The sequence below is a fragment of the Taudactylus pleione genome, unplaced genomic scaffold, assembly GCF_031769625.1.
Source record: "Taudactylus pleione unplaced genomic scaffold, aTauple2 ptg000073l, whole genome shotgun sequence".
Classification (NCBI taxonomy): Eukaryota; Metazoa; Chordata; class Amphibia; order Anura; family Myobatrachidae; genus Taudactylus; species Taudactylus pleione.
The window spans coordinates 1,744,567-1,866,462 of NW_028284475.1; the positions used below are offsets into that span (position 1 = coordinate 1,744,567).

The 121,896-nt window shown below is 47.1% G+C and overlaps 1 protein-coding gene across 2 annotated transcripts; it reads left to right on the plus strand.

Annotated features, from left to right (window-relative positions):
• The first annotated feature begins 50,729 nt into the window (after positions 1-50,729).
• ANKRD35 (ankyrin repeat domain 35) lies at positions 50,730-121,672 on the plus strand. 2 transcript variants are annotated; one of them, XM_088467550.1, is made up of 13 exons: positions 50,730-51,277; positions 86,865-86,995; positions 93,377-93,465; positions 95,887-95,951; positions 96,683-96,740; positions 97,446-97,519; positions 98,645-98,751; positions 101,033-101,214; positions 107,096-107,136; positions 114,948-117,176; positions 118,730-118,819; positions 120,209-120,274; positions 121,211-121,672. In XM_088467550.1, the coding sequence occupies exons 1-13, from the start codon at positions 51,218-51,220 to the stop codon at positions 121,280-121,282; spliced, it is 3,264 nt and encodes a 1,087-aa protein (XP_088323676.1). In that variant the 5' UTR covers positions 50,730-51,217; the 3' UTR covers positions 121,283-121,672. The 2 variants fall into 2 exon arrangements, with proteins under 2 accessions (XP_088323676.1, XP_088323677.1); XM_088467551.1 differs by lacking the exon at positions 50,730-51,277 and adding an exon at positions 73,772-73,964.
• Positions 121,673-121,896: the final 224 nt, after the last annotated feature.

The following is a 121,896-nucleotide window of genomic DNA, read 5'->3' on the forward strand; positions in this document are numbered from 1 at the left end:
TCCTTCTGCATATACAATAAAGAGCCTCTTCCCTCTGCGTATACAATAAAGAGCCTCTTCCCTCTGCATATGCAATAAAGAGCCTCTTCCCTCTGCGTATACAATAAAGAGCCTCTTCCCTCTGCATATGCAATAAAGAGCCTCTTCCCTCTGCATATACATTAAAGAACCTCTTCCCTCTGCATATGCAATAAAGAACCTCTTCCCTCTGCATATACAATAAATAGCTTCTTCCCTCTGCATATACAATAAAGAACCTCTTCCCTCTGCATATGCAATAAAGAGCCTCTTCCCTCTGCATATACAATAAATAACCTCTTCCCTCTGCATATACAATAAAGAGCCTCTTCCCTCTGCATATAAAACAAAGAGCCTCGTCCCTCTGCATATACAACAAAGAGCCTCTTCCTTCTGCATATACAATAAAGAGCCTCTTCCCTCTGCGTATACAATAAAGAGCCTCTTCCCTCTGCATATACAACAAAGAGCCTCTTCCCTCTGCATATACAATAAAGAGCCTCTTTCTTCTGCATATACAATAAAGAGCCTCTTCCCTCTGTGTATACAATAAAGAGCCTCTTCCTTCTGCATATACAATAAAGAGCCTCTTCCTTCTGCATATACAATAAAGAGCCTCTTCCCTCTGCGTATACAATAAAGAGCCTCTTCCCTCTGCATATGCAATAAAGAGCCTCTTCCCTCTGCGTATACAATAAAGAGCCTCTTCCCTCTGCATATGCAATAAAGAGCCTCTTCCCTCTGCATATACAATAAAGAGCCTCTTCCCTCTGCGTATACAATAAAGAGCCTCTTCCCTCTGCATATACAATAAATAGCCTCTTCCCTCTGCATATACAATAAAGAACCTCTTCCCTCTGCACATGCAATAAAGAGCCTCTTCCCTCTGCATATACAATAAATAACCTCTTCCCTCTGCATATACAATAAAGAGCCTCTTCCCTCTGCATATAAAACAAAGAGCCTCGTCCCTCTGCATATACAACAAAGAGCCTCTTCCCTCTGCGTATACAACAAAGAGCCTCTTCCCTCTGCGTATACAATAAAGAGCCTCTTCCCTCTGCATATACAATAGAGTCCCAGCCCTCTGCGTCTCGTTACGGCTCTGCCCTGATACGCCATTTTTCACCGAAAGACAGATCTGGCCAAGTTACATGTGACTAGAATAGGACGGATAAACACATCTGCGTATGCAAAAATTTGCCATTTGTGTCCATGCACAGAGACCTGTCCTCCTCAGAATCAGCCCATTATATCTATTTATATTATCAAATCATATCTATCATACCGTATTCTATTGCCTAGTACCGCGGTGTGCGGTGCAGTGAGGCAAGCTTGTACCACCCTGCACAACCTGCACACATTCAGTATACTTGTCTGGGAAAATGGGGTCTGCATCATATTCCTGGAGATATATTGATGCACAGTACTCTCTAGCACAGCGCCAGAGTGTTCACTGCGCAGGCGCGATGGGAGGGACCACACAGAGATTGCACACAGACCACCTCCTCCCATAAGACTGCCCTGCCTAGTACATCGGAGTATATACCTTTACACCTGATGTGTCCTTTTTATTCTCCCAAAAATACCAATCTGTGATAAACCCTAACTATCCAAGCTGACGGTGGCTGCTGTAGGTGAAATTCTGGGTTCTGATTCTAAGGGGTAGAAAGTGGTGGTGTCACCATAGCAACCAATCACATTCTGCCTATCATTTCTCCATTGAATCCTAGACAATGATAGACAGGACCTGATTGGTTGCTAGGACAACACCTCTACTTGTAAACCTACCCCTAAGGGTTTACGGCCATCGTATGTTGTTATTCATAACAGTTGGATCAGATCTCAGAATCACAAATGACCTCTCCTCCGGAGCAATGTTGAATTGCTTTGGTGCTTGCAGCTAATTAGAAGCTTAATTATTGGGGGACACCCAACCCTGATAATGAATATAATTAATAGGCCCCCAACAAACAATCTGCATCTCCCGTTATGATATATGCAAGACTATCGTCAAGTATAATATTAAAAGTGTATGAAATATTTAATATCGTGATGTGTAAAAAAAACAAAAACATAATATATTCTGAATATAATAATGCTAATTTATTACTCATCAGATGTCAGTTATTTATTTAGGTTTGGAAAGACTTGACATTGCCCAGTTTTTGCCTCTGTACCCGTGAAGAATACAACAGGTGTCACCCCATGGGTGCATTCCATGGGGGAAGCGTACAGCGTACAACCATCATACTGTCTGAGCAATTTCATTACTACTTTATGGCAAGCTAATAAAGGTTTTAGTATTTCAGTCGACTGCCTGGACCACGCAGAGGGCGAGAGTTATAGATCAATATTGACATTAGATTACTGGGGTAGGGGAGGACCTCCTGAACATGCTCTAACCAGTCGTCCTCTTATAATACACTGAGAAATCCCAGCACGGATATTTACCAACGTGTTTCAGACACTAATTGCCAGATGGTGCTTTAATTAAAGTCTGAGACCAGACGGGTCTCCGCCCAGTCTCTCCATGAGCAGATTCTCCCAGTTCAGCGCTGACTGCTCTTGTATCTTGCTGTAGATAGACGTAAGGGGATGGAATCGGACGTACCGCTGATGTTGCATGCAGCGTGTCTATGAAGTGGTTGCGAACTCAGATGCATAATCACACACATTGGAGGCCATACTCTGACGGACAATCTGGAGCTGATGCAAGTTTCCATGCTGCGACCGAAGGTTGCGCCTAAAGACGTACCAAGTGGTATTTCAGAGCCTAAAGGCGCACAAAGTGGTATTTCAGAGCCTAAAGGCGCTCAAAGTGGGCGTGTCAGTCTGTGCACATTTATACGCACATATGTACCCCAGGGAAGGGCTTGTAGCTATATCATAATGTCGCAGAAGCAATACCGGCACGGCAAAAGATGCGGTACATAACCCGGTGTGAGGTTTCTTTGAAATGTAGTAGTTACTGGTGCAGCTGTACTCACAGTTATACACTGGTTGATCTGAATGGAGCGGAGCATATATATCACCATTCTGTGATGCATGTAGGTAGCGGAGCTTGATTACGCAGGATGCGCTGTACAAATAGGCCAGCATGCAGGATATTTTGGCAGGGCCTCTGGGGCTAAGTCTGCGTCCTACTGAGGAGCTCATACACAGTGGCAAGATGGCGCAGCACATGTGCAGAAGACCAGATGGTGGCCATCTTGGTAAGGTAGAATGCTTCAATTAAGGAGCCTTCATGGAGGCAACACAACAGCGCACTCCATATTTCAGCAGATCATGTCTATATATACCTCATTAATACATTCTACATATGAAAGAGGACCCCCTTGCACACCAGCCAGTGTCTAAAACCAAATGAGAACTGCATTAGGTCCTGTAAAGGCAAATTACATGTTATTGTAAAGAAATTAAAAAAAAGTTCAAGTGTCAATCCCACTGGCAGAGCCAGATCAGCAGCCACAAATATAAAGTAAAGTGTAAAAATGATCCAGCGCCTAATGTCAGAAATGGCGGAGGTGTGGCCAGTACCATGTGGGTGTGGCCAGTGCTGTGTGGGTGTGACCAGTACCATGTGGGTGTGACCAGTGCCTTATGGGTGTGGCCAGTACCATGCGGGTGTGGCCAGTACCATGTGGATGTGACCAGTGCTGTCCGGGTCTAGCCAATACCATGTGGGTGTGACCAGTGCTGTGCAGGCGTGGCCAGTACCATGTGGGTGTGACCAGTGCTGTGTGGGTGTGACCAGTACCATGTGGGTGTGACTAGTGCTATGTGGGTGTGACCAGTGCTGTGTGGGTGTGACCAGTACCATGTGGGTGTGACCAGTGCTGTGTGGGTGTGACCAGTACCATGTGGGTGTGACTAGTGCTATGTGGGTGTGACCAGTGCTGTGTGGGTGTGACCAGTACCATGTGGGTGTAACCAGTACCATGTGGGCGTGTACATCCCCTGCACTATTAACACTGGTATCTCACTAAGCCTGATTCGGAGTTGGGTGCGATACTGATATTTACGCAGTTCAGCGATTATCGTTTTCTGTGCATGTGCCTGAGTCACACTACAGGCATCAAATTCAACTACTGTCGTCGCTCGCGGCTCGTGGTATAGATTTATTTGACAGGCATTTGTGTGGTGGAGTAGAAAATGCAGGCCCTTTTTGTCGGGACCCTTTTTAGGTCGTGACTGCGATCCCATATGCAGAAAAAAAATGGCTTCAGCGTCTCAGTTCCCGAGACCATTCTGTGCGACCATAGGGTTACTGAGCACTCCGACAACTGACTGATCTGCCTTCGATGCTGCGTCTCTGTATGCAGTTGCTTGGATTTGTAAAGCAGCCGATGGGCGTCTCAAAACAAATCTCAGCGGTTGCGGCTTTTGCATATTGTCTCACACCCACTGCGTACAAATGTGCAATTTGCAATGTGCTAATACAAAATATAGTATACTGATACACATCCAAAGAATTAAATACAGATAATATCTTTATAAATATCTTTTACACAATAATTAAGTACATAGAAATCAATAGCAAGCAATTGGGAATCAGTGGCGGAAATAGCGGCGGTGCAGCCTGTAGCTTGCATCGGGGCCCGCTGTGGTGTAGGGGCCCATAGCCCCTGCAGCAAACAGCGCCGCTGTACCTGCTGCCAGTGTTCCCCCCGCCCCACAGTGTAGTGCGGACCGCACTACACAACACACACCTCCGCCGGCTCCGGGTAGTATACTTGTACCCGGAGACTCTCATTGGCTGCTGCGTCCATGGAGGGAGCTGGGCTAGAGCTCACTCATGAGCTCCACCTTCTGGCTCCCGCAGTGGGTTAGGGGAGAGATTTCATGAGGTGTCTCCCATAGAGCAGAGCGAGAACGGGTTGGGAGGACGGAAGAGCGGACAGCGGCAGGCGCAGGAGCGGGGATTCAGGGGGGAACTTCTACTGGCAGCACTGCACATAGCGGGGACTACTACTGGGGGCACTGCACATAGGGGGAACTACTACTGGGGGCACTGCACATAGGGGGAACTACTACTGGGGGCACTGCACATAGCAGGGACTACTACTGGGGGCACTGCACATAGGGGGAACTACTACTGGGGGCACTGCACATAGGGGAAACTACTACTGGGGGCACTGAACATAGCGGGGAACTACTACTGGGGGCACTGCACATAGCGGGGACTACTACTGGGGGCACTGCACATAGCGGGGACTACTACTGGGGGCACTGCACATAGGGGGAACTACTACTGGGGGCACTGCACATAGGGGGAACTACTACTGGGGGCACTGCACATAGGGGGAACTACTACTGGGGGCACTGCACATAGGGGGAACTACTACTGGGGGCACTGAACATAGCGGGGACTACTACTGGGGGCACTGAACATAGCGGGGACTACTACTGGGGGCACCGCACATAGAAGGGACTGGGGGCACTGCACATAGGGGGAACTATTACTGGGGGCACTGCACATAGAAGGGACTGGGGGCACTGCACATAGGGGGGACAACAACTGGGGGCACTGCATAGTGGAGTACTACTACTGGGGGAACTGCACATAGCGGGGACTACTACTGGGGGCAATGCACATAGCGGGGACTACTACTGGGGGCAGTGCACATAGCGGAGACTACTACTGGGGGCACTGCACATAGCGGGGACTACTACTGGGGGCACTGCACATAGCGGGGACTACTACTGGGGGCAGTGCACATAGCGGAGACTACTATTGGGCATATTCTTGCACCTGGGCCCAACACTCTCTACTCCCGCCGCTGTTGGGAATATACCACCTTGGTCTGATGTATCAGCTTAGGCATGCACATCTACTGGATATACAGGTATCTCCTTCATAGATAAAGAATAAAAAACTGCAGTGCAAGTACAGTATAATAATTATTAGATGTAAATTCTACCTGACTGTCGCATTTACTACACATTCATTCCAGTAGTGTCTACTATTTAATGCTCTGCCTACTACAATATAGTATACACATTCCGGCAGTATGTTGCTTCAGTCTTATAGATGTTATTAGTAAATGTCTATCCATTTGCACAAAGCATGATTTGGAGCCGCTGGCTCTGACGACTAATGCTTGCCGGGACGCTACTTCTCAGACGCATGCGCCGGAAATTGCGCGTCACATGACCGCCGGGATCCGGAAGAAGACCCTGCAGACGCTGCAACAGCCAGGACCATCTAAGTAATCACTGGGCCACCAGGGAAGTTAGGTCAACAATCTATCATGTCGGCATGTCATCCATGTAGACATAATGAATGTCGATATGATAAGAATTTCAACATTTAGAATATTTAGAACATTCTCATGTCGACCTAATGTGACCTAATGCACGGCAGCATGATAAATGACGACCTAACATACCACATTCCTCGCCAAAGGCATATGCTGGCTGAGTGCATCAGGAGCTGTCACGGCGGTGGCCTCAGTTAGATCTACAGGCAAGCTTTCTCTTAGCACTTCGGATGTGATGAAAAGAAAAGTCTCCCCCTTGTGTTGTAGGTATGAAATGCCACAGTGGTCTAGTAGGCTGACAGCAATGCTGGAGTTTGTTGTTCAAATCTCCCTGTGTGCTCCTTTTTGCTGTATATTGGCCACATCCCTAAATGTCCTGAGATGGCTCAGTCTGCATGTAGGCAGGGCCTATATGGTGGTAGAGTCTGGGGTTGAAGTCCTCCGATGAGCTTGTTTTCCTCTATTGTGGCGTTTGCATTGGGTTCATTGATGACAATGAGAGAAATCTTCTCATCACTGTAAAACCTGAGATGGCATAGGCTGCATGTCATAAGCTTCTCTGTTGTGATGGAGGCTGGAGTTCAAATCATTGATGACATTGAGAAAGATCTTTTGCTTCTTATAAAACCTGAGATAACTCCTCCTGCATGTTGGCAGGCCCTCTGTGGTGCTGAAGGCTGGGGTTCAAGTCCCATGTTGATCTTTTTTTGCTGTATATTGAACATTGCACTGGGTTAATTGATGACATTGAGACAAATCTTGTTATTGCTATATGACCTGAGATGGCTCAGTCAGTAGGTCTTCTTTGGTTCAAATCCCATGGTGAGCTTGTTTTGCTATATATAGCCTTTGCACTGGGTTAATTGATAACATTGAGAAAAATAATCTCATTGCTTTATGACCTAAGATAGCTCAGTCAGCAAGTCCTCTATGGTGGTGAAGTCTGTGGTTCAAATCTCATGGTGATCTTGTTTTGCTGTATATTGGCCATTGAGCTGGGCTCATTGATGACACTGTGAAAAATGTTTGCCCTCACAATAAAGCCTGCGATGGTTCAGTCTCCATATAGACAGATCACCAATGCTGATGATGGCTCCAGTTCAAGTCTCATGGTGAGCTTGTTTTGCTGTATATTGGCCATTGCACTGAGATCATTGATGACATTGAGAAAAATATTTTTCTGCCTATAAAATCTAAGATAGTTCAGTCTACATGTAGGCAGATACTCCCTGGTGCTGGAGGCTGGGGTTCAAATCCTGTGTTAGCTTGTTTTGCTCTATATTGGCCTTTGCACTATGTTCATTGATGACATTGAGAAAATCTCAGCATCATTACATGACCTTAAATGGCTCAGCCTGCCTGTCAGCAGGTTGTTTCCAGTGATGAACCCTGGGGTTCAAATCCCAAGGTGAGCCTGTTTTCCTCTATATTGACCATTGCAATGGGTTTATTGATGACATTTTTGTCACTATATGACCTGTGGTAGCTCAGTCTGCATGTTGGTATGTTCTTTATTGTGATAGAGGCAGGGGTTCAAATCCTATGTAAACTTATTTTGCTGTAGATTGGCCATTGTGCTGGGTTCATTGATGACATTGAGAAAAATCTTTTCACTATACAACCTGATATAACTCAGTTTGTATGTTGGCAGGTCTTCTATGGTGATGGAGGCTGTGGTTCAAATCACACTGTGAACTTGTTTTCCTTTATCTTGGGCCATTGTGCTGGGTTCATTGATGACATTGACAAAAATCTTGTTCTCATTATACAACCTGTTATAGCTCAATCTCTATGTCGGCAGGTCCTGTGTGGTAATGGAGGCTGAGGTTCAAATTTCACTGTGCACTTATTTTGCTGTATATTGGCCATTGCACTGAGTTAATTGATGACATTGAGAAAAATCTTTTTGTCACTATATGACCTGTGATAGCTCAGTCTGCATGTTGGCATATTTGCTATTGTGGTTAAGATCACACTGTGCACTTAATTTGCCGTATATTGGCCATTGCACTGGTTTCATTGATGACATTGAGAAAAATCTTGCTATCACTATACACCCTGATATAGCTCAATCTCTATGTCGGCAGGTCCTGTCTGGTAATGGAGACTGGGGTTCAAAGACCACTGTGCATTTATATTGGCATTTGCACTGAGTTAATTAATGACATCAAGTAAAATCTTACCATCACTATATGACCAGAGATATCTCCATCTGCATGTAGGCAGATCCTCCCTGGTGACGGAGGCTGGTGTTCATTTCCCATGTTGGCATGTTTTGCTCTTTATTGGCCTTTGCACTGTGTTCATTGATGACATTGAGAAAAATTTCAACATCTTTATGTGACCTAAGATGGCTCAGCTTGCCTGTCAGCAAATTCTTTCCAGTGATGAATCCTGGGGTTCAACTGTCCACGTGAGCCTGTTTTGCTCTATATTGGCCATTGCACAGAGTTTATTGATGACATTGAGAAAAATCTTTTTGTCACTGTATGATCTGTGATTGCTCAGTCTGTATGTTGATATGTTTCTATTGTGACTGAGGCTGGGTTCAAATCCCACTGTAAACTTGTTTTGCTGTATCTTGGCCATTGCACTGGGTTCATTGATGACATGGAGAAAAATCTAATTATCACTATACAACCTGATATAGCTCAATCTCTATGTCAGTGGGTCCTGTATGGAAATGGAGGCTGAGGTTCAAATACCACTGTGCTCCTATTTTGTTGTATATTGCACTGAGTTCATTGAGAAAAATCTTTTACTCACTATAAAATCTAAGACAGCTCAGTCTACATGTAGGCAGATCCTCCCTGGTGATGGAGGCTGGGGTTCAAATTCTGTTTTGGCTTATTTTCCTCTATATTGGTAATTGCATTGGGATGATTGATGACATTGAGAAAAATCTTCCCATCACTATGAGACCTGAGATAGCAGCTCAGTCTACATGCTGGCAGTTCTGCTCTGGTGATGTGTGGTCTGGACTTCAAATCGCATGGTGATTTTGTTTTGCTGTATATTGGTCATTGCACTGCGATAATTGATGACATTGAGAAAAATATTCCCATCACAATGAGACCTAAGACAGCTCAGTCTGCTTGTTGCTTGGTTCTTTTTCTGAATGGAGTCTAGTTTTCAAATCCCATGGTGATCTTGTTTTGCTGAGTATTGGTCATTGCACTAGGGTGATTGATAACATTGAAAAAAAATCCTCAACTCACTATGAGACCTAAGATAGCTTATTCTTTATGGCTACAGGTCCTCTATGGCGAGGGAGTCAAGGGTTCTAATCCCTTGGTGATCTACTTTTGCTGTCTGTTGGCCATTGCACTGGAGGTAATTGATGACATTGAGAAAAAAACATCTACGCACTACAAGACCTGAGATAGCTCAGTCTGCATGTTGACAAATCTGCTATGGTCACAGAGTATGTTGTTCAAATCCCACGTTGACCTTCTTTTGATATATATTGATCATTGCACTGGGGTTGTCGATAACTTTGAGAAAATCATTACTTCACTATGAGGCCTAAGATAGCTCATTCTTTACGGCTGCAGTTTCTCTATGGTGATGGGTTCTGTGATTCTAATCCATTGGAGAGCTTCTTTCTATGTATATTTGTCATTGCACTGGGGAGATTGATGACATTGAAAAAAATCTTAATTTTATTATGAGACCTGAGATATCTCAGTCTGTATGTTGGCAGATCCTCTTTGGTGGTGGAGTTTGGGTTTCTAATCCCATGGTGGTCTTGTTTTGTTGTATAATTGGCCATTGCACTGGGGAGATTGATGACATTGAAAAAAATATCAGCATTGCTGTAAAATTTGAGATATCTCAATCTACATGTTGGCAGGTTCTCTATGAGGATGATGCCTAGGGTTCAAATCCCATGGTGTTTTTATTTTGCTCTACTGTATATTGGTCATTGCATTGGGATGATTGATGACATTGAGAAAAAACTTCACATCCTTATGAGACCTGAGATAGCAGTTCCGTCTACATGTTGGCATTTCCACTCTGGTGATGGTGGTCTGGGGTTCAAATACCATGGTCATCTTGTTTTGCTGTATATTGCCCATTGCACTGGGGTGATTGATAACATTGAGAAAAATCTTCACAATTCTGTGAGACCTAAGATAGCTTATTGTGTATGGCAGCTGGTCCTCTATGGTGGTGGTGTCTGTGGTTCTAATACCATGGTGGTCTTGTTTTGATGTATATTGCTCATTGTACTTGGGTTATTGATAACATTGAGAAAAATCTTCACCTCACTGTGAGACCTAAAATAGCTTATTGTGTATGGCTGCAGGTCCTCTATTGTGAGGGAGTCAAGGATTCTAATCCCATGGTGATCTTCTTTTGCTGTCTATTGGTGATTGCACTGGAGTTAATTTATGACATTGAGAAAAAACTCTCCACACTACAAGACCTGAGATAGCCCAGTCTGCATGTTGACAAATCCGCTATGGTCCCAAAGTATGTGGTTCAAATCCCATGCTTATCTTCTTTTGATATATATTGTTCATTGCACTGGGGTTGTTGATAAATTTGAGAAAATCATTACCTCACTATGAGACCTAAGATAGCTCATTCTTTATGGCTGCAGATCCTCTATTGGCAGAGGTTCTCAAACTCGGTCCTCAGGACCCCACAAAGGTCACGTTTTGCAAGTCACCGAGTAGGTGCACAGGTGTATTCATTACTCACGGACACATTTTAAAAGATCCACAAATGGAGCTAACTATTTCACCTGTGATTCTGTGAGGAGACCTGGAAAACATGCACTGTTTGGGGTCCCGAGGACCGAGTTTGAGAACCTGCGATGGGTTCTGTGGTTCTAATGCGTTGGAGAGCTTCTTCTTCTGTATAATTGTCATTGCACTGGGGAGATTGATGACATTGAGAAAAATCTGAAGTTTACTAGGAGACCTGAGATATCTCAGTCTGTATGTTGGCAGATCTGCTATGGTGGTGGAGTTTGGGGTTCTAATCCCATGGTGGTCTTGTTTTGTTGGATAATTGGCCATTGCACTGGAGATTGATGACATTGAAAAAAATATTGGCACTGCTATAAATTTTGAGATAGCTCAAACTACATGTTGGCTGGTTCTCCATGATGATGATTATGATGTCCAGGGTTCAAATCCCATGGAGCTTTTATTTTCTTTTTTATATTGGGCATTGCATTGCGATGATCGATGACATTGAGAAAAATCTTGGCATTCCTATGAGTCCTGAGATAGCTCAGTCTGCATGTTGACAAGTCCTCTATGGTCATGGAGTAAGTAGTTCAAAACCCATGTTGATCTTCTTTTGATATATATTGATCATTGCACTGAGGTGCTTGATAACTTTGAGAAAATCAGCAGCTCACTATGAGATTGAAATTAGCTCATTCTTTATGGCTGCAGGTCCTCTATGGTGATGGGTTCTGTTGTTCCAATCCGTTGGAGACCTTCTCTTTATGTATGTTGGTGCTTCTGTTTTGCTGTATATTGGTCATTGCACTGGGATAATTGATGGCATTGAGAAAAATGTTCCCATCACTATGGGACCTAAGATAGCTCAGTCTGCGTGTTGCCTGGTCCTTTTTGTGAATGGGCTCTAGTTTTCAAATCCCATGGTGATGCTGTTTTGCTGTATATAGGACATTGCACTGGGGTGATTGATAACATTGAGAAAAATCTTCCCCTCACTGTGAAATCTAAGATAGCTCAGTCTGCATGTTGACAAGTCCTCTATGGTCACTCAGTAAATAGTTCAAATCTCACGTTGTTCTTATTTTGCTGTATATTGATCATTGCACTGAGGTGCTTGATAACTTTGAGAAAATCATCACTTCACTACGAGACCTAAGATAGCTCATTCTTTATGGCTGCAGGTCCTCTATGGTGAGGTAGTCAAGGGTTATAATCCCATGGTGATCTTCTTTTGCTGTCTATTGGCGATTGCACTGGAGTTAATTTATGACATTGAGAAAAAACTCTCCTCACTACAAGACCTGAGATAGCTCAGTCTGCATGTTGACAAATACTCTATGATCTTGGAGTATGTGGTTCAAGTCCCATGTTGATCTTCTTTTGATATATATTGATCATTGCACTGAGGAAATGTGAGAAAATCATTACCTCACTACGAGACCTAAGATAGCTCATTGTTTATGGCTGCAGTTCCACTATGGTGATGAGTTCTGTGGTTCTAATTTGTGTGAGAGCTTCTTTTTATGTATATTTGTCATTGCACTGGGGAGATTGATGACATTGAGAAAAATCAAAATTTTACTATGAGACCCTAGATATCTCAGTCTTTATGTTGGCAGATCCTCTTAGGTTTGGGGTTCTAATCCCATGGTGGTCTTGTTTTATTGTATAATTGGCCATTGCACTGGGGAGATTGATGACATTGAAAAAAATATTGGCATTGCTGTAAAATTTGAGATAGCTCAAACTGCATGTTGGCTGGTTCTCTATGAGAATGATGTCCAGGGTTCAAATCCCATGGAGCTTTTATTGTGTTTTGTATTGGGCATTGCATTGCGATGATTGATGGCATTGAGAAAAATGTTACCATCCCTATGAGACCTGATATAGCCCAGTCTGCATGTTGACAAGTCTTCTATGGTCATGGAGTAAGTAGTTCAAATCCCACGTTTATCTTCTTTTGATATATATTGATCATTGCACTGAGGTGCTTGATAACTTTGAGAAAATCAGCAGCTCACTATGAGATTGAAATTAGCTCATTCTTTATGGCTGCAGGTCCTCTATGGTGATGGGTTCTGTTGTTCCAATCCGTTGGAGACCTTCTCTTTATGTATGTTGGTGCTTCTGTTTTGCTGTATATTGGTCATTGCACTGGGATAATTGATGGCATTGAGAAAAATGTTCCCATCACTATGGGACCTAAGATAGCTCAGTCTGCATGTTGCCTGGTCCTTTTTGTGAATGGACTCTAGTTTTCAAATCCCATGGTGATGCTGTTTTGCTGTATATAGGACATTGCACTGGGGTGATTGATAACATTGAGAAAAATCTTCCCCTCACTGTGAAATCTAAGATAGCTCAGTCTGCATGTTGACAAGTCCTCTATGATCACTCAGTAAATAGTTCAAATCCCACGTTGTTCTTATTTTGCTGTATATTGATCATTGCACTGAGGTGCTTGATAACTTTGAGAAAATCATCACTTCACTACGAGACCTAAGATAGCTCATTCTTTATGGCTGCAGGTCCTCTATGGTGAGGTAGTCAAGGGTTATAATCCCATGGTGATCTTCTTTTGCTGTCTATTGGCGATTGCACTGGAGTTAATTTATGACATTGAGAAAAAACTCTCCTCCCTACAAGACCTGAGATAGCTCAGTCTGCATGTTGACAAATACTCTATGATCTTGGAGTATGTGGTTCAAATCCCATGTTGATCTTCTTTTGATATATATTGATCATTGCACTGAGAAAATTTGAGAAAATCATTACCTCACTACGAGACCTAAGATAGCTAATTGTTTATGGCTGCAGTTCCACTAATGTGTGTGAGAGCTTCTTTTTATGTATATTTGTCATTGCACTGGGAAGATTGATGACATTGAGAAAAATCAAAATTTTACTATGAGACCCTAGATATCTCAGTCTTTATGTTGGCAGATCCTCTTAGGTTTGGGGTTCTAATCCCATGGTGGTCTTGTTTTATTGTATAATTGGCCATTGCACTGGGGAGATTGATGACATTGAAAAAAATATTGGCATTGCCGTAAAATTTGAGATAGCTCAAACTGCATGTTGGCTGGTTCTCTATGAGAATGATGTCCAGGGTTCAAATCCCATGGTGCTTGTGTTTTGCATTATATTGTGATGATTGATGACATTGAGAAAAATCTTCGCGTCCCTATGAGACTTGAAATAACTCAGTCTGCTTGTTGCCTGGTCCTTTTGTGAATGGAGTCTAGTTTTCAAATTCCATGGTGATCTTGTTTTGGCAACAGGTACTCTATGGTGAGGGAGTCACAGGCACTAATACCATGGTGATTTTTTGTTGTTGTATGTTACCCATTGCACTGGGGTGATTGATAACATTGAGAAAAATCTTTTCTCCACTATAAGACCTTAGGTAGCCTAGTCTGCATGTCGCCAGGTCCACTATGGGGATGGCGTTTGGTGTTCTAATCCCATTGTGAAATTGTTTTGTTGTATATTGCCCTTTGCACTAAGGTGATTGATGACATTGAGACAAATTCCAGGCTCATTGTAAGACCAGAGATAGCTCAGGCTGTTGGCAGTTCCTCTATGGTGTTGGGGTGTGGGGTTCTAAGCCCATGGTGATCTTGTTTTGTTTTATATTGCCCATTGCACTGAGGTGATTGATAACATTGAGGAAAAAGTTGGCCACATTGTCAACCCTCAGATAGCTCAGTCTGTCAGCAGGTCCTCTATGGTGATGGAGTTTGGGGTTCTAATTCAATTGTGATCTTGTTTTGTTGTATGTTGTATGTTGCACATTGCACTGGGGCGATTGATTACATTAAGGAAAATCTTTTCTGCACTGTAAGACCTGTGATAGCTCAGTTTGTATGAAGGAAGGTCCTCTATGGAGCTGGAATCAGAGGATCTGATCCCATGGTGATCTTGTTTTCTTGTATATTGCACTGGGGCAATTGATAACATTAAGCAAAACCTTTCCTTAACTGTAAGACCTGATATGGCTCAGTCTTTTGGCAGGTCCTCAATGGTGCTGGAGCCTGGGGTTCTAATCTCATAATGAACTTGTAATGAGCAGTTTGCTACTATTTAAGGTACTTAAATAATTTTTTAATAAATAAAAGTGCTAAACCCGAACCCAGGCTTCCTTTCACTGACCACCCTACTGGTGCTGGAGTCTTGGGTTCTAATGATATGAGAAGCATAGTGTGTCTAGGCACTTTAGTTTGGTCCATGCAAGAGACCCAAAAGGTCTGAAAATTATAGGTATAGAACAGATTGCCCCGACCCCCAGGGGGGGAGACAGATTCCATAAACATTGCATCCATGAGGCTTTTTGGATACATACATTGTGTACAATGTATCCAGAGGGCTTGAATGAGACAGTGGAAATGGATTTTATTCATTAATCTCTAATTTTCAATACAAGTGAATGCATCATTAAAGGATTTGAATAACTTAATATAAATGTAATATATATATGGAGACCAGAAATGTGGTAATCGATTGCTGGCACACAATGCTAAAGTATTTAAGTGGTTAAAAATGAGCAGAAGGATTCCCAGAAGCTGGTTGTTGGTATTGATTGATTGTTGACATGTAACAGATGTGTGTAAGCTTAGTTTATTGGCTATATAGAGTATAAATATGCATCTACTTGCACAGTGATGTGTTATTGCCTTTTGAAAATAAATAAATAAATAAACCCTGTGAGAGGGGAGAAATGAATCCGGGTGGATTTAAGCATATGATGGACTGCAGAACTCCATTCTAAGCATTGGCTCAATAATTGGATTTGACTCTCACAGCCTTGAATTACTTTGGAGATTTGCTTCCCTTCATCCAGAGAAATATACACTCAGACACCCTTGTTTGTGCTGCCTACAGAGCGTCCAGTGGGTAGCTGGTCTTGGAGACACAGAGCATGTCACTACACACCTGCCCATATTGTGGTGCCCAGCGGAGAGTGAGAACCGGACTGAGTACAGTGTTTGGGTGGAGAGAACCAGACTTGAGTGCACCGTGCTTGGTGGGAGGTGAGAACCGGACTGAGTGGAGAGAACCAGACTGAGTACACCGTGCTTGGTGGAAGGTGAGAACCGGACTGAGTGGAGAGAACCAGACTGAGTACACCGTGCTTGGTGGGAGGTGAGAACCGGACTGAGCGGACTGCACTTAGCGGGAGGTGAGAGCCGGACCAAACGCTTATTGTGCACAGTGCTACTATACTCACTTCTTAATACTCCTCACAATCAGGACTAGCCGGGAACTGTTTCTATAGCGCAGCTAAAACAAGGAGATCTGGTAACTGGTCAGGTGGTTCCAAGCTGTGCGGCTGACACTTACTTACTAGAGATCACGTGTACTTATTCTCGCAGAGACATTTCAGTTTTGTCATCGGTGTCTGGATTGGTGAATATAACATCTTTCATCATTTAATAGAGAGCTACATTATCCAAGTGCTGTTTGGGAGCTTTCAGTGAACTTTTAAGACCTTTTCACATACCATTGATAAAATTCATATGTTGCAATGTATTGCGATAATTATTGTAGTGAATATGCATAAATGTTTTATATGATATTGAATTTATTTTATTTTTGAACTGCAGTGCAGTTTTATACATAATAAATTGACAATTAATATTAGCTTCTGGGAATCCTGAGTTTTTATACTGGTGCAGACACATTGTTTTTCATTTTCTGTTAGTTCGAGTTGAGGGAATAGACAGAAGCCCTCAGTTGTCAGCTACAAGTATTTACACAGGATAGCATGTGTATAAAAGTGCACCTAGTTTTGTATATCCAGATTTTCTAATGTCCTCAATCATGGGATGACCTAAGTGATGGTTACTTTCTGTTTTCTTTATAACTATATTCTTAGTTTGCAATATGTTATATTTAAAAATTTTCATAAAATACTACATCTGTTAACCCAAGTGCTAAGTGATTGGCAGGAGAGGGAGAATCTTATTGTAGTTTCTATAGAAACAAACCGAGCACAGCTGCTCATCAATGTTCCTGTTCTTCACAGGTAACTGACCTTCTAATAGTTACAATGTATAATTCAAGTGCATGGCCCGGGACTTGACCTTAGAGGTGGGGGTGCCCCCTCGGTTAGTGTGCCCCCCCCCCCAGGCATTTCCCCCTGCAACCCTGTAGACCAGTACAAACCTGGTAATGATTTTTGATTTATCAACAACAATCCACATACTGTGTTGTAGTTTAGTTTGCAAGGGGATACGTTCAGTATACCGGATGTCGGTGAATAGAATACCGGTGCTGGCATCCTGACTGCAGGCACCCCGAAGGTAATTATCAGGGTTGGGGAGGAGGGTTAGGTTTAAGCACTGGGGGGGGCTCTGGTTCAGGCACCAAGGAGGCAGGGTTAGTTAGGGAGAGGGGGGAGGGTTAGGATACATTTCCTAACCCTGCCGAGATCCCGAGCGCATGCTTCCCGTAACCATCCCATTTGCAGGAGCTGCATATTTATTACAATATAGAGCAGATCTATTTGAATGCTGGTAATTGTGACATAGGGACCATGAAATCATATTTCCCTATGAATGAGGACTTAGACCGCAGACATGCTCCCATGATAATGCTAACAGCTGGCAGCACGCTGCCTCCCTCACAGTCCCTGCTACCACTGCATGACCATAGGAGCGTGCCTGCTGTACTGTCCTCTGCAGACAAGTCTCCTCTCCAGCAGCACCGCTGCCTCCCTCATAGTCCCTGCCACCACTGCATGACCATAGGAGCGTGCCTGCTGTACTGTCCTCTGCAGACAGGTCTCCTCTCCAGCAGCACCGCTGCCTCCCTCACAGTCCCTGCCACCACTGCATGACCATAGGAGCTTGCCTGCTGTACTGTCCTCTGCAGACAGGTCTCCTCTCCAGCAGCACCGCTGCCTCCCACAGTCCCTGCCACCACTGCATGACTATAGGAGCGTGCCTGCTGTACTGTCCTCTGCAGACAGGTCTCCTCTCCAGCAGCACCGCTGCCTCCCTCACAGTCCCTGCCACCACTGCATGACCATAGGAGCGTGCCTGCTGTACTGTCCTCTGCAGACAGGTCTCCTCTCCAGCAGCACCGCTGCCTCCCTCACAGTCCCTGCCACCACTGCATGACCATAGGAGCTTGCCTGCTGTACTGTCCTCTGCAGACAGGTCTCCTCTCCAGCAGCACCGCTGCCTCCCTCACAGTCCCTGCCACCACTGCATGACTATAGGAGCGTGCCTGCTGTACTGTCCTCTGCAGACAGGTCTCCTCTCCAGCAGCACCGCTGCCTCCCTCACAGTCCCTGCCACCACTGCATGACCATAGGAGCGTGCCTGCTGTACTGTCCTCTGCAGACAGGTCTCCTCTCCAGCAGCACCGCTGCCTCCCTCACAGTCCCTGCCACCACTGCATGACCATAGGAGCGTGCCTGCTGTACTGTCCTCTGCAGACAGGTCTCCTCTCCAGCAGCACCGCTGCCTCCCTCACAGTCCCTGCCACCACTGCATGACCATAGGAGCGTGCCTGCTGTACTGTCCTCTGCAGACAGGTCTCCTCTCCAGCAGCACCGCTGCCTCCCTCACAGTCCCTGCCACCACTGCATGACCATAGGAGCGTGCCGGCTGTACTGTCCTCTGCAGACAGGTCTCCTCTCCAGCAGGGACTGTACAGGAGGCTCCATTCAGCTCACCTTGGCACTTCAGCAGCAGGTCAGAACGTGGGACACCCCTCCCCACAGCTACCACACTACCATGGATGCTTGTCTGTGGTTTGGGTCCTCGGCAGACATGTCTCCTCTCCAGCAGCGGCTACTGTACGAGAGGTGGGAGCGCGAGGACCCCATGCTCTGAAGTTGAACACCATGCATATATAGAGTGGAAATGCACAATACAGTCCGTATATGTCTGGTCAGTGTTATTAATAAATAATAGTCACATTTCTAATGTAAGAGGAAATAAAAACCAGACGCAAATACAAAATTAAATTACGTATTAAGGTCAAATCAATGCACACATCTATTGCCTTCTCCTTTAACCCCTTTGCTGCTGAGCCCAATTGTCTGTCTGTGCTTCACAAATTCCAACATTACTATCAGTCTTTTTTTTATACAGTACCTTGGTTTGTGTGTTTCGGAAGACATTGCATATTAAGCCCCCTGTCCTATGAAGTGTTACCTCATCACACAGATGTCTTATTACATTAATAACCTGAATGAAGACACTGACAAATGATTAAAGATTTTATTAACCTAGAGACAATCTTTTAAGGTAGTGAAGCAAAAAACAAAACACACTGTTACCAAAGCTGTAGCCCCTGATAAAAGTACTAAATGAGGATACTTGAAGGTCTCTGACGCAAAATGAATTACAGTAGGCTAAACCCACTTTACTCGGCTTAGTACTACTGGGCCCATCCACTAGGAAGAAGCCCAGGTCCCACCTTAAGGGCAGAGACAAGTTGCCCTGTGACAGGAAGGTGCCCCACAACAACACTGAAAATTGTATAATGCAAAAAAACACCACAAATTGGGCAGGGACGGATGGGAACAAAAGAGGACGTGAAACCAGCTTCCTCCCTTTATATATAGGAGCTAAGGGCCTGATTCATTACGGATCACAACTGCGATTACGCACACAGTCTCACGGCTATAGTATGGTAATCCATTGCAATCACTATGCCGTTGCAGCACTACACAGGGGCGCTTACCTTACACACATCCGTAATCCTTAGCAAGACTGTGAAACTATCGGTAACAGTGAGTACCATCACAGCCTCAATCACACTTGCACAAGCTCTGACCTTACCCAGGAATTCAGAAAAAAAAAAAAAAAAAGATTTGCCCCCCAGCACACTGCAGCAAAAACAATACTTAAATCCTACATGATAATAGCGATTCAGAGGTATTAGTTACATACATTTGCAAATATATGAATAAGCGCCAGGCCAATAGTCAAGGCTCCTCTATACTGGCGTCCCTAGCATTAAGGGGTTCACGTCCGAGAAGCAAGGCACCCCAAAAAAATTCTTTCTTACTCAGGAATTGCTAACCTCATCGCACGCTATGAGTACTCGGGCTGAGTAAGTCATCGGAGTGGATAATTATGCACGCCCATGCAATGACGTTCAAACGCACTGGCACGCCTGCGTTTTGCCAATCACCCCACATCACCTCCCACAAATTGCATTTCCTGTCAATCACACTGCAATGGGTCTGCGTAGTCACTGCGATCGCAGTGCATTCGCAGAACATAACAAATGGCTGATTTGCGTACATAATCACATTTGCAATCGGTAGTGAATCCGGCCCTGTCCCTCCCCTAGTAAGACCTGTGATAGGCTGTTGAAAAACCAAGCCTGACCTGTCAATCATCACTGGCAGGATAAACTAAAACCACCTACTCTCCTCTCTAACCCCCATAAGACGTGTCTTCTGTAGCATCAGGCATCTGCTGCCTTCAGCAACTTCCATTGTTCTAAGTGATCTGACCCCTATTCTTATTTGACACAAGACGGGGGAGTGTTTTGGTAATTTATCTGGTGATTCAAGCAATAACTACTATGAGGCACTGACAGACTTGGGCCCCTAAATGGCCCTGGTCATGTCCATGCCTCACAGGGGTGTCATGAGGCAAATAGGCGTGTCCTCTGCATGCTGGCCGGGCAGAACGTTGGCTGGCGGCGCTGCTCAGCCAGGCTTTCAGGCGGCAGACAGGCTCATCAGGTATCAGTTTGGACACACCCCTTCCAAATATAAATATATCTGCACATTTTACATTTTGCCCCACCTGCAATGCAGCATGGTGTTACCAAGGTGCACAATTACTTGCTATTTCTTACTTTATTCTTAACTCAGAATCCTGCCATTTGTTCTCAGTTGGAGAGATCGTTGGCCATCACTAGTTAATAACCATTGATGGTTAACTACCTATGGTTTTTCCATTGATGGCAGAGATCCAATGTGTCTCCACCTTCGATGGCAGACTGGTAACCAATATACTCTGTGCTGCTGGGGACCCTGCTACTCCCACTGTATAACTCTCAGTCTGTGGCTTCCTACTGCCTCCATTCCCCTCCTCACATCATGTCACTGCCCCTGTCACATGCAGCCCTGTCCCCACTAACACATCACTCATTTCCTGATATACTCTGTGCTGCTGGGGACCCTGCTCCTCCCACTATATAACTCTCAGTATGTGACTTCCTACTGCCTCCATTCCCCTCCTCACATCATGTCACTGCCCCTGTCACATGTCCTCTCTAATACATCACTCATCTCCTGATATACTCTGTGCTGCTGGGGGCCCTGCTACTCCCACTGTATAACTCTGTCTGTGGCTTCCTGCGGCCTCCATTCCTTTCCTCACAACATGTCACTGTCTCTGTCACATGTCCTCTCTAATACATCACTCATCTCTTGATATACTCTACTTATGTTTATGAAGGAGGTGCATACTTTAGCCCCACCCCCTGGTGGCCCACTAGCCCCACCTCTGATGCTCATTGGCCTGCGGCCCGCCATGTGCCCTGACCAGTGGCAGCCATCAATGGTTCTCCATAGATCAGAGGTTCCCAAACTCGGTCCTCTAGGCTCCCCAACAGCTCAGGTATTAGAGAGATCTATGGTTGAGCACAGGTGGTTAAATCAAATTGACTGAGGCCTGAGTCACCTGTGGTCAACATGGATATCCTTAAAACCTGGACTGTTAGGGTGCCTTGAGGACCGAGTTTGGTAACCTCTACCATAGATGGTTTTGTGCCATCGATGGAAATCACCAATGGCACGTCAGCCCATAGATGGCCATGCTTAGTTGGAGTATCATTATTTCCAGTGCATCAACACTGCATATACCATATATGTCCACTGGATGGTGATCTAAGACCACAAGATATAAACATGCAGCCTTTTATTTATTATCTTAGCAGTTATTATTTAGTGCACAAATATTCTGCTGCGCTTTACAGAGAACATGCAGCCATTCACATTAATCCCTGCCCCAGTGGAGCTTACAATCTACATTCCCTACCACATGGACACACACACATTCTATGGTTAAATTGCTAACCTACAAGTATATTTTTGGAGTATCAGAGGAAACCGGAGCACCTTGAGGAAACCCACGTAAACAGCGGGAGGACATACAAACTCCACACATACAGGGCCCTGGTGGGAATCAAACCCATGACCCAAGTGCTGTGAACCAGTTAAGCTAACCATTATACTTCTGCAATTAGGTTATGATACCATTATGTCTTGTTATGGCTAGGATAAGTAAATATAATTTCACTGTCCAACATCGTGTGTATTTGTGCGGATTACCTGCCTTTTGTTGGTGGATAGACATCATGTTACTTTAATCACAGTTCATACACACAAGTAAAACGGCTAAAGTGCATAGCATTAGATTACAGCACCACCTACAGGCTATGCGATGGTACTGTACCTGGCATTGACACAGCAGCGCACTCAGGGTCTGATTCAGACTTATGCTGGGTACACACTGACAGATATATCGGCCATTCCATTGAACGGGTGATATATCTAGTACATCAGTGGGTGTGTTTGCCCGATATGTCTGTGAACGATGTACTTCACAGACATATCGCATCTGTACCGCAGCAATTGCAGATATCTTGCACGTCTGGCTGTGTGTACGGGCAACCCGCCGCCGCTGCCTGTACACTTGCTGCAGGGAACCGCCGGTGACTGACATCTCAACTGGACGGGCAAATTGAAATGCCTGCCCAGTTGTGATGTCAGCACAGACATATCTGCTGAATAAGTGTGTATGCACTTACCGTCGGCCAGCTGTGTACCCAGCTAAAGGGGCCCATTTATAGATAGCAATATTAGCGGCCATGATCGCATTGCAGTATGTGATCATAGCGTCGGGCTGTATTTAAAATCACCTTTAGGGAAAAGGGTCTGTCCCTGCGATGTGCTGGGAGGGAAGAGGCCGCATCTGTGGTCTCTTACTGCTGTGCCGGGGATCCCGCACATGTGTGGTCTAGTGTAAAATCAAAACTGCTTAGTGTCTGTTCTGTACATGCGAGAGCAGCCGGTATGTACCCTGCATGCAGAAATATAAACGCATTTGCACCCCTTGTATTTAGAGATGTGGGCAAACCCCCGTGCTTTGGTTTTGTTTCTAATTCATTATCGTGTTGGGTTTTGGCAAAACCACCCTCCAGTGTTTCTTTTCAGATTCCGTTTTGGATTTCTTTAGATATGTATAAAAACAGCCTAAATCTTTCAATTTGTGCCTGTTTTTGTTTATATAGTATTACTGACATCAGTAACAGCCATTTCCAGTCAGTTGTGACCTCCTCACAGCACCTGGAATCACAAGGGTGGGACATAAATACATCACAAACACGCAAGAGACGGGTTCTAAATCTGAGTTCTGGATTACGAGAAGACCTGAGCTGGGACTCTGTGACACTCTGAACCCCAAAGTGATTGCGAACTGGGACTCGACTATTTGACTTGGAACCTAAGGCGTGGCCTAATCGGGGAAGGGTGCCCATGCCCCTCCCATAAAGTTTTCAAAATACATTATGCGGCACCGTAAGCTCACACAGGAGCAGCTCCAGGGCCCTTAAGCAAGACCTCAGAGCAACAGCACAATAGTAACTCTTATACACAGTATGCCACACAGTAATAGTGCCCATTATACACAGTATGCCACACAGTAATAGTGCCCATTATACACAGTATGCCACACAGTAATAGTGCCCATTATACACAGTATGCCACACAGTAATAGTGCCAATTATACACAGTATGCCACACAGTAGTAGTACCCATTATACACAGTATGCCACACACTAGTAGTGCCCATTATACACAGTATGCCACACAGTAGTAGTGCCCACTATACACATACCACACAGTAGTAGTGCCCATTATACACAGTATGCCACACAGTAGTAGTGCCCACTATACACATACCACACAGTAGTAGTGCCCATTATACACAGTATGCCACACAGTAGTAGAGCCCATTATACCACACAGTAGGAGTGCCCATTATACACAGTATGGCAAACAGTAGTAGCACCAATTATACACAGTATGCCACACACTAGTAGTAAACATTATACATAGTATGGCACACAGTAGTAGTGCCCACTATACACAGTATGGCACACAGTAGTAGCGCCCATTATATACAGTATACCTCACAGTAGTATTGCTCATTATACACATTATACCACACAGTAGTATTGCCCATTATACACAGTATACCACACAGTAGTAGCACCCATTATACCACAGTAGTAGCGCCCATTATATACATTATACCACACAGTAGTAGTGCCCATTATACACATTATACCACACAATAGTGGTGCCCATTATACACATTATACCACACAGTAGTAGTGCCCATTATACACATTATACCACACAATAGTAGTGCCCATTATATACAGTATACCACACAGTAGTAATGCCCATTATACACAGTATACCACACAGTAGTAGTGCCCATTATACACATTATACCACACAGTAGTAGTGCCCATTATACACATTATACCACACAGTAGTAGTGGCCTTTATATACATTATATCACACAATAGTAGCACCCATAAAACACAATATGGCACACAGTAGTAATGCCCATTATACACAGTATACCACACAGTAGTAGCGCCCATTATACACATTATACCACACAGTAGTATTGCCCATCATACACAGTATGCCACACAGTAGTAGTGCCCATTATACACATTATACCACACAGTAGTATTGCCAATCATACACAGTATGCCACACAGTAGTAGTGCCCATTATACACATTATACCACACTAGTAGTGCCCATTATATACATTATACCATACTGTAGTAGTGCCCAGTATATACATTATACCACACAGTAGTAGCGCCCATTATACACAGTGTACCACACAGTAGTAGTGCCCATTATAAACAGTATACCACACAGTAGTAGTGCCCATTATAAACAGTATACCACACAGTAGTAGTGCCCATTATACACATTATACAACACAGCAGTAGTGCCCATTATATACATTATACCACACAGTAGTAGTGACCATTATACACAGTATGCCACACAGTAGTAGCGCCCAGAATACAGAGTATGGCACACAGTAGTAGCACCCATTATACACAGTATACCACACAGTAGTAGTGACCATTATACACAGTATGCCACACAGTAGTAGCGCCCATTATACACATTATACCACACAGTAGTAGTGACCATTATACACAGTATGGCACACAGTAGTAGCGCCCATTATACACATTATACCATACAGTAGTAGTGCCCAGAATAGAGTATGGCACACAGTAGTAGCACCCATTATACACAGTATACCACACAGTAGTAGTGCCCATTATACACATTATACCACACAGTAGTAGTGACCATTATACACATTATACCACACAGTAGTAGCGCCCATTATACACATTATACCATACAGTAGTAGTGCCCAGAATACGGAGTATGGCACACAGTAGTAGCACCCATTATACACAGTATACCACACAGTAGTAGTGACCATTATACACAGTATGCCACACAGTAGTAGCGCCCATTATACACATTATACCACACAGTAGTAGTGACCATTATACACAGTATGGCACACAGTAGTAGCGCCCATTATACACATTATAGCACACAGTAGTAGTGCCCAGAATACAGAGTATGGCACACAGTAGTAGCACCCATTATACACAGTATACCACACAGTAGTAGTGCCCATTATACACATTATACCACACAGTAGTAGCGCCCATTATACACATTATACCATACAGTAGTAGTGCCCAGAATACAGAGTATGGCACACAGTAGTAGCACCCATTATACACATTATACCACACAGTAGTAGTGCCCATTATACACATTATACCACACAGTAGTAGTGTCCATTATATACATTATACCACACAGTAGTAGTGCCCATTATACACATTATACCACACAGTAGTAGTGCCCAGTATACAGAGTATGGCACACAGTAGTATTACCCAATATACACTTTGACACACAGTAATATTTACTATTTTAAACATTAAGCCACGCAGTAGTAGTGCCCAGTATACACAGTATGCCACACAGGAGTAGTGACCATTATACACAGTATACCACACAACAGTAGTGCCCATTATACACAATATGGCACACAGTATTAGTGCCCATTATACAGATTATATCACACAGTAGTAGTGCCCATTATATACAGTATACCTCACAGTAGTGGCGCCCATTATATACATTATACCACACAGCAGTAGTGACCATTATACACAGTATACCACACAATAGTAGTGCCCATTATACACAATATGGCACACAGTAGTAGTGCCCATTATACAGATTATACCACACAGTAGTAGTGCCCATTATACACAGTATGGCACACAGTAGTAGCGCCCATTATACACAGTATGGCACACAGTAGTAATGCCCATTATACACATTATACCACACAGTAGTAGTGACCATTATACACATTATACCACACAGTAGTAGTGACCATTATACACAGTATGCCACACAGTAGTAGTGCCCATTATACACATTATGCCACACAGTAGTAGTGCCCATTATACACATTATGCCACACAGTAGTAGTGCCCATTATACACATTATACCACACAATAGTAGTGCCCATTATATACAGTATGGCACACAGTAGTAATGCCCATTATACACAGTATACCACACAGTAGTAGTGCCCATTATACACATTATACCACACAGTAGTAGTGCCCATTATACACATTATAACACACAGTAGTAGTGGCCATTATATACATTATATCACACAATAGTAGCGCCCATAATACACAATATGGCACACAGTAGTAATGCCCATTATACACATACCACACAGTAGTAGCGCCCATTATACACATTATACCACACAGTAGTATTGCCCATCATACACAGTATGCCACACAGTAGTAGTGCCCATTATACACATTATACCACACAGTAGTATTGCCAATCATACACAGTATGCCACACACTAGTAGTGCCCATTATATACATTATACCATACTGTAGTAGTGCCCATTATATACATTATACCACACAGTAGTAGCGCCCATTATACACAGTGTACCACACAGTAGTAGTGCCCATTATAAACAGTATACCACACAGTAGTAGTGCCCATTATAAACAGTATACCACACAGTAGTAGTGCCCATTAAACACATTATACCACACAGCAGTAGTGACCATTATACCACACAATAGTAGGGCACATTATACAACACAGCAGTAGTGCCCATTATATACATTATACCACACAGTAGTAGTGACCATTATACACAGTATGGCACACAGTAGTTGCGCCCATTATACACATTATACCATACAGTAGTAGTGACCATTATACACAGTATGCCACACAGTAGTAGCGCCCATTATACACATTATACCACACAGTAGTAGTGACCATTATACACAGTATGGCACACAGTAGTAGCGCCCATTATACACATTATACCATACAGTAGTAGTGCCCAGAATACAGAGTATGGCACACAGTAGTAGCACCCATTATACACAGTATACCACACAGTAGTAGTGACCATTATACACAGTATGCCACACAGAAGTAGCGCCCATTATACACATTATACCACACAGTAGTAGTGACCATTATACACAGTATGGCACACAGTAGTAGCGCCCATTATACACATTATACCATACAGTAGTAGTGCCCAGAATACAGAGTATGGCACACAGTAGTAGCACCCATTATACACAGTATACCACACAGTAGTAGTGACCATTATACACAGTATGCCACACAGTAGTAGCGCCCATTATACACATTATAGCACACAGTAGTAGTGCCCAGAATACAGAGTATGGCACACAGTAGTAGCACCCATTATACACAGTATACCACACAGTAGTAGTGCCCATTATACACATTATACCACACAGTAGTAGCGCCCATTATACACATTATACCATACAGTAGTAGTGCCCAGAATACAGAGTATGGCACACAGTAGTAGCACCCATTATACACATTATACCACACAGTAGTAGTGCCCATTATACACATTATACCACACAGTAGTAGTGTCCATTATATACATTATACCACACAGTAGTAGTGCCCATTATACACATTATACCACACAGTAGTAGTGCCCAGTATACAGAGTATGGCACACAGTAGTATTACCCAATATACACTTTGACACACAGTAATATTTACTATTTTAAACATTAAGCCACGCAGTAGTAGTGTCCATTATATAAATTATACCACACAGTAGTAGTGCCCAGTATACACAGTATGCCACACAGGAGTAGTGACCATTATACACAGTATACCACACAACAGTAGTGCCCATTATACACAATATGGCACACAGTATTAGTGCCCATTATACAGATACCACACAGTAGTAGTGCCCATTATATACAGTATACCACACAGCAGTAGTGACCATTATACACAGTATACCACACAATAGTAGTGCCCATTATACACAATATGGCACACAGTAGTAGTGCCCATTATACAGATTATATCACACAGTAGTAGTGCCCATTATATACAGTATACCTCACAGTAGTGGCGCCCATTATATACATTATACCACACAGCAGTAGTGACCATTATACACAGTATACCACACAATAGTAGTGCCCATTATACACAATATGGCACACAGTAGTAGTGCCCATTATACAGATTATACCACACAGTAGTAGTGCCCATTATACACATTATACCACACAGTAGTAGTGCCCATTATACACAGTATGGCACACAGTAGTAATGCCCATTATACACAGTATGCCACACAGTAGTAGCGCCCATTATACACAGTATGCCAACCGTAGTAGCGCCCATTATACACAGTATACCACACAGTAGTAGCGCCCATTATACACATTATACCACACAGTAGTAGTGACCATTATACACAGTATGGCACACAGTAGTAGTGTCCTTTATACACAGTATACCACACAGTAGTAGCGCCCATTATACACAGTATACCACACAGTAGTAGTGTCCTTTATACACAGTATACCTCACAGTAGTAGTGCCCAGTATACACATTATACCACACAGTAGTAGTGCCCAGTATACACATTATACCACACAGTAGTAGTGCTCATTATATACATTATACCACACAGTAGTAGTGCCCATTATACACAGTATGGCACACAGTAGTAATGCCCATTATACACAGTATACCACACAGTAGTAGTGCCCATTATACAGATTATACCACACAGTAGTAGTGCCCATTATACAGATTATACCACACAGTAGTAGTGCCCATTATATACAGTATGGCACACAGTAGTAATGCCCTTTATACACAGTATGCCACACAGTAGTAGTGCCCATTATACAGATTATACCACACAGTAGTAGTACCCATTATATACAGTATGGCACACAGTAGTAATGCCCATTATACACAGTATGCCACGCAGTAGCAGTGCCCATTATACACATTATACCACACAGTAGTAGTGACCATTATACACAGTATACCACACAGTAGTAGTGACTATTATACACAGTATGCCACACAGTAGTAGTGACCATTATACACAGTATGCCACACAGTAGTAGTGACCATTATACACATTATACCACACAGGAGTAGCGCCCATTATACACATTATACCACACAGTAGTAGTGACCATTATACACAGTATGGCACACAGTAGTAGCGCCCATTATACACATTATACCACACAGTAGTAGCGCCCATTATACACATTATACCACACAGTAGTAGCGCCCATTATATACAGTATACCTCACAGTAGTAGTGCCCAGTATACACATTATACCACACAGTAGTAGTGCCCATTATACACATTATACCACACAGTAGTAGTGCTCATTATACACATTATACCACACAGTAGTAGTGCCCATTATACACAGTATGGCACACAGTAGTAGTGCCCATTATACAGATTATACCACACAGTAGTAGTGCCCATTATATACAGTATGGCACACAGTAGTAATGCCCATTATACACAGTATGCCACACAGTAGTAGTGCCCATTATACAGATTATACCACACAGTAGTAGTACCCATTATATACAGTATGGCACACAGTAGTAATGCACATTATACACAGTATGCCACGCAGTAGCAGTGCCCATTATACACATTATACCACACAGTAGTAGTGACCATTATACACAGTATACCACACAGTAGTAGTGACTATTATACACAGTATGCCACACAGTAGTAGTGACCATTATACACAGTATGCCACACAGTAGTAGTGACCATTATACACATTATACCACACAGGAGTAGCGCCCATTATACACATTATACCACACAGTAGTAGTGACCATTATACACAGTATGGCACACAGTAGTAGCGCCCATTATACACATTATACCACACAGTAGTAGTGCCCATTATATACAGTATACCTCACAGTAGTAGCGCCCATTATACACATTATACCACACAGTAGTAGCGCCCATTATATACAGTATACCTCACAGTAGTAGTGCCCAGTATACACATTATACCACACACTAGTAGTACTCATTATACACATTATACCACACAGTAGTGCCCATTATACACAGTATACCACACAGTAGTAGTGCCCATTATACAGATTATACCACACAGTAGTAGTGCCCATTATATACAGTATGGCACACAGTAGTAATGCCCATTATACACAGTATACCACACAGTAGTAGTGCCCATTATACAGATTATACCACACAGTAGTAGTGCCCATTATACAGATTATACCACACAGTAGTAGTGCCCATTATACAGATTATACCACACAGTAGTAGTGCCCATTATATACAGTATGGCACACAGTAGTAATGCCCATTATACACAGTATGCCACACAGAAGTAGTGCCCATTATACAGATTATACCACACAGTAGTAGTACCCATTATATACAGTATGGCACACAGTAGTAATGCCCATTATACACAGTATGCCATGCAGTAGCAGTGCCCATTATACACATTATACCATGCAGTAGTAGTGACCATTATACACAGTATGCCACGCAGTAGCAGTGCCCATTATACACATTATACCACACAGTAGCAGTGACCATTATACACAGTATACCACACAGTAGTAGTGACCATTATACACAGTATGCCACGCAGTAGCAGTGCCCATTATACACATTATACCACACAGTAGCAATGCTCATTATACACAGTATGCCACGCAGTAGCAGTGCCCATTATACACATTATACCACACAGTAGTAGTGACCATTATACACAGTATGCCACACAGTAGTAGTGACCATTATACACATTATACCACACAGTAGTAGTGACCATTATACACAGTATACCACACAGTAGTAGTGCCCATTATACACAGTATGGCACACAGTAGTAGTGCCCATTATACAGATTATACCACACAGTAGTAGTGCCCATTATACACAGTATGGCACACAGTAGTAATGCCCATTATACACAGTATGCCACACAGTAGTAGTGCCCATTATACAGATTATACCACACAGTAGTAGTACCCATTATATACAGTATGGCACACAGTAGTAATGCCCATTATACACAGTATGCCACGCAGTAGCAGTGACCATTATACACAGTATACCACACAGTAGCAGTGACCATTATACACAGTATGCCACGCAGTAGCAGTGCCCATTATACACATTATACCACACAGTAGTAATGCCCATTATACACAGTATGCCACGCAGTAGCAGTGCCCATTATACACATTATACCACACAGTAGTAGTGACCATTATACCCAGTATGCCACAGAGTAGTAGCGCCCATTATTCACATTATACCACACAGTAGTAGCGCCCATTATACACATTATACCACACAGTAGTAGCGCCCATTATATACATTATACCACACAGTAGTAGCGCCCATTATATACAGTATACCTCACAGTAGTATTACCCAATATACACATTATACCACACAGTAGTAGTGCCCATTATACACATTATACCACACAGTAGTAGTGCTCATTATACACATTATACCACACAGTAGTAGTGCCCATTATACACAGTATGGCACACAGTAGTAGTGCCCATTATACAGATTATACCACACAGTAGTAGTGCCCATTATATACAGTATGGCACACAGTAGTAATGCCCATTATACACAGTATGCCACACAGTAGTAGTGACCATTATACACATTATACCACACAGTAGTAGCGCCCATTATACACATTATACCACACAGTAGTAGCGCCCATTATATACAGTATACGTCACAGTAGTAGTGCCCAGTATACACATTATACCACACAGTAGTAGTGCCCATTATACACATTATACCACACAGTAGTAGTGCTCATTATACACATTATACCACACAGTAGTAGTGCCCATTATACACAGTATGGCACACAGTAGTAGTGCCCATTATACAGATTATACCACACAGTAGTAGTGCCCATTATATACAGTATGGCACACAGTAGTAATGCCCATTATACAGAGTATGCCACACAGTAGTAGTGCCCATTATACAGATTATACCACACAGTAGTAGTACCCATTATATACAGTATGGCACACAGTAGTAATGCCCATTATACACAGTATGCCACGCAGTAGCAGTGCCCATTATACACATTATACCACACAGTAGTAGTGACCATTATACACAGTATACCACACAGTAGTAGTGACTATTATACACAGTATGCCACACAGTAGTAGTGACCATTATACACAGTATGCCACGCAGTAGTAGCGACCATTATACACAGTATGCCACACAGTATTAGCGCCCATTATACACAGTATACCACACAGTAGTAGTGCCCAGTATACACATTATACCACACAGTAGTAGTGCCCATTATACACAGTATGGCACAAAGTAGTAGTGCCCATTATACAGATTATACCACACAGTAGTAGTGCCCATTATATACAGTATGGCACACAGTAGTAATGCCCATTATACACAGTATGCCACACAGTAGTAGTGCCCATTATACAGATTATACCACACAGTAGTAGTACCCATTATATACAGTATGGCACACAGTAGTAATGCCCATTATACACAGTATGCCACGCAGTAGCAGTGCCCATTATACACATTATACCACACAGTAGTAGTGACCATTATACACAGTATACCACACAGTAGTAGTGACTATTATACACAGTATGCCACACAGTAGTAGTGACCATTATACACAGTATGCCACACAGTAGTAGTGACCATTATACACAGTATGCCACACAGTAGTAGTGACCATTATACACAGTATGCCACACAGTAGTAGTGACCATTATACACATTATACCACACAGGAGTAGCGCCCATTATACACATTATACCACACAGTAGTAGTGACCATTATACACAGTATGGCACACAGTAGTAGCGCCCATTATACACATTATACCACACAGTAGTAGTGCCCATTATAAACAGTATAACTCACAGTAGTAGTGCCCAGTATACACATTATACCACACAGTAGTAGTGCCCATTATACACATTATACCACACAGTAGTAGTGCTCATAATACACATTATACCACACAGTAGTAGTGCCCATTATACACAGTATGGCACACAGTAGTAGTGCCCATTATACAGATTATACCACACAGTAGTAGTGCCCATTATATACAGTATGGGACACAGTAGTAATGCCCATTATACACAGTATGCCACACAGTAGTAGTGCCCATTATACAGATTATACCACACAGTAGTAGTACCCATTATATACAGTATGGCACACAGTAGTAATGCCCATTATACACAGTATGCCACGCAGTAGCAGTGCCCATTATACACATTATACCACGCAGTAGTAGTGACCATTATACACAGTATGCCACGCAGTAGCAGTGCCCATTATACACATTATACCACGCAGTAGTAGTGACCATTATACACAGTATACCACACAATAGTAGTGCCCATTAAACACAATATGGCACACAGTAGTAGTGCCCATTATACAGATACCACACAGTAGTAGTGCCCATTATATACAGTATACCACACAGCAGTAGTGACCATTATACACAGTATACCACACAATAGTAGTGCCCATTATACACAATATGGCACACAGTAGTAGTGCCCATTATACAGATTATATCACACAGTAGTAGTGCCCATTATATACAGTATACCTCACAGTAGTGGCGCCCATTATATACATTATACCACACAGCAGTAGTGACCATTATACACAGTATACCACACAATAGTAGTGCCCATTATACACAATATGGCACACAGTAGTAGTGCCCATTATACAGATTATACCACACAGTAGTAGTGCCCATTATACACATTATACCACACAGTAGTAGTGCCCATTATACACAGTATGGCACACAGTAGTAATGCCCATTATACACAGTATGCCACACAGTAGTAGCGCCCATTATACACAGTATGCCAACCGTAGTAGCGCCCATTATACACAGTATACCACACAGTAGTAGCGCCCATTATACACATTATACCACACAGTAGTAGTGACCATTATACACAGTATGGCACACAGTAGTAGTGTCCTTTATACACAGTATACCACACAGTAGTAGCGCCCATTATACACAGTATACCACACAGTAGTAGTGTCCTTTATACACAGTATACCTCACAGTAGTAGTGCCCAGTATACACATTATACCACACAGTAGTAGTGCCCAGTATACACATTATACCACACAGTAGTAGTGCTCATTATATACATTATACCACACAGTAGTAGTGCCCATTATACACAGTATGGCACACAGTAGTAATGCCCATTATACACAGTATACCACACAGTAGTAGTGCCCATTATACAGATTATACCACACAGTAGTAGTGCCCATTATACAGATTATACCACACAGTAGTAGTGCCCATTATATACAGTATGGCACACAGTAGTAATGCCCTTTATACACAGTATGCCACACAGTAGTAGTGCCCATTATACAGATTATACCACACAGTAGTAGTACCCATTATATACAGTATGGCACACAGTAGTAATGCCCATTATACACAGTATGCCACGCAGTAGCAGTGCCCATTATACACATTATACCACACAGTAGTAGTGACCATTATACACAGTATACCACACAGTAGTAGTGACTATTATACACAGTATGCCACACAGTAGTAGTGACCATTATACACAGTATGCCACACAGTAGTAGTGACCATTATACACATTATACCACACAGGAGTAGCGCCCATTATACACATTATACCACACAGTAGTAGTGACCATTATACACAGTATGGCACACAGTAGTAGCGCCCATTATACACATTATACCACACAGTAGTAGCGCCCATTATACACATTATACCACACAGTAGTAGCGCCCATTATATACAGTATACCTCACAGTAGTAGTGCCCAGTATACACATTATACCACACAGTAGTAGTGCCCATTATACACATTATACCACACAGTAGTAGTGCTCATTATACACATTATACCACACAGTAGTAGTGCCCATTATACACAGTATGGCACACAGTAGTAGTGCCCATTATACAGATTATACCACACAGTAGTAGTGCCCATTATATACTGTATGGCACACAGTAGTAATGCCCATTATACACAGTATGCCACACAGTAGTAGTGCCCATTATACAGATTATACCACACAGTAGTAGTACCCATTATATACAGTATGGCACACAGTAGTAATGCACATTATACACAGTATGCCACGCAGTAGCAGTGCCCATTATACACATTATACCACACAGTAGTAGTGACCATTATACACAGTATACCACACAGTAGTAGTGACTATTATACACAGTATGCCACACAGTAGTAGTGACCATTATACACAGTATGCCACACAGTAGTAGTGACCATTATACACATTATACCACACAGGAGTAGCGCCCATTATACACATTATACCACACAGTAGTAGTGACCATTATACACAGTATGGCACACAGTAGTAGCGCCCATTATACACATTATACCACACAGTAGTAGTGCCCATTATATACAGTATACCTCACAGTAGTAGCGCCCATTATACACATTATACCACACAGTAGTAGCGCCCATTATATACAGTATACCTCACAGTAGTAGTGCCCAGTATACACATTATACCACACACTAGTAGTACTCATTATACACATTATACCACACAGTAGTGCCCATTATACACAGTATACCACACAGTAGTAGTGCCCATTATACAGATTATACCACACAGTAGTAGTGCCCATTATATACAGTATGGCACACAGTAGTAATGCCCATTATACACAGTATACCACACAGTAGTAGTGCCCATTATACAGATTATACCACACAGTAGTAGTGCCCATTATACAGATTATACCACACAGTAGTAGTGCCCATTATATACAGTATGCCACACAGTAGTAGTGACCATTATACACAGTATGCCACACAGTAGTAGTGACCATTATACACAGTATGCCACGCAGTAGCAGTGCCCATTATACACATTATACCACACAGTAGTAATGCCCATTATACACAGTATGCCACGCAGTAGCAGTGCCCATTATACACATTATACCACACAGTAGTAGTGACCATTATACACAGTATGCCACACAGTAGTAGTGACCATTATACACAGTATGCCACACAGTAGTAGTGACCATTATACACAGTATGCCACACAGTAGTAGTGACCATTATACACAGTATGCCACACAGTAGTAGTGCCCATTATACACATTATACCACACAGTAGTAGTGACCATTATACACAGTATGCCACGCAGTAGCAGTGCCCATTATACACATTATACCACACAGTAGTAGTGACCATTATACACAGTATACCACACAGTAGTAGTGACCATTATACACAGTATGCCACGCAGTAGCAGTGCCCATTATACACATTATACCACGCAGTAGCAGTGCCCATTATACACATTATACCACGCAGTAGTAATGCCCATTATACACAGTATGCCACGCAGTAGTAGTGACCATTATACACAGTATGCCACGCAGTAGTAGTGCCCATTATACACAGTATGCCACGCAGTAGTAGCGCCCATTATACACAGTATGCCACACAGTAGTAGCGCCCATTATACACATTATGCCACACAGTAGTAGCGCCCATTATACACATTATGCCACACAGTAGTAGCGCCCATTATACACATTATGCCACACAGTAGTAGCGCCCATTATACACAGTATGGCACACAGTAGTAGTGCCCATTATACAGATTATACCACACAGTAGTAGTGCCCATTATATACAGTATGGCACACAGTAGTAATGCCCATTATACACAGTATGCCACACAGAAGTAGTGCCCATTATACAGATTATACCACACAGTAGTAGTACCCATTATATACAGTATGGCACACAGTAGTAATGCCCATTATACACAGTATGCCATGCAGTAGCAGTGCCCATTATACACATTATACCATGCAGTAGTAGTGACCATTATACACAGTATGCCACGCAGTAGCAGTGCCCATTATACACATTATACCACACAGTAGCAGTGACCATTATACACAGTATACCACACAGTAGTAGTGACCATTATACACAGTATGCCACGCAGTAGCAGTGCCCATTATACACATTATACCACACAGTAGCAATGCCCATTATACACAGTATGCCACGCAGTAGCAGTGCCCATTATACACATTATACCACACAGTAGTAGTGACCATTATACACAGTATGCCACACAGTAGTAGTGACCATTATACACATTATACCACACAGTAGTAGTGACCATTATACACAGTATACCACACAGTAGTAGTGCCCATTATACACAGTATGGCACACAGTAGTAGTGCCCATTATACAGATTATACCACACAGTAGTAGTGCCCATTATACACAGTATGGCACACAGTAGTAATGCCCATTATACACAGTATGCCACACAGTAGTAGTGCCCATTATACAGATTATACCACACAGTAGTAGTACCCATTATATACAGTATGGCACACAGTAGTAATGCCCATTATACACAGTATGCCACGCAGTAGCAGTGACCATTATACACAGTATACCACACAGTAGCAGTGACCATTATACACAGTATGCCACGCAGTAGCAGTGCCCATTATACACATTATACCACACAGTAGTAATGCCCATTATACACAGTATGCCACGCAGTAGCAGTGCCCATTATACACATTATACCACACAGTAGTAGTGACCATTATACCCAGTATGCCACAGAGTAGTAGCGCCCATTATTCACATTATACCACACAGTAGTAGCGCCCATTATACACATTATACCACACAGTAGTAGCGCCCATTATATACATTATACCACACAGTAGTAGCGCCCATTATATACAGTATACCTCACAGTAGTATTACCCAATATACACATTATACCACACAGTAGTAGTGCCCATTATACACATTATACCACACAGTAGTAGTGCTCATTATACACATTATACCACACAGTAGTAGTGCCCATTATACACAGTATGGCACACAGTAGTAGTGCCCATTATACAGATTATACCACACAGTAGTAGTGCCCATTATATACAGTATGGCACACAGTAGTAATGCCCATTATACACAGTATGCCACACAGTAGTAGTGACCATTATACACATTATACCACACAGTAGTAGCGCCCATTATACACATTATACCACACAGTAGTAGCGCCCATTATATACAGTATACGTCACAGTAGTAGTGCCCAGTATACACATTATACCACACAGTAGTAGTGCCCATTATACACATTATACCACACAGTAGTAGTGCTCATTATACACATTATACCACACAGTAGTAGTGCCCATTATACACAGTATGGCACACAGTAGTAGTGCCCATTATACAGATTATACCACACAGTAGTAGTGCCCATTATATACAGTATGGCACACAGTAGTAATGCCCATTATACACAGTATGCCACACAGTAGTAGTGCCCATTATACAGATTATACCACACAGTAGTAGTACCCATTATATACAGTATGGCACACAGTAGTAATGCCCATTATACACAGTATGCCACGCAGTAGCAGTGCCCATTATACACATTATACCACACAGTAGTAGTGACCATTATACACAGTATACCACACAGTAGTAGTGACTATTATACACAGTATGCCACACAGTAGTAGTGACCATTATACACAGTATGCCACGCAGTAGTAGCGACCATTATACACAGTATGCCACACAGTATTAGCGCCCATTATACACAGTATACCACACAGTAGTAGTGCCCAGTATACACATTATACCACACAGTAGTAGTGCCCATTATACACAGTATGGCACAAAGTAGTAGTGCCCATTATACAGATTATACCACACAGTAGTAGTGCCCATTATATACAGTATGGCACACAGTAGTAATGCCCATTATACACAGTATGCCACACAGTAGTAGTGCCCATTATACAGATTATACCACACAGTAGTAGTACCCATTATATACAGTATGGCACACAGTAGTAATGCCCATTATACACAGTATGCCACGCAGTAGCAGTGCCCATTATACACATTATACCACACAGTAGTAGTGACCATTATACACAGTATACCACACAGTAGTAGTGACTATTATACACAGTATGCCACACAGTAGTAGTGACCATTATACACAGTATGCCACACAGTAGTAGTGACCATTATACACAGTATGCCACACAGTAGTAGTGAAAATTATACACAGTATGCCACACAGTAGTAGTGACCATTATACACATTATACAACACAGGAGTAGCGCCCATTATACACATTATACCACACAGTAGTAGTGACCATTATACACAGTATGGCACACAGTAGTAGCGCCCATTATACACATTATACCACACAGTAGTAGTGCCCATTATAAACAGTATAACTCACAGTAGTAGTGCCCAGTATACACATTATACCACACAGTAGTAGTGCCCATTATACACATTATACCACACAGTAGTAGTGCTCATAATACACATTATACCACACAGTAGTAGTGCCCATTATACACAGTATGGCACACAGTAGTAGTGCCCATTATACAGATTATACCACACAGTAGTAGTGCCCATTATATACAGTATGGGACACAGTAGTAATGCCCATTATACACAGTATGCCACACAGTAGTAGTGCCCATTATACAGATTATACCACACAGTAGTAGTACCCATTATATACAGTATGGCACACAGTAGTAATGCCCATTATACACAGTATGCCACGCAGTAGCAGTGCCCATTATACACATTATACCACGCAGTAGTAGTGACCATTATACACAGTATGCCACGCAGTAGCAGTGCCCATTATACACATTATACCACGCAGTAGTAGTGACCATTATACACAGTATACCACACAGTAGTAGTGACCATTATACACAGTATGCCACACAGTAGCAGTGACCATTATACACAGTATGCCACGCAGTAGCAGTGCCCATTATACACATTATACCACGCAGTAGCAGTGCCCATTATACACAGTATGCCACGCAGTAGCAGTGCCCATTATACACATTATACCACACAGTAGTAGTGACCATTATACACAGTATGCCACACAGTAGTAGTGACCATTATACACAGTATGCCACACAGTAGTAGTGACCATTATACACAGTATGCCACACAGTAGTAGCGCCCATTATACACATTATACCACACAGTAGTAGCGCCCATTATACACATTATAGCACACAGTAGTAGTGCCCATTATACACAGTATGGCACACAGTAGTAGTGCCCATTATACAGATTATACCACACAGTAGTAGTGCCCATTATATACAGTATGGCACACAGTAGTAATGCCCATTATACACAGTATGCCACACAGTAGTAGTGCCCATTATACAGATTATACCACGCAGTAGTAGTGACCATTATACACAGTATGCCACGCAGTAGCAGTGCCCATTATACACATTATACCACACAGTAATAGTGACCATTATACACAGTATACCACACAGTAGTAGTGCCCATTATACACAGTATGCCACGCAGTAGCAGTGCCCATTATACACATTATACCACACAGTAGTAATGCCCATTATACACAGTATGCCACGCAGTAGCAGTGCCCATTATACACATTATACCACGCAGTAGTAGTGACCATTATACACAGTATGCCACGCAGTAGTAGTGACCATTATACACATTATGCCACACAGTAGTAGTGCTCATTATACACATTATACCACACAGTAGTAGTGCCCATTATACACAGTATGCCACACAGTAGTAGCGCCCATTTTACACAGTATACCACACAGTAGTAGTGCCCAGTATACACATTATACCACACAGTAGTAGTGCCCAGTATACACATTATACCACACAGTAGTAGTGCTCATTATACACATTATACCACACAGTAGTAGTGCCCATTATACACAGTATGGCACAAAGTAGTAGTGCCCATTATACAGATTATACCACACAGTAGTAGTGCCCATTATATACAGTATGGCACACAGTAGTAATGCCCATTATACACAGTATGCCACACAGTAGTAGTGCCCATTATACAGATTATACCACACAGTAGTAGTACCCATTATATACAGTATGCCACGCAGTAGTAGTGACCATTATACACAGTATGCCACGCAGTAGTAGTGACCATTATACACAGTATGCCACGCAGTAGTAGTGACCATTATACACAGTATGCCACGCAGTAGTAGTGACCATTATACACAGTATGCCACACAGTAGTAGTGACCATTATACACAGTATGCCACACAGTAGTAGTGACCATTATACACAGTATGCCACACAGTAGTAGTGACCATTATACACATTATACCACACAGGAGTAGCGCCCATTATACACATTATACCACACAGTAGTAGTGACCATTATACACAGTATGGCACACAGTAGTAGCGCCCATTATACACATTATACCACACAGTAGTAGTGCCCATTATAAACAGTATAACTCACAGTAGTAGTGCCCAGTATACACATTATACCACACAGTAGTAGTGCCCATTATATACAGTATGGCACACAGTAGTAATGCCCATTATACACAGTATGCCACGCAGTAGCAGTGCCCATTATACACATTATACCACGCAGTAGTAGTGACCATTATACACAGTATGCCACGCAGTAGCAGTGCCCATTATACACATTATACCACACAGTAGTAGTGACCATTATACACAGTATACCACACAGTAGTAGTGACCATTATACACAGTATGCCACACAGTAGTAGTGACCATTATACACAGTATGCCACGCAGTAGCAGTGCCCATTATACACATTATACCACGCAGTAGCAGTGCCCATTATACACAGTATGCCACGCAGTAGCAGTGCCCATTATACACATTATACCACGCAGTAGTAGTGACCATTATACACAGTATGCCACGCAGTAGTAGTGACCATTATACACAGTATGCCACACAGTAGTAGTGACCATTATACACAGTATGCCACACAGTAGTAGCGCCCATTATACACATTATACCACACAGTAGTAGCGCCCATTATACACATTATACCACACAGTAGTAGTGCCCATTATACACAGTATGGCACACAGTAGTAGTGCCCATTATACAGATTATACCACACAGTAGTAGTGCCCATTATATACAGTATGGCACACAGTAGTAATGCCAATTATACACAGTATGCCACACAGTAGTAGTGCCCATTATACAGATTATACCACACAGTAGTAGTACCCATTATATACAGTATGGCACACAGTAGTAATGCCCATTATACACAGTATGCCACGCAGTAGCAGTGCCCATTATACACATTATACCACGCAGTAGTAGTGACCATTATACACAGTATGCCACGCAGTAGCAGTGCCCATTATACACATTATACCACACAGTAGTAGTGACCATTAAACACAGTATACCACACAGTAGTAGTGACCATTATACACAGTATGCCACGCAGTAGCAGTGCCCATTATACACATTATACCACACAGTAGTAATGCCCATTATACACAGTATGCCACGCAGTAGCAGTGCCCATTATACACATTATACCACACAGTAGTAGTGACCATTATACACAGTATGCCACACAGTAGTAGTGACCATTATACACATTATACCACACAGTAGTAGTGCCCATTATACTCAGTATACCACACAGTAGTAGTGCCCATTATACACAGTATGGCACACAGTAGCAGTACCCATTATACAGATTATACCACACAGTAGTAGTGCCCATTATATACAGTATGGCACACAGTAGTAATGCCCATTATACACAGTATGCCACACAGTAGTAGTGCCCATTATACAGATTATACCACACAGTAGTAGTACCCATTATATACAGTATGGCACACAGTAGTAATGCCCATTATACACAGTATGCCACGCAGTAGCAGTGACCATTATACACAGTATACCACACAGTAGTAGTGACCATTATACACAGTATGCCACGCAGTAGCAGTGCCCATTATACACATTATACCACACAGTAGTAATGCCCATTATACACAGTATGCCACGCAGTAGCAGTGCCCATTATACACATTATACCACACAGTAGTAGTGACCATTATACACAGTATGCCACACAGTAGTAGTGACCATTATACACAGTATGCCACACAGTAGTAGCGCCCATTATACACATTATACCACACAGTAGTAGCGCCCATTATACACATTATACCACACAGTAGTAGCGCCCATTATATACATTATACCACACAGTAGTAGTGCCCATTATATACAGTATGGCACACAGTAGTAGTGCCCATTATATACAGTATGGCACACAGTAGTAATGCCCATTATACACAGTATGCCACACAGTAGTAGTGCCCATTATACAGATTATACCACACAGTAGTAGTACCCATTATATACAGTATGGCACACAGTAGCAATGCCCATTATACACAGTATGCCACGCAGTAGCAGTGCCCATTATACACATTATACCACACAGTAGTAGTGACCATTATACACAGTATGCCACGCAGTAGCAGTGCCCATTATACACATTATACCACACAGTAGTAATGCCCATTATACACAGTATGCCACGCAGTAGCAGTGCCCATTATACACATTATACCACACAGTAGTAGTGACCATTATACACAGTATGCCACACAGTAGCAGTGACCATTATACACATTATACCACACAGTAGTAGTGCCCATTATACACAGTATGGCACACAGTAGTAGTGCCCATTATACAGATTATACCACACAGTAGTAGTGCCCATTATATACAGTATGGCACACAGTAGTAATGCCCATTATACACAGTATGCCACACAGTAGTAGTGCCCATTATACAGATTATACCACACAGTAGTAGTACCCATTATATACAGTATGGCACACAGTAGTAATGCCCATTATACACAGTATGCCACGCAGTAGCAGTGACCATTATATACAGTATGCCACGCAGTAGTAGTGACCATTATACACAGTATGCCACGCAGTAGCAGTGCCCATTATACACATTATACCACGCAGTAGTAATGCCCATTATACACAGTATGCCACGCAGTAGCAGTGCCCATTATACACATTATACCATGCAGTAGTAGCGACCATTATACACAGTATGCCACACAGTAGTTGTGCCCATTATACACATTATACCACACAGTAGTAGCGCCCATTATACACATTATACCACACAGTAGTTGCGCCCATTATACACATTATACCACACAGTAGTTGCGCCCATTATATACAGTATGGCACACAGTAGTAGTGCCCATTATATACAGTATGGCACACAGTAGTAATGCCCATTATACACAGTATGCCACGCAGTAGCAGTGCCCATTATACACATTATACCACGCAGTAGTAGTGCCCATTATACACAGTATGGCACACAGTAGTAGTGCCCATTATACAGATTATACCACACAGTAGTAGTGCCCATTATATACAGTATGGCACACAGTAGTAATGCCCATTATACACAGTATGCCACACAGTAGTAGTGCCCATTATACAGATTATACCACACAGTAGTAGTACCCATTATATACAGTATGGCACACAGTAGTAATGCCCATTATACACAGTATGCCACGCAGTAGCAGTGACCATTATACACAGTATGCCACGCAGTAGTAGTGACCATTATACACAGTATGCCACGCAGTAGCAGTGCCCATTATACACATTATACCACGCAGTAGTAATGCCCATTATACACAGTATGCCACGCAGTAGCAGTGCCCATTATACACATTATACCACGCAGTAGTAGCGACCATTATACACAGTATGCCACACAGTAGTTGTGCCCATTATACACATTATACCACACAGTAGTAGCGCCCATTATACACATTATACCACACAGTAGTTGCGCCCATTATACACATTATACCACACAGTAGTAGCGCCCATTATATACAGTATGGCACACAGTAGTAGTGCCCATTATATACAGTATGGCACACAGTAGTAATGCCCATTATACACAGTATGCCACGCAGTAGCAGTGCCCATTATACACATTATACCACGCAGTAGTAGTGACCATTATACACAGTATACCACGCAGTAGTAGTGACCATTATTCACAGTATGCCACGCAGTAGCAGTGCCCATTATACACATTATACCACACAGTAGTAATGCCCATTATACACAGTATGCCACGCAGTAGCAGTGCCCATTATACACATTATACCACACAGTAGTAGTGACCATTATACACAGTATGCCACACAGTAGCAGTGACCATTATACACATTATACCACACAGTAGTAGTGACCATTATACACAGTATACCACACAGTAGTAGTGCCCATTATACACAGTATGGCACACAGTAGTAGTGCCCATTATACAGATTATACCACACAGTAGTAGTGCCCATTATATACAGTATGGCACACAGTAGTAATGCCCATTATACACAGTATGCCACACAGTAGTAGTGCCCATTATACAGATTATACCACACAGTAGTAGTACCCATTATATACAGTATGGCACACAGTAGTAATGCCCATTATACACAGTATGCCACGCAGTAGCAGTGACCATTATACACAGTATACCACACAGTAGCAGTGACCATTATACACAGTATGCCACGCAGTAGCAGTGCCCATTATACACATTATACCACACAGTAGTAATGCCCATTATACACAGTATGCCACGCAGTAGCAGTGCCCATTATACACATTATACCACGCAGTAGTAGTGACCATTATACACAGTATGCCACACAGTAGTAGCGCCCATTATACACATTATACCACACAGTAGTAGCGCCCATTATACACATTATACCACACAGTAGTAGCGCCCATTATACACATTATACCACACAGTAGTAGCGCCCATTATATACATTATACCACACAGTAGTAGCGCCCATTATATACAGTATGGCACACAGTAGTAGTGCCCATTATATACAGTATGGCACACAGTAGTAATGCCCATTATACACAGTATGCCACACAGTAGTAGTGCCCATTATACAGATTATACCACACAGTAGTAGTACCCATTATATACAGTATGGCACACAGTAGTAATGCCCATTATACACAGTATGCCACGCAGTAGCAGTGCCCATTATACACATTATACCACACAGTAGTAGTGACCATTATACACAGTATGCCACGCAGTAGCAGTGCCCATTATACACATTATACCACACAGTAGTAGTGACCATTATACACAGTATGCCACGCAGTAGCAGTGCCCATTATACACATTATACCACACAGTAGTAATGCCCATTATACACAGTATGCCACGCAGTAGCAGTGCCCATTATACACATTATACCACACAGTAGTAGTGACCATTATACACAGTATACCACACAGTAGTAGTGCCCATTATACACAGTATGGCACACAGTAGTAGTGCCCATTATACAGATTATACCACACAGTAGTAGTGCCCATTATATACAGTATGGCACACAGTAGTAATGCCCATTATACACAGTATGCCACACAGTAGTAGTGCCCATTATACAGATTATACCACACAGTAGTAGTACCCATTATATACAGTATGGCACACAGTAGTAATGCCCATTATACACAGTATGCCACGCAGTAGCAGTGACCATTATACACAGTATACCACACAGTAGTAGTGAGCATTATACACAGTATGCCACGCAGTAGCAGTGCCCATTATACACATTATACCACACAGTAATGCCCATTATACACAGTATGCCACGCAGTAGCAGTGCCCATTATACCACGCAGTAGTAGTGACCATTATACACAGTATGCCACACAGTAGTAGCGCCCATTATACACATTATACCACACAGTAGTAGCTCCCATTATACACATTATACCACACAGTAGTAGCGCCCATTATATACATTATACCACACAGTAGTAGCGCCCATTATATACAGTATACCTCACAGTAGTAGTGACCATTATACACAGTATACCACACAATAGTAGTGCCCATTAATACAATATGGCACACAGTAGTAGTGCCCATTATACAGATACCACACAGTAGTAGTGCCCATTATATACAGTATACCACACAGCAGTAGTGACCATTATACACAGTATACCACACAATAGTAGTGCCCATTATACACAATATGGCACACAGTAGTAGTGCCCATTATACAGATTATACCACACAGTAGTAGCGCCCATTATATACATTATACCACACAGTAGTAGCGCCCATTATACACATTATACCACACAGTAGTAGCGCCCATTATATACATTATACCACACAGTAGTAGCGCCCATTATATACATTATACCACACAGTAGTAGCGCCCATTATATACATTATACCACACAGTAGTAGCGCCCATTATATACATTATACCACACAGTAGTAGCGCCCATTATACACATTATACCACACAGTAGTAGCGCCCATTATACACATTATACCACACAGTAGTAGCGCCCATTATATACATTATACCACACAGTAGTAGCGCCCATTATATACAGTATACCTCACAGTAGTATTACCCAATATACACTTTGACACACAGTAATAGTTACTATTTTAAACATTAACCCACGCAGTAGTAGTGAACATTATACACATTATACCACACAGTAGTAGTAGTGCCCATTATACACAGTATGGCACACAGTAGTATTACCCAATATACATGGTGATGTGTCAGTGAGGACAGGGCTGTATGTGACAGGGGCAGTGACATGATGTGAGGAGGGGAATGGAGGCAGCAGGAAGCCACAGACTGAGAGTTATATAGAGGAAGCTGCTGAGTCCCTCAGCAGCCCATAGTACATCAGGTGAAGGGGACCCTTTACAAAGGTATCAGACGCAGGTATCAGATCTGCGATTCCGGCAGGAGGCATCTTTTTCCTTCAGACGCCTCCTGCAGGAATTAGCATAATTTAGCAGTAGCAGCTTCGTCAACCGCTGACCATGATACTCTGTATCAGGTCCTGGGTTTAATAATGGAAAGAGCAAGGTCATGATTAACGAAGACAATCCTGTCACACTGATTCAAGAAGATGTTGGTCTCAGATTCACCTAAATGAAAGTAAGCTCATACATCCAGCGTCTTGTGTGATATCACAAGACTGATTGGGCAAACTGCATCGGTTGAGTGCAAGACGGCCAGGAATAGCAGCCCCCACTGCTGTCAGCGCTGGTGAGAAACTCCTAAATCACACGGACACTGGGCATCAGACTCTCTGCTGGGGACTAGCGATTATATTTACAGTTTCCAGGACTTCTGTTTTCAGTCCTTTATGAACAGTGGATTTTCCGGCATCAGGATTAGTCTGATTATCAGATGTTTGCATTCGGCTGGGTTTCTTGGAAATTGTTTCCTCCTTCAACTTTGCTAAAGGGTCTTGTGGATTTGGTTTTTTTTTTTTTTTCGGGACATATCACAAAACGAACCACCATCTTGAATAAAAGCTGGTTGGAATCCACTTGGTTTTGATCTGGAACAAGGGAATATTTAGTTGGCCAGTGACGGTGATCTGTATGTGCAGTCATTGGCGGATTGCTAATTCAGCCCTGCATGATCGAGTCGTCGGTACTAAACGCTGAACCCTATAGTTAATCTGAGCTCAGGCCAGATAACCAGATACGCCGTTGGGCATGAACAAATGTCACCAAAAGTTTCACAGCTTAATTGCTGATTGGCTATCATCAATACCTCATTAGAGGCACTGCAATATTTGACCACACCCACTATCTAGGCAGGAGGTGGCAGAATTGATCTTGTTGCAGGCGAATCCAATAAAGGCCTTGATTCAGAGTTGGGCGCTGCTATTCCGATGTTGCCGCAGTTAAGCGATGTTTTGCTGGTGCACATGCGGAATAAGTCTGGGATAGCCTTATTGCACACGAGCGAACCCAAGTGTCCTATGCTGCTGGCAATTGCATATGGAATCGCTAATGCTTAAAAAGGGGTTTGCGTTTCCTGGGTGTATCAGGATGGAGCCTGGGAGGTGACCTAAAGAGAATGCAAAAAGGGGCAGTTTCATGGGCACGTTAGGGGCGTGTCATGGATATGTCTGGGAACGCTGCTACCTTCCCAAACGCAAATACAATTATTCAGAGCCCATTGGATTACAGGATGTAGCTAGAGTGGACTCAAGGCTATCGCAAATGTCGATGGCGAGAGCGATGTAGCGCCGATGTGGGAGTGTTTACAATCTCCATCGCAAACACACAGACCACGCAGCCTGAAAGTGGGCGTGTCAGCGCACATACACTCCATCACACCGTCCAGCACAGAGGGAAGGCTGAGATTAGCATTTGCATATTCCCACGAGCGCCATCGCGAGCATCGCTGCATTACCGACCAGCTCTGAATCAGGCTTATAGTGCGTTGCAGGCATGGGGGAGTAATTACTATTTCCTTTGCTATAAGATAACTGTATTCACTAACCATACATCAGGGATAGCAGATTTTAAAAAATAAAATAATGCAAATTATATGGAATTGATGACCAAAAAAAATAAAATAATCGTCTAATTTGCTACTCTTAATTGTGAATAATAAAGATCAGCCTGCAGGAAAAGTGCAAATAAGCATCCAGTAGTGCAGCAAGGAACGGGTTAAGTGAACTTGCTGACACATTGTATAATTCAGCCTAGCCCTGCAATTAGCATATACTGAGGCATCCCTCTGAGCAATTGTTAATGGCTGTAAATAGTAGCTGGGCTGTGTACAGCTCGCACTGATCTGCCCTGTTCCATTATTTAGTGCTCCTGCTGTCTCTGTGCTGTAGGATTGCACCCTGCACACCCGCCGTACAAATTCACAGGTTATAATGACCACTTTCTCCACAGATAGAAACTTTTGTTTCTACAAAACTTTGTAAAGTTTTGTGCGTGTGATCATAGACTGGAAGGAGAAGGGGGGTGGGTAGGGGGCTAGGAAATAGATAGACCCCCCCCCAGACACGTGGTGTTTCTCTAATATAGCGCACACGTAGTCCGCAGTTACTGCTCAGTGTAACTCCCTAATGACCTGCAGGGCTGTGACTTTATTTCGGACGTGGGAAGAGTGAGAAGGGTCACTTGCCGGACCCACCTGTTTAAATGCCTGGGAGGGGACTCTTGTTTCCACCAATGTGTGACTGTCACCCGAGCATGACAAGGAGAACACAAAGCAGTGACAGCAGGTACACACACACACACACACACACACACACACACACACACACACACACACACACACACACACACACACACACACACACACACACACACACACACACACACACACTCTCGATCTCTCTCTCTCTCGATCTCTCTCTCTCGATCTCTCTCTCTCGATCTCTCTCTCTCGATCTCTCTCTCTCGATCTCTCTCGATCTCTCGATCTCTCTCGATCTCTCGATCTCTCGATCTCTCGATCTCGATCTCTCTCGATCTCTCTCGATCTCTCTCGATCTCTCTCGATCTGTCTCGATCTCGATCTCTCTCGATCTCGATCTCTCTCGATCTCTCTCGATCTCTCTCGATCTCGATCTCGATCTCTCTCTCTCTCTCTCTCGATCTCTCTCTCTCTCTCTCTCGATCTCTCTCTCTCTCTCTCTCGAGACTCTCACTTTCGCTGTGTGACATGACGGAGTGTGTTTGCAGGTAGAACTGGCAGCGCTGAGCCCTTCCTGTCTAACTCTATGCCAGGGAGGCGCAGCCCCATCCTGCCAGGGGAATGGCCACGAGGAAGAAGTGGCAGACCTTGTTTGCCAGGCAGACATACAAGCCATCAGCGGTGAGTAAAACAAGTGGTGGGGGGGGGGTGAGATGTGGGCATAACGGAGGAATAGGCGTATCTCCCAGGGATTAAAGAGGGCGAGGGTGGCAAGGGTGAAGTGGTGGGTGGGGTGATGTTGAGGTGTATGGGGGCAGAGTTAAGTAGGAAGATGATGAGGAGAGTAGAGGTGGGGTGGCAGCACCCTCACTGGGCATACTGGAGAAGTAGCACGTAATGTTGATATCAGGAAGAGCAGCTCATCCGTGGGAGAGGTAGACATGACCTTTATATTGTGGTGTGTCCAGTGTCGGACTGGGGCATGAAGGGCCCATACTTAAGGGTGCAGTGATAAGGGCCCATACTTAGGGGTGTTGCCAGCCTCCAGAGGGGGTCTGGGTCACTTTAAATATATACATATATATAGTAAATACTGCTAGTGAATGCATGATAATGTACCAGATTTAAAACAGCAATGCATTGTAGAAAATACACCATAATCCTGTCCAGTATAAATCAAGTGCACAGTCACGAACCTGATCCCTAAAGAAGGGGGTGGGCCCTCATGCACTGGGGCCCACCGGGGGTTTCCTCTGTACCCCTGTGGGCCAGTCCGACCCTGGGTGTGTCAGTGAGGTGAGGAGTAAAAGATGGCAGAGGGCAGAGATTGTGTGTTATGTGGTACCAGGACAGCACTGGGATGTGTGAGGGGCTTGGTGAGAGAAAATCAGGGTTTTATACCTAGCAGAGATAGCAGAGTGCCTGGGGAGCGGACAGTAAGAGGCTGGTATACATTGGAGGGTGAGGCTGGCATAGAGAGGAAACAAGGAGCAGTGAGAGGACATAATTAAGGTGCATACGCACGGTACGATTAAAATGGACAATATGAACGATAACGATATCTATCATATCGTTATCGTGCATTATTCAGTGCCCAACAATCTGCGATGCGCGGGCATGTATGGACGATAACAATATAATCCATCGCCCGTGCATGCAGGTCAACCTGGTCGATATTGATCAGGTTACTATCCCGGGTCACTATAGTCATTGGTGAGTTGGTGGTGTGATGGATGATCGATATCGATATCACAGGGTGTAGGACGACCAGACAGCGATACAGTTATCGCTGTCTGATCGCTCCGAGTGTATGCACCATTAGAGGTAGGCTGGCAAGGACCACCTGCAGTACATATGAATAAGTGAAGTAGCGTTCCCACTAGGCTGTTTTAGCGGGGCGTGGCGCCCTGCTCTCCTTCTGGAAGGCAAAAAGCATCCTTGCCCTCCAGAAGGAGGGCAAAAAGCGCCCTGCCCTAACAGCCTGCGGGAGCCGTCTTCACCCGCGGGTCGCAGTGTCCCGCGGGTGAAGAAATGTGCGGTGACCCGGTCACCTCCGGAGAATAGGCGCATGCGCCCGGCATCTATTCTCATTGTCTGCAGGGCTTGGGGGTTGCCCGGCGTGTCCGTAAGTGCCGGGCACGCCCCCAAAAGTGACGAAAAGGGGACGTGTCTTATAGACACGCCCCCTTTTCAATGACCACGCCCCCTTCTCGGTCACGCACGCACCGAAGGCGCGCGTAAGATTGTACCCTCGCGCCGGAGCTAGAGTGAACACTAAGTGAAGGTACAGGTTACTGTAGAAGGATTGTGATTATAGGAGAGTAGTGAAAGCCTGGCATAGATCTGACACATGGAGGGATGAGATGATGCCACTTAGAGAGAGGCTGGCATAGAGACACAGGGCACTATGGGTTAGGGGTTCCAGTCTATAGATAGACAGTAATTAGATAGACAATGTCCAGATGTTAGACAGGAAATAGTTAGACAGGTACAAAAGGTCAACAGGGTCAAAAGTTCAACATGAAAATGTTCACACTTCTTTTTTTTTTGTTAGGGTTGGGGTAGGCACTTACCCCCACGGTCAGGGTCAGGCACCAAGGGGTGGGTTAGGATGAAGATTAGGGCTTAAAAAAATGTAAATAAAAAAAATTGTCGACCTATTGACCCTGAAGACTTTTTGTACCTGTCTAACTATGGACTGTCTACCATCTGGTTTCTAGCTAGATATTGTCTATCTAATCGGGTCTATTTACTAAGCAGTGTTAGGAGACAGAGTGAAAAGTGATAAGGTGCCAGCCAATCAGCTCCTAACTGTAATTTTTCAAACACAGCCTGTGAGGTGACAGTTAGGAGCTGATTGGCTGGTGCCTTATCACTTTTCACTCTGTCTGCTAACATTGCTTAGTAAATAGACCCCTATGTCTTATACCACACCCATGGGTTAGTGAGGCTGACGTAGAGCAATAAGGCACATGGATGTGCCCTGACTCTCCATGAAAATCTCACTCCTTCATGCGCCCTGTCTGTGCCAGCCTTGCTCCAATCCATGTGACTCTTCTCTCTATATGGATTGGAGCAAGGCTGGCACAGACAGGGCACATTAAGGAGTGAGATTGACATGGAACTTGTAGGGATGAGGCTGGCACTGGGATACAGGGCACATGGAGGGGTGAGGCTGGCACTGAGACAGGGCACATGTAGGGGTGAGGCTGGCACTGAGATACAGGCAACATGGAGGCTGAGGCTTGCATTCACCGGGCATATGGAGGAGTGAGACTGGAAAGGAGACACAGGGCCTGATTCAGAGCTGGACGCTATTTGCGGACGGTCGTTCCAAAAAAGGGGCTGGCTATTTAAATTGAGAGCTCGCTCATTGCGGTTTGTTGACGCCTCTATGTCTGAGCGAGCCTACGAAAAATGCGCTCGCTATTTTGTAAAGACGCCCCTTTGCCGTTCGCATCACACGTCATCTCCGGTATTTGATTAATCGGGTACATCGAAAGACATCTGAACTGCTCGCAGTGCTTGTGGTAGCTTTTTCTTACCGCTATCACTGCGAGCAGTTCAGGCTAAAAGACAACCAAGTGACGTGGTCGATGACGCTCCTTTACTAATTATGCACTCCCATTAAACGCCCGTTTTGACCGTTTGGCACGCCTGCGTTCGGATCTCGACTCCCCCGTTTTCAAGCACCTTCCCCTGTTACCACCCACAAACGGTACATTCTGTCAATCAAATTAGCAGCCGCTCGCTGTTTTGCGAGCGCTTGATTTCCGACCGCAATGACTGGTTTGCGCATTAAGACCCATATGCATGTGCAGTTGTGCGAACATGGCTCGGAGCGAACGAGCGGCCGCTTACGAGCGGCTCTGAATCAGGCCCACAGTGCACATGTAGGAGAGTCTGGCATGGAGAGACATGGTATATGTAAGAGTGAGACTGGCATTGCAATACAAGGCACATGGAGGGGTGAGGCTGGCATTCGTCTGGCATATGGAGGAGTGAGTTTGACATGAGAGACAGGGCACATGTAAGTGAGGCTGGTGCTAATTGAGAGGGAACATGGATTAGGGAGAGGATGGCATAGAGAGACATGGTACATGGAGCAGTGAAGTGGATTAATATGAGCCTGGAATTGACAGGTCACATAGATGAGTGAGATTATTCCGGTTAGACATAGATTGGCATAGGATCACAGGGCACTTGGAGTGATGTGGGTTAAAGAGAGGCCGACATAGAGACATGGCGCTGTGGGTTAGAGTGAGGCTGGCATGGAGGCACAAGGTAATGTGGGTTAGAGAGGATGGCATGGAGACACAGGGCACTGTGGGTTAGAGTGAATCTGGCGTGGAGACACAGGGCACTGTGGGTTAGAGTGAGTCTGGCATGGAGACACAGGGCGCTGTGGATTAGAGTGAGGCTGGTATAGAGACACAGGGAACTGCGGATTAGTGAGGCTGGCATGGAAAGACAGGGCACTGTGGATTAGAGTGAGGCTGGCATGGAGACACAGGGCACTGTGGGTTAGAGTGAGTGTGGCGTGGAGAGATAGGGTACTGTGGATTAGAGGCTGGCATGGAGACACAGGGAGCTGTGGGTTAGTGAGTCTGGCATGGAGATACTGGGCGCTGTGGGTTAGAGTGAGGCTGGCATGGAGACACAGGGCGCTGTGGGTTAGAGTGAGGCTGGCATGGAGACACTGGGCGCTGTGGGTTAGAGTGAGGCTGGCATGGAGACACTGGGCGCTGTGGGTTAGAGTGAGGCTGGCATGGAGACACTGGGCGCTGTGGGTTAGAGTGAGTCTGGCATGGAGACACTGGGCGCTGTGGGTTAGAGTGAGTCTGGCATGGAGACACTGGGCGCTGTGGGTTAGAGTGAGTCTGGCATGGAGACACTGGGCGCTGTGGGTTAGAGTGAGTCTGGCATGGAGACACTGGGCGCTGTGGGTTAGAGTGAGTCTGGCATGGAGACACAGGGCGCTGTGGATTAGAGTGAGTCTGGCACGGAGACACAGGCACTGTGGGTTAGAGTGAGTCTGGCATGGAGACACTGGGCGCTGTGGGTTAGAGTGAGTCTGGCACGGAGACACTGGGCGCTGTGGGTTAGAGTGAGTCTGGCACGGAGACACTGGGCGCTGTGGGTTAGAGTGAGTCTGGCACGGAGACACTGGGCGCTGTGGGTTAGAGTGAGTCTGGCACGGAGACACTGGGCGCTGTGGGTTAGAGTGAGTCTGGCACGGAGACACTGGGCGCTGTGGGTTAGAGTGAGTCTGGCACGGAGACACTGGGCGCTGTGGGTTAGAGTGAGTCTGGCACGGAGACACTGGGCGCTGTGGGTTAGAGTGAGTCTGGCACGGAGACACTGGGCGCTGTGGGTTAGAGTGAGTCTGGCACGGAGACACTGGGCGCTGTGGGTTAGAGTGAGTCTGGCACGGAGACACAGGGCGCTGTGGATTAGAGTGAGTCTGGCACGGAGACACAGGCACTGTGGGTTAGAGTGAGTCTGGCACGGAGACACTGGGTGCTGTGGGTTAGAGTGAGTCTGGCATGGAGACACTGGGTGCTGTGGGTTAGAGTGAGTCTGGCATGGAGACACTGGGCGCTGTGGGTTAGAGTGAGTCTGGCATAGAGATACAGAGGTAAGCTTGGAGTCAGTAACCCTGCAGACACACTGGGATAATTACAGGAGAGACATGTTGGGCTGTGGGATGAGACACTGTGGAAGGGGGAGAGTTCTATTCTATGCTTAATCCACCCACTCAGGAATACTGTATAAATATTTTCTTCACTTTCTTTTCACATCCAACAATGAGCAGCTCTGCGTCCTGTTTACTCTTGATCCCAGCTGGCAGACTCTGAGCACGCGTCACTCACTGAGTGTGTTGCTGAAGCCACAAGGACAAGGAGACATGAAACATAAGGCCTAATGCAGAGTTCAATGCAATCGGCCTGTAATTGCCCCCTAACTGCATGCACGGAAATAAATGTAGAACAGTGGTATGTGTGCCTGGGTTACACTATTAGAGACCAGTAGTATATGTGTCTAGGTTACACCAGGATAGAACAGTAGTATATGCGCCTGGGTTACACCAGGATAGAACAGTAGTATATGCGCCTGGGTTACACCAGGATAGAACAGTAGTATATGCGCCTGGGTTACACCAGGATAGAACAGTAGTATATGTGCCTGGGTAACCCCAGGAGAGAGCAGTAGTATATGTGCCTGGGTAACCCCAGGAGAGAGCAGTAGTGTATGTGCCTGGGTTACACCAGGAGAGAGCAGTAGTATATGTGCCTGGGTTACACCAGGAGAGAACAGTAGTGTATGTGCCTGGGTAACCCCAGGAGAGAACAGTAGTATATGTGCCTGGGTAACCCCAGGAGAGAACAGTAGTGTATGTGCCTGGGTAACCCCAGGAGAGAGCAGTAGTGTATGTGCCTGGGTTACACCAGGAGAGAACAGTAGTGTATGTGCCTGGGTTACACCAGGAGAGAACAGTAGTGTATGTGCCTGGGTAACCCCAGGAGAGAACAGTAGTATATGTGTCTGGGTTACACCAGGAGAGAACAGTAGTATGTGTCTGGGTTACACCAGGAGAGAACAGTAGTATATACGCCTGGGTTACACCAGGAGGGAACAGTAGTATATGTGTCTGGGTTACACCAGGAGAGAACAGTAGTATATGCGCCTGGGTTACACCAGGAGAGAACAGTAATATATATGTGCCTGGGTTACACCAGGAGAGAACAGTAATATATGTGCCTGGGTTACACCAGGAGAGAACAGTAGTATATGTGCCTGGGTTACACCAGGAGAGAACAGTAGTATATGTGCGTCTGGGTTACACCAGGAGAGAACAGTAGTATATGTGCGTCTGGGTTACACCAGGAGAGAACAGTAGTGTATGCGCCTGGGTTACACCAGGAGAGAGCAGTAGTGTATGCGCCTGGGTTACACCAGGAGAGAGCAGTAGTGTATGCGCCTGGGTTACACCAGGAGAGAACAGTAGTGTATGTGCCTGGGTTTCACCAGGAGAGAACAGTAGTGTATGTGTCTGGGTTACACCAGGAGAGAACAGTAGTGTATGTGCCTGGGTTACACCAGGAGAGAACAGTAGTATATGTGCCTGGGTTACACCAGGAGAGAACAGTAGTATATGTGCCTGGGTTACACCAGGAGAGAACAGTAGTATATGTGCCTGGGTTACACCAGGAGAGAACAGTAGTGTATGTGCCTGGGTTACACAGGAGAGAACAGTAGTGTATGTGCCTGGGTTACACCAGGAGAGAACAGTAGTGTATGTGTCTGGGTTACACCAGGAGAGAACAGTAGTATATGTGCCTGGGTTACACCAGGAGAGAACAGTAATATATATGTGCCTGGGTTACACCAGGAGAGAACAGTAGTATATGTGCCTGGGTTACACCAGAAGAGAACAGAAGTATATGTGCCTGGGTTACACCAGGAGAGAACAGTAGTATATGTGCCTGGGTTACACCAGGAGAGAACAGTAGTATATGCGCCTGGGTTACACCAGGAGAGAACAGTAGTATATGCGCCTGGGTTACACCAGGAGAGAACAGTAATATATATGTGCCTGGGTTACACCAGGAGAGAACAGTAATATATGTGTCTGGGTTACACCAGAAGAGAACAGTAGTATATGTGCCTGGGTTACACCAGGAGAGAACAGTAGTGTATGCGCCTGGGTTACACCAGGAGGGAACAGTAGTATATGCGTCTGGGTTACACTAGGAGAGAGCAGTAGTGTATGCGCCTGGGTTACACTAGGAGAGAACAGTACCAGGAGAGAGCAGTAGTGTACGCGCCTGGGTTACACCAGGAGAGAATAGTAGTGTATGTGCCTGGGTTACACCAGGAGAGAACAGTAGTGTATGTGCCTGGGTTACACCAGGAGAGAACAGTAGTATATGTGTCTGGGTTACACCAGGAGAGAACAGTAGTATATGTGCCTGGGTTACACCAGGAGAGAACAGTAATATATATGTGCCTGGGTTACACCAGGAGAGAACAGTAATATATGTGTCTGGGTTACACCAGAAGAGAACAGTAGTATATGTGCCTGGGTTACACCAGGAGAGAACAGTAGTATATGTGCCTGGGTTACACCAGGAGAGAACAGTAGTATATGCGCCTGGGTTACACCAGGAGAGAACAGTAGTATATGCGCCTGGGTTACACCAGGAGAGAACAGTAATATATATGTGCCTGGGTTACACCAGGAGAGAACAGTAATATATGTGTCTGGGTTACACCAGAAGAGAACAGTAGTATATGTGCCTGGGTTACACCAGGAGAGAACAGTAGTATATGTGCCTGGGTTACACCAGGAGAGAACAGTAGTATATGTGCGTCTGGGTTACACCAGGAGAGAACAGTAGTGTATGCGCCTGGGTTACACCAGGAGAGAGCAGTAGTGTATGCGCCTGGGTTACACCAGGAGAGAGCAGTAGTGTATGCGCCTGGGTTACACCAGGAGAGAACAGTAGTATATGTGCCTGGGTTACACCAGGAGAGAACAGTAGTGTATGTGCCTGGGTTACACAGGAGAGAACAGTAGTATATGTGTCTGGGTTACACCAGGAGAGAACAGTAGTATATGTGCCTGGGTTACACCAGGAGAGAACAGTAGTGTATGTGCCTGGGTTACACCAGGAGAGAACAGTAGTATATGTGCCTGGGTTACACCAGGAGAGAAAAGTAGTGTATGTGCCTGGGTTACACAGGAGAGAACAGTAGTATATGTGCCTGGGTTACACCAGGAGAGAACAGTAGTATATGTGCCTGGGTTACATCAGGAGAGTACAGTAGTGTATGTGCCTGGGTTACACCAGGAGAGAACAGTAATATATATGTGCCTGGGTTACACCAGGAGAGAACAGTAATATATATGTGCCTGGGTTACACCAGGAGAGAACAGTAGTATATGTGCCTGGGTTACACCAGGAGAGAACAGTAGTATATGTGCCTGGGTTACACCAGGAGAGAACAGTAGTATATGTGCCTGGGTTACACCAGGAGAGAACAGTAGTATATGCGCCTGGGTTACACCAGGAGAGAACAGTAATATATATGTGCCTGGGTTACACCAGGAGAGAGCAGTAGTATATGCGCCTGGGTTACACCAGGAGAGAACAGTAATATATATGTGCCTGGGTTACACCAGGAGAGAACAGTAATATATGTGTCTGGGTTACACCAGAAGAGAACAGTAGTGTATGTGCCTGGGTTACACCAGGAGAGAACAGTAGTATATGTGCGTCTGGGTTACACCAGGAGAGAACAGTAGTATATGTGCCTGGGTTACACCAGGAGAGAACAGTAGTATATGTGCGTCTGGGTTACACCAGGAGAGAACAGTAGTATATGTGCCTGGGTTACGTTAGGACATTCTATTCAGATTAAATTACTGCTATACAGTGATTTAATAAATTATATAATTACAGTACATATTTCATATACAATATAGGACATGACCAGACAGTGTTATATATATATAAAATAAAAATATTCGATGGTTTGCATACAAGTCTGATGGCGGGGGGACTGCGCATGTGCAGACCGGGTCCTGTGAGATTACACATTATACTACCGTCTTTATTTTTTTTTTTAAACAATATGGGGTCAATTCAATTAGGAGCAATTGCTGGCGTTGTACCAATACAGCAGCATTAGAATTCAAGCAACAGCACCCTAAATAGCTCAGATTTCGCCCCTTTATCTCACACTTTACGTTTTAGTTCACAGCCCCATAAGAGTGCATATTAGTCTACCGTATGTGCGATACTGGAGCGCACTAAATCACAGGCATTGACCTGATTGCTATATGGCCTCTATGGTTCCTTTATTGAATTTTGTCCTAAGATGCCGTCGTTGTTTATTACATGAGTCTTGCCGTGCCCAATCACAGACCTGGAACGCAGAATGCACCCCCTCCTTACCTCTGTGCCTTTGCCATTTATAACTAACAATTGTAGCTAGTCAGATGAAATGAATGCTATACTATGGGACACACAACACATTTTCTGCTGAATCAAGCCCGGCTTATTCTGCAGGGCGAGGTCCTCTTTTTCTCCAGGGGCGTATTCAGGCTAGCGACCCAGGAATGGCATTCAAGGTGCTATGTGGGGACTGACGGGCAGATATCCCATTCTCAGGAAGCCCTGGGATCTTTTATAATGCGAGTTCCCAGTGAGTGACACATTCGGATTGTATTACCCAACACAAAAGAGCTTTTTAGTCCATTCTTTAAGCCATTGTCTGAGAGAATGCACCCTGATTCCCTATTTTATCAGCACCTGTGTACACAGCAGTTTCGGCCCAGCCGTGGCTGCAACCCCTACTGTTTTTTTTTCTTTCTATTATATATTAGCATCTCTGCAATGACTGGGGTTGTGACTTCAGGTCCGTACCCCACACCCCTCTCTCCTAGGACCTGCTGTAAATTCTCAGCCCCAATGGATTAAACCTTTTATCTTTTCTGCTGGTTACAGGTTCTCATATATTTTTTTTTTAGAAACTTTAAGGTTCAAAAATTCTAAATAAATTATCCAACATTAGACAGATTTGGACAACCTGAGTGCAATTTTAGCAAAGCTAACTGTTTTGTATATATAAAATAAGACGTGTAGTGGCTGAAGACTAATAGTGGGACCTAGATAGGGCCGATGCCTTCAAAGGGAAAGGGCCACTCCTGCTGGGCCTTGTAGTACTCTCTGATCTGCTAAATGCAACTTCGATGCAGTGGTATATATTTATATAGAGTGTTGTAACACAGAGGATATTGGGGTCTCATGGGGTTCCCACACTTGCGGGACTATTCAGGGGTACGCCCAGCCCCTGCAAAGTGCGCTCCACGGCTACAGAATGCCAAGTAACACCGTGCCCTGTGATGGAGAGAGAACTATAATAATGAGGGGAATTATAACGGAGAGCTATACTGCGGCATCTTATCGCAGATGAGGCCTGTCAGTCCCAGGCTATTAATTTACTAGGAACTAATGTCATTACTATCTTATAGTAAATTGCTAAGCTACATTCCCGTGAGCTCACAAAATGGCTGCCCCCGCTGCGCCTGAAAGCTGTCCCTAGTGAGCTGGACTCTCATACAAAATGGCGTCAGCCACTGTGTGTATGCGGCCTCTAAAATATCTGTCATTCACAGAAATCTAGATAGTAGGGCCCGATGCGCAGTTGAACCTGAGTCAGTTTTACGGACGTCTCTTGGGTGTTTTTGCCCTGGTCACGCTCGGAAGCAATGTGTGCCATGGTGTTTTTGTCCATAATGGCTGATTGTGTGTTTGATTCTGGTGCATTTTTGTCATGGTAATAAAATCTTTTTGAACATTGGAGCAATCTCTGTGCGCGCCCCGGTAATACAGTGTGTGCGCCCCGGTAATACAGTGTGTGCGCCCCGGTAATACAGGGCGTGCAGCTTTAAATTCTATTCATTTTTTATGTTCTTTGCATACTGTTGCATGACATGCCAGCACCTGCTGTTCATCTGCATGTCGGATTATAACACGTTTGTACAGTGAGCAGGACAGATTATCTGATTTTAATATATTTCCACTTTCTTCAAATGGAATATACTACATGACCCATGAGGGCGGAAGATCCTTGTCTCAGTTGGATCTTGATGGGGTCAGGGATCTAGGGTGTAGCTCAAGGACAGTCCCCATTGCCAAAATAAGCAGAGAGAGACTGTTCTGTCCACCTGGTCTATGTTCTGCCTCCCTCATGCTTCTCCCTTGTCCTCTGGTTGGTGCTCTACCCCACCTCCATCATTGTCTGACCATTCTAGTGGGCCGTTCTCCCCTGTACCCTCTGGTCTTGCACCCTCTTACCGTCCCTCTTGTCTCTGGTTTCCTCGCTTCCTTTTTGCCTCCATTTTGGCTGTTCCCCTTTTGATTAACTTCTCTTGTTTTGGTTCCTTCATGCTTACTTCTTTCTTATCAGCCCTTTAACCCCCCCCCTTACCTGTACCCCTTATTATCCACCCCTCCCTTGCTGCCCTGTGTCTGTCCATCTAATGATTCTTTTGCCACACCGCCATGTGCTGATTGGCCTAGTTACTCTCCCCTTTATTCTTCTTACTTCCTTGGGCTGTGACCGTAAGGGCACCGGTAGTGACATAACCGTAGGTTATATACGTGGCCTAGGTCTTCAGGTTCCCTCCCTTAGGGTGTGCGCACGCTGGAGTCCAGCCAAAACTGCACCTCTGCCTGAATTCTCTATAAGTGGAATGGCTATTCAGCTGCCGGTATTTCATACCCATTCCGTGTTACTGCCTGCCAGCGCTGAGGTTGTGAGTTCGATTCCCACCAAAGCCAGATGAGTGGAGAGTTTGTATGTTCTTTCTGTTTTTGCATTTTGCTCACATTCTCCAAAAACATATCGGTAGGTTAATGAGCTTCTGAGAAAATATTCTCTGTAAAGTGCTGCGGAATATATGTGCGCTGTATAAATAACTTATTATTATTATTAAGTGCAGCTGGTACGGAACTTCAAAAAGCGATCATTGGACCCTATGAGGATATCAAGCGTCCTTGATATTTCGGACAATACCATGTTAATGATGTATGGAAACAGCTACAGCCCCTTCCTCACCGCTAGGCCTACAGTTGCTGCACCCCCCCCAAAACAGTGGCAGTGGTGAAAAATGACAGCTCAACTATACAATGAAACAGGACAGCGCCTCTAGGGGACACAGTTATCATGACATATAGTAGTAGAGTTGCTTGGCGGTATCAAGCAATAAAGTTTATAACAACCATCTCTCTGACTTAGCAAAGCCTTTGCTTATATATAATAAAACGAGCAACGTTTCAGTATAAGGTCATTTCCATTAGAACGTACTTGGTTATCAGCGACATCCGGCGACTCTTAGTAAACGCATTGCGCTTTCTTTGATTATTTCTTACAACAGTTTCCCAGGGTATGACACGTAGCTACTCTCCCCCATGTAAGAAGAGCCGTGTCTTATTCCAGGGCATCCTGATTAAAGCCGCCTTGCCAGTTGATATAAAGACAGGACTGAAAAGCACAGAAGAATGTAAGAAAGATAAAGAAATGTATTTCGCAAGAGCTGGAGCGAAGACTAAACGTTACATGTAAACACACAGGATTTGGAGAGATGGTGTTCAGTCGTCGTAGACGTAATAATGTGCCATGGATCTTACAAGACTAAAGACTGGTAAAACCACAGTACAGCAACTTACAGACTTGTGTGCCAATGGTGTGAAATTAGGTGACGCTACACATGAACTGTTTACAGTCACATCACGCCTCTGGGTGTATAGATCCCAGTGTAGCGCTGTGGTTTGTGCGGACAGCTGTGCGGAAAGCGTGCGATGAAAGCGTTAAATGCCTGTAGGAATAGCCACTGCTGGTACTGTAAATAATCTGGATCAGGGCACGGCAGGATTCCTGCCCTATAATTAACACCTTCCGAGCACACGTGACCGCACACAGCATTCAGATATGTCTGCTTTGTTTTCATTTCCTTCCCTGCTTATTTTGCGTGCCGATGCGGCAGCATTCCCTGTGTATATGTGGCCCAGGGTCACTCGTTCCACGTGCAAAAGCGAGATTTCATTATTGCGTCACAAGAGGTCAGGAAGATGCAATAATTGGACCGAGTGTACTCACGTTGGAAATCCCAGGACCATGTGAGGGTGAGGGGGATGCGCCAGGGCGTTCCTTATTGTGTTTCGCCTGGGCGCACCATTGCACCTCGTTTTGCCGAGGGAAGAAATATTTATCTTTTAAATTAGCTAAAGCAGGGGAGGGCGCGTTTTTTTTAAGAGCGTATTTGACTCCCCAAACAGATGCATTCCGTGCCTTGGTGTGGCGTTTCTGCAGGAAGGTCCTTTCCAGGTCCATTTGGAGTGAAGTAATGAAGAGTCTCTGACCACAAATCTTCCTGGCAGATTTCGAATCTTGGGGCTGATTATGCAGATTATAGTATTCCTGCAGATTGTCAATATGCAGAAAGGGTCTTGGGAGATGGCATGTAGGCCCCACTATGCCTCTGCCTGACTGACAAGCAGAGGAGCTTGTGGGGCGGGGCGGAAAGGACAGCATGCATTCCCAGAAATGGGGTTGTGTCGCCCCCGTTTTCCAGGAGGGACGAGGCTTGGGGCAGCGTTAATGGACTAAGACTTCCTGGCCTCGCTAGCTGGCCAGCCTGTGTAAGCTGAGGCTTACTCAACTGGCCGGTGCCACACATCATGAATGGTCACAATGGTGATCCCAGGCTGCGATCTCGGTCACAGCGCTGGAAACGCAGATGCTGACGGGAGGCGTCTCTTCACTTCAGACACTTCCTCTACATACCCCCGGCTCAGGACACTTCCTCTACATACCCCCGGCTCAGGACACTTCCTCTACATCCCCGGCTCAGGACACTTCCTCTACATCCCCGGCTCAGGACACTTCCTCTACATCCCCGGCTCAGGACACTTCCTCTATATACCCCCGGCTCAGGACGCTTCCTCTACATCCCCGGCTCAGGACGCTTCCTCTACATCCCCGGCTCAGGACGCTTCCTCTACATCCCCGGCTCAGGACGCTTCCTCTACATCCCCCCGGCTCAGGACACTTCCTCTACATCCCCCCGGCTCAGGACACTTCCTCTACATCCCCCCGTCTCAGGACACTTCCTCTACATCCCCCCGTCTCAGGACACTTCCTCTATATACCCCCGTCTCAGGACACTTCCTCTATATACCCCGTCTCAGGACACTTCCTCTATATACCCCGTCTCAGGACACTTCCTCTATATACCCCGTCTCAGGACACTTCCTCTGTATACCCCGTCTCAGGACACTTCCTCTGTATACCCCGGCTCAGGACACGTCCTCTGTGTACCCCCGGCTCAGGACACGTCCTCTGTGTACCCCCGGCTCAGGACACGTCCTCTGTGTACCCCCGGCTCAGGACACGTCCTCTGTGTACCCCCGGCTCAGGACACGTCCTCTGTGTACCCCCGGCTCAGGACACGTCCTCTGTGTACCCCCGGCTCAGGACACGTCCTCTGTGTACCCCCGGCTCAGGACACGTCCTCTGTGTACCCCCGGCTCAGGACACGTCCTCTGTGTACCCCCGGCTCAGGACACGTCCTCTGTGTACCCCCGGCTCAGGACACGTCCTCTGTGTACCCCCGGCTCAGGACACGTCCTCTGTGTACCCCCGGCTCAGGACACGTCCTCTGTGTACCCCCGGCTCAGGACACGTCCTCTGTGTACCCCCGGCTCAGGACACGTCCTCTGTGTACCCCCGGCTCAGGACACGTCCTCTGTGTACCCCCGGCTCAGGACACGTCCTCTGTGTACCCCCGGCTCACCCACTAAAGGGTATCACCTCATATTTGCCTACCCTCCCACAAATTCTAGGTGATTCCTGAATTTGGGGAAGTTCACTTGGCTCCCGGGAGAGTGGGCAAATCTCTCTCATCTCACCCCTTCGCCGGTAACGTAGGAGAGGGGCACGATGACACAATTCGCTATAAATCACGTCATCCTAGCACCACCCCAGCGCCCTTCCCAGCAGGAGCACCCTCTCCCTGACCTCACGGAGAGCAGATCAGGGAAGTATGTAATTTGGCATCACCTGGCTTTAGTGGGAATTCATGAATGGTCTGAAGACTATATATGTCATGACCTCATTACATTGCTGATTATATTCACTATTAAGATTTGGTTTGTAAAGCAGATCCGGATACATGTGTTTACTTGCTACACTGTGTGACGGGAAGGGGATTTGCATCTGTACAATGATTAATCCTCTCCCTTACATTACTGACCTCTCTAGTGATCTGCAGAACATTGCTCTGTCCCATCTACCCCCTGACAGGTACATAGTGATATATTCTGCAGATTATTACATTGCTGACCTCTCTAGTGATCTGCAGAACATTGCTCTGTCCCATCTACCCCCTGACAGGTACATAGTGATATATTCTGCAGATTATTACATTGCTGACCTCTCTAGTGATCTGCAGAACATTGCTCTGTCCCATCTACCCCCTGACAGGTACATAGTGATATATATTCTGCAGATTATTACATTACTGACCTCTCTAGTGATCTGCAGAACATTGCTCTGTCCCATCTACCTCTTGACAGGTACATAGTGATATATTCTGCAGATTATTACATTACTGACCTCTCTAGTGATCTGCAGAACATCGCTCTGTCCCATCTACCTCTTGACAGGTACATAGTGATATATTCTGCAGATTATTACATTACTGGCCTCTCTAGTGATCTGCAGAACATTGCTCTGTCCCATCTACCCCCCCCACAGGTACATAGTGATATATTCTGCAGATTATTACATTACTGACCTATCTAGTGATCTGCAGAACATTGCTCTGTCCCATCTACCCCCTGACAGCTACATAGTGATATATTCTGCAGATTATTACATTACTGACCTCTCTAGTGATCTGCAGAACATTGCTCTGTCCCATCTACCCCCTGACAGGTACATAGTGATATATTCTGCAGATTATTACATTACTGACCTCTCTAGTGATCTGCAGAACATTGCTCTGTCCCATCTACCCCCTGACAGGCACATAGTGATATATTCTGCAGATTATTACATTGCTGACCTCTCTAGTGATCTGCAGAACATTGCTCTGTCCCATCTACCCCCTGACAGGTACATAGTGATATATTCTGCAGATTATTACATTACTGACCTCTCTAGTGATCTGCAGAACATTGCTCTGTCCCATCTACCCCCTGACAGGCACATAGTGATATATTCTGCAGATTATTACATTGCTGACCTCTCTAGTGATCTGCAGAACATTGCTCTGTCCCATCTACCCCCTGACAGGTACATAGTGATATATTCTGCAGATTATTACATTACTGACCTCTCTAGTGATCTGCAGAACATTGCTCTGTCCCATCTACCCCCTGACAGGTACATAGTGATATATTCTGCAGATTATTACATTGCTGACCTCTCTAGGGATCTGCAGAACATTGCTCTGTCCCATCTACCCCCTGACAGGTATATAGTGATATATTCTGCAGATTATTACATTGCTGACCTCTCTAGGGATCTGCAGAACATTGCTCTGTCCCATCTACCCCCTGACAAGTACATAGTGATATATATTCTGCAGATTATTACATTACTGACCTCTCTAGTGATCTGCAGAACATTGCTCTGTCCCATCTACCTCTTGACAGGTACATAGTGATATATTCTGCAGATTATTACATTGCTGACCTCTCTAGTGATCTGCAGAACATTGCTCTGTCCCATCTACCCCCTGACAGGTACATAGTGATATATTATGCAGATTATTACATTGCTGACCTCTAGTGATCTGCAGAACATTGCTCTGTCCCATCTACCCCCTGACAGGTACATAGTGATATATATTCTGCAGATTATTACATTACTGACCTCTCTAGTGATCTGCAGAACATTGCTCTCTCCCATCTACTCTCTGACAGGTACATAGTGTATTCTGCAGATTATTACATAACTGACCACTCCAGTGATCTGCAGGACATTTCTCTGTCCTGTCCACCCCCATATTCTGCAGAGTATTTCATAAATACACACAATGCGTATCAATGACACCATTATTTCCAGAACATCTGCACTATATAAGAGAACTCTCTTCCTGTAATTAGAGTATTTTTAGGCTGTTCCTCTCCTTTCCTTTGCCCGGCAGAGATCGTTAAATGCAGTCATTCGCTGCACTGCTCACCATGTAAAAGTAGTTTCCTTTTCCGCGTGAGTTTGCACAGCTGTGCCTCTAGTGACGGCCGGGCATGGAGATACATGTTGAGACTTTTGAGAAGATTACAGATGTTTCATCATACTCACAGGGAGACGACTCTGCATGTCCCAACCTGAGCGCTCCAGTTTCGGTCTCTGACACCCTGTGAAGGGTGTTTTGTTTGTGGGCCTCAGCGCTTTATCAAGGTAATAAAGGACACACCGTCATCACCTGCCGGGCAGGCTCGGCCCTGTCTCGCTGGAGATGAATGTGTGGCACAGGGAACCCACAGACCCTAACAGCCTGCAGACGTCCACCTTGCCACATAGCAAAAAGTTTGTAAGGTCCCCTATGTACTAGCCAATAGTGAAAAATGTATATAACAAGGAAGCTGGGCCCGTCTAAGCACTGGGCCCCATAGCAGCTTCACCCCTTGCATCTATGGTAGTTATGCCCATAGTCACGCGGCTGCTCTGAGCTGGCGGATGACCTTGGGAGGGCCCGCACAGTGCCAACGCAAAAACACAATCTGCGTTGTAAACAATACTGTCCATAATCTGGTTGCCATTGCAAAAATACACGCGCAGGGTATAAAACGTTCTAAATACAAGATGACGTTTACAAAGGTAAAGTCCGTAATAGTGGCTGTTCAATATATATATAATAACCAGGTATGGCATGTCCTGAGACTGGGAAGTGCAGTGGGAGCGAGCGCATGTCGCCTATCCTCAGCTAGCTGCTGACACTGCGGAGCGGTGAGTGAAGGGAAATTAAACTGTAGCCAATTGTTTTCCCTGTACAGGCACCGCGATTAACATGGGAAGCAGTCGGCAAGCTGGCGGACGCAATGCCGACCGCCGGCTTCCCGACTGCTTAATCCCGGCAAGGGTTAAATGACAGGCGTTGAAATCCTGACAAAGGGATGCCGGACGCGGACAGCTGTGCGCGGGGGGGGGGGGTGTTAGGTTTAGGGCTCCCGGGGGGACTTGGGGTTAGGCACCCCCCTGGGAAGTTAGGGACAGGCTAGGGGAAGGGGGGCTTAGGGTTAGGCACCCCCCCGGGAGTTAGGTTTAGGTGGTGGGGAAGGGGGTTTAGGTTTAGGCACTTAGAGGGGGGGTTAGGTTTAGGCACTTGGGATTTCCTCCTCTGTCGGGCTGCTGCTGCCGGGATTTGAACCGCGGCCGGCGGTAAATCGTACTGATTCCGATTAACACAGCTAAACAATTGTAATGAGGATTGACATATCAGAAAGACCCTGTAACTTCTTGCCAAATATACTGAGAATATTACTCATAGTTGAAACTTCATTACCAAAATACCCGCACACGGGGCCTGATTCAGACCCGGTCGCAAGCGCTGAGCGCTCGCAACCGGGTAGATGGTGGCCCACAGCGGATGCGCAGGACGGAGTCTGCTCCGTCGTGCACATGCGCGAGACTCGGCTAGCCACGAGCAATCAGTCGCTCCGGGTCTCGCACCAAAGGGTACGAGCTGTCGATGTTGAGTGACAGCTCGCCCTCTTTGGTGGGCGGGCCGGGGGGGGGTGGTGGCTGCCCAAATGGAGACGTTCCCATGAGAACGCCTGCCATTTGGGGGCGGCCCCACTGACATCACGAGTGATGTCAGTGGAGAGATTCCGGCTCTGTGAGAGCTGAAATCTCTCTGGGGCTTGCGGCCATGAGACCCTACCACAAGGGTATGGTCGCGATGATCTTGACCATCGCGACCATCAACCTGGCAGCTCGCTATAGCTGTGGGTGGTCACCCACAGCTATGCGAGCGGCCAGGAGGCCGCACAAAAAAAAAAAAAACCCTGATTCAGAGCGAGCGCTCTTTCAGAGTGTCTGGCTCTGAATCAGGGCCACTGTGTCTTCAATTGCACAATAATTCAATGTATTAACTGTTTTTTAAATAGACAGGAAAATCTAATTATTTGAAGGTTACATGAAATCCAGTTTTCGATAAGTAGATTGTATTATTGTTTAGGAGCAATGGTCTGCTGTAACTATAGCAACCAGTCCAGTATCCACTTACACCATGATATCTAGGTGGTTGCTATGGGTTACAGTACATCGCTGCCCTGTGGACCATTTGCCTGATTCACTTGTACTGAGGCCCTGATTCCGGTTGGTTTGCAAGGCTGCGTTCGCACGCAGCCAGACGATGTTTGCATTCTGTGCATGCGTATAAGACGCAGTGCGCGTGCCGGCCACAGTGATCGGGAAGCTATCGCAGTGAGCGCGTAGAGTCCTCACACAGTGATCGGGAAGCTATTGCAGTGAGCGCGCAGTCCTCACACAGTGATCGGGAAGCTTTTGCAGTGAGCGCGCAGAGTCCTCACACAGTGATCGGGAAGCTATTGCAGTGAGCGCGCAGAGTCCTCACACAGTGATCGGGAAGCTATTGCAGTGAGCGCGCAGAGTCCTCACACAGTGATCGGGAAGCTATTGCAGTGAGCGCGCAGAGTCCTCACACAGTGATCGGGAAGCTATTGCAGTGAGCGCGCAGAGTCCTCACACAGTGATCGGGAAGCTATTGCAGTGAGCGCGCAGAGTCCTCACACAGTGATCGGGAAGCTATTGCAGTGAGCGCGCAGAGTCCTCACACAGTGATCGGGAAGCTATTGCAGTGAGCGCGCAGAGTCCTCACACAGTGATCGGGAAGCTATTGCAGTGAGCGCGCAGAGTCCTCACACAGTGATCGGGAAGCTATTGCAGTGAGCGCGCAGAGTCCTCACACAGTGATCGGGAAGCTATTGCAGTGAGCGCGCAGAGTCCTCACACAGTGATCGGGAAGCTATTGCAGTGAGCGCGCAGAGTCCTCACACAGTGATCGGGAAGCTATTGCAGTGAGCGCGCAGAGTCCTCACACAGTGATCGGGAAGCTATTGCAGTGAGCGCGCAGAGTCCTCACACAGTGATCGGGAAGCTATTGCAGTGAGCGCGCAGAGTCCTCACACAGTGATCGGGAAGCTATTGCAGTGAGCGCGCAGAGTCCTCACACAGTGATCGGGAAGCTATTGCAGTGAGCGCGCAGAGTCCTCACACAGTGATCGGGAAGCTATTGCAGTGAGCGCGCAGAGTCCTCACACAGTGATCGGGAAGCTATTGCAGTGAGCGCGCAGAGTCCTCACACAGTGATCGGGAAGCTATTGCAGTGAGCGCGCAGAGTCCTCACACAGTGATCGGGAAGCTATTGCAGTGAGCGCGCAGAGTCCTCACACAGTGATTGACAGGAAGTGACCGTTTGAGGGTGGTGACGGGGGGTGGTCAGAGAAACGCAGGCGTGCCTGGGCGTTTAAACGCTGTTAAAGGGTTGTGCATAATTAAGCCCCAGCGATAGCAAACGCTGGCAAAATTCTAGATGGCGGCGGGAAGTTTAGCAGTTTCTGCGGTAGGGTCAGGTCAACCACAACTGTGCGGATGGTACCGATGTTACCGAAGTGCGCGGCTTTATACAGTGATGGGCGTCTTGGTATAGTGCTGTGGTTGCCATGCGATTGCATTTATTAGCATATTTTCCCAGCGAGCGGGGTGCGTGCAAACGCAGCCTTGAAAACCAACCTGAATGAGGCCCTGAGTACACAGTGAGGGAGTGTTATGGGAGTGTCCTGGGCGAGTTATGGGAGTGTCCTGGGCGAGTTATGGGAGTGTCCTTGGAGTGTTATGGGAGTGTCCTGGGCTTGTTATGGGAGTGTCCTGGGCTTGTTATGGGAGTGTCCTTGGAGTGTTATGGGAGTGTCCTGGGCGAGTGATGGGAGTGTCCTGGGCGAGTGATGGGAGTGTCCTGGGCGAGTGGTGGGAGTGTCCTGGGCGAGTGGTGGGAGTGTCCTGGGCGAGTGGTGGGAGTGTCCTGGGGGAGTGGTGGGAGTGTCCTGGGGGAGTGGTGGGAGTGTCCTGGGGGAGTGGTGGGAGTGCCCTGGGCGTATTGTGGGAGTGCCCTGGGCGTGATTCGGCATGCTGCTGCGTTCTCTTTCGCCGGCTGCCACAGTGGCTATATTTTAGGAAAGATACACGTTATGGACTGTTGGTTGGTGGTAATGGAGGGACGGTGAGGAAAATAAGGGTCACAACCGTTTCATAGGAGTATCGGATCCAGCGACTGCGTCTTTGTCCGCCGTTTCGCTGGTGCTGGGCCTAAGTTTCGTTCCGAGTAGCCATGGGGTTACTCAAAAGGCCGCTGATCGACTGATCTGCTACCGTTGATTTTGCATGCAGATGTTTGGGTTTGCAAAGCCGCAGGGGGATGTCTCAGTCCATCTCCCGGCGGCTGCCATATTTGCACATAGTGGCTGTGTAAAAAGCCGCTGTCACGACGGGATTAGCGTACAACTCTGAATCAGCCCCATTGTAAATTGGGAAGTACCGCAGTGGCAGCGCCTCCCAGCTATGCAGTGCCCACCATCATGCAGTAAGGATCCAGCCGACACATCACAGCAGATCCCATCCAAGCTTCTTTGCCGTATCACACCTGCGCAGTGGACTGGAAGCTCGGAATCGGGCGACTAGTTCCTCTATCAACAAAGTAGTATAAGTATAGTCAAAAAAAATATAGGTAATGATTGTAATAGGCCTAAATAGAAAAATATGTATATAATTGTAATGTATTTTAAATTGAAAAAAAAAGGTTTGTTAAAAACTAGCTGAAGTACCCCAGACCAATTGCCACCCCTCTGTGACGTTTTCATCCAAATCCATCTAGTGGAAGGCCCAGAACTGGCTCCCCGGGTCACAGTTCTGCCCAGCGTATGCCATTGGGAGGTCTGACTGGGACCCTAACCCACCTAAAACCTGGCCAGGATCTAACTAGACCAAGACCACCTCGCGTTGGTTTAATCCCATCCAATGCAGGGGTGACAGAATGCATAACCGGACAAACAAACAGACTGACTAATGAATTTTATATATAAGATAATAAAAACACGTCCTCAGTTATCGTCATCTTGATCGGGATCTGTACTAACGCCATTCATCTTAAATATGCTCCCTGGAATGGTTTATTCGGAGTTGTGCAGGGCCCCTCTCCTTTTAATAGACGTGTCACTGAATCTATCTGCGCATTTTACATTTTTTGACATTTTTTATTATTTGTAAATGGGCCCCCCTAGATCGTGTCATTACGTGGAGTGGATCCACAGTCCCGCTTTTACCACGCCTCCATTTGCCAATGTTACATCACGCCCCACCCTTTGCCGTCAGCTTGCATTTCAGACGCAGTGTCCCTTTAAACCAGACGCAGTAGAATGTCCGTGTCTCCTGTGTGGCACTCGAGGTGTTAAAGCGACTTACTACTCTTTTTTTTTTTTTTTTCTTTCCCTCTCTCATTGCAACATGTGAGAGGGAGGTTTCTCCAGTCACTCTGCATCCAGGCTGGAGACACCCATTTCCCTGGGAGGCATTCAGTGCATATCTGTCCGTCTGTGTGTGTGTGTCTGTTTACTGCTGCTATCAGTGTCACAAGGCATGTCATTGTCCCCACAGCCAGGACAGGGCACCATGAGTGACTAGCGCCTCTCCTCGCCCCCGGACCTGGCCGCACTCTCCCTTCCAACTCGGGATGAAGAAAATTTTCTCCTGCTCCACTTCTCAGTTTCCTGTAGGTATTTAACTGTCTGTGTGTCTGTAAGGTGTTAAAGGGTTAAACGTCTCTATACCGGAGGGGACATATTCATCGGGGGGAGGGGGGAGAGAGAGTTTGGAAGACATCAGACTGCGGCGTAAAGAGAGCGGTGTTGGGGCGAAAATAATAGTGGGACAGTAATGGGTGACAACTGGGCACTTGGGACTGTTGCGAGCAATCACCTGGCGGGTTGGATATGCGGCGCCGTATACTTACAGCATATATGTATAATATAGGATATACTTATGTTCTGCGTAACATGTGCACGGATACATGGGTGACACTGTGTATCAGTGGTGAGTACTGCCAGGACGTGTTGGATGTTGTCAGTAATAGCTGTTTGCTCAGCCAGCGACGGTTAGCGGTCAGTAATGCTAGTGACACGGAATAAACATTGTGTTCGGCGTACACGTTACCAGTAACCTGACATGGGGGTGAGGGAGAAGCCTCCCCAGACGTTTCCAGCACCAGCTGGTCTCGTCGTTTATGGCGTTAGCACAATGACTGGTGCTTGGGGGGAGAATTTGGTCCCAGGCAGTGATTCTTTTTTAGTAGACAGAACGGATTGCCATGCAAAGTGCTGCTCAGCCCCCCACCGCACTTTGGGTCTAAAGTCAATGTTACTTTTGGAGTTTCGTTTTAAGCGTGAAAAAGGCAGCGTTGTGTCGGTCGCAGGCCAGCTTTAATGGTGCGCTGTTTGCGAGCTCGTTTTCTTTCTCTCCTTTTTTATTTTTTGTCAACGTGACTGTACAGGAGGGGCCTTTAATTATGTCACCTTGCTCCGCTGCTCCGGTGAATTGGCTGTAATGAGACACCGCCGCTCTGCCTGCTTGTGGCACCGATAGGTTTTGGGAGGTCAATGCGAGTGTGTGAGATGTGGCACTGACACAATTAAGTCTTTATCTGAGCCCCGGTCATGGGATTATTATACAGGAACGTTCCCGATGACTGGGACATTCCCGCTGTTAGACCTGGAGGGAATCCATATTATGTATACGTTATATATTTATATACATATAATAGTATATTATATATGTGTGTGTATATAGCGCCTGATTTCTTTTCCGCTGCCTCCTCCCGTTACCCCCACACACCCTCCCTGACTGCACACTGCGAGTAAAAAGTTGCTGCGAGCGTCAACGGTAATGTACCTTGACACATGCGCCGTGCGACTCAGATGCGTGCGCGGTTTCCCGATACTTATCGGCATTGGGTACATCTCTGAATCAGCCCCATATCGCGTGCGTGCTGTACTTGATACTATAGAGTCTATGAGAAACTCAGACCTGTGATGCTATATTTGACCGTGTTATCTTATTGTTATCTGACATTTTAGGCTCACAAAGGCTTCCTGTAGCGTAATTAATTAGTCTTACTGGCAGAGTTTCCTGTGCCCGCCCTGACATCAAACCATTAGCTCCAACTTTTTATCTCCATAAAGCTTTGCGAACCCTTTATATATACAGTTTGGTCAGTGTTAGAGGTGGAGAGTGGACAGCGGGCATTGCCACATTGGCGATCCTTTAGAGAACACGTAAAAGGCAAAGGTGGTAATGTAGGACATACTACTGGAATAGAACAGCCTTGCTAAGGGTGGATACATTTGAGAAACGCAAATGGCGGATCATCACGTGTCGGCGCCTAGCTCGTGGTATTTACGGCTGACTGACTTGTGGCCCCGGGTGGGTGTCCGCATATAGAGATTTCTGTCTGTGTGTATCCAGGAATCCTGGGCTGCGTTCCCACATCTGGATAAAACATGCTGCTCTCCATCCATTCCAACCTGCATTTGGTTTTCATTCCGGGACTGTGAAACATACGAAATGGTGAAATAAAATCTTTTTTTTATTTTTTAAAAGTGCACTTGTGGCCGCAGACAGTGAACATCGGAATGTCGGTGAACACTTGTGTTTCGTTGTTCTGCCATTGGGCACCAGGACTGTAGAACCCGGCCCAAGGAAAGTCCTATGTGGACGCACATAGATGGGATCAGGCGATTACTTTTGGGCCTGCGCACAAGGTAAATGGTGGTACACTGGACGGGAAGGAAGTCCAGGACGTGGCTGAGGAACAGGCACCAGGTTTGAGGACATACGTTGCAGACTTTCATGGAGGAACAAGATGGCAGCTAGACATTCCAGACAAACTGGCTTTGCCGACTAACGCTAAGCATTATTCTGTAAACAGGCCCTAAGGCCTGGGCAGAGTGGCGGAGGACTGTGGTATTTGGACTTGTGTTACCACACGCTTTCACGGGTGTCACTAATCCATTTGTGAAGGGATTGTGTTTGACCTGTCAGAGAAGCTTGTTAGTTATTGTGTTATGGATACAGTATATATGGCTGTATTTTTTTACGAATGGTGGCCCTTATGTCTAAGGGCTCGTGTGTGTATCGCACTTTTGGGTATTTATGGGCTGATCTTTCACTCATATTGGGTACGGTCTACACCATGTCTGCTCCCAGTCTGTGCTGAACAAGGAGAAGCTACAGTCCTCCAACTTTCTTCATCTCTCCACCTGATAAAACCTCCATGGGGGTTGATGGATATGGCCACTGCCTGATTTGGCCCCTGATCAGGTGCCCGGCGGGTGTCGGTGACCCTAGGTGCCCGGGTGTCTGCAATCTGCCTCCTCTTATCTCCTCCTGAGCATGAGGCAGCTGCTATGCTGGGAATGGGGAGGTGGATGGAGCTATCACTGGGGTGGGTGGGGGACACACACAATATCATTCACTGGAAACAGGTGCTCGGGAGGTGAGATGTCACTGTGATCCTTCCGTGCCATACAACAATGCACCTTTCCCCGCATACAAACACGGATTATCTTCCACTGCCATATATAATCCAATTTCCACACACACACACACACACACACACACACACACACACACACACACACACACACACACACACACACACACACACACACATATATATATATATATCCACATTATACATACATATAACATAAAATTACACTAAGACTAGCGTTTAGCACACAATCAGTTGTACTGTGGGCCTGATTCAGAGCTGAACGCTACCACCCACAGCTATAGCGAGCGTCCATGATGATGGTCGCGATGGTCTTGACCATCGGGCTTGCGACGGAGATCCTGCGGTAGGGTCTCGCTGCCGCAAGCCCTGGAGTGATTTTGGCTCTATCAGAGCCAAAATCACTCCCACTGACATCACTAGTGATGTCAGTGGGGCCGGCTTGAGACGGTAGGCGTTCCCATGGGAATGCCTCCGTCTGGCAGGCAAGCCCCCGGCACGCCCACCAAAGGGGGCGTGCTGTCAATCAACATCGACAGCACGCCCCCTTTGGTGCGAGACCCAGAGCGATGGTGAGCCCGTCGCTCGCCGGGTCTCGCGCATGCGCATGCGCATGACGGAGCTCCCTCCGTCGTGCACATGCGCAGTGGGGAGCATCGACCCACTTGCGAGCGTCCTGCCGCTCGCGAGTGGGTCTGAATGACCCCCTGTGTACATAGGGATACTGAGAGTTTTACATTCAGCAGCACAGAGGATTTCAGGCACCAGGCAATGTTCTAAGCTGTACATAGTGACAATGACCAGGGCATCCTGAATATTAGGGGAGGAGAAGTGCCTCTGTGTAGCTGCTTATGCGGATACAGAATAGAATGCAATGCACGGAACACACGGAGTGGTATGGTACTGTGCAGTCATTCGTGCATACAGGGCGAGAGCAAATACTGACCATTACATCCACCATACACAGCCAGGAATGAGACGCTGTGATGTTACCCATACCTAGTGAAGGATACTAGGAGCTATGTACAGAACAAATGACAGCTGTTGTACTGGGCACGACAATATTACAATGATGCATACTTTAAGACATAAGTGTTTGTGACTGTATCAGGGATTATTGATAACCATGAATGACCTGTTTGTGGTTCCTAAAAGTGAACGGTAGTGTATAGCTCCCCTTCAGTAGATGTACCTGGAAGTGACGTGGAGTGAGGGCGGAAGTGCGGTTCCATGTCCATAAAGGCCACCAAAAGAAGAAATGTGTCCCCTCTGGGCTCGCTTCGATCGCCACAGGTTTATATTCCCCCTCTATGTCCACGTGGATAGTAACTCATGACATTGGACAGTAACTGATGACGTCAGGGTACATATTCTGAAGGGGATCTATCCACCACCAAAAGTGCTATTATTAAACGGGGGGCCTCTTTGTGCCTCACTTTCCACTGTTGGATTAGTTAAATGGCGGCTGTAACGAGCCAGTCGGAAATTGCAGCATGACAATGGGCCCGATTCAGATCCTCATGTAAATGCCGATGTTTACGCAGAGCAAGCGATTATTAGCCATTGCGCATACGTGAAAGCTGTACTGCGCACGCACAGCGATTGGATTGCGATTATGCTCGCACAGAGGATTCACTCGCAAAGTGAGTGACAGGTAGTCTGCGTTTGTGGGAGGGAATAGGGGGTGGCTAGAGAAATACAGGCGTGTCTGACCATTTAAAACACGGTTTCCTGGCCATCCAAAATTAACCACTGCGTCCTTGCTCCACAGCAGGAGAGCGCTCTGTGGGGTAAATTTATTAACATTTGTGTTGGTCCCGGTTTGTCCCATTTTTCAAATCGGCTTAGATCGATCAAAAACTTCCATTTTTTTTACACTTTTAAAATTGGGAATTTACCAAGGTCCCAGTTTTGACAGGATCGTTTTGATTGATGGTGTATTTGGTCTATCCTGTCCGATTTGAAGTCCCGATTAAAGCGTCCGAATTTATATCCCGAACAAGCAGCCTGCACAGATCAGGGAAATACTGTATGTGCAGACTGTTTGTTCTAATTTTTTTTTTTTTTTTTTAGGGTTAAAAAGGCTAACCAGTCCCGGACTTGCCAGCCTGTCCTGGTACCTAAAATTACGGGGAACAAAACGTGTAGGATTCCACCGTAAATTAGGTACCAGCACCAATCTGCAGGGCCAGTTCTGGTTTTAATTATAGGGGTTGGGGGGAGAAAATTGCATAGGGGTCCCCCTATAATTAAAACCAGCAACGGACCCTTTTTTAATGGGGGGCTGATGCCACAGCCAGGGGAGCCCTTTCACCGGGGACCCCAGCCGCAGCATCAGTCCTGAACGCTAGTCAGCCCAGGCCAAAGATCCCCCTGGGGAGTTGGGGACCCCCCAATAAAGGGGTCCCCCTCTCCAGGGCCTCCCTGGCCTAAGCTGATAGCCCTGGGCTATACCCGCCACCCTAGGGCTGTGGGTGGCAGGTTGATAGTGTATGTAGTGTGTAAAAAATAGAACTGACAACATTGTCTTTACATTGGAACTACAGGTCCCAGCAAGCCTCCTCCGCATACTGGTACTTGGAGAACCACAAGTACCAGCATGCGGGGCATTAAGGGCCCGCTGGTACCTGTGGTACACCTGTAAAGAAATGTGTAAAAAAAACACACAACACACACACATGTGAAAGTACAGTTTTATTTCATACATACACACACACACACACACACACACACACACACACACACACACACACACACACATATACACTCTCCTACATTACCAGGAGTGGTCCCCTTGTCCAAAGTAGGCATCCAAGGTCTTCAGAATACAAAAAAACGAAAATACCGACCCACGCAACAAATACCAACCAGGATGGTTGATATCTATCTAATGAAACGCTCAGACGCGGCTTCTGCCTTTATAGAGTCGTATCTGAGCGTTCATTGGCTGAGAGGTGAGCCCCCGCCTCTCTCAGCCAATGAAAGGCTCCTCCGTTGAAGTCAATGGTGGAAACCACAGAATAAACTTTAGTAACTTGCAGCTCCCACCATTGGTTTCAATGGAGGAGCCGTTCATTGGCTGAGAGAGGTGGGGGCTCATCTCTCTCAGCCAATGAACTCTCAGATACGGCTCTATAAAGGTAGAAGCCGCATCTGAGCGTTTCATACGGGAGATGCCAACCATCCAGGTTTGTATCTATTGCGTGGGTCGGTATTTTCGTTTTCTGAAGACCTTGGATGCCTACTTTGGACAAGGGGACCACTAATGGTAATGTAGGGGACTATGTGTATGTATGTATGAAATAAAACTGTACTTTCACGGTGTATGTGTGTTTTGTGTTATTTTACACATTTCTTTACAGGTGCCAGCGGGCCCTTAATGCACCGCATGCTGGTACTTGTGGTTCTCAAAGTTGGTACTTGCGGGTGAGGCTTGCTGGGACCAGTAGTTCCACTTTAAAGACAATGTTGTTGTTTCTATTTTTTACACACTACATACACTATCAACCCGCCACTCACCACCCTAGGGTGGGCGTGATAGCCCCGAGCTATCAGCTTAGACCAGGGGTTTCCTGTATTGGGGGGTCCCCAACTCCACAGAAATCCCTGGCCTGGGCTAACTAGCGATCAGGACTGATGCTGCGGCTGGGGGGCCCGGTGAAAGGGCTCCCCTGGCTGTGGCATTAGCCCCCGCTAGTAAGGGTCCGGTGCTGGTTTTAATTACAAGGGACCCCTACGCAATTTTCTCCCCAATAAAAAAAAAACCAGGACTGGCCCTGCAGCCTGGTGCTGGTACCTAGTGCTGGTACACACTTGCCATTCTAAAACATGCACAAATCACACTGATTGTGTATGTTCGATGGCAACTCGCAGCTCAGGAGGTGGTGCATTTAAAACTTCTATGGAGTCACCGATTTTAGTGTAAAACGGGCGACTAGCAAAATGAATAATGGTAAATTCCCGATTTGTAGTAAAAAAGTGAAAAGTACTTCCGATTTTGAGCTGATGGTGATATAATTTCTATTGTTCAAAATGGCCGAATTTGCGGCATTAAACAACCCGATTCCAACCTGAAAAACATAAGTAATCCCCCGACTTTAACGATAGTAATATAACTTTTTTTGCAAATCGTGAATTTATCACCTGAAAATGCAAATAGAGACCAACACGAATGTTAATAAATTTACCCCTGTGTGTCTGTGTACCGACTGTGTATGCGGCAGCAGGAGAGTCCTTTGTGTGTCTGGTGACCGCTGTGTCTGTGGCCGCAGGAGAGCCCTCTGTGTTTCTGGCAGCAGGAGAGCCCTCTGTGTGTCTGGTGACCGCTGTGTATGTGGCAGCAGGAGAGCCCTCTGTGTGTCTGGTGACCGCTGTGTGTGTGGCAGCAGGAGAGCCCTCTGTGTGTCTGGTGACCGCTGTGTGTGTGGCAGCAGGAGAGCCCTCTGTGTGTCTGGTGACCGCTGTGTGTGTGGCAGCAGGAGAGCCCTCTGTGTGTCTGGTGACCGCTGTGTATGTGGCAGCAGGAGAGCCCTCTGTGTGTCTGGTGACCGCTGTGTGTGTGGCAGCAGGAGAGCCCTCTGTGTGTCTGGTGACCGCTGTGTATGTGGCAGCAGGAGAGCCCTCTGTGTGTCTGGTGACCGCTGTGTATGTGGCAGCAGGAAAGCCCTCTGTGTGTCTGGTGACCGCTGTGTATGTGGCAGCAGGAGAGCCCTCTGTGTGTCTGGTGACCGCTGTGTGTGTGGCAGCAGGAGAGCCCTCTGTGTGTCTGGTGACCGCTGTGTGTGTGGCAGCAGGAGAGCCCTCTGTGTGTCTGGTGACCGCTGTGTGTGGGGCAGCAGGAGAGCCCTCTGTGTGTCTGGTGACCGCTGTGTATGTGGCAGCAGGAAAGCCCTCTGTGTGTCTGGTGACCGCTGTGTATGTGGCAGCAGGAAAGCCCTCTGTGTGTCTGGTGACCGCTGTGTATGTGGCAGCAGGAGAGCCCTCTGTGTGTCTGGTGACCGCTGTGTGCGGCAGCAGGAGAGCCCTCTGTGTGTCTGGTGACCGCTGTGTGTGCGGCAGCAGCAGAGCCCTCTGTGTGTCTGGAGACCACTGTGTATGTGGCAGCAGGAGAGCCCTCTGTGTGGCTGGAGACCGCTGTGTATGTGGCAGCAGGAGAGCCCTGTGTGTCTGGCAGCAGGAGAGCCCTCTGTGTGTCTGGTGACCTCTGTGTATGTGGCAGCAGGAGAGCCCTCTGTGTCTGGTAACCGCTGTCTGCGGCAGCAGGAGAGCCCTGTGTGTGTCTCGTGACATCTGTCTGCGGCAGCAGGAGAGCCCTTTGTGTGTCTGGTCTCCGCTGTGTGTGCGGTAGCAGGTGAGCCCTCTGTGTGTCTGGTGACCGCTGTGTGTGTGGCAGCAGGAGAGACCTCTGTGTGTCTGGAGACCGCTGTGTATGTGGTAGCAGGAGAGCCCTGTGTGTGCGGCAGCAGGAGAGGCCTCTGTGTGACTGGTGACCGCTGTGTGTCTGGCAGCAGGAGAGCCATCTGTGTGTCTGGCAGCAGGAGAGCCATCTGTGTGTCTGGCAGCAGGAGAGCCCTCTGTGTGTGTGGCAGCAGGAGAGCCCTCTGTGTGTCTGGTGACCGCTGTGTGTGCGGCAGCAGGAGAGCCCTCTGTGTGTCTGGTGACCGCTGTGTCTGTGGCCGCAGGAGAGCCCTCTGTGTGTCTGGTGACAGCTGTGTGTGTGGCAGCAGGAGAGCCCTCTGTGTGTCTGGTGACCGCTGTGTGTGTGGCAGCAGGAGAGCCCTCTGTGTGTCTGGTGACCGCTGTGTGTGTGGCAGCAGGAGAGCCCTCTGTGTGTCTGGTGACCGCTGTGTATGTGGCAGCAGGAAAGCCCTCTGTGTGTCTGGTGACCGCTGTGTGTGTGGCAGCAGGAGAGCCCTCTGTGTGTCTGGTGACCGCTGTGTATGTGGCAGCAGGAGAGCCCTCTGTGTGTCTGGTGACCGCTGTGTGTGTGGCAGCAGGAGAGCCCTCTGTGTGTCTGGTGACCGCTGTGTATGTGGCAGCAGGAGAGCCCTCTGTGTGTCTGGTGACCGCTGTGTATGTGGCAGCAGGAGAGCCCTCTGTGTGTCTGGTGACCGCTGTTGGTGACCGCTGTGTGTGTGGCAGCAGGAGAGCCCTCTGTGTGTCTGGTGACCGCTGTGTGTGTGGCAGCAGGAGAGCCCTCTGTGTGTCTGGTGACCGCTGTGTATGTGGCAGCAGGAAAGCCCTCTGTGTGTCTGGTGACCGCTGTGTGTGTGGCAGCAGGAGAGCCCTCTGTGTGTCTGGTGACCACTGTGTGTGTGGCAGCAGGAGAGCCCTCTGTGTGTCTGGTGACCGCTGTGTGTGTGGCAGCAGGAGAGCCCTCTGTGTGTCTGGTGACCGCTGTGTATGTGGCAGCAGGAGAGCCCTCTGTGTGTCTGGTGACCGCTGTGTGTGTGGCAGCAGGAGAGCCTTCTGTGTGTCTGGTGACCGCTGTGTATGTGGCAGCAGGAGAGCCCTCTGTGTGTCTGGTGACCGCTGTGTATGTGGCAGCAGGAAAGCCCTCTGTGTGTCTGGTGACCGCTGTGTATGTGGCAGCAGGAGAGCCCTCTGTGTGTCTGGTGACCGCTGTGTGTGTGGCAGCAGGAGAGCCCTCTGTGTGTCTGGTGACCGCTGTGTGTGTGGCAGCAGGAGAGCCCTCTGTGTGTCTGGTGACCGCTGTGTGTGTGGCAGCAGGAGAGCCCTCTGTGTGTCTGGTGACCGCTGTGTATGTGGCAGCAGGAAAGCCCTCTGTGTGTCTGGTGACCGCTGTGTATGTGGCAGCAGGAGAGCCCTCTGTGTGTCTGGTGACCGCTGTGTGCGGCAGCAGGAGAGCCCTCTGTGTGTCTGGTGACCGCTGTGTGTGCGGCAGCAGCAGAGCCCTCTGTGTGTCTGGAGACCACTGTGTATGTGGCAGCAGGAGAGCCCTCTGTGTGGCTGGAGACCGCTGTGTATGTGGCAGCAGGAGAGCCCTGTGTGTCTGGCAGCAGGAGAGCCCTCTGTGTGTCTGGTGACCTCTGAGTATGTGGCAGCAGGAGAGCCCTCTGTGTCTGGTAACCGCTGTCTGCGGCAGCAGGAGAGCCCTGTGTGTGTCTCGTGACATCTGTCTGCGGCAGCAGGAGAGCCCTTTGTGTGTCTGGTCTCCGCTGTGTGTGCGGTAGCAGGTGAGCCCTCTGTGTGTCTGGTGACCGCTGTGTGTGTGGCAGCAGGAGAGCTCTCTGTGTGTCTGGTGACCGCTGTGTGTGTGGCAGCAGGAGAGTCCTCTGTGTTTCTGGAGACCGCTGTATCTGGTGACCGCTGTGTATGTGGCAGCAGGAGAGCCCTCTGTGTCTGGTAACCGCTGAATGCGGCAGCAGGAGAGCCCTGTGTGTGTCTCGTGACATCTGTCTGCGGCAGCAGGAGAGCCCTTTGTGTGTCTGGTGACCGCTGTGTGTGTGGCAGCAGGAGAGCCCTCTCTGTGTCTGGAGACCGCTGTGTATGTGGCAGCAGGAGAGCCCTCTGTGTGTCTGGTGACCGCTGTGTATGTGGCAGCAGGAGAGCCCTCTGTGTGTCTGGTGACCGGCTGTGTGTGCGGCAGCAGGAGAGCCCTCTGTGTGTCTGGTGACCGCTGTGTGTGTGGCAGCAGGAGAGCCCTCTGTATGTCTGGTGACCGCTGTGTGTGTGGCAGCAGGAGAGCCCTCTGTGTGTCTGGGAACCGGCTGTGTGTGTGGCAGCAGGAGAGCCCTCTGTGTGTCTGGGAACCGGCTGTGTATGTGGCAGCAGAAGAGCCCTCTGTGTGTCTGGTGACCGCTGTGTGTGCGGCAGCAGGAGAGCCCTCTGTGTGTCTTGTGACCGCTGTGTGTGTGGCAGCAGGAGAGCCCTCTGTGTGTCTGGTGACCGCTGTGTATGTGGCAGCAGGAGAGCCCTCTGTGTGTCTGGTGACCGCTGTGTGTGCGGCAGCAGCAGAGCCCTCTGTGTGTCTGGAGACCACTGTGTATGTGGCAGCAGGAGAGCCCTCTGTGTGGCTGGAGACCGCTGTGTATGTGGCAGCAGGAGAGCCCTGTGTGTCTGGCAGCAGGAGAGCCCTCTGTGTGTCTGGTGACCTCTGTGTATGTGGCAGCAGGAGAGCCCTCTGTGTCTGGTAACCGCTGTCTGCGGCAGCAGGAGAGCCCTGTGTGTGTCTCGTGACATCTGTCTGCGGCAGCAGGAGAGCCCTTTGTGTGTCTGGTCTCCGCTGTGTGTGCGGTAGCAGGTGAGCCCTCTGTGTGTCTGGTGACCGCTGTGTGTGTGGCAGCAGGAGAGACCTCTGTGTGTCTGGAGACCGCTGTGTATGTGGTAGCAGGAGAGCCCTGTGTGTGCGGCAGCAGGAGAGGCCTCTGTGTGACTGGTGACCGCTGTGTGTCTGGCAGCAGGAGAGCCATCTGTGTGTCTGGCAGCAGGAGAGCCCTCTGTGTGTGTGGCAGCAGGAGAGCCCTCTGTGTGTCTGGTGACCGCTGTGTGTGCGGCAGCAGGAGAGCCCTCTGTGTGTCTGGTGACCGCTGTGTCTGTGGCCGCAGGAGAGCCCTCTGTGTGTCTGGTGACAGCTGTGTGTGTGGCAGCAGGAGAGCCCTCTGTGTGTCTGGTGACCGCTGTGTGTGTGGCAGCAGGAGAGCCCTCTGTGTGTCTGGTGACCGCTGTGTGTGCGGCAGCAGGATAGCCCTCTGTGTGTCTGGTGACCGCTGTGTGTGTGGCAGCAGGAGAGCTCTCTGTGTGTCTGGTGACCGCTGTGTGTGTGGCAGCAGGAGAGTCCTCTGTGTTTCTGGAGACCGCTGTATCTGGTGACCGCTGTGTATGTGGCAGCAGGAGAGCCCTCTGTGTCTGGTAACCGCTGAATGCGGCAGCAGGAGAGCCCTGTGTGTGTCTCGTGACATCTGTCTGCGGCAGCAGGAGAGCCCTTTGTGTGTCTGGTGACCGCTGTGTGTGTGGCAGCAGGAGAGCCCTCTCTGTGTCTGGAGACCGCTGTGTATGTGGCAGCAGGAGAGCCCCCTGTGTGTCTGGAGACCGCTGTGTATGTGGCAGCAGGAGAGCCCTCTGTGTGTCTGGTGACCGCTGTGTGTGTGGCAGCAGGAGAGCCCTCTGTATGTCTGGTGACCGCTGTGTGTGTGGCAGCAGGAGAGCCCTCTGTGTGTCTGGGAACCGGCTGTGTGTGTGGCAGCAGGAGAGCCCTCTGTGTGTCTGGGAACCGGCTGTGTATGTGGCAGCAGAAGAGCCCTCTGTGTGTCTGGTGACCGCTGTGTGTGCGGCAGCAGGAGAGCCCTCTGTGTGTCTTGTGACCGCTGTGTGTGTGGCAGCAGGAGAGCCCTCTGTGTGTCTGGTGACCGCTGTGTATGTGGCAGCAGGAGAGCCCTCTGTGTGTCTGGAGACCGCTGTGTGTGTGGCAGCAGGAGAGCCCTTTGTGTGTCTGGTGACCGCTGTGTCTGCGGCAGCTTAGACTTACTCAGAAGGCTGATGGCCGCCTGATTAGCGTTCCATGTTTTCGGTTTTGTGTGTGAGTGGTGAATATGAGGTGCTTTCAATGGGCGTCTCTAAGCACTGGGTGGCGAGTAAGTCATTAGCATACTTTCGCAATTGTGATTTGTGAGAGATTGCAGCTGCAATGGCTTTGCCGGCAGATCTGAATCAGGCCCAATGTCAGTATCCGCTGGAGTTTTACTAGATTTAATATAGGGCACAATATGATGGCCCAGCCCCAGAGAACAGGGCCACCAAAGGGATCATGTAGAGTTTTACGCAAATACACTTGGCACCTTTTTTTTAGCCGCAGTTTGCACTTACATCTACTGTGCATCCGCACCAATAACTCCTCCTATGAAACAGTTAATGAGTGTATTCCCTATGGAGTGGTCAAAGTATAAGCTTTTAGCAGGTAGGGACCCGGAGTTACTGTGAGGAGGTGATGGAGGAGTAGCAGAAGCATCGTCATGCTTACATATTGGACAAACTCTGTCTAAACCACATTGCTGTTCCGGTGGGTCACAACCCGGAAAGTCATAGCTCTTTGTAAATGTGTGCCACGTTACCCGTGCAGCGACTTACCTGTGCCGTCTCCTGCAGGTAGACAAGTGGGACAGACATGACCAGAAGCTCTTGGAGGCTGTGGAAAAGGGAGATGCGAAGAAGGTCTCTTCACTTTTGTCCAAGAAGCCCATCCGAGCCACCAAGACCGGTCCCAATGGGCAATCGGCGTAAGTAGTGCTGGGAGCCAGGGCTCGGGCAGGGCATTATGGGGGATGGAATGCACAAGCCTAGTACATATGCCTTTGCAATGTGTTCATTAAGTATCATAGACATGAGTATGAATGTGTAATGCAATACTTCACCATTGCTTTGTGGAGGAGTGTAAAAAGTGACATTTCATTTTGTGTAACAAGGTTACGGGAAAACGTTACGTAGAGGGTGTATTTTCTACTTCAGGGTCCATAGGGGGTCCACAGGGTTGACCTTGGGGTATAGGTTGGGAACCAAATCCGGGCACCACGCAGTTAAAGCTTTTAGCTCCCAGGATGCACTGGGTCCACTCTCCCTATAACCCCACCCCCAAGCCAGAGGCACCTCAGTTTAAGTTGGTGCCCGGCCGGAGTCGGGTCACCGTTAGCGCAGGGGGAGCTGATTAGCAGCCCCTAAGCTTATTTTATTTTTTTAGGGACAAAGTTTTTTCATGGACTTTGGACTCTTCAGAGCGGCAGCGTTGGACTGTCCATAGGACGTATAAGCTGCCGCTCCGTCACCCCCGCTGGCGCTGAGACGCCAGAACAGATCTGGGGATCTCAGCGGGACCCCAGAGTCTGTACTAGCCGGACTCTGCGGGCGCCCAGGACTGCTGCCGGATCCACGGGGAGCAGGTAAGGTCGCGGATCACCGCTTGCGGTGATCCGCGCATTTCAAATGCAGTCCTGTGCCTCCGGTCTCAGGGGACAGACCGGAGGCGCCGGCAGTGGCGGCGGGCCCGCCATACCCCGTGTGTCTACTAGACCACCAGGGACTTAACGATCGGTGCAGGGAGCCGGCGTCCCGGGGGTTAATAGCCGGCCAGGGGAGGCAGCCTTCCCTGTTACAGCGGCTCCTCCCCTCAGCTCAGCGCGCCTTTCAGTATCCATAGTCTGGCGTCGCTGAGCTGCTTCCTCCGCGGGCCACGCTTCCTCTGAGGTCTCCAGCGGCCATTTTATCTCTGTGGTGCAGCAGAAATCTCTCAGGATGGCAGTGAGTCCAGTCCCCCTGCGTACCTCACCATCAGGTCAGTGTACACAGCGCTGTAGCCTTCCCAGACACTGAATCTGGGCAGTTGAATGCAGTGTAATAGTGCAGTATATTATATGACATGTTTATGTATATATGTATATATCTGCATTGTATGTGACTTATGCTAGTGCTGACTGTACTTTATTCTCTCACCTGTCAGTGTATATCTATCCCTTTTCTTTATCTGCCCTAATACAGCTGTACTTAGGGTGGTTCTGAGACCTCACATTTATATACTTGTTAATATTTGTGTGGTTTGTCACATACTGTTGCGTGCTGCACGTTGCCATATTTTAGATGGAACTGTGTGTTGCATACGCTGAAAATGGGTCCCTGCAGCTAATTTTTGGCATCAGTCACGACCAGTATAGTGCTGCTTAATATTTCCGCCAAGATTGGTCAGATATGTCTGACCAGGAGATAGAGCGTTATACTGCACCCATTTTTACTATCCTGCAAGTCATGTGCTGCAGGTGTTAGTGCGGAGGATTTGACTCATAAAGGGTTCTGTATGTGGCGTCATCTGGTGCCGGCCTCTTTCACGACCCCCTTGGGCGGTTTGTTTTCTCGGGATCCTCTCAATTGCGGATCGCCGGGCGGGCCCCATTGTTGTACCTCACTTGGGGTTACTTCACCATACTGCCCTTTTCATCTCAGGGTATATCGCAGCTTCTTGCACTCTTCCCCTGTGACACAGACTACCGCTCCCTGCAGGGGTTTTTCGCAGTATATGAATTCCCCCTGGTGCCACAATAGTCTGTCATTCCCCTTGCAGGGATTACCACAACAGCCACCCTGGGTGGATGTCGTTTTCTACGAAACGCTAATTGGCGTGGTTGACGCCCTGTGGTTACTTCCCAGTTGGCTCTGCCGTGAACTGGGTACTGTTCGGGGCTCTTTCCCTCTTACACGGGGGGAAGCCTATTTCAGGTATTATTATCCCTGCTTTAGGGCTGGTAGCAGGTCCATTCTGGTTAGAGTGAATGTTGACCTGCACCTGTATCATACACCCTCAGTATTGCGTGCCTTCGGGTTACCTGTTGCTGACTAGCGGGTGGATCGCATAGCGGGACTCTGGCTGTTGCCAGATAGGAGGTGTTACAACAGTGTTTGGCCTCCTGTCCCAAATTCCCTGAGGGTCATCACGAGCCCCTCCTGGGGGGGATGGGCGTGTTACTCGTCTGATTACAGACGTTACTACGCCTCCCATTCCTGCGTGGTCGGATTCTTCGGATCCGTAGGTGGTAACTCTGCCTGAAATCAGTATACTTGCTTTCAGGAGTTGTTACCCATCCTACCATGGCTATAGCATGGTTGGTTAATACTATTGCATATTGGGTTGATGCATTTGTAACGTTTTTTCCCCTCCAACACGTCGGGGGTTCAAATGTATTTGGTCGCTCACGTAATATATGCTGTTGTCATAGGTGGAAATGCCTATATTGGATACCAGTCTCCTAACTTTCAGAGTTCCGGCTGCGACTGTATCCTCCGTAATACCCTATGGCTGCGCTCTGGGAATGCAGAGGTGCAGATACCATCTTTAGGGTTGATATTGTTTGGTCCTGACCTTGACAAGATTGTAGTAACATTGGCAGTATTACTAACGACAAGTTTACCGCTTTCAGCTATGCCCACTACAAGGCCTCAGACTAAGTCTGTTAAGTCTTTTTTGTCCTCTGGGTCAGCCTAAAGGTCTGTTTCTTCGTAGACTGTCGGCATCTACAAGGGCCGACATATCCAGTACCGAGCAGGCCTGGACTGCCAGCCGATCCTGCTTCTGAACCTACGGATATCTCTTCAGTCTGACGGGACAGGCCTACAACTGGGAGATACCGATTTTCTCAGTTCGCCCGGTATTAGTGTCAAGTTGCCGCGGCTACGTGGGTAGGAAGGTACGCCCTCTTTACAAGGGCCTTACAGATCCAGAAAGCTATGCAGTTGTTGCGGTAAGCGGAGCTAATTAGGCCATCCCCACTATCTCAGTGAGGGACTGGTTGTTCTGTTTTCTTTCTGGTGCGGTGGCTGAATGGTCCTCTTTGGCCTATTCTCTGTCTCAATTCCCTGAACCAGTTCCTAAAGCTACCTGGGCTCAGGAGGAAATCCCTATGCTCCATCATACGATGTTTGGAACCTGGGGACTTTAGGGTATCACTGGATATACAGGACGCGTGCCTACGGGTACTTACAGAGACCTTTCCTCAGCATGGGCTGAGGTTTGCTGTATCACAGCAACACTTACAATTTTTCGGGCTCTGCCTGTTGGGACTGTCCTCAGCCCCACAGGGGTTTACCAGCGTTTTGGATTTTCTGACAGTTCTTCTGTTCAGTATATACCAATGCTCCTGTACCTGGACGGCCTCCTGCTCTTAGCGGGATCACCGGGGTACTTTACGGCCAGGTCAGGATGACTGTGGCTTCTTCAGGGTGCAGACGTTTAATCAACGGGGAAAAAGTCCTCCCTGCATCCCTCTCTGGGTATTCTTCATCTAGGATCCCTGCTGGATTCTCAGAATCTGAGAATTCTTCTGGCGTAAGACGGAATCTCCTCTCTTCCATTAGGAGTACATGGTTGTCTGCGCAGTCGACAGATGTCTTTACACTCTGGGATGCATGGTGGAATGGGCTCAGTTCCATTCCAGGCCTTTCCATAATTGGCTCATCTCCAGATGGAATTAGTTTTTTCTGTCGGATAACTGTTCAAACGATGATGCTCTCTCCGGAGGCAAGTCGGTCCCTGTCCGGGTGGCTATGGCCATCTCGTCCAGGGTTTTCTTTGCTAGGGACAGTGTCTGGATCGAATCCTTTTCAGTGCAGTTGGACGTCTGTCGATTCCACCCTGTCAATTAACTTACTCTGGCATAACTCTTGTTTCCCGGTGAACCTGAAAAGGTTCAGTCCGACAGGGTCAGGACAGTGGCTTCCTTTTTAGCAACACTGTTCGTTGGGTGGCAATGACAGGTATGTCACATATTCGGACATAGTCCGAGGGTCTCCTCCCGACCATCTCGGCAGCGTTCATTTCAGGAGCTCTCCATTGGGAAGCGGGAGTCCTCAGCCGTCACGACGTGCATCCCGGGGACTAGTCTCTTCCCCAAGAGAGGTTTCATCTCCTGGTGAGCAGGGGGGGCCCCCCTGAGGTGACCCTCATGGCCTTCTGACTTTATCACACTATGGTGTTACAGTTCAGCTCTGGGGATTCTGAAGCAAACTTCAGCGACTCTTTGTCGGTGAAGTGGTCCTTCCACTTTGTGTACCTGTGTTCTCCGGTCTCCCTTCTTCCTCGAGGTCTTTGGAAGTGTTTTCAATCGAGACGGAGATGCTTTCCTGCTGGTGGCTCCTGATTGCCCCAGATGTCAGGGGTACTTGGATCTTCGGAGTCTCTACATCGATACTCCATCCCTGATGCTTCACTGCCCGGACCTGTTGTCTCAGGGTCCTTGGTTTTGCCTTGGACCTGGGTCGTTTGTCTATGACTGTGTCCTTACAGTGGTCTTACGGCTTCCCTGGCTTTGTCATCGTTGGAATGATTAGAGCACATGGATCAGCTTTTGCTGGGACCTACCACAAACTGTGGCAGCCATAAATCTTATGGTATTGTACCTGTCGATACAATCCTCCGGTGTCCAGGATTTCCAGATATTCTGGCATTCCTTCCGGCTGGCTTGGGTTTTACACTTGGCCTGGTCTTCCTGACAGTGCGGATCTCTACACTGTCAGTATGGTTAAGATATGGAATTGCTTCACTCTGGTATCCAGTTCATCCTTTGGAGTGTTTTCTTGATTATGCCTCCATTTGTCCTCCCTAGGGACTCCTTGGGAGTAAGTAGTGGTTCTTCGTTACCTCCGGGGACAGTCAATGGAACCGCTGGTTGTGATAGCCATTACATGGTCTATTGCTTAGGCTCTCTCTTTCTCTCAGGGTGTTTATATCAACCAGGAGAGTGTCTGAATTGGGAGCGTTCTCATGTGGCTCCCTCTTCTGGAGGGCATCATGTCAGGGTGGGAGTTGCTCTCGCCCTGTGTTTCTTCTTAGTGGTTTTCAGGTTCCATATTATTCTGGAACTTATGGTACGGCCATTCTGTCCCCAGTCCTCTCGGCTGGTGTGGCCTCATTGACTGTGGTCTGGCCTCTTTGGATTTATGTGATCCGTTCAGGTTCCTTACGGAAATCGGACTCCTTATTGGTGGTCTGAGATTTCTGGTTTTCACAGGAAAGGATGGCCGGCCTATAACCAAATGTTGGCTTGGATGGCCTCGTAGGTCTTCCTCAGGGGCCTACCCATGGGTAGGCCTTCCTGTTGTTGATGCTTGTTTTTTCTCGGGCCATGTGACCCTCGTGTGCGGCTCGCTGTGGCGCCTCGGCTGTTTTGCCTTACTAGGTGGCCACGTGGTCTTCTGTCCACACCTTTTTAAGGTTCTAGGCATTGGTTTCCTTTGCCTCTCAGGATGCTTCCTTTTTGGCGACGGATTCTCCTCTCAGCACAGGAGCGTCCCCACCCTTGGTTGAACTGCTTTGGGACATCCCCAAGGTCAACCCTGTGGACCCCCTATGGACCCTGAAGTAGAAAACAAGAGATATGGTAAGAACTTACCTTTGTTATCTCTGTTTCTACGAAGTCCATAGGGTCCACAGGGCGCCCGCCCTGACGCACCTGGCTTCATATGGGCTGTGTGGCTGGTCACCGGTTTTCCGTCTCCCATTTCGGTGAGTATGGTTATTGAGTGTTCCAGTTTTCTCTCTCTTTTTCTCTCCTCCTCCGGCCTTTGGCTACTTACAAACTGAGGTGCCTCTGGCTTGGGGGTGGGGTTATAGGGAGAGTGGACCCAGTGCATCCTGGGAGCTAAAAGCTTTAACTGCGTGGTGCCCGGATTTGGTTCCCAACCTATACCCCAAGGTCAACCCTATGGACTTCGTAGAAACAGAGATAACAAAGGTAAGTTCTTACCATATCTCTTGTTTTTAAGGGCTCCCCTTGTTGTGCTTAGCGGCGTACAGTCATTTTCACTGCTCAAAAGGATTTTGCGAAGTGCGCCTGTGCCTATTTGGCCGCCTCCTAGCACGTTAGACGCACTTCTGGTTGTTAGAAGTGTCTTCCAAGAGCGGAGGTTAGGCGACACTTATATATGATATGAGGAGTCTGTCCATGCACGTCGAGAAAAGAGCCGTATTGCGCTATTCTGGGTAAATGGCACCAAGATATGGTTATTACCTCATACAAGACGGCAGCAGTGGGTGTAGAATGACGTAGTGTTTGTGTTCGTGTCATCTCACGTCGGTGACGTTACACTGCTCCTCACCCTGTTTTGTAACTCTCGCCCTACAGGTTCCATCTTGCGGCTTCCAAGGGCTTTGTCGATTGTATGAGCGCCATCATATCTCACAAAGTGGAGATAAATGCCAAAACTGATGACGGTAACTTTGTCCTGACCCAGAATGTTTTACTAAACCATTTCTCTTTCTACAGTGTGTCACATTCATTAGTGTCCCCTCAACTCCACGTGTGTTGCATTCATTAGTGTCCCCTCAACTCCACGTGTGTTGCATTCATTAGTGTCCCTCAACTCCACGTGTGTTGCATTCATTAGTGTCCCCTCAATTCCACGTGTGTTGCATTCATTAGTGTTCCCTCAGATACCTGTTTTCACATTCATTAGTATCCCCTCTTCTCCAGTGTGACAATTATTAGTGTCCCCCGTGCTCAAGTGCGTCACATGTATTAATGTCCCCTCAGCAACTTGTCACATTCTTTATTGTGACTTCTGCTCCCCATGTCACATACATTAATGTCCTCCTAGCTGCCCAAGTATCATTAGTGTCCCCCCCATTCATTCATTGATGTCCTCCTAGCTCCCCAAGTATCATTAGTGTCGTCCCCCCCGTTCATTCATTAATGTCCTTCAAGCTCCCCATGTATCAATAGTGTCGTCCCCCCCGTTCATTCATTAATGTCCTCCTAGCTCCCCAAGTATCATTAGTGTCCCCCCCGTTCATTCATTAATGTCCTCCAAGCTCCCCAAGTATCATTAGTGTTGTCCCCCCCGTACATTCATTAATGTCCTCCAAGCTCCCCAAGTATCATTAGTGTCGTCCCCCCCGTACATTCATTAATGTCCTCCAAGCTCCCCATGTATAATTAGTGTCATCCCCCCCGTTCATTCATTAATGTCCTCCTAGCTCCCCAAGTATCATTAGTGTTGTCCCCCCCGTACATTCATTAATGTCCTCCAAGCTCCCCATGTATCATTAGTGTCCCCCCCGTTCATTCATTAATGTCCTCCAAGCTCCCCAAGTATCATTAGTGTTGTCCCCCCCGTTCATTCATTAATGTCCTCCAAGCTCCCCATGTATCAATAGTGTCATCCCCCCCGTTCATTCATTAATGTCCTCCTAGCTCCCCAAGTATCAGTGTCCCCCCCGTTCATTCATTAATGTCCTCCTAGCTCCCCAAGTATCATTAGTGTCCCCCCCGTTCATTCATTAATGTCCTCCAAGCTCCCCAAGTATCATTAGTGTCGTCCCCCCCGTACATTCATTAATGTCCTCCAAGCTCCCCATGTATAATTAGTGTCATCCCCCCCGTTCATTCATTAATGTCCTCCAAGCTCCCCAAGTATCATTAGTGTTGTCCCCCCCGTACATTCATTAATGTCCTCCAAGCTCCCCATGTATCATTAGTGTCCCCCCCGTTCATTAATGTCCTCCAAGCTCCCCAAGTATCATTAGTGTTGTCCCCCCCGTTCATTCATTAATGTCCTCCAAGCTCCCCATGTATCAATAGTGTCATCCCCCCGTTCATTCATTAATGTCCTCCTAGCTCCCCAAGTATCATTAGTGTCCCCCCCGTTCATTCATTAATGTCCTCCAAGCTCCCCAAGTATCATTAGTGTCGTCCCCCCGTACATTCATTAATGTCCTCCAAGCTCCCCAAGTATCATTAGTGTTATCCCCCCCGTTCATTCATTAATGTCCTCCAAGCTCCCCATGTATCATTAGTGTCGTCCCCGTTCATTCATTAATGTCCTCCAAGCTCCCCAAGTATCATTAGTGTTGTCCCCCCCGTTCACTCATTAATGTCCTCCAACCTCCCCAAGTATCATTAGTGCCCCCTGCATTCATTCATTAATGTCCTCCAAGCTCCCCAAGTATCATTAGTGTCGTCCCCCCGTTCATTCATTAATGTCCTCCACGCTCCCCAAGTATCATTAGTGTCGTCCCCCCCGTTCATTCATTAATGTCCTCCAAGCTCCCCAAGTATCATTAGTGTCCCCCCCCGTTCATTCGTTAATGTCCTCCAAGCTCCCCAAGTATCATTAGTGTTCCCCCCGTTCATTCATTAATGTCCTCCAAGCTCCCCAAGTATCATTAGTGTTCCCCCCCGTTCATTCATTAATGTCCTCCAAGCTCCCCAAGTATCATTAGTGCCCCCCGCATTCATTCATTTATGTCCTCCTAGCTCCCCAAGTATCATTAGTGTCATCCCCCCCATTCATTAATTTATGTCCTCCTAGCTCCCCAAGTATCATTAGTGTCATCCCCCCATTCATTCATTTATGTCCTCCTAGCTCCCCAAGTATCATTAGTGTCCCCCCCCCCCGTTCATTCATTAATGTCCTCCAAGCTCCCCATGTATCATTACTGTTCCCTCTGCTCCCTGTGTGTCACATTCGTTAGTGTCCGCTCTGCTCCAGCCTGTTACATTATTGTACCTAGAACCACTTATGTCACATTTATTAGTGTCCCTCAGCTTTATTAGTGTCCCCGGTTATTTAGGCAGGGTCCAACTTTGCCCAAGTACCTGTAATAATGTCTCACTGATCTCCGTGTTACCCGCAGGCTGCACCGCACTACATTTGGCCACAAGTAATTGCCACCCGGAATGTGTGAAGCTTCTCCTGCAGGTAGGTCACCCCCGTGCCCACATCTGGCTGGTGTCACATGCCAGCTTTGCGTGCCCAGGCCTTACCAGCCCATGCAATGCAGCGTACAGAGCCGTACACACTGGCACATTATATTGTATGGGAACAGATGAATTCCCATCGCACAGACAGAACACAGAGTGCAGTGTGGGCGCTCTCATGTGACATGGATCCAACGTTCCGCACTGAGTACCATGCACCGACAAGCCGGCCTCTGAATGGTGCTTTTCATTGGCTGCAAAGAGCCTCAGTGACATTGTAATTGGGCTTTTTGCATTAGAATGTGCAGAATTTATCTATGAAGGGTCGATATTCAGACAATCATTTGTCACGCCGTCACTGGCACCACAGAGAATAGCCCAAACCCACTGATCTTACTGGGCGAATTCAACGGTAACTACAGACAGAAATATTCAGCACTTTACATAACAACCTTATCACCATTACATGGTATCTTCTCATCTACTATTAAATAATATATACCATCTAATTTAACTTTTTAAGTCACATTTAAAAAAAAAAAAAGACGTTTCCTTCATCGCTGTCGGCCATTTACCAATTGCTGGAGACTTACAATGCAAAACAGAGGGAAGGAGCCCAGTGCAGCAGGTGTTCTAGTAGTTTAAAGATAGAGATGCTTTGGGGGAGGGGGGGGGAATGATATGGGTGCTGATCTGTCCACGGGGGTCTCATCCTGTTCTGTGTTATTGCAGCGCGGAGCCCATGAAGATTCCATAGATTTCCACAGCCGCACGCCGTTACACTGTGCTGGTGAGTCTCCGAGGGGGGCTTTTCTAAATAATTAGAGCCGCCGTACAGGGCAATATCATGGGAAACATGTCATCGTCTGCCAGAGCCGTAACTAGACTTTTTGGTGCCCTGTGCCGGAAGAGCATTGGCGCCCCCTATTTTTCGAATGGGGACAAAACGCACCCGAAAAAGGGCCATGGCCTCATGGGGAAGGGCCAGGGAAAAGATGGGGAGGCCTGGAGGTGTCGGGGATAAAATAAGAGGAAGCTACAAGTGAGAATGATTATAAACGGAAAATTGAAAGACTTGAACAGCGCCCACCCTGCCCTGTATGGTGGCACAGGTCGCACTACGCTAGTTACGGCCCTGCGTCTGCATATAGACATATACATCATTATGGGGCCTATTTATTATAAAGCTTCGGCAGTACCTCATTATTTAAGTATCCAAGTAGGGGCGAAATTTTGCGCTGAGAGGAAGTACAATTGCGCCTGCAGTGAATTAGTTCTCACATGGTGAGGGCAGGGGGTGGCGGATGGATCCCTGCAGGGCTAACGCCATCTTCTGAAGATGACGTCAGTTCCCGCAAATCAAATGCTTGATGAAAATCCATGGGCCTGTTTCATCTAACAGTTGTTTGTGCATGTGTAACGTGACCATACTGAATAGGCCCCTATCTATCGAGTTACTGTAATAATTGTCGTCTTTTCTCATTGTCGATCACAGCCACGTCGGGCTGTGTTTCCAGCGTGCTACTCCTGTGCAACGCAGAGGACACCATCTTGGACGCGGCAGATGACGTGAGTTAATCCCTTTAATGTTGACGTGGCTCCGCCATATGCAATGTATTTCTCTGGTGTCGCTGTAAATGTTATCCCTTCAACGTGAGCAGGAAATTCCAAAGGCTTATCAGCTAAGTTATGTTAAACATCACCAGTATCCCACGCTCAGAGGAGCGACAGGAGGGGGAGTGTTCAAAGACAGATGTGAACTGTACTGGGGGGGGGGGTGTCACTGTCAGCCATCGAACATTAGAGGAAGGGTCCTTCGGTGACCCCGGGATGTTGAGCTTATTTTGATGAAAATCATGCTGGGTTCTGGGAACTTTTGTATTGCAGCAAATAGAGGGCTTCATTCAGAGCCGCTCGTAAGCGGCCGCTCGTTCGTTCCGAGCGATGGCCGCACATCTGCGCATGCATACGGGTTGTAATACGAATGCGTGAACAGTCAGTGCGGCCAAAAATCGTGTGCTCGTTAAATAGCGAATGCCTGCTAATTTGAGTGACAGGATGAGGCGTATGTGGGTGGTAACAGGGGAAGGTGCTTGAAAACGGGGAGTGGTGATCCGAACGCAGGCGTGCCTAAAGGTCAAAACGGGCGTTTTAAGGGTGTGCATAATTAATACAGCAGCATCATCGACCACGTCAGTTGGGTGTCTTTTAGCCAGAACTGCTCGCATGATTGCGGTAGGAAAAACCAACCACAAGAATAGCGAGCAGTTCATTCGCCTTTCGATGTACTCGATTAATCTAATAAATAGCGGACATGACGTATGATGCGAGCGGCCAGGGGGCGTTTTTCTCAAAATAACGACTGCATGTTTGCTCATTCAGACATAGAGGCGTGAACAGACCGCAAAGAGCGAATGGTCAATTTAAATAGCCAGCCCCTTTTTCTGAACGAGCGAGCGCAAATAGCGTCCGGCTCTGAATCAGACCCAGAGTTAGCATCTTGCTATTAAGCATTCCAAAAATAACAGGGTGTTGAGCATATTTTGCGTCCATGCGCTTGACTGAGCTATTAACATGTAAATGACCAGGGCCGTTTATTCATCTGATTTATAGATACAGTTGCCAAAGTTCCTTGTAAATCTAAGGTTACCCGTATTCAGGTAATGATTTGTCTTGTTATCTATCCGGGTTCAGGACTGGCGGACGCCGCTTATGATAGCTGCACTACGCAACCATCCAACTGTTTGCTCCTTGCTGCTGGACCGCGGCGCAGAGTTGGATCACGCTGACCGAGAGAAGAAGTAAGAGATTTACTTATTCGTAATACAACATAACTCTACTTGCCATGTAAATGAAAAGGTACAGCAACACGGATCACATATTGCATGCACTACAAAAAGAAATTCCTCTTTCTTTGTAATGTGTTGTCTGCACACAGTGGATAGGTTAAATATTTTATGAGATGCAACAATATCACTGAGAATGCAGCCTATCCAGTCACTGGGAACCAGTGACATCACTGAGAATGCAGCCTATCCAGTCACTGGGAACGCAGCCTATCCAGTCACTGGGAACCAGTGACATCACTGAGAAGGCAGCCTATCCAGTCACTGGGAACCAGTGACATCACTGAGAAGGCAGCCTATCCAGTCACTGGGAACCAGTGACATCACTGAGAAGGCAGCCTATCCAGTCACTGGGAACCAGTGACATCACTGAGAAGGCAGCCTATCCAGTCACTGGGAACCAGTGACATCACTGAGAAGGCAGCCTATCCAGTCACTGGGAACCAGTGACATCACTGAGAAGGCAGCCTATCCAGTCACTGGGAACCAGTGACATCACTGAGAAGGCAGCCTATCCAGTCACTGGGAACCAGTGACATCACTGAGAAGGCAGCCTATCCAGTCACTGGGAACCAGTGACATCACTGAGAAGGCAGCCTAGCCAGTCACTGGGAACCAGTGACATCACTGAGAGTGCAGCCTAGCCAGTCACTGGGAACCAGTGACATCACTGAGAGTGCAGCCTATCCAGTCACTGGGAACCAGTGACATCACTGAGAAGGCAGCCTATCCAGTCACTGGGAACCAGTGACATCACTGAGAAGGCAGCCTATCCAGTCACTGGGAACCAGTGACATCACTGAGAAGGCAGCCTATCCAGTCACTGGGAACCAGTGACATCACTGAGAAGGCAGCCTATCCAGTCACTGGGAACCAGTGACATCACTGAGAGTGCAGCCTATCCAGTCACTGGGAACCAGTGACATCACTGAGTGCAGCCTATACTGTCACTGGGAACCAGTGACATCACTGAGTGCAACCTATCCAGTCACTAGTAACCAGTGACATCACTGAGAGTGCAGCCTATCCAGTCACTAGTAACCAGTGACATCACTGAGAGTGCAGCCTATCCAGGACCTGATACAGAGGTGCACATTAATGCATGCGAGACTTCGCCGCTGCGATAACATGCAAATGCTAGTCTCAACCATCCCCTGGTGTACTTGCGAGTGCCGGACATTGCAAGCCCTTTTAATGTCCATGGACAGTGCAAAGCCGCCACCATCTGTGCACAATTGTGATGACTATCGATGCTTACGACGCCCTATAACTGGCGCAGTGTCTCCTTCTGAACTTTCTCTAATCATGGCCTCTGTGGCTCTGTGTCTGAGCACGCCAATGAGGTAGCCTTTTTTTGCGTTCACCTAAAGATGCCCCCCAGTCACCTCCCAAGAACGCCCATGGCTGTCCGCTGCAATGGGAGCGATGACGTTCGCTACAGCGCTCTGCCTACACTCATGCATCATAGGGGTTTCTCTGACTTTTCACGCATGCGCAGTAGCATAATCGCTGAACAGCGCAAAAATTGGCACTGTCTGAATCAGGCCCCCCGGTCACTAGGTGCCAGTGACAACCCTGCCACACAACATTTCATGGCGCATTCTCAGCCCACAGATTGGCTTCCTGCACTGTGTGTAAGTGGAATCGGTATGTAATACCGACAGTCGGGATCTAGGCGGTCAGAATCCCGACGCCTGGATCCCGACAGGGTTAACATTCATGCACTTGGTGGTTGATATGCTAACCCTACCCCTCTTCCTATCCCTAATCCTCCCTCCCTGGTGCCTGAACCTAACCTCCCCCCCACCCCTAGTGCCTAAACCTAACTTCTCCCTCCCTGCACCCTAAACCTAACCCTAGTGCCTAACCCCTAAACCTAACCGTCCCCCCAACCCAGTTACTTACCTTCGGCATCCCGGCGGTCGGTGTGACGGCGCCGGTATTCTGACCGCCGGTAATGTAAGAGTCAGCATCCAACCCGCTGGGATGCCCAACGCATACCGTGTAGGTAACAGGTACACTTTCAGTAACAGATAAGAATCACTTTTTGCCTGATGGAATCTTCCACATTACTGACAGTAATTGTTCTCCCATTACAATGTGTACTGGTTATTCTGTGTGAGATATGACATTGTGCAGTAGACCTGCTGTCACGCCTACGCCGTAGAGTAGATGAAGGACTGAGAGATGCTTTAGTAGCCGCAGTGTAACACTGGTTCTGATCCCTGTACGACAGGACCGCTCTGATCCTGTCCTGTGAGAACGATAACATCCAGGCCGCAGAAACCTTGATCACGAAGGGAGCTGACCCCAGGCTCAAAGACAGCAAAGGCTGCGACGCTCTCTATTATGCCAATCTATCCAGGGACGGAGCCCTCAAGAAGCTGGTGCAGACTGCATTGGACAGGAGGAAAAATGGTGAGTCTCAGCCCAGGGATATAAGTAAGGCTGGGTACACACTTGCATGATATTGGCCCCATATGGCTGACTTGGGCAAATCGGAAAGACAAAATCGGGCATATTGTGCAGTGTGTGCGCCCAACTGCGCGCTCTTGCAAGTTCCCTGCTGCACGGCCAATCACACAATATATCGCATGCAAGGCTGTACATATAAATAACGGTCAGAACAGTGATCGTTCCGTCATTCATTAAATCTTTCAAGTGTGTACCGGTAATCTTCTATGTAGCGGGGTGAAGGGAAATCGATCCCCTCCATCAGCATGATTGCTCGTCGCATAGGTGTGTAGCTGGCCTAAGGCTGTGCAGGAGGGGCAACCGCCTAGGGGGTGAAGCTGTACTGGGGCGCAGGGAAATTAATATTTTAGGTTCTTTTTTGATTCCAGTTGATGGCTAAGGCTGCCCATTTTCCTTCTTGTCCCAGTTGCTAAATTTTCTAGCTACCACTCTGCTCAAATGCACAGTCTGATAGCAGGGGTGTAGTATAGTCTGTGGACATGATTAGAATGTCAGCAAAACAGCCCTGATCCTGCGGCGCTTCTGGTGGAGAGTATTTCCCTAACCCTCCTCTTAGTACTTTTCGCTAACCCTCCCACAGCCAAACCCTAATCCTCCCCCTATGCCTAACCCTCCCACAGCCAAACCCTAATCCTCCCCCTAGTGCCTAACCCTCCCACAGCCAAACCCTAATCCTCCCCCTAGTGCCTAACCCTCCCGCAGCCTAACCCTCCCGCAGTCTAACCCTCCCCTCCCGCACCCAAACCTTCCCCCTAGTACCTAACCTTCCCGCAGCCTAACCCTCCCCCTAGTACCTCCTATCCCTTCGCTGCGGCAGCCTAACCCTATCCTCCCCCTAATGCCTCCTCACCCTACGCTGCAGCAGCCTAACTCTCATCCTCCCTCTAGCGCTTCTTAACCCTCCACTACCGCAGCCTTACTCATCCTCCCCCTAATGCCTCCTAACCCTCCACTACCGCAGCCTAACTCTCATCCTCCCCCTAATGCCTCCTAAGCCTATTCTGCGGCAGCCTTACTCATCCTCCCCCTAATGCCTCCTAACCCTATTCTGCCGCAGCCTAACTCTCATCCTCCCCCTAATGCCTCCTCACCCTATTCTGCCGCAGCCTAACTCTCATCCTCCCCCTAATGCCTCCTCACCCTACGCTGCAGCAGCCTAACTCTCATCCTCCCTCTAGTGCTTCTTAACCCTCCACTACCGCAGCCTTACTCATCCTCCCCCTAATGCCTCCTAACCCAATTCTTCCGCAGCCTAACTCTCATCCTCCCCCTAATGCCTCCTAACCCTATTCTGCCGCAGCCTAATTCTCATCCTCCCCTAATGCCTCCTAACCATATTCTTCCACGGCCCAACTCTCATCCTCCCTCTAATGCCTCCTAACCCTATCCTGCCGCAGCCTAACTCTCATCCTCCCCCTAATGCCTCCTAACCCTATCCTGCCGCAGCCTAACTCTCATCCTCCCCCTAATGCCTCCTAACCCTATTCTGCCGCAGCCTCTCATCCTCCCCCTAATGCCAACTAACCCTATTCTGCCGCAGCCTAACTCTCATTCTCCCCCTAATGCCTCCTAACCCTATTCTGCCGCAGCCCAACTCTCATCCTCCCCTAATACCTCCTAACCCTATTCTTACACAGCCTAACTCTCATCCTCCCCTAATGCCTCCTAATCCTATTCTGCCGCAGCCTAACTCTCATCCTCCCCTAATGCCTCCTAACCCTATTCTGCCGCAGCCTAACTCTCATCCTCCCCTAATGCCTCCTAATCCTATTCTGCCGCAGCCTGACTCTCATCCTCCCCCTAATACCTCCTAACCCTATTCTGCCGCAGCCTAACTCATTCTCCCCCTAATGCCTCCTAACCCTATTCTGCCGCAGCCTAACTCTCATCATCCCTCTAATGCCTCCTAATCCTATTCTGCCGCAGCCTAACTCTCATCCTCCCTCTAATGCCTACTAACACTATTCTGCCGCAGCCTAACTCTCATCCTCCCCCTAATACCTCCTAACCCTATTCTGCCGCAGCCTAACTCTCATCATCCCTCTAATACCTCCTAATCCTATTCTGCCGCAGCCTAACTCTCATCCTCCCCCTAATACCTCCTAACCCTATTCTGCCGCAGCCTTACTCTCATCCTCCCCTAATACCTCCTAACCCTATTCTGCCGCAGCCTAACACTCATCCTCCCCCTAATACCTCCTAACCCTATTCTGCCGCAGCCTAACTCTCATTCTCCCCCTAATGCCTCCTAACCCTATTCTGCCGCAGCCTAACTCTCATTCTCCCCCTAATGCCTCCTAACCCTATTCTGCCGCAGCCTAACTCTCATCCTCCCCTAATGCCTCCTAACCCTATTCTGCCGCAGCCTAACTCTCATCCTCCCCTAATGCCTCCTAATCCTATTCTGCCGCAGCCTAACTCTCATCCTCCCTCTAATGCCTACTAACCCTATTCTGCCGCAGCCTAACTCTCATCATCCCTCTAATGCCTCCTAATCCTATTCTGCCGCAGCCTAACTCTCATCCTCCCCCTAATACCTCCTAACCCTATTCTGCCGCAGCCTAACTCTCATCCTCCCCCTAATACCTCCTAACCCTATTCTGCCGCAGCCTAACTCTCATCCTCCCCCTAATGCCTACTAACCCTATTCTGCCACAGCCTAACTCTCATCATCCCTCTAATGCCTCCTAATCCTATTCTGCCGCAGCCTAACTCTCATCCTCCCCCTAATACCTCCTAACCCTATTCTGCCGCAGCCTAACTCTCATTCTCCCCCTAATGCCTCCTAACCCTATTCTGCCGCAGCCTAACTCTCATCCTCCCCCTAATGCCTCCTAACCCTATTCTGCCGCAGCCTAACTCTCATCCTCCCCCTAATGCCTCCTAACCCTATTCTTACACAGCCTAACTCTCATCCTCCCCCTAATGCCTCCTAACCCTATTCTGCCGCAGCCTAACTCTCATCATCCCTCTAATGCCTCCTAATCCTATTCTGCCGCAGCCTAACTCTCATCCTCCCCCTAATACCTCCTAACCCTATTCTGCCGCAGCCTAACTCTCATTCTCCCCCTAATGCCTCCTAACCCTATTCTGCCGCAGCCTAACTCTCATCCTCCCCCTAATGCCTCCTAACCCTATTCTGCCGCAGCCTAACTCTCATCCTCCCCCTAATGCCTCCTAACCCTATTCTGCTGCAGCCTAACTCTCATCCTCCCTCTAATGCCTCCTAACCCTATTCTGCTGCAGCCTAACTCTCATCCTCCCTCTAATGCCTACTAACCCTATTCTGCCGCAGCCTAACTCTCATCCTCCCCCTAATGCCTCCTAACCCTATTCTGCCGCAGCCTAACTCTCATCCTCCCCCTAATGCCTCCTAACCCTATTCTGCTGCAGCCTAACTCTCATCCTCCACCTAATACCTCCTAACCCTATTCTGCTGCAGCCTAATTCTCATCCTCCCCCTAATGCCTCCTAACCCTATTCTGCCGCAGCCTAACTCTCATCCTCCCTCTAATGCCTCCTAACCCTATTCTGCCGCAGCCTAACTCTCATCCTCCCCCTAATGCCTCCTTACCCTATTCTGCCGCAGCCTAACTCTCATCCTCCCCCTAATGCCTCCTTACCCTATTCTGCCGCAGCCTAACTCTAATCATCCCTCTAATGCCTCCTAACCCTATTCTGCTGCAGCCTAACTCTCATCCTCCCCCTAATGCCTCCTAACCCTATTCTGTCGCAGCCTAACTCTCATCCTCCCCCTAATGCCTCCTAATCCTATTCTGCCGCAGCCTAACTCTCATCCTCCCTCTAATGCCTCCTAACCCTATTCTGCTGCAGCCTAACTCTCATCCTCCACCTAATGCCTCCTAACCCTATTCTGCTGCAGCATAACTCTCATCCTCCCCCTAATACCTCCAAACTCTATTCTGCCGCAGCCTAACTCTCCTAACCCTATTCTGCTGCAGCCTAACTCTCATCCTCCCCCTAATGCCTCCTAACCCTATTCTGATGCAGCATAACTCTCATCCTCCCCCAAATGCCTCCTAACCCTATTCTGCTGCAGCCTAACTCTCATCCTCCCCCTAATGCCTCCTAACCCTATTCTGCTGCAGCCTAACTCTCATCATCCCTCTAATGCCTCCTAACCCTATTCTGCTGCAGCCTAACTCTCATCCTCCCCCTAATGCCTCCTAACCCTATTCTGCTGCAGCCTAACTCTCATCCTCCACCTAGTACCTCCTAACCCTATTCTGCTGCAGCCTAATTCTCATCCTCCCCCTAATGCCTCCTAACCCTATTCTGCCGCAGCCTAACTCTCATCCTCCCTCTAATGCCTCCTAACCCTATTCTGCTGCAGCCTAACTCTCATCCTCCCCCTAATGCCTCCTAACCCTATTCTGCTGCAGCCTAACTCTCATCCTCCACCTAATACCTCCTAACCCTATTCTGCTGCAGCCTAATTCTCATCCTCCCCCTAATGCCTCCTAACCCTATTCTGCTGCAGCCTAACTCTCATCCTCCACCTAATGCCTCCTAACCCTATTCTGCTGCAGCCTAATTCTCATCCTCCCCTAATGCCTCCTAACCCTATTCTGCTGCAGCCTAATTCTCATCCTCCCCCAATGCCTCCTAACCCTATTCTGCTGCAGCCTAATTCTCATCCTCCCCCTAATGCCTAACACACTCTACTGCCTAACCCTCACCCTCCGGTCCCATTTCACATGATGACTAGCAGTGAGGGCATTATACCGAAAATAATGTCTTTTATAAAGATTTTGAAAGATACTTGCCTCTGAATTAAAATTTTTTACCCTTGAGCCTAATATCATTTGTTCAGATGTTGCTAAATCTAAAAAGGTACTTTCTGTTCTGTGATAATTTGCCCACTAGAGGGCGCACTCCTATTTATATAGAGCAAATGTTCCTGAGCTGCTCTTCGATTTAATTATTGGACCAATTAGGCTAAGTGAGATCTTCAATTTGCCTAATTAGCAATTAGAGGCTAAAGGCCCCCATACACCAGCAACTGATTGTTTGAAAAAGGGAAAGAACTTTTATAATCGATTGCAGAATTGCCACAATCGACTGAAAAAGGGAAAGATTTTTATACACAATCTATTGCAAATTGCACGATTGCTGCAATCAATTGCTGATGTATGGGAGCCTTTAGACGAAACTGGGGGGTGGTCCGGGGGTGCACCCCACTTGCAGCCGGGCATTGTGAAACAGCAACAGCAGCATTTCAAACATGGCGCCGGCCATGAGCCCAATCACTGCTCGCAGAGTGGCAGCCCATCAGGGAGCCCCTGCTTTTGATTGGCTGCCGTTTAGAGAGCTGTGAGCAGCTCCAGGCCGGCGCCATGTTTGAAATGCCAGCTGTGCTGTTTCACCATGCAGCCAATTCCTTTTTCACTAACAGGCATCTTGTCCCATGTAATTCTAGAATATATATACATACTATGCTAAACCTGGGACCACCCATTACCAGATCTCTAGTTTAGCCTATTTTAGAGTGTTCAGGAGTTCTGAAGCAAATCCCGAAAAGTTTTCCTTCAAATAACGATTGAGTAAAAATCTGACTTGCTCTTTCTAAAGAAATTAACACAACCGATTTTCTCTCCTTCAATTGAATAGGAAGAACCCAGCACTATGGGGGTTTTACAATACTTGGCCCCAGAATTTTAACAGTAGAAAAACATGTCATGATGATATTTTGTACTATTTTTGTACCTATTGTACTTTGTCTTTAAAAGTTTCTCTAAAGCTCTTTATTCATACCGAGGAAGAAATGGTGGGAAATTGTAACGTTTTCTAATTCTTCCTACAGAACAATCAGCTAGAAGCGCCGAAAACCTGGCTGCTTCCAAGGTATGTCCGATATTATTGGCCCCCCTGTGGAGGATTTGTGAACCAGAGGAACTGCGCCCCTGCATGCATCACCTTTCATATGGAGGGTCCTTTTTCAGGCCCGTAAATAAACGATTACTTACATTTACTGACTCGCTGCTCCAGACTGCCCCTCAGCACCCTCTCACACTAGGGTCATGACCATATGTTAATGACCTTTCCGCAGGTTTGCCTCCCCTGGCTCAGTTTTGATATTGGAGCATGCTAAAACTGTGGCAGGGCATGCTGGGATGTGTGGCTCCACAGCAGCTGGACAGCCGCATGTTGAATACCCCAGGACTGATTTGAAGGCCGTGCTAAACCATCCACTCTGTAGTAATTAGTAACATCACCACACCATCCCCAGTAACCAGACGCGCCATAGTCAGGGGAAAGAGATTCAATCCTCTGCAAAGCTCATCCCAGAACCATTGGCAAAGGCAACTTTGTGACTAGTGACATTGCAACATTTTCCTCATATGGATTTTGTAATATACTTGCCAGCCTAAACAGATTTGTTCAGATGTTGGAAGAGAGCAAAAATGTATTTTCACTAATTTGCCCACTAGAGGGCGTAATAGATAGATATGAGATAGATAGATGGATTTATAAGGAAAGTATACTTTATCTAATAAAATAAATCCCATGATTTTACTATTTGTAATACAGTTGTACAAGCAAAAATATGAGATATGGTAAGAACTTACCCTTGTTATCTCTATTTCTACGAAGTCCATAGGGTTCCACAGGATACCTAGGGGTATAGGTGTGACGTCAGTCGCTGGGCACCATAGAGTTAAGCTTTTCAGCCTCCCAGGATGCACTAGGGTCCCCCTCCTATACCCCGCCCCCGAGCCAAGGCACCTCAGTTAGTTATCAAGCCATAGGCCGGAGGAGGAGAAGGAAGAGCGAGAAAAAAGATCTGGACACATACAAGAATCACATTCTCACCAGAGGAAGACGGAAAACCGGTGACCAGAGCAAAGCCCATCTGCAGCACAGGTGCGACAGGGCGGGAGTCCTGTGGAACCCTATGGACTTCGTAGAAATAGAGATAACAAGGGTAAGTTCTTACCATATCTCATATTTTCTACTTCAGGGTCCATAGGGTATCCACAGGATACCTTGGGGATGTCCCAAAGCAGTATCCTTTAAGGGTGGGGACGCTCCTGTGCAGAAAGGAGAATCCGCCGCCCGAAGGAAGCATCCTGAGAGGCGAAGGTGTCAAACCTGTAGTACCTCACGAAGGTATGGACAGAGGACCACGTAGCAGCCTTGCAGATCTGAACTGCCGAGGCACCACGTCGAGCTGCCCACGAAGGACCCACAGACCTAGTGGAATGAGCCTTCAGAGAAGGAGGGACCGGTAGGCCTTCATGAAGATAAGCTTCAGAAATAGCCATACAGATCCAGGCTGCCAAAGTTTGCTTTGAAGCAGGCCAACCCTTTTTACGGAAGCCATAGAGGACAAACAAAGCGTCCGACTTCCTAAACGAAGAAGTGCGGTCAACATAAGTCCTTAAGGCCCGCACAACATCCAAAGAGGCCTCACCCACGGAAAGACCCGGTGAGTTAAAGGCCGGAACAACTATTTCCTCATTAACATGAAACTGGGAAACAACTTTGGGAAGAAACTCGGGCCGAGTGCGGAGCACTGCCCTGTTCCCATGAAAAACCAAGAAAGGGGGTCTACAAGAAAGAGCCCCTAACTCAGAAACACGTCTGGCCGAAGCAATGGCCAGAAGGAAAACAGTCTTAGCTGTTAGCCATTTTAGATCCACTGAGCCCAGTGGTTCAAACGGCGGTCCTTGGAGAGCCCTCAGGACCACAGCCAAATCCCAAGGCGCCACAGGTGGAACAAAGGGCGGCTGAATGTGGAGAACACCCTGCATAAAGGTGCGCACATCCGGGATTGTAGCAATCCTACGGTGAAACCAGACAGATAGGGCCGAAACCTGTACCTTCAAAGAAGCAAGGCGAAGCCCATGATCTAGTCCCGCTTGCAGGATGGCGAGAATCCGAGACAGACGAAACTCCCGCGGTGCATAACCTCTCGGTCGACACCACTGGAAGAACGTATGCCACACGCGATGGTATATCCTCGCGGAAGACGGTTTCCGAGCTCGTAACATGGTACGCACCACAGAGTTGGAAAACCCCCTGGGACCTCAGCACGGCCGTCTCAACAGCCACGCCGTCAAAGACAGCCGAGTCAGGTCCGGGTGAAGGCAAGGACCCTGAGACAGAAGGTCCGGTCGTAGCGGCAACCGCAGAGGACTGTCCACGGACAGACCCTGAAGGTCTGAGAACCAGTGCCGTCTGGGCCACGCGGGAGCTATCAACAGGAGCGTCCCTCCTTCCTGTTTGAATTTCCGGATTACCCGTGGAAGAAGGGAGACCGGAGGGAACAAGTATGCGAACCGGAACGTCCACCGGACGGACAGAGCATCCACCAGAGACGCCCCTTCGTCTCTTGTGCGAGACCCGTACACCGGCAACTTGTTGTTGTGCCGGGACGCCATGAGGTCGATTTCTGGAAGACCCCACCTGTCCACCAGTAGTTGAAAAACGTCCGGGTGCAGGGACCATTCCCCCGGATGAACGTCCTGGCGACTTAGAAAGTCCGCCTCCCAATTTAGCACTCCCGGGATGAAGACCGCTGATATGGCCGGAAGATTGCGCTCCGCCCAAACCAGGATCCGAGAGACCTCTACGAGAGCCGCCCGACTGCGAGCTCCTCCTTGCCTGTTTATGTAGGCCACGGTGGTAGCGTTGTCCGACTGGACCTGCACCGGGCGACCCTGGAGAAACCGCTGTGCCTGCTGGAGAGCATTGAAGACCGCACGGAGTTCCAAGATATTTATTGGAAGCTCCGCTTCTGTCGGCGTCCACCTGCCCTGGAACAAGTGTGGACCCGAAACTGCTCCCCAGCCCCGAAGACTGGCGTCCGTTGTCAACAGGACCCAATTTGGAACCCAGAACGGACGTCCCTTGTTGAGGTGGGTCGTCTGTAACCACCACGCAAGGGACAGGCGAACCTCCTGGGTGAGCACAATCGTCTGGGACTTCAGAGACTGAGGCAGCCCGTTCCACTTGGACAGGATCAGGTGCTGCAGAGGTCTGGAGTGAAACTGGGCGTATTCCACCATGTCGAACACCGACACCATGGAGCCCAGTAACCTCATGGCCGAGTGTAAGGACACCCGGCGGCTGTGCAGGCAACTGCGCACCCTTGACTGTAAAGCAGAGATCTTGTCCTCCGTCACGAAGATACTTTGCTGTCCCGAGTCCAATAAGGCTCCAAGATGCAGAATCGTCCGAGACGGGATTAGAGTGGACTTCTGCCAGTTGATTAGCCAGCCGTGCCGTTGCAGCAGTGCAATGGTCAGGTCCAAGTGGCGTAACAGGAGCTCTGGAGATCCTGCCACCAATAACAGGTCGTCCAAATACGGCAACATGCGGACTCCCTGCAGCCGCAGAGAAGCCGCCATGACCGCCATCACCTTGGTGAAAACACGTGGTGCTGTTGCCAGGCCAAAAGGTAACGCCCGAAACTGGAAGTGGTCGCTGCGGATTGCAAACCTGAGGAACTGTTGATGGCGCAAAAGAATAGGGACATGCAGGTAAGCGTCCTGTATGTCCAATGACACCAAGTAGTCCCCAGGTTCCAGCGCCAGAATGATGGACCGTAGGGTCTTCATCCGAAACTTCGGGACCCGCAAAGACTTGTTGAGTGCTTTGAGGTTGAGAATCGGACGATATGACCCATTGGGTTTCTGTACCAAAAATAGATTTAATAGAAACCCTGGCCCCTCTGGGAGAATGGAACAGGCACTATAACTCCAGCCTGGAGCATAGTGTGCAATACCTTCCGCAGCTCCGTAGCCTTGTTCCGGTCTGATGGGAGACCCGTGGTGAAGAAGCGAGCCGGGGGTCTGTGCCGGAAGGAGAGGGCGTATCCGTGGGAAACCACCTCCAGAACCCAAGTGTCTGTCGTAGTGGTCGACCAACACTGGGCGAACTGTAGCAGGCGGCCTCCCACCCTGGGATCCCCCAAAGGGAGGCCCGGACAGTCAGGCCGCAGGCTTGTCATCTGGCTTGGGGGCCGGACGTCTGGTAATCCATGCCTGCTTCCGGGGCTTGACCGATTTCTTAGGGCCAGCCTGTCGAGGAAACGACTGTGGTTTGGGCCTGCCCTGGGCCCTAGATGACCGAAAGGACGATGGTCCCGAACCAGAAGGAGCAGCGGCCGACGGGAGACAAGCAGATTTGGCTGCCGCCAGCGTGGCCACAATCTTATCCAGATCCGGACCAAAGAGAACTTCTCCGGTAAACGGCAACGCTTCCAGACCTTTCTTGGAATCTGCGTCCGCCTTCCAGGATCGCAGCCACAAGGTGCGACGAGCAGCTTCCGCTGCTGAAGAAATTCTAGACACCAGAGTACTAATGTCTAGAGCCGCCTCGTTGATGTAGGTGGCCGAATCACGGAGATTGCCAATCAACTCCGCCTGTTCGGCCGGACAGTCGGATTCAAAAGAAGCCTCTAATGAATCCGCCCAGCGCTCCATCGCTCTGGCAACCCAGCAAATGACCATAGCCGGCCGTGCTGCCCCCCCTGCAAGGGAATAAGCGGACTTCAGGCAGATTTCTACCTTGCGGTCCGTAGCATCCTTAAGGGAGGACATGGATGGCATCGGCAATGTGGCACTACGGACAAGACGGGTCACGTGAGAATCCACCTGTGGAGGGGATTCCCACTTAGCAAAATAATTATCCGCGAACGGATAAGCCACCGCCAGGCGTCTCTGCGGCTGGTATCTTTTGCCAGGTTGTTTCCACGCCTCCTCTAAATGGTCCACCAACTGACCGGAAAGAGGAAAGACTGTGGCATCGCCCTTCACATCTTTGAAAAAGGCATACTTAGATTTAGCTGCTGGGGGAACTTCGTCCTCAATCACCAAGGCTGTGCGGACCGCCCGAATAAGTCCAGGAATATATACTTTGGACTTAGCATCAGCGTCCTTAGTATGGAGAGGTTCCTGATTGTAAGGATCCAGAATCTCCCCATCATCAGACGTCCCTTCGTCATCCTCATAAGGAGCGGACAGAGACGCCACCGGCCTTTTATGAGGCCGCATCACAGACTCCCCTTGCAACACATCCGACAAGTGCTGTACAGAACTCGTCAGGGAGTTAACCCACGCTGGCTCCTGAGAACCCGGGAGCGGGGAAATAGGGAGACTGTGGGGTACCACCAATTGTCGTGGGAACCCCTGCATGGGTGACGACACCACAGACTGCTGGGACAAACCCATCGGAGTAAACAAGGGCTGCGGAGCTAACTGGCCCACTAAAGCTGTTAACGCCTGAGCGAAACAAGCCCAGGGCGGCTCCTGTACCGGTGCTGTAACCGTAATAGGCCGCGCCATGGACAAACACTGCCGGCAAAGGCCCTCCGCGCTACCCTCCCCCTCCGCTAACGGTACTTTGCACGTGGTACACTGTAGCCGGTGGGGAAAATCACTTTCAGACATGATGGCACCACGTATGTGACCTCTCTCACCAATTAAGTATTAAATAGGCGAGAGACCACCCTGCAGCACCGCACCGCAAGGGCTTTAGCAGAAGAACAGGGACAGTAATAAAGCTGACAGTTTAGAGAAGAAAAGTTACAGGCAGCGCTAGCACAGTCACATACAATGCAGAGAAATAACAATTCCTGCACTAACAGCGCTGATCACTCAACTACACAGACACAGGGCCTGGTAGGACACAGCGCTGCATACACAGACCTGAGCCACAACGGAGGAGAGGTATGCGGGGGGACCCAGACCACGATGCTTCCGTCCAGCACTTCCAGCAGCGTTCACCATGCGTTCTGGAGAAGATGGCCGCCGAGGAGCAGAGAGGAGGCTGGCCTGGGGGAGGAGCGCTGCCACAGGACCAGTCGGCAGCATGCAGAGAGGGCTGTGTGCAGCGGGGGAGGCGCCGGCTGTGAGACAGGGAAGGCGCGCTCCTCTGGCATGCTTTTAACCCCTGGGACGCCGCAGCGCTACCGCTCTGCTGTGGTCCGCTGTCCCAGGGGGTAGTGGAAAGCGCAGGTTGGTCGCCTGGCTCCACGCTGCAGCCAGTCCCCAGGGAGCCCCCTGCCTGGGGACTTAGGACCATGTGACCAGCGGGGACCCACCGCGGGAACCCGCTGCTTACCTTTGTCCCCCTTGGATCCGGCCATGGTCCGGAACATCTGGGGTCACCGCTAGCTGTGACCCCAGATGCTCACCAGCATCCCCGGATCGGTACCGGCGTTCTGGTACCGGCGGGGGTGTAGGGAAGACAGCATGGACGTCAGGACTGACTGTCCATGCTGTACATCCAGATGTGCAGCCACAGCTGCACTGAAGAAAGCTTCAGGGGCTCTTCTAGCCCCCCACTCCGACAGGTGCACCCGACGCCGGCCGGGCACCAAACTAAACTGAGGTGCCTTGGCTCGGGGGCGGGGTATAGGAGGGGGACCCTAGTGCATCCTGGGAGGCTGAAAAGCTTAACTCTATGGTGCCCAGCGACTGACGTCACACCTATACCCCAAGGTATCCTGTGGATACCCTATGGACCCTGAAGCAGAAAGAGCAATATTTGGTTATGGCAATATACAGTGATGTGTGCGGCCAAAAACTGCGCCAGCAATCCACATCGCAGATAATTAAATCGTCCGCTCTACATATGTCCTGGATACTATACAAAAACTAAGTGATCCAAAAAAGTGATCGTCATTTGGGTTTCTATGTATACTGTAGCTCAGAAATATAGCAGTGTTAAAGGAGAAGTCATTATCAACTGAAATCAGTGAAGCTCCAACACAGAAATTAATAATTACAAAAGGCACAAAATATAACTATTATATATGCATTAGGCAAGTGCAGCTGTATCACATGATGTTATATGGCAAAGCAATTGAAGCAGCTAATAACATAAATATAATCACCTCTGCAAAATCGAGTATACCTGTGTACACCATACATATATATGTTCACCAACACAAGTCCACAGTAAGGGGAATATGAATCTGGAGCTCTCTAATTGTTTAGGGGACCTGCCCCACTAAGATTTTAAGCACACAATAATTAACAAAGCATATAAAAGGAAGATATTTAGTTGTTCGTTAGCTGCTAAGAATGGGATAGTAATGATGTAATCCCAACTTACAATGTCCCAAACCCGCTGGCCCGAGATATAAAGGGATCTCCTTGGTATCATGACCTGGCTATACATGCCTACTCTCCCACCAGCTGCCCGCATATTCCCAGAAATCCCAAACACCTACACTCCCACCCCCCGAGGGGGGGTAACATGATACGCGCTGAATTGCGACATAGTGGCCCCGACCTTTGCTTCACGATGTCGGTAATATCTGCATTGAGTTGTGGGGGCGGGGCCACGATGGTGCAATCGCGTGGTCACACCCCCAATGCCGCATCATGACCCGCCATGAATGTCGGCAACTATGCTATGAAGTCATGATGACGACATTCACTACATCAACATTCATAATGCTGACATCAAAATGATAGGTATGAGGTCAACATGGCTGAAATGTTGACATCTAACATGTCGATATGACATAGCAAAAATGTCGACCTGTTGTTATTACCAGACAATATTATTCACCGGTATGAAAAATGTATGTGCTGTATGCCAAACAGATATTAGCTTTGATCATGACATAATACATAGAGGTGTTACCAGGAGCTATATAGCGCACTGTATACTGATAACATTTTCATGTTCTGCCACAGACCCCAAGCAAAGAACAGGAGCTGGTCAACATATGGAAGAGAAGATATGATGAAGAGCAAAAGCGAGGCGTATGGCTACAAGGCGAATTAATGATGAAGACCCAAGAACTTGAAACTATATCAAAGGAGAGCAGCAGAACACGAGAACTTGTTGGCACCCTCGATGGTCTTCTAGATGGCCATACGGAGACACCAGGAGCTCAGGCAGAAGAACATCACATCTCGGACACCTGCGGTCTGTTAACTCGAGTTCTCGAGCAGGTTAAGTCCTTCCAGGATCATCAGGCGAACCAACGAAATTGTCAAGAAGAAAAGATCAAAGCACTCAGTGCCCGGACTGCCGAGACCGAAAAGCTGGAAGAGCGACACAGAGAGGAGTTGAGACGTCTTCAGGGTGAAGCCGCCACGGCAAGAGAGAGGGAGGAGAGTGCACGGAGGAGAGTGACAGAGTTGGAAGGCCACCTGGAGAACATGAGGGAAGTAATGTCGCAGTTCGAGAAGCGGAAGCGGATACAGAGTGCAGTGGTGGAAGATCTGCAGGAACAGATCTCTGAGGTGATATGCGAAAAGGAAGAGCTCCTGGTATTACTGCAAAAAATCCAGGGGCAAGAAGAAAAGGCAAAAAATGTCCACACAAAGAGACTTGATAATGGCCAAACCTTGCCAGACAACAACGTACTGAATGAGTTACTCAATAAACTGAAAAGTGACTGTGTTAATGTAGAAATAAGACGAGGCAATGAAGTATCAAAGAGAAGTTCTAGTTATGTGCCAAAAGATGTCCTACACACAAATGTAGATTATTGGAAGACCACTATTCCTGCCATAGAGAACTATATCACGAATATTGAAAGAATTAATGAAAATGTGGTCACTGCCGCATCAGGGAAAATCGACTCTGGCCTTGGCAACAGTCCCACAGGTAAGCCAAACAATGGACACATTACGACGAGGAAGTCCACCGATCCCAACCAGCCAGTAGAAGTCAACGTGCCTTGTTTACAAAATAACTTAACATACCATACTAAAAGCACTACAAACCAACTCAACAGTGGAACGACCCAGGTTATTGAGCATGACCGTGGCCAGGCAAAGAACACAGAACCAACAAAGCAAGCTGTTATGGAACTAGATGCGGAGTTGTCATCTCTCAAGGTGACTCATGACAGTCTCCTCACCCAGATGGACCTTGTCGTTCAGGAAAAGCAGAACTTGGAAGAAGGACTCCTTGCGCTGCAAGAAAGCATGCAGTCGCAATTTGCCATGAGGCAAGAAATGGAAATTCGGTGCAAGGATTACAAACACCAAATCTCTGCCCTGTCGGATGAGCTGCTGGCAGAACAGGAGAAACTCAGGAAGTTGAACATGAGGTTGGAGTCTCAACAGGAAGAAATGGTCATGCTGCAGGACAGTTTCCCTGCTGAGTTCATGCAAGAAGGCGGCGACAGAGCCGCAAAGATGTTCAGCTCCGACGTCTTGGAAGAGCTGTACTGGAATGTTGGAACTCTTGTAAGGAAATACAATGAGGTGACGCAGCAAGCTGCTGCTTTACAGAAGAAGAACCAAAAGCTGCTTGATGAACAAGTCCAGGCGATATCAATGACAGAGCACAAAAACATCCTCAATGAAATAAAGAACGAGTTGCACACCAAGGTCAAGGAAACTGAGGATCTAAAACGGAGGCTTTTCCAAGTCATGGGCAGCATGGTCGAGCTCAAAGAGCAACTAGCCATGCAGACCTCCAACACCCTCTCCAAACAGGAAGTTGAGAACCGCTTGGCTGACCTGGAAAGGTTGGTTACAGCTCTAAAGGAAGAGAAGGAGGCGTGCCAGGTGGCATTGGAAGGGAAATGCAAAGAAGTCCTACTTCTACAACAGCAAATCAAACAAGAGGCTGAAGAAAGACAAACACTAAGGCACAAGGAAGCAAGCACAAAACAGGAGTTTGAGAAAGTCAGGGACAGTTTAGACATCCAGCTTAAAAAATTACGAGTGGAAGTCCAGGAGCTTTCCATGAAATATATGGAGACCTCAAAGGGAGCCGACAATTACAAAGAAATGCTGGCATCCGAGAAGGAAAAGGTAAAGGTTCTAGAGGAGAAAGTTAATGAGCTGACAAAGGAAGCAGAGCAGCTGAAGATAAAGTCCCAACAATATGAAGAAGAGAACTCCTATCTCAGTGAGAAGTGTGACCATCTCTCCAGGACTTCACAGGAGAAACAGGAGAAGGTAAGCAAGACATACAGGTGATATATTTCAGTGATTGCTTCCAAACAGGTGTCACACGCCAATGTGTCCTAAGAAATTTGTTTCAAATTAGGATCTATAAATTGCAGTAGACAACACAAGAACGTAAATGTCATGTAGCATCTTGCGACCTTCAAATCAGGAGAAAAGAAAGAAACAAAATATATAAAAGTATAAAAATAGTCGATAATTTACTAGATAATCTTAAATCACATCCAAATTGACAGTCCGGTTCCTCTACTAGGATTTACTGGTATTACTGACTAAAAAGGTTTTATTGCTGTACAATAAATAAACATCAATGGTGTAAATCGTTGGCTACCATAAAGCACTCACTGTTCCCTCACTGTTCCGCTTTTTTTTCACTCTGAGAGTAATAACGCGTTTCACATCATGAAACATGCTTTGTTCAGGACTTGCTCCTTAGATGGTCGGGAAATGTACCAGAATGTACAACGGAGATAAGCCCTGCCCAGGCTTAGGGGTAAGTTTTGTAGTATTTTTGGGTCAGGCACATCCATAGATAATGCAGGTAGGAGCATAGGAGTGCTAGTAATCAGACGATCGGTAAATGGATGAGAACATTGGATTGTTAGTGATTGATGTGGGGACACTCGGGACAATTGTTGCATTTCAGATTGGGAAATGACCCTGTATGGATTACTACATTATAGCTAAAAATTCAAGATTCTAAGGAGCCTATTCATCAACACTAAATGGCCCGGTAACCATGCGGAAACGCTAGTTTCCGCATATTTTAGTTTGGGCCATTCATCATCAGGGGTCCCAAATGGATATTTCCTGCGAGAACAAGCGTCACTCCTTCCTATTGGAAAGAAGATCTTGGGGATGCGAAGAGGTAAGTAATGCAGCTACTTTTGTAGCTGCGCTACTAACCGCAGGGACAGCTGCTTTTCAGAGCTACTGACCCCGCACCGGGGCAATTTGCTCCGGTGTCAAGTTTCCCCCGCTGCGAGTTGGACACTCAGGTATCCCCTGCAGCGAGATGATGACATAATCACGGCCTCCGATGATGAATAGGCCCCTTAGACCCAGATTTATCAATGAGTGATAATCTTGTTATCACTCGTTCCTCATATTAAATGGTGCTCCAACCAATCAACTGTTGTGTTTGAAAAATTACAGATGCTGATTGGTTGGAGCACTATTTAAGATTAGTAACGAGTGATAACAAGAATCTCACTTGTTGATAAATCTGGGCCTAAATAGGACTTAAATACTTATTACTTTAATTAATGTACAGATTTTATCTATTGTTATCCAACCGGTGGAGGAGTAACTGGCCGTCCCTGCTAACCTCTGCAATCTTATTCGGGTCCCTTTGAATAGACAGATTAACTGTTCGCCTTAAATAATATTACATGTGCGGCCTTGCCTTAACAAAATATTAGGCCCTTTTACCTCTTTGTTGTCTGTTATTATCCAGTCTTGTTTTTTTTACTGCTTTGTTCCCAATTTGCAGGCGCTATATAAGTAAATTCTAATAAATTAAACGTGACTCCTATTTTTCTAAGATGGAGGAATCCATAAAGGACTTGGAGTCCCTGATGAAAGTGATCGACCAGCAGCAGAGACAGTGCGAGGAGTTAGCTGGCCAACTCAAGGCAAGTCACCGTGTATTAAAATCATTATAACTGGTCACTGACCGGTGGACATGTTAGTGCAAGCGGTTTCAAATTCAGCTGGGAGATTCCTGATGCCGCTTTAACAGCTAAGCCAGGCTGTATATGTTTATCAGCTTTGCTCCATTTTCTACAATAATTTCTTCACCAGGGGGCACTCTTCCATTTAATTCACTTTGCCTGTGTGTAGTAGTAATATTTATTCATTAATTTATTTTATTTAGAAAGTTTTTTGTTTGTTTGTTTTTTTTGCTTGTAAAGGGTGGGGTTTACACTGAGCTACAGGAAAAAAAAAGGGATTTTCCCTCCAGCACACTGCAGCAAAATCAACAAAAATACTTGAATCCTACATGATAATAGAAATTCAGAGGTATTGGTTTACATACATTTGCAAATATATGACTAAGCGCTGGGCCAACGTCAAGGCTCCTCTATACCAGCGTCCCTAACATTATGGGGTTCACGTCCGAGATGCAGGGAACCCCAAAAGAATCCAGCCAAGGACTATCCCCAGGGCATCACACGAAAAATGGAAAAAAGGTGAAAGTGAAGTGTAAAGTATGGTTGTGTAAAGATAAATCAATAAGTGTTAATGGTAAGGGGTTAAAATTACATAAATAATAGACAAACAAATAGAAAGGTGATAAAAAAATATCTATGTGAATTAAGTGGTGATGCCCTGAAAAAAGGCCCAGCCAGAGCAACTTCGGGGGCCCCACGCCCAAACACTCACCCCAAAATAATTGTTGCTACCTAATAGCACCCACTCTGGGTCATATAATTACAAATTAATGTACTGCATAATAACAGTACATGTATAAGCTGAGAGCAGACTCACCTAGAAGGTACCCCAGAAACCTCCTAATGTCTATTATTTATGTAATTTTAACCCCTTACCATTAACACTTATTGATTTATCTTTACACAACTATACTTTACACTTCACTTTCACCTTTTTTCCATTTTTCGTGTGATGCCCTGGGGATAGTCCTTGGCTGGATTCTTTTGGGGTTCCCTGCATCTCGGACGTGAACCCCATAATGTTAGGGACGCTGGTATAGAGGAGCCTTGACGTTGGCCCAGCGCTTATTCATATATTTGCAAATGTATGTAAACCAATACCTCTGAATTTCTATTATCATGTAGGATTCAAGTATTTTTGTTGATTTTGCTGCAGTGTGCTGGAGGGAAAATCCCTTTTTTTTTTTCTGTTTGTCTTTTTTTACCAGGAATACATATATTGAGTGTCGGCTCTCACTTTACTTTATGCCGCTTTGTGTAGTTACTCGCTTGGGATTAATCCCCAGTGAAATCTCTGTACACACGTCATATATAACTGTACATGACAGGTGATTTCCCCGTTCTCCGCAGGACACCAATAAACGGCATGAGCAAATCATCTCCGTATACAGGACTCACCTGCTGAACGCAGCTCAGGTAATGGAGCACAACACGTCTGGCTTTACACTTACAACCTGTGGCGCTTTAAATTTTGTGGTCAAACCTGCAGAGAAGTGGCGACTTGCAAAAGCCTGCCGCACTATAAAAATACCCATAAGTCTTAATTATACCTGGTGTTCAGGTTTTAGGCATGCAAAGCTGTTTATTGTTTCGCTCAGAGGGCCTGATTCACCGCAGCGCTCACAAGCGGGTCGATGTTCCCCCACTGCGCATGCGCCGCCTTCGGCATGCGCATGCGTCAGCCCCAGCGAGCGACGGCAGCTCCGTCGCGACGGGGCGGCTGTCGATGTTGATTGACACCTCATCACGTTTTGTAGACGAGGAGGGGGGGGGGGGTTGCTGCACAAACGCAGGTGTTCCCTTAGGAACGCCTGCAGTTTGTGGGCAGCCCTACTAACATCATGATGTCAGTAGTGGACTTCCTGCTCCATTAGAGCAGGAAGTCCATTCGGGCTTGCGGGAGCCGAGACCCTCCCGCCGGGTCCCAAAGCAAGCCCGATGGTCGAGATAATCGCAACTGTCGCCAGGCCGCTCGCTCTAGCTGTGAGTGGTCACCCACAGCTTTGCGAGCGGCCTGGAGGCCGGAAAAAAAAATAAATAAATGACCTGATTCAGAGCGAGCGCTCGCAAACAGCGAGCGCCTCTGAATCAGGCCCAGAGTGCGAACAGAATTGCAAGATGGAGGTGCAAAACAGGTCCCGGAAAACTGCCGCGCAGTGGGAAATGAACGAACGGAGGCACATGCAGGTCCAGAGTTGCATTTCCACTGTAGGGAGTCTGTTTTCAGCTTCATAAATTACCTACACGGTGGTTTCACAGTAAACCCTGTACAAAGGAGCTTACAATCGAACGGGGGGGGGGGGTTTAATCGAATAACAAATGTTTGACTGTGTTTCTGTTCCTTTCCGCCAGGGATATATGGATGAAGATATCCATTTTGCCTTGCATTGGATTCTCAAGATGCAAAAGGAAATCGTTTACTGATCGTAGCATTGTAGAGGGGGCTGCTGTAAAAGATTGCAGGGTCCCGCACTCCTCTTCTCTCCCCAACAATAGAAGAGTCCTTAAATGCTGCAACGATGATGGGAAATCATACAACAATACACCCAGGACAGTGTATAATGAATAAGCAGGGAGGCAGCATACATGGGGCAGGGCTCCCAGGTCCTCTGTCACATGTTTTTGTGGAATGTGCCTTACAAGTGACCTGTAAATATCCGAGGTGCCAAGAGGTTACAGCGTCCAGTGACAAACACTAGAATTATATTTTAATTATACAATTTCGTATATATTCTTTTTTTTTTTTATATATATATAATATATTTAATACAGTCATAACTTATAGATGTTTGTTATTGGGTCAATTAAAACCAAATCGTTGAAAACGATAAAACAAAAACTGTGTGTTTTGATTGTGAAGGGTTTCCCTGAATAACCAAACAGCCAGATGGCTCAATTCTGAAACGTAATTGCACTCTCTTGGCCTGATGTCTGAGTCGGTGTATCTGCAGCTATGTACGGATCTCGCACAGTGCAGCCTAATGTATGTGCACCAAAGGAAGCAATCAGCAACTGCGCATGAGATGGATCAGACTTGC

Bases quoted from the DNA above. Each gene is read 5' to 3' on its own strand.
- ANKRD35 (XM_088467550.1), top strand. From the start codon at position 51,218: ATGGCCACGAGGAAGAAGTGGCAGACCTTGTTTGCCAGGCAGACATAC. The intron at 95,952-96,682 runs GTAGGTCACCCC...GTGTTATTGCAG, and splicing joins GTGTGAAGCTTCTCCTGCAG to CGCGGAGCCCATGAAGATTC. The intron at 98,752-101,032 runs GTAAGAGATTTA...CCTGTACGACAG, and splicing joins CACGCTGACCGAGAGAAGAA to GACCGCTCTGATCCTGTCCT.